Raw genomic sequence first — 113,151 nt, forward strand, 5'->3', positions numbered from 1 at the left:
GATGCGGGGCTGCCTTTCCCTGCAGAGGCTGAGGGTGGCTATGGGGGCTGTGGGGGATTACAGGGGGCTTGTAGGAGTTCCGGGGGGCTGTGGGAGGCTGTGGGAGGTTCCAGGGGCTATGGGGGGCTGCAGTGACACCCCCTTCACTGCTGCTAGGATGCCGGGGTGTGGCCTTCGTCAGAATACGTGGTGACATTAGCTAGTTAAAGCCAGTCCTGCTGGAGGTCTATGTGAGGAAAGAAGCTGTACTTCCACACGGTTCAAACACTGACCCAAAATACAGAGAGACTCCACATAAGGCCCCAGCATCACAAGATTTCTAGAAGAAAACATAGAAGAAAAATGTCTATGACCTTGAGATAGGCAAATATTCCACAGGTGTGGTGTCCAAAGCATGGTGTAAAAAAAATTGATTTTTTAAAAAACATCAAAGTAACACATTAGACTTCATCCAAATCACAAATTCCTATTCCTTGGAAGATTCTGTGGCATCAGATCCAAGGCGCCTGCTCTCCGAGTTTTGCATTGCAAAGAGCACCCCCCACCATTCCCTGCATCCCTGGGGCCCTGGGCCCGGCTGGCCAGTGGGGCAGAGGCCCTGGCTTCAGGCACCCAGCCCTGCAGGGCACTGCATCGTTCCCCAAAGTGCACATTTAAGCTAGCCCACACACGGGAGTTAAAGAATTTGGACCAAGGTTTTTTTAAACTCGAACGACGTGGTTAACGCAACAGCATCGTAATGTAAGGAGGCAGATGAATCCAGAGGCTACATTTCTTTTTGAAGGTTGCTGTCGTGAACAGCGACATGACACGGAGGGCCCTAGGAACTCACACAGGCCTCACAGCTCCACCTCAGGCACCATGGGATGTGGGGGGCCGTGGGCAGCGGTGATGGGCGGGGCCTTCTCAGGGAGAGCTGGGTGGTCCTTACTGAGCCTCTGGAACAGGAAGAGCACGACTTACAGAAACCGAGGTGGTAGCAGACGTTTCTTTACGTCGCTGATGCTTACAGACACCTAAATAACTTGCACGTTTGCTGTTCTTACTTTGCCCATTTTAATGTCTCTTAAAATGTTATTTTTTAAATCATTCACAAAGTGATTTTATTCTAGAACCAAGTTAATTTCAAGAAGCAGGAAGCTTTTTGATCAGCCAGCCCGGCTCTCCGAGCTGCTTCCCGTAACAAACACACAGTTGTTTCACTTCTTTTTAGCTGGTGTTAAATTTATTCATCTCTAAATTTCCAGGCAAGCAGCATTAATTAAAGATCCTTTTCCAGTTTTATTTAAATAGTCTTCTTGCTTTTGCTCTCTTACAATAAACCAAGATTTTAATTAAAAATAAGATTTTATAAACCTAGGACAAAAAAGGAAATTGAGAGCCCTCCCGCCCTGCTTCAGAAAATAGCAGCTAAGAAAACTTACATTTCAGGTAGGAAAAAATCAATGTAACCGCAGGGCAGTAAGTGCCCGATGAGACAGGAGTTTTGTGGGTTTAATCTGCGTGGGAGGGAAATCCCCAGGATCCTCTTCAACGGGAAAGGGGAGTCCCATCCCAGAAGAACGGCGAACCCGTGAGCCCACACCCCTCCTTCTCAGAGGAGGGCCTTCCCCGGCAGCCTGTCCAGCCACCCAAGGTAACGGCGGCCAAGCGCAGCCGGCTCCGGAGAAGCGGGCTTGAAACGGGCCTAGTGAGCAGGAACACGCCCCTCCCGCCCGCGGACAGTCTGCTGCGGACGCCACCAGGTCCTCACCCACCCGGCGGTTGTCCTGGCGCTGCCATCTTGGCACCACTGTCCCCCTTCTCCACCCTGCCCCGCCACGCCAGCCACGCCAGGCCCAGCAGCCACACCGGGCACACCACGGCCCCCCAGAGCAAGGAGAATATCCCAGTTGATTTTTCTTAGGGACAGGAGGCCAAGAGAGCGGCCGTCCTCTAGACGCAGGGGCGGCTGGGGAGTTCGGTACCCGGGCTTTTAGCTTCGATTTAGAGAAATGGCTGTTTCCCACCCAAATTCACCACGTGAGGAAAATCCACACACAGAAAGGAAAGTGAGGCTGCATGCACACACACCCACCCCCTACACACGTGAGGGAGCCCAGAGGCGCCGAGCCCCCAATGCTCATCATATGTGCCCCTCCCTGCCAGGCCGCGGCCCCCTGGGCTGGCTCCTCCAGGACTCTACCAGGTGGGCCACGAAGCGGGAGAGGAAGAGGGAGGCGGCAGGAAAGAAAGCCAGCTTGTGGGTGTGCCTGACCCTGCAAGGGAGGCAGCAGCTGGGGCTCCCGTGTCTGACGCTCAGTAGAGCCGCCTGACCCCCCGGCCCGTCTGCTCCCCGCTCTGCCTCCTGTCGCTTCCCACCCTGGCGGAGATCCCCGCAGTAGTTCTGGCGCCTTTAAACCTTGACCTTAGACGTCTCGCCCTGGATCCCTGCCCGCAACACGCTGCGGTGGCCACACTTGGTGGAGCCCCGGGCTCTCGCTGTGTGGAGCCCCGGGCTCTCGCTGCCTGAGCCGCCCAGGCAGCCATCCGTGGCCCACGGCCCCACTGCTCCCAGCACAGCTCCTCCCTGGCGGCCACCTGGGCAGGCAGCGGCCTGAGGGGACGGCCCCGGAGCTCAGGACGCCAGGGGCGGTGCCGGTCCCGGGCCAGCTGCCTATCGTCCAGGCTGCTCTGCCTGGGGATCCAGGAGCTGAGCCACGCACGGCCGCAGGTGACGACGGCCGGTCCCCAGCATCAGGCAGGAGCCCTTGGCAGGCCGGACCCGCGGAGGCTCAGCTGCATCCCTGGGACTGACTGCGACGGGCAACGCGGGGCTTGGCTCACAGCCCGACGTGGCGGGGGGGTGGGGGGTGCGGCCCGGGCAGGCGGGCGAGGGCCTGGTCTCAGCGGTGGAGTGGACACTCCGCCTGCCTGTCGAGGCAAAGTCCCAGGATGCTCGGGCCCCAGGCGGAGGCGCGGGCCCAGGGAGGGCAGGGGACCCAGACAGGACAGCTCCGCGGGTGGGGCCTGGGGACGGCGAGCAGCCTGGGAAGGACGAGGCCGTGGAGGCCTGAGTTTCATGGAGTGAGAAGTCTATATCCCGTCAGCCCTGGGGCCGCGACCCTTCTGCTCACAGACACCCTGGCCGTGCCCGTGCCGTCAGCAGCAGCAGCACTTGAAGCTGCAACTGCATGACTCTCCCCTCCATGCAAGAGCCCAGGTGCCCGGTTCCTGGGGCCCAGGGGTGCGCTCTGCTCGCTGTACCCCTCACCCTGGGCACCCCCGCAGGGAACAGGCCCTAGAGTGCTGGGAAGCCCGGCCTCTGCGGGGCGAGACTGTCTCTCCTGAGGATGCCCCCCGGGGTGGCAGGTGTGGCTGCTGCTGACAAATCCGAGGCCGGCGGGCTCCTTGGCCGTGTCCTGGGCCCGGTTGTGAGAGCAGGGATGACATTTCCTCACCATGTGACTCAGGCAGGACCCGCTGGCCCCCACCGGCCATGCCCCAGGCCTCGTGCTGTGCTCCAGGCACAAGGAAGGAGGAGATGGAGCACAACTTACTTTTCAGATGGGGGAGATTTTTGCAGGAACGTGTGTTTCTATAGAAACGCGTTTGACACCAAGTGAGCTGCGGGCGGAGCACAGATAATCGCTCAGAGCACCGAGTTCTCACCTGCCTGCGGCACAAGGGCTTCCCCGCAGCCCCGCCAGCCCCCAGCTCTCGGTACAGCAGCCACAGCTCTAAGACACCCCAAGGCTGCGTGGTTCTGGGGTTCCGGTGAGCCCAGCCCGGCTCTGCGGGGCGCAGTATCAATCACTCCTCCACAGCTCCCCGCTTCCACTGGAAGTCTTTAATTAACACATCCTGCAGCTCCTTTATGAGTCAGCCCGATCCCTAAAAACTATTATTTGGTGGCAGGGCTAGGAAAAGCCAGCAGTTGTCATGGCAAGCGGGTTAGCAATCCAGCCATTTATGGGAAAAGCCGCCACCAGCCACGAGGCCGAGCCTTGCCCGCCAGCCCGAAAACTTAGGGCCGGTTTCAGCCCCGCACAGCTAAGGCTGTGGCTCTCAGTGGCCACCCTCACTGGTGCCCTGGGGGCGCGGAGGCCGCACGGGAGCCGGCCCAGCACAGGACCTCAGGGCAAAGCTGGAGGCCGAGTTCAAGTCCAGGCTACCCGTGGGTCCCCTGCAGGCAGCCCCAGGGTCTGGGGAAACTAGTCTCGGAGTTGCCTGCAGAGAAGTTGCGGCCCAGCCTGGGGCTCCCTGCTGGGGCGCCAAGAAGCCCTGCCCGTGCCCCCCCCACGCCCGCCCCCCGCCAGCCCACGACCCAGGGGTTCTCGATAGTCTTGAATAGTTTAACTTTTTACTTGACATTGGCTAGTCCAACGAGCGACCCCTGAGTGACCGGCCTCGATGTTGTCCGAGCGCTGGCCCCTGCCAGCCCGGGCCTGTGCTCGGCCCACCGGCCTGGAGCGGGGGAGGCAGAGCCGGGGGCGGGAGGGGCGGGGGAGGCTCGGAGCTCGCAGTGCTGGCATCGCCCAACAGCGCCCAACAGGCCTCCTCCCCAGCGTGGGCTGCGCCCCCATCACCCCCTCATCACCCGCAGGGGCACGCCAGGCTGGGGCCGAAGGCGGCGTTTTGCCCAAGGCGGGGGAAACCCAGGCTGAGCCTCTATTTATAGCCGTGCCCGCCAGTGTCTGGCTGATAACATTTCAATCAAAAGATTTAAACGTGCATGTGGCTCGCATTTCTTTTCTTCCTCGTTCCCTTAAGAAAATTCTGACCACGTGACCCTCAGCTTGCAGAGAGGCCCCGAAAACCCGCCACCGGGGTCCTCCCAGCCCCGCTGTCCCCCTGTCCATGGAGACTGACCAGCGCCGAGCCGCCACCACCGCACCGACAGCCCAACCGCCGGAAGCCTGAGGGTCCGCGGAGGCGCAGTGACCGCTGGCCCTGCTGTCCAGGGGCAGGGCTGCTGCTTCCTTCACGGAAACCCAATGTGTTTGTGTTTCGCCAGAGAATTGTCAAAACCCTCCACCAAGCCACCTGTCCCTCGCACGGAGGCCGCGGGGCACTGGCTTCACCCAGCACTGGCCCCGCCCGCCGGCTGGCAGCACCCTCAGCACCCCCCACCCAGTCAAGGCTCCAGCCGAAACTACAGGCCTCCCTCCACCCTCCTGCTGCCCTGCGCGCCCGGCCCGTCAACTCCGGCCAAAACCACCGCCTCAGTTCATCTCTGACCCCCAGCTCGTCCACCCACTGCCCGCGGCAGGTCTGGCTGAGATGCCCGGGGACCGCCCGGGAGCCTGATGTGGGCTGGGCGCTGACCCCAACAGTCACTGTCCACTCTGCCCTCCCTCGGGCCTCCCGCCTCCCATGGCCAGCGCCTCCTCCACGCTCGTCCCCAGGCGGCGTCACTGCTTCTCATGCGACTGTGGGGACACACACCCCGAGAAAGACCTTCCCCACCAGCGCACAAGCCAGCCTGCGCCTCCACCAGCACGCGCCTCCCGTCTGCCGCCACGGCCCTCACGCTGCCCGCGCGGACGGGGCCCCTGCTGTCCACGCCGGGTCACCCGTGGGAACGGGGCTCCTGAGCGTTTCCGTCTCTTACTGTCGTACCGACCATCCTCTCGTTTTTCTCATCCACCATGGGAGAAAGAGTCCGTCCAGGCTCAGAGTAAACGGCAGGGCAGCAGCCCTACCAGCAAGCGGGCCCTAAAAGGGCAGGGGCAGGAAGGACGACACAGCCACGAGGGCGCGATGTCCCGGAAGACGCCTCACAGAAGGCACCTCACAGCACGCAGCAGTGGCGGCAGCCTGAGAGCTGGCGGGGCCGGTGCTGGCTGCGACCACCCACCGCGGCCAGACCGCAGGCAGGACACGCCCAGGAGCAACAGCCTGTCACGGACACTCGGAGCACACGCATCTGACACACGTTCCGGCTGCCGCCCCCGCGGCCGGACGGCGGACACGCGCAAGGGCGTGCCACTCACCGGGCACAAGGCCGGGTCACTAAGTTCGCGAGGACGGAGGCCACAGCGACTTTCGTTTCTGATCACGGTGGAGGCAAGCGAGAAACCAACCACGACGAAAAAGCAGGAAAAGCCTCTAACACGCGGCGCCCAGACCACAGACCACTGACAGCACAGGGGCTGCGAGGAAACCAGCGGGCAAAGCGAAAAAATACCCCGGGACAAGAGACAAGGAGGACGCAAGCTGCCCGGGCCGCGGGGCGCAGCAAAGCAGCCGGAGGAGCAGCCGGCGGCCCCGCCCAGACTCCAGGCGCAGCCGGGCAGGCAGCCGCCGTCTCTACGGAGCTGGAAAAGGCGAGCAGACAAAACCCAAACCAGGAGGAGGAAGGCAACGAACGCTCAGAGCAGAAATAACTGACACAGAACCAAAAAGACGGCGCGAAGGGTCATGGAACCCAAAGTTGGCTCTTTATAAAAATAAACAAAAACAGACAAAGCTCCAGTAGGGCTCCCTGAGGAAATAAAGGGGTGAATTCAACACACAGAATCAGAACCAGAGAGGAGAAGGTGCAAGGCCCGCGGGGCCACTCGGGTCACCAGGGGTCGCCGTGGACCCCGCCCGCGGGCAAGCACGGCGGACAGCCTGGAAGAAGCGGGCGGGTCCTGACCCGAATCAGGACCAAGCGGGAGATCCCAGGAGACCAGCTTCAAGCAGGGAAACAGCAGCAAAGGCCTCCCCAGGACAAAGGGTGGACGCCACAGGCCCACACTGCATCAACCACAGCAGGAGGCCACCTTCTGCGAGGAGCCCGCTTCCGGGGCGCCCCTCCCAGCGGCTCCGCCAGGACGCGCTGGGGTCACTGAGGAGGTGGGGGGTGCTGTCAGAGAACTGGCGGAAAACGCTCAGCAGACGACACACAAGCTTGAAAATGTTTAATCGAGTCACTTTTCTAATCAAACAATAACTTTCAGACGAAGTAATTTCTTACAGTTTTAAATAACTGTTGCAGATAATTTTGGTTGCTACTTTTGAAATATTTCTCCACCTCAAATGAAATGGTCAGCTCGTGGGAAAGAGGCGCCGAGATCCAGAGACTGATTTTCTGTAACGGATGAGAGAAGAAACAGTCGGCGAACGGCCACGCAGGGCAGGGGTTTAGCCACAGCTGAAGTCGGGGCGACTGCCGGGGGCACCCCAGTGGTGACGGCCCGTGGGCGGAGCAGAGGGTGGGCCCGGAGACCACGGAATCCCTGCTGGCAGTGACGGCCAGGGCCCCCCGCTACAGCCAGGTCACCCCCAGCCATGGCCGCCCCGGCCCTCACTGGCCCTGCAGGGGCTTGGGGCGCATCCCTGCCGTACCCCGTTGGTGTCGTACTGGATCCGGTTGCTGGGGATGGGGTTCCCATTCAGGGAGATCAGGTTTGGCCTCGAGGGGAAGCCCAGGATCTGGACGGTGCCGTAGGACAGCGTGGCCACGCCCTGGTAGCCGTTCTTGACCACGTTGGCCCTGAGCACCCTCTGTCGGGGGGAGAGAAAGGCTGACCGGGCTGGGGCACTGCGCGGTGCGGCTGCACAAGCGCCAGGACGCTGACGGGCGTGGGACTTTCAAACTCCACGGAAACACTTTCGCTCACAAAAATGAATGGCCGTCACGGTCACCGCGGCGACGCGACTTACGTTGCTGAATCTGTACTCCACGTAGAAGAACTCGTCCCTCTCGATGGAATCTGCGAGACGCCCGGGAGAAGACAAAGCTCAGCCCCGCCTCCCCGCGCACGGGTCCATGCTGCGGCCGAGAGCCGGTCAGCCTCCCGTCACCCGCGTCCACCGCGGAGCAGAAGCTCTGCCCGGCTGTGGCCTCCGCCTGGAAGTCCCGGCCAGCCGGTGGGTTGCGAGCCCGGGGCCTGCCACACCCACCCCTCCTCCCCCTCTCCTCTGCCCGCAAGGGGCGCTGGCAGCCCCGGCGCCTCTGAGCGTCCCGCCCAGGGCGAAGGGAGCACCGTCCCCCTGCAGCTCCTCGCCGGGCCTCTCCGGGCGCTCCGGGCCGACACCGTGGCTGTCGGGCAGCGGGACGGTAAGGGCCGTGTCCTCCCACGCGCCCGAGCCTCAGAGGGTCTCGCAGGCGGGGCTGCCCCACTCACCGATGGAGTCGCCGTCATCCCAGAAGAGGGTGCCCAGGGCTTCTCCCTGCTCGTCCAGGGCTACGATCAGGCCGAAGGGGTTCATGCGACTGTGGACAGAGAGCCTGGGCTCAGAGCCGCAGGCCTGCCTCCGCCCCCCGGCGCCCCCAGAAGCCTCCAGGGCCCTTCAGAGCCCCCGAGCCCCCCAGCCTACACTCTCCTAAGCTCCCCAGGAGGCTCCCCCTTGAGTGCCTTGGCCCTGCTCTGCTCAGAGCCGCTGGGGCGGGGGTGGAAGGCCCGGCAGCCACCCCAGTGCCCGCGGAGGACTGTGAGGAGGCGGCCAGGGAGGGGACGACGCCCAGGAGGTCACGGGAGCGTGGGGGACTGGGTGGGCTGCGCCCCACGGTCCAGCGGGGTTCTGGGCCAGTCCCAGGGATGGGGGAGGGGGATAGGACAACGCGGCCATCTCAGGAGCCCCCACACGGCCAGGACGCAGGGTCCACCCCGGGCCGGCGGTGACCTTGAGGAGAAAGCCCAGGGCCACACGCGCGTCTCCCACAACACGCTCATTTCACTGGATTTCTCCCGCTGAAGTAAAGGCGGGGAGGCCCTGTCCTCTGGGCAGCTGCGGCGGGTGGGCTCGGGCCAGCGTGCAGCCAGGCCCTCGGCCGTCAGGGGTCCAGCCGGAGCCTCTGTGGCCGCGTGTGTTTCAGCCGATCTCACTCGAGGTCAGAGCCGGTTAAAGGCCCGAGAGCCGCGGTGAGCTTCAGCGTGTGGTGGACGCGCTGCTGACCCCGCCGCTGACCACGCCGCCAACCCCGCCGCCTGGAGCTTATGTACACGGGCCAGTCCCTGGCGAGACCCCGCGAGAGCAGCGCTGCCTGATGTGACCGCGGGCCGAAAGTCCAAGGCTCCCCTGGACCCCCCGCAGTGGTCCCGCCTCTGAACCCTGAGGCGGCCAGGGGGGCTGCGGGTATGGTGTGGGCTGGGGCTCTGGGGCCTCTCCCTGCTCCCTCCTTCCTCCACCGCCCAGCTGCCCCGCCTGCCCCTGCGCTGGCCCCCACACAGACACACCGCGGCCGGGGTGGGGACAGCCTGGGCCCGGGCCCGCCTCACCTCAGCATGGTGGTCCTGTCGGGGCTCTGCGTGGGCAGGATGTACCCGCCGCGGATGAAGAGCGGGATCAGGTCCAGCGGGGCCGGGATCTCCACCAGCTTCCGGCTCCAGGAGGGCGGCACCTGGTCCCCCTGAGGAGAGGCGGGGCGGTCAGCAGCACGGTCAGCGGGGGACAGCGCAGGAGGCGCAGCCCAGGAAATGCCCTCGGGCAGGCTGCAAGTGCACGTGACTCCCCATCTCCATCAGCCGCTCTTATGAAGCAATGGCCTGTGCTGGGGAGTTCCAAAGCCTCGGGGGACCGGTGGAGCACTTAGGGCACGAGAATAACCCGAGCAGGGACCATCAGCACCCCCCACCCATCCCCTGCCCCTTCCCGTCTCACTGTCAGCCCCCAGGCTGCTCCTTCTCCCCCTTGTGCTCCAGCCACTTCTGCGCCTTCCTTTGTTCCTGAAGCCGCCCTCAGGAAGGGGAGGTATTAGCCCCCCTCCCCACCCCCAGCCCCCAGCTGATGGCTTCAAAATAAGAGTGCAGGTGTCACTTTTGGGCATAAAAATTTCTCAAAAACTGAGCAAGAGCAGCCAATGCTCCTGACAACACAGGCACCAGGAGGAGAGGACCCTGTGGACACGCCTGGCCCTGCAAGAGGACCCCACACCCGGGAGCTGACCCCACCCCCAGCGCACAGAGACCAGGGTAGCTGGGACAGGCGACGGGCCATGTCTCCCGGGACTGTGGCTGACGCAGCCGCCAGCTGGACCCGAGCCGGGTCCTCGCACGTCAGGTGCCAAATACAGAGACTGTCCCAGGACCCCGAGCGGCCAGCAGCCCAACGCTGGCCCCACACCCGGGAACTCCGACAGCAGTGCAGACCCCGTTCCTGGGAGCCGCGCCCCAGACTCAGCCCAGGCCGTGGGGCCGCGCGGGGCCTACCGTGTAGAAGTCAAACCAGGCGGCCTCGGGGAAATACACGGTCACCGACCTGGCCCCCTGCGGAGAAGACCCCATGTCAGAGCCTGGGCGGTGCCTGGCCCACGGACCTCCACCAGGCCCGGGCGGCCGCACAAGCCCTCACGCCCGCTGCTCGGGACACCCAGAGCAGCGTCTCAGCTCACCCCGAACAGCGGACCCCGCGCCGGCTGCTCAGGGCCAGCTGCCCGCTCCTGAGGATGGCCACTGCCAGCAGCTGCCCCCTGCCCGCCGCCCGTTTGCCCGCCTGCCCGCCGAGCGCCCACCTCCTCCAGCACGGGCACGACCATGAAGGCCGGGCCCCACAGGAAGGCCGTGTCGATGTCGTGGGTCAGGGGGTCGGAGATGAACCTGAATCGTGGGTGAGAAATGGCGTCTCCGTTAGGAAGACCTGGGCCCCCCACTCAGCCCGGCCTCAGGGAGATCGAGGCCCCAAAGGCCCTGGAGATGTGGGGGGGGCTGGGGGCACAGCCCACCCAGGAAGCAGTCTCACCCCTTGGGCAGCTGGGGGACGCCCGGGGTCCCGGACCCTGGGGCCGGCCGGAGCAGCGGCTGCTTGGGCTGCCAGGGCCGCCTGGCGTCGGTGGCCGAGTCTCCCCTGGCCCTCCCGCAGGCCCCCACTGGGCCGCGCCCCCAGCTGGATGCCACCGGGGCACGGGCGAGAGGCCGAGCTTACTCGTGCATCAGCGCCCGCACCACGGTGTCGCCGTACACGTGGGCCTGGTAGAAGAGGGTGTACAGGTAGGGCAGCAGCGTGTAGCGGTTCCGCAGAGCCGTGCGGGCGATCGCCGCGAACTCCTCCCCGAAGGCGCCCGGGTCCTGCTCCTGCAGTGGACGCCGGGGTCAGCGTGGGAGGGGCCCACAGGGCTGGCCCGTCTCTCTCCAGAGTGTCCCTCCCCGCCAGGCCCAGCAGCCGGCCCTGCAGCGCCATGGGGCCAGGCCCGGGACAAGGCGCCTCGGGGCGCTCTGCATGCTGCCCCGAAGGCCAGCCCTGCCCACGGGTTAGGTCCCGCGCGGCCCGCGCTCAGGAACCAGGCTCGCTTCCAAGGGCCGCTGTGGAGACGCTGCTTCTCCATCGCCCGGTCCCCCATTCGCCCGAGGCTCTTGATACCACCCGTGAGACCTGCCGACCATCTCGAGCGCGATTCCGGCGCTGGGGCTCGCGGCGCGCAGGCCCGGCAGGGACCCCGCAGGCCCCGCGGCGCCCCGCCACTCGCCTTGCTGCCCCGCGCGTTGCGGTTCCTGGACAGCGGGTAGAAGGCGCCGAGCTGCATCCAGCGCAGGCAGAGCTCGTAGCTGGCCTCCTCGTTGAAGCCGCAGATGTCGGCTCCCACCTGGGGGAGGCCGAGGCTCACCCGCCGTCCCTCAGGGCGGCGCGGGCGGCGCGGCGGGGCCAGCGCGGGCGGGGTCGGGGCAGCGCGGCCTCCGCCGCCCCCGCCCGGCCCTGCCCGGCTCCGCCGAGGGCCCCTCCCGCCGGCGCGGGGTGCAGGCCGGGCCAGGGGTGCGGGGCGCGGGCGGGCGGCGCGGCCCGGGCGGGGGGGGGGGACAGGCCCGCGGCCCCGCCCGCCCCGCCCACCGGCGCGCCCCTGCCCTCCCGGCCCGCGGCGGCCTGGCGGTAGCTGGGGGCCCGGCGGGGCTGCCCCCCGCACCCCTCGAGAGGCGGACCCCGCGGGACCGCCTCCCTGCCCGCGCGCGCGGGGGCGGGGCCCGGCCGGGGCGGGGCCGGGGCGGAGGCGGGCCTTGGGCAGTGGGCGGGGCCAGGGGGCTTGCGCAGCGGGGCGGGGCCTTGGGGAACGGGGGGGGTGTGGCGGGGTGTGGGCGGGTGTGGGCCTGGCCAGGGCGGGGCCCTGGGCTGGGCGGGGCCTTGGGGCGGGGTGGGGCGGGGCCTTGGGCAGGGGCGGGGCCTTGGGCGGGGGCGGGGCCAGGGGGCTTGCGCAGCGGGGGCGGGGCCTTGGGGAACGGGGGGTGTGGCGGGGTGTGGGCCTGGCCAGGGGCGGGGCCCTGGGCTGGGCGGGGCCTTGGGGCGGGGCGGGGCGGGGCCTTGGGCAGGGGCGGGGCCTTGGGCGGGGGCGGGGCCCGCTGTCACTCACGAAAGGGATGCCGAAGAGGTTGAACTCCAGCATGCTGATGACCGACATGTGCAGGTCCCGCCAGCGGGAGAAGTTGTCGCCCAGCCCGTGGCCGCCGTAGCGCCCGCTGCCCACGAAGGTCGAGCGGCTCAGCACGAAGGCGCGCCTCTGGGTGGCGTTCTGGGCAGCGCTGCGGGCACGGGTGGGGGTCAGGGCTGGGCCGACCCGCCTCCCCAGCCCGCCCGCCCGCCCGGTCCAGTGTGAGCGCCCACCCGGGAGTGGGCACCACACGGCCAGAGTGACCAGCATCACCCGCGGAGGTGGCCGGTCCATCCCACGGACCAACCGCGGGCCCCAGCCATGCCCAGCGCCCTTCTGTGGGGAGCCACACTGCAGGGGGGCAGGGGGAGCCAGCGATGCCCAAGCCCTGTCCAGGCCCCGTCCTGCAGGCAGTCAGCCCCGAGGGCAGGCGGCTGGGAGGCCCCCACTGATGCTGACCATGCGCGCTGGGAGGCCCTTGAGCTGTCCCCAGGACAGAAGCAACCCTGGCGCCAGGGCCGCAGGGGAAGGACCAGCCCGCGTGCTCGACTGGAGGGGGGTGAGGGGTGGTCGCAGGAGGGGTGTGGCCACTCTGCAGGGATGTGACAACACACAGAGCCCCAGGGGCGCCGGTCAGGACCTGTCTGACGTGCCACAGAGCAGTAACAAGCTGAGGCTGACCCTGACTTGTAGGGTGGCTGCAAAGAGTCAGTAGGGACGCAGACAGTTACAGTGTCGTGCAGACAACCGCTACGTCCCCCTGCGTGTCGTGAGCGCCTGTCCAGTGTGCGACTGTGGCCACGGCACGTCACTTAAAGCCGTGCTTCAGCCAGGCGGAGGGTGCTGTGTGTCCCACGCTGTGACCGTGACATCTGTGCCCGCCCCAGCTGTCACGGCCTGGTCTGCCTCGGGCCACCAGCCTCCTCTGCCTGGACGCAGGCCGGCCAGCCCCGTCTCCTCGAGGCTGAGGTAACGGGACAGACCCGGCGGCCAGCTGACAATGGACACTGGGACGTGACCGAGCGGCGGGTGTCCACCGAGACGCGCTCCACATCCCGGGAAGCATTTCCGGGGTTTTCGTGGTATGAAGTTGCGCGTTCTGAGACGCACCAGCCCCAGGATGTGATGCGCAGCCGCGGGGCCGGGGCTGTCCCTGCCTGCTGCTCGTCTGGTTCCACAACTCTGGGGCGTGTGGGGTGGGCGCGACCAGCGGGCTCTGGGGCACATGGGGTGAGCAGGACATCCAAACCCAAGGTATCAGCTCCCCGCCTTTTTAACGAAAACTGGAGCTGGCTTATCAGGATGGGGCCAGGCGCCCCAAGCGGTCACAGCACGGCCCTCTGGACCTGGCAGCTCGCCGTCCTCGTTTGCGTGCTGCTATTCCCAAGCAGCTTGTTTCGCTAGCATAGGCGTGACCTCGTGCTGGGTGTGTTAAACCAGCCACGTTTTCAAAACACGTGTGCAGGTGCAGGTTGCGGGACGTTCTCTGAGCCCTGCTCTCGGCCGTCTCAAACGGAAGCGTTTCCAGCGGCAGCAGAGAGAGGCCGGGCTGCCTGCAGCCCTCGGAGCTCTGGGCTTTGCTCCAGAGCTTCCAGACGGAACACATTTGCATGTGGAAGAAGAATCGGTTCTGTCTGGAGCCTCAAAGCCACCCACGGGTCTGCCTTTGAGTCGCTTCACGAACCCACATCCGACTGGGGTGGCTTGGTGCCGGCGATGGGGCCTGGCTGAGGCCGGGAGCTGCGGCAGCCACAGAGACGCATTAGCTCGGCACAGAGTCCAGCCCAGACCTGTGAGCTGACCCCTCAACACGCTGACCCGCAGGGGGTGCAGAGGAGCGGGTGGGTGAGGGGTGGGGCTGGGGCTGCCCGGGTGTGGGGGTGCCCATGCCAGAGCAGGAGGCGGCAGCACCGGGCACCCTCAGGTTGTCCGTGGCTCCAGCCCCATGGGCACCCCCCAGGCTCCAGCACCCGGCCAGGGCCAGCTGTAGCCTCTCTCGTCCCGCCTGAGGCGCTGCCCCTGCTGAGGCCGTGACCAGCTTTTGTGCCATCTCGACCAGGAGTTAAAGGCACATGCAAAATAGAGTCTCAGCAGAGAAGACTCTGTGAGTCCTGAGAAGCCACCGTCACAGACTGGGCTGACCCGCCCCCCGGGCGCTGGCCCGCAGGGTCTCACAGCGCAGGGCGGGGACTCACTAGAAGGTGGGCATGGTCTGCGACCAGCCGTACAGCGAGTGCGTGTCATACAGGTCCCCCAGGAAGGTCCTGGAGTCGGGGCACAGCGTCTTCTCAGCTAGAAATCCGCCGGTGATGTCTGCGGATAGACGGGCACCCTGGCCGTCAGCGGCCCTCCTGGCAGCTGGCCATGGCCTCCGGCTGGGCAGCCTCGTGTGCTCAGGAACCCCCTGAGAACGTGGCCCCCACGCCGTGGTCACATTGGACGCGTCTCGGGCTGTCGGCACCTGGACAGTCCTCTTGTACCCGCCCTCCGAGGATGGGGCAGGGGCAGGCGCCAGGCACGCCGGGTAGGGCGGTGCTCCCCCCACACGCCGCGGGATGGGAAGCCCACAGGGCCTGGTGCTTCCTGTGGCTCACCGGGCACAAATGGGGGGTAGTTCAGACTATTTTCCTCACACCCCGGCTCCTGGCCTGCTCGGAAGTTGGACGGTTCGTTCATGTCCTGGGCGGAAGCAGAGCTGGGTGAGGCCGGGAGGGGTGGCGGGGCTCTGCGGGCATGGGCGGGCGCCGAGGCAGGGGTGCCGAGGCAGAGGCGCCAAGGCAGAGGCGCCCGACAGCCGGGATGCGGCCTGAAGGGCCTCCCCCTGCCGGGAGAAGCGGGGGGCGCCCCTCTGCCCAGCCCCGCCAGCGCCGCCTCCGCCTCCGGCACACGCAGCCTCCGTGTCGGCCTGTCCGGGCGACTCAGGACACCAGCGTCCGGCTCAGAGACGCGGCGAGAAGCCCTGGCTCAAGCACAGTCGCGTCTCTCGCGTCAGTGACTCCCGGCCCCAGTCCTCACCTGACTGACCAGCCTGGGAGTCAGCCGGACGGCCTCGCCCACATGCAACAGGCTCACAGGCGCCTGCCCCGTGTGGACAAGGCCCCGGCCGGCCTGTCCCGCAAGCTCCCCCACCCGCAGCCGCTCTGCCCGGCCAGCGTGGGGTGTCCTGGGGCCCTCTGCTCGCAGCCACTTGTACTCTCCCTGAAGCTCTGCCGGTGACACCCCAGGCACTGCCGAGTCGAGCGTCTGGGTCGCCCAATGGCCACCCCCTAAATCCTGCTCAACACCACAGGCTGTGGTCACACCCACCCAGCGTCTCCTCCTGGCCTGACCTCTCCTCCTGCAAGTCCTGCCCCACCCCCCACGCTGGCCCCTGCTGCCTGGGTGCCCAGCCTGCTGTCCTGCTGGTCTTCCAGGGCCCTGGGCTCGGCCACTCGCCTCTGGCACGCAACTGTGCCCGCCTGCCCTGAACACCCGGTCCCCAGATCTCCTGCCCACTGCTGTGGCCAGTGTCTGTGTCCACATCCCAGCCCCAGAGGGACCGGGCTTGGCGCACAAGCCTGCGGACTCACGATCCAGATGCCGTCATAGTCCAGCACGCTCCGGAACTCCGTGCACATCTGCACCCACCACTCAGCAGCTCTGGGGTTGGTGTAGTCCAGGAACACGCATTCCCCTGGCGGCCAGGCCTGTGGGGGGCAGCGGTCAGCAACCCATGGCCTGGCTTGGCCATGGGGTGCCCAGGTGGTCTCCCCAGACTCTCCACTCTCCCAGGCCACTGCACCCCTTCCCTGCAGGCAAGTCTGTGTCACACAAACAGGCCTCAGGCCACGTGTGTGGCTGACGTGGCTACAGTGACATGGAGGGACATGGGGCCCCATGGGGAGGGGCGGGAGACACAGAGGCTGAGGCTGGGCGGCCAGCTGGGAACAACCCCAAGCTGTGAGGATGGACGGCCATTCCCTCGCAGGCCCAGCGTGACCCCAGGTCACCGAGGCAGGGTGGGGGGAAGGGCGTGGTCGGGGCCAGGGCAGTGGCCGGTCAGGGAACTGGGCACGGAGGAGGGCAGAGCTCGGCCACACCCCTCGCTTGGGAGGCAGAACCTACGGGTGACACGGGAGATCAGGGCAGATGGTCCTGAACACTTTGGGTGGAGAAGGCCGGACAGGAGCCATGAGCAGCCAGGAGAGGGCTCGGCCATCTGGGAAATGCCCAGCTGGCTCGGTCAGAGACAACGGGCAGCCCTGGGATAGCCAGGCACAGCGGGGGACGCTGACAGCGTTTGGGCAAGACGGGCCTGGACCAGTGCCCCACATGGAGACCCGGGATGGCAGCTGACAGGGCCCTGCACACAGCGTGGAGCTAAGAAAACGCCAGCTGGCCCCCGGGCGCTGACCCTGCCAGACACGGGAGCGGCCACGTCTGTGCTGAGATGGTGAAGTGGGCCCTCAGGGCCCCTCCGGCCTCCCCGCTCACAGTCAGCCCGTCCCCAGGAGGGGCCACTAGAAAGGGGCAGTGGGCAACCAGCGGCCCTCATGCATCCCCACTTCCGCAAGCTGACCTTGCCGATGGCTGGGGTGGCCCCGTCGGAGTTATTGACCCAAATTCCCAAGTCCTGCCCGAGGTCAAAGGGCCTGTAAGTCCCTCGCGGCTCATCCTTTGTCAAGAAAGGGTCCTGCAGGTTCCAAGGACAGGGCGCGGGGTGAGAGCCGATCCTGGCCCAAATGCCCATTTCTGAGCAGGGTCTCCAGCGTGTTGCCCCCCATGCAACCCCTGCACCCTGACCCCACATGCGGGTGCTGTGTCAGCAGGGGCCATGCGGACGCAAGCACGGGGAGCCCCTGGCCACCACCGGGGCTTCTGGTTAAAGCCTCGTGTCCTTTAGCTGAACATGTCCACGGGGGCCTGACCTGGGCTGTGCCACTGGCACCTGGCCAGCTACTGGCCGCTCTGGTCAGCCAACGCGGCAGGGAGCCTGCTCCAGGAACTCCCTCCGCCAGACCAGCCGTGGCCCTCCGCTGGCCGCGCTCACCAGGGTGATGGCATAGTGCACACCCTCGTTCTTCAGTTCCTTGATGTACTCGGGCAGGCCGGTGAAGTTGACCCTGTCGTAGGTGAAGTCCATCTGGCGCTCCATGTAGTCGATGTCCCCGTACTGCACGTCCTGTGGGGGACACGGTGGTCAGCCCTGGGAAGCCCAGCCAGACGGCCAAACCTGGGGCCAAGGACAGAGCAGGGGAGCAGAGGAGCAGGGAGACAAGGGCTGTGCACACAGCGGAGCACTACTTGGCCATGAAAAAGGTAAAGTCTTGCCATTTGCGAGAGCATCGAAGGAGGGGGTGAAGCTGCATGAAGCAAGTCAAAAGGAGACAAACACTTTTGGAATTTCACTCCCATGTGGAATGTAAAGCATGAATAGGTGAAGTAATTAAAATAAAAATAAACTTTTGGGCCATAAGACCACCAGGTGGCTCCCAGAAGGGACAGGTGGAGGGAGTAGGTAGGTGGGGGAAGGGGACGGGGCGCGGAGGGTCAGACTGAATCCTGGGGGGACGTAAAGCCGATGCTTGTCTGGCGCGTCCACGGCAAACCCTGCTCCATCTGTCACGGCCACGCATTGCGGTCACGGCGGAGATGACCGTGGCACCTCACCGGGCACACGGCAGCCCCGCCCTGCCGCCCACTCACCTGCGGGATGTCGTACTGCCGGAGCCGGTCCACGGTCTTCTTCAGCTCATCGATGCTGTTGTAGCCCCAGCGGCTCAGCTGGAAGCCCAGAGACCAATACGGCGGGAAGTGGGGGCGTCCGATGGCCTGCGACGGGGAACAGGGGCCCAGCAGTCGGTGAAGGTGAGGCCAGGCCCTGGGCTGCACGGGGGCACCGAGCCAGCAGGCAGCACCAGCCAGGTGGGAGGAGACCGCCGGGGTTCCAGACCCCGCCACTGCCCGGGCTTCTTCCCCGCAGCAACACGCCTGCAGAGGGAACGCTCCCGATCCCGTGCGGGGTCCTTCCCAACCCACACACCCCCGAGATGAGATGGGCAGGCCCGGGGGGCGCTTCAGGGAACAGAAAGAGCAGGAGGGCATGTGCAGGGCACCCCGTCGAGGGACGGCAAGACTCCCGTGACACAGGTGCAGGCGCCGGCCAGGGCTGCTTCTCTGCAGCAAGAGACACAGTGACCAGAAGCAAGGACACGCCCTGCGGAGTGCGCGGAAACATCTGCAGTCCACGCAGCCCATAGGGATGTCAGAGAGCCGCAGAGAGCTCGCACGGCTCCCAGGAGCAAAGAAACAACCCAGACAAAAATGGGCAGAAGAGCTAAAAAGACACTTTTCAAAATACGAAGTACAAACGGCCAACAGGCACATGAGAAAATGCTCCACGTCACTTACGATGAGGGAAATGCAAATCAGAACCTCACTGAGAAACCACCTCACTCCAGGGAGAATGGCTCACGTTAAAAAAACTGGCAACAACAAATGCTGGTGAGGATGTGGAGAAACAGGAGCCTCCTGTGCTGCCGGTGGGAACGCAGACTGGCCCAGCCACTGTGGAAACCCGTGTGGAGGATCCTCAGAACACTGAAAATGGAGCTTCCGTAGGACCCATTGATTCCACTCCTAGGGATCTACCCCAGGACACCAAACATTAATCCAAAAGGAGACGCCTGCCCTGCTGTGTTCACGGCAGCACTGTTTACAGCAGCCGAGATACGGAAACAACCCAAATGCCCAAAACCAGATGACTGGGTCAAGAAGATGTGGTCTGTAGACACAGTGGAATACTCCTCGGCCCTCAAAAAGGATAAACCCAGACCATTCGCAGCAACATGGATGGAGCTAGAAGGGATTTTGCTCAGTGAAATAAGCCAGAAGGAAAAAGAAAAATATGGATGGTTCCCCTTACAGGAGGAACAGAGGGAAACCGGACAAAGGGTCAGGAAAAAGACAAGGCCAGCAGCTGCCCGTGGATCTGAGGCACCCAGCGTGGCAGGGGATGGAGGGGCCAGAACAGGGGAGGGCCGGGCGCAGGGACAGTGGCGACTCCTCGGGGCTGTGCTGATGGAGAACCGCGGGGCCCACCCTGAGGAAGCAAACACTGTCCAAACAAAACACCCCAGAGCACCAGCCGGGCCGCAGCAGAGGCCACTCCCGGGGCAGCCCCGCCCGCTCACCTCGGTGTACTGCTGCACCACGTTCTCGGGGCTGGGGCCCAGGAACATGTAGAAGTCCAGGATGCCACCGATGGTGCGGAAGGTCAGGGAGGGGTAGGGGCTCAGGATGACCTCTGCGGGGGCGAGGAGACCCCGTGAGTGCAGCCAGGGTGGCGGCCATGCCACAGCCACCCCGACCCCCTCCCCAGGGCCCACGTCCTGGACGCTGCCAACGCTCAGCTGCCAGCTGCCAGCGCACGGAGCTCCGCTCTGCAGACACCCCAGCCTGGGACAAGGTGAGGTGCTGCATGTGGACCACACTGAGGGGAGGGAGGGATGCGACCCAGGCCCCGCCTGTGACCACGGGCAGCTCAGCGGGTGTAGGCGCCTTCACCCCCTGCCCCTGGGGAGGGGCGCGGCCTGCGAGGCAGGAGGGCTGGGGCGCCTGTCCTCTGTGTCCATGGTGGCCAGGCACAGTGGGCAGCGCCTCCCGCTTTGAAACAGCCGTCCAAGCAGACCCAGCCCTGGTCTGGTCAGCACGTGGGCTCGCGGCCGGGCAGCCGCCCCCGCACGCACCCTGGGCGTTGGCGTTCAGCAGCAGGACGCCGTGGGCGTTGAAGTCGTCCTCCACGCACATGTAGAAGGGGTGCACGCCGTAGAGGTTGCTGTAGGCCTGCGGGCGGGAGGGAGCCTGTCTGGTGCCTGCGGCTGCCCGTGGACCGGGCACGGTGATGTGGAGGCGCCGGGCGGGGCGGGCCGTCCTGGGGGTCGGGAGCCATTACCACAGGTGACTGGTCCCTGGAGAACATCCCGTATTTGACGAAGTTCATGTCGTGCTTGAAGGACGCGTGCTCGTGCTCCCCGAACCCATAGACGGCGGTTGACGGCACGGAGGTGGTCACCTGCAGGAACTGGTTGGAGAAGATCAGGCCCCCGAAGCTGGTCTCCCACCTGCGGGACAGACGCGGACGGTCAGCACGGCCCCCGGCGAGCGGGCAAACAGCAGCCGAGGGGCCGCCCAGCCCCCCGCGCCAGGACGGCCCGGCGCTCACAGCACGGTCCTGCTCTTCCTCCTGATGATGCGGAGCTGCAGCCCCGTGCTGTTGACAAACTCCAAGTCGTAGCTGGGGCTGACGGCCGAGCTGGAGGGAGAGTCGATGTCCAGGGGGACCTCGAAGCGCTTGTTGTTGGGGTCGTAGATCTACAGCAGACGGGGGGGGGGTGTCACCGCTGGGACGGGGTCGCGGCGCCGAGAGCCCGCCCGGACGGCCGCGCCCACCTTGAAGCGCAGCCGCTCGCTGGTGTGCAGGTCCACCTCCAGGACCAGCGGGGAGATGTCGTTCCCGAACAGGGAGATGGTGTCGCGCTTCCGCAGAATCAACCTGCAGGGCCAGCAGCGGGTCAGCGCAGCCGCTCGCGCCGTGCCTGGGGGGTGGGGGGCGGCACTGGGGCCCAGGCCCTCACGGAGGAGAGGAGAGCGGGGTGAGCGCCAGAGCGGAGCCGGACGCTGCGCATCCGCGTGGCAATAAGGACAAGGAGGGGCTTGCTCCCCCGCGCGTCTCCACGCACAGGAAACCGAAGACGGAGCGAGGGCTGCTTGCTGGTTACACTGACCCACGCAACCGCCTGGCAAGGGGTGGTCACTCCAGGGCGGGGCGGGGCCCCCAGTCCTGTTCGGTGGGGTGGGCCGCCAGGGACTCTAAGCCGGACTCGACGGTGACTGGTGGGGTCACGGCCCCGAAGCTCTGGGTGCAGCCCGACCCCAGCGCTGCCCCTGTCCTTGCCCCGCGTGTGCGCCCACGCCCGGCAGCTGACTCGCCTCCCACCCCACCACCACCACCCTGCCAGCTCCTTCACTGGCATCACCAGCCCCACCCCACCATCACCATCACCACCATCACCTCCGCCGCGGTCACTGCCGCCACCACCACCACCCCGCGGCTGACGGCGCCAGCGTCTGCCGGTGCCACCACCACATGCCATCACCGCCCCCAGGGAGGCCTTCAGGTTGGGGGAGGCTCGGCTGCGGGCCAGGCCCTCCGCCAGCGGCACTCACTGAGTGCTTCTGCCAAGGCAGGGCCTCCCCGAGGCACAGAGCCCCGACGTGGGTGCCGAGCCCCACCTGGTGCGTCTGGGCCCCCGAGACCTGCCAAGCGCCGGCAGCCCCCCCGCACCCGGCGTGGCTCCCAGCCAGCGCCCCCCGTGGCCCTGATTTAACTGACGGCTTTCGTTGGTCCTGCTCAGGGCTCTCGTGCACCCGAGCTCCCCGCCATCGAACGTCACATTTTAGCCTGTGTTCCGCGCATCCTGACAGCCTCTGCTCAAATCTGTAAACTCAACCCACGGGCAAAGCCAGGAAGACAGAAGTGGCCTTGGGCGCCCGTGGCTCCTGTTTGAGCCACGGTCCCGCGTCCCCTGGCGCCCTGAGCCCAGCCGGCGCGGGGCGTTGTCCTCCTCGAGGGCGTGCGCTCCCCCGGCCGCACACCCCCACCAGCCCGCGTCCGGACGCCCCCTCCCGGCCCCCGCGGCTGCACAGGAGCAGCTCTCCAGGCCCAATGGAAACTGAGGGGCTCGCTGCACGGCACCTGCGGCCCCCAGCAGGCAGGGAGGCGAGATGGCCCCTGGGAAGCAGACACGAGACCCCACGGGAGGGGGACAGGCCACGAGGCCTCGCCGCTCCAGAACCCTGGCCAGGGAGCGTGACTTCGTCCAAAGTCAGGGTGTCACTCGTGACGGAGCCGTCGCCTGTGAACTGGGGTGCCCGGGACACGCACGCTGGCCTTCGTACAGGATGGAGCAGCGGCAAGAAATTCCCTAGAGCCCCTCCTGCCCCGTCATCTGCTGAGAGCCCAGCACACGCAGCGGCCCAGGGCCAGAGGGGGCGGCAGACCCGCACTGGGGGACACTCAGGCTGAGGACCCCAGGAGCCTGCGCCAGGCTCCAGACACCTGGAGTCACGTGGTTCTCAGGTCCCGGCCAACGGACACAGAACTTGCGCCCAGGGGCAGCGCACACCACAGGCCTGAGGGGCAGCGGAAGCTTGAGGAGGACCAGGGACAGCGGAGAGGTCAAGACGGTGGTCAAGGGCCTCCCTGAGGCACAGGGGCGAAGTCTCAGCACCATGAAGCTGTCCGCAGCCACCGCAGCACGAGTTCCCTCCCCGGCCAGGGAGCTGCCCACAGGGCACAGCAGACCCCTCCTGTCTCCCCTGCTCCCCCCAGCAGTGGATTTCAGTGGTTCCACCTGATCTGCTCCCCACTCTGTCCCTGGGGAATCCTCTCACCCCCCGGCCTCTGGCCTGCACCCCAGCCCTTGTAGCATAAATAAATAAATCTTTAAAAAAAGACGACGACGACGACGACGGTCAGGGGGCCGCTGCGCAGCTGTGACAACGCTGCTGCCGTTGGCTGCGGAAAACGGACGTGGAGGGAACGCTGCTGCGAGAAAGGGGAACATCCACTGACTTCGCCCCGGCGGGGGGCGCGGAAAGGAAGCAAGGAGGCAGACGACAGACCCCGGACCTGCGGCTGCAGAACCAGGCTGGGGGTGGCAGGGGAGCACGGGGCTCCCGGGGAGGGGGTGGGGCGGGAACACACATCTGAAGGGGGTGACCCTGGAGCCCCGAGTCACCTGCGGTGTCACAGGCCCTGTGATCTCCACACACGGGACTCCAGGGAAACAGAAAGGAAGGCGGAGAGGGGGGAGCAGGGGTGGGGGAGGCGGGCGCCCGCCCCGCCTGCCCCCCGCACCTCCAGCCGGTGGCCGTCCTCTGGGGCTGGTCCTCCAGAGCGTAGCCGTAGGGGCCGTCCGAGGGGTAGAAGCACCAGGGCACGTGCAGGACGCCGGAGGCGCACCAGAAGCAGCCGCGGGCCTCGCAGCTCTCCTGGGACGCGCCCTGGTGCGGGTGGCAGTCCACGCGCCGCTGCAGCGGGAACTTGGTGGCGCAGGAGGCCTCCTGCTTGGAGCTGTAGAAGCAGAAGGGCGCGGGGCTGCTGCCCGCGGCGCACCAGTGGCAGCCGCGCCTCAGGCAGGCGGCCTCGTTGGCCCCGCGCTCGGGGTGGCAGTCCACGCGCTCGGAGGGCGCCACCAGCGCGCAGGAGTCCAGCTTCTCGAAGCACCAGGGCGCGCCCGGCGTCTTAGACGGGGCCCAGCAGCAGCTCCGGGCGCGGCAGCTGGCCTCCGAGGCCCCGGGGTCGGGGTGGCAGTCCTTCCGCAGGTGCACGGCCAGGGACGCGGAGCAGGACGTGCCGGCAGCCGGCAGGGCCAGCGCTGCGGGGAGAGGGCGGGTCAGGGGGCGCCCGGGAGGCGGCGGGACCATGGCGAGACCTCGGGGAGCGGCCCCCCGCGGGGGCCCGGGGCCAGCCTGCCCAACGCGCAGCAGGTCCTCCCACCCCCGGCCCCCCACGCCTGTCCACTCCTGTCCCCACCACTGGCTAATGCTCGCTGTCCTCGTCGGCCCGAGAGACCCCCTCCCCGGGGCTGGACACTCTGTCGGACCCCAAGGAGAACCGTGTGGAAAGCCCCAAGCAGCACAAACCACCACCGCCGGCCGGGCACGGCCCCTGCCCCTCCGCCCTGTCCTCCCCGCACCCAACTTTCCCACCTTGGAACTTGGGGCCACACCACCAGTTGCATGGGCTGCGCCTGTCTCTGAGACTGGGGAGGCAGCTGCCTCTCACCTCCTCGGACCCACCCTGCGCTCACGGTCCCCCACTGGTTCCCCCCTCTCCTCCCGCGCCCACAGCCCTGTCTGAGAGCCAGCAGGTGCGCGCAGGCCTGGCCCAGAGCTGCCCGAGCCACCGCTCGGCTGGTTTTGGGGAGCGAGGCTCATCCCACCCTCCAGGAGGGCCGGAGCCGCCCCAGTGGCAGGCGCAGGCTCGTGTGAGGGGGGACGTGAGCACCCCAGGACGCACCCGCATGGCCTGAGCAGCCACCAGGCCCGGCAGGACCCGCAAGAGGAGCCGGGCAGCGGCTCTACGGGGCTCAGGCCAGCCCTGCCCTCCCCCATGGGGAGCCCCAGTGGAGCCCAGCGTGGGCGCGTGGCTGGCAGCCAGGCCCTGACAGTCAGGCCCCCGCGGTGGGGGGTGGGGGACCCCAGCCACGAAGGAGAGCCGGCCCAGCCCAAGGTGGCTGCAGCTGTGCCTCTTCCGCGCTGCGTTTGGATGAAAACCAGTCCCAGGAAACTCGGCCACGGCTCAGGCGCTCACCTGCCAGCACCACGGAGCAGACGCGGAGAAGGCCCTCGGGCTGCATGGGCCCCCCGGAGCCCCGCCTCACGGCCAGGGCGGTGCTTACAGCGGGAGCACCTGGGCCAAGAACACCTCCTGGAAGCCTTCCTGGGGGCAGCAGCAGCAGCCGGGCCCTGTGGGAGATTGGGGTGAGCAGGTGGGGGTGAGCAGGTGGGGGCGGCAGGTGGGGGTGATCAGGTGGGGGTGAGCAGGTGGGGTGAGCAGGTGGGGGCAGCAGGTGGGGGCGGCAGGTGGGCTAAGCTGGGTGGCAGGTGGCGGTCCCTCTGTTGGCCATGGGCTGGAGCAAAGGTGGTGCCAGACAGGAGAGGAGATGGCAGGGACGTCGGGTCCCCCGTCCGCCTGGGGGGCTGTGGGCCAGGCGGGGGGAGGCCAGGGGGCTGCCTGTCTCCCTTCGGAGCAGACTGTCCCCTCTTGGCCCTTGTCCTGCCCTGCTTGATCCACAGGTCCGACCCCACCCGGGGGCCAGTGGAGGGAGGCGGGAGGGCCGCGGGCCGGGCCGCAAGGATGGGCAGGGCTGCAGGGTGGCCGGGGCGGCCTGGGGTCTCCGAGGCGCGTCCCACCACACACCCCGGGGGGGCCGCCCGGTCACTCCCAGGTGGGCAGCAGGGCCCCCAGGGCAGTTCACGTGAAGGGCGAGGAGGGAAACTGCGCCTGCAAGTGGGCAGGAGGGCAGTGGGAGGAGCTGGCTGGACGGCCGGGCCAGCAGGGCGGGCGCCACGGGGGAGGGGCCGCGGCCCCCCGGGCGCGGGCAGAGGGGTTGACTCTCACGGCCATACAGACCCTGGACACCTGAGCAGGAGAGCAGGCCGCAAAGACAGAGACCCCGCAGCTCCCGGAGCTCCCGTCCCTGGGACAAACCTGCCTGGACACAGCGGAATTCAGAATGGCCGGGAGCCCTTAGAATGCTGGGGGGCGGGGGGGGCGCAGGTCCCCTGGACAGGGGTGGGGCGGCTCCCTCCCCTGCTCCCCGCCTCCCCCTCCTCTTGTTCCTCCCCCTACAGACCCTCCTCCCCCCACCGTCCCGCTCCCAGAAGGGGCCTGAGACCCCGGCCAGCCTCGCACAGAGAGTGGAAGGCCCAGGTCCGGGGGGAGGGCACCAACGGGGCAGTGAGCGCAGCTGAGGCGTGGAGGCCCCGTGTGTGCGGGAGCCGCCCCGTGTGGTTTCCCAGCCAGCCTGGCGTGCCCGGGGCTGGAGGTCAGAGGTGCCCGGTTGACCAAATCCCTTCGGCTCCACGCGCTGCTTTAGTGGGCAGGGTCGGACGTCCACGCAGGGACACGAGAAGGGGCTGGACCCCAGTGGCCGGAGACCCAGCGCCCGCGAGTGGCACTGGGCATCAGCCTTCAGCCAGGACGGCAGCGAGCCCGGGGCGAGACAGCGCTCGCCTGGCGGCCCCGGGCCTCTGCCCGAGAGTGGCTGCCCCGCGCGGCCCGTCGGCACGTCCATCCACCGGGGCCCCTGGCCGCCCCTCTCAGGACACGGGACGCAGCCCTCCCTCCCACCCCCACGCAGTCGCACTCCCCCCACTGGGTTCGGCGCCCACGCACGCCCCTGGCCCTGCCCGTCACGACTGGGGCTCCCTGGGCTCCCGCGGACATGCCTCCGTCCACCCCAGAGGCCCGGGTGGCAGCCCCCAGGGGCAGCAGGGCCCACCACAAAGGCCGAGCCCCTGCCGGTGCCCTTCGGACAGGAAATCCCCACGGGAGTCCAAGTGCGCGGGACTGAGTCCGCGCCCCACGGCGGAGAAACACACCTCCAGCCGCCAGGCGAGAGCCAGGAGAGAGCCCCGCCTGCCGCTCCCCGCCCAGAGGACACGGCTCCGCTCGGACCCCAGCCTCTCCCGAGCGCACAGCAGACGCCTGAGCCCAGCCAGAGGCTGTGGCGGGAGCCGCCTGTCCCCACGCAGACACGGAGACCCCCTGGCGGAGCCGACAGGACAGTCTGGGAAGGCGGGAGCCAGCGAGGCCGGGGGGCCTGTATCTCGGGCGTCGCGAGGCTCCGCCGGGCTGCTGCTCACGCCTGCCTGCGAGCCGGCAAATCCGTCACCGGCTTCCCCGCGGGAGAAACGCACGTCGGAGACAGCGCCCGAGCCACCTCCTTGGAGAGAGAGCCTGGAGGGGGCTTGCGGGGATACCCGGGCGTTGCCAGGCTCGGCGGCGAGGGCTCGGCTCTGACCAGGGAAGCAGGAGGCACAGGCGCGGGCGGCAGGGAGGGGGCCGGGCAGCACGAACTCGGCTCGCAGCTCAAAGCCAGTTCCATCCTCAAGGCTTCCCCAGAGCAGGAGTCTCCCGGGCTTGCCATTTTCATGTGAGAAGGAACTTTGGGATCAGGAGGCTGCTGGGGGCTGACTCAAGGCCGGAGGAGCAGGGCCTGAGTCTCTGCCCGCGGGAGGCCGCACCCCAGACCTGTCCTGACTCCAGGGGCTGCGGCCAGGGTTCAGGGCAGAGTGGACTCTGCCTGAACCGGGCTCCCCTCAGTCCTGCCCAGGCCAGTCCACCCGGGAGCTGGCGGCGCCGCCCTTACCCTGTGTGGGGCAGGGCCCCTCGGACCCCAGGGCCAGGATGGGCAAGGCCACACCAAGGCCACCCCGAGCTCACCCCGGCCCACGCGGATGGCACAGAGTCGCGGCCACGCCTGCGGCCACGGCCCTCGCTGGCCCACCCTGCAGACGGGCATCGCCTCCAACAGCCTGGGGCCCCGGTGAGCGGCAAGGAGCCGGGTCAGCCGCGCCGCCCACCCTTCCACGCCCACTGCAGCCTCTGCGGGGAGCAGGTTGGCCCCCGAGGGCAGGAGACCCCCGGACCGAGGGTCCTAGGAGTAGCGAGAAGCTCCCGCCCTGTCCCGGGGGAGGACTCCGGGCTCCAGGGAAATGGGTCAGGTGCTTTGGAAGGAAAAGCCGGAGAAGCACCTTCCAGGTAACGGCTGCCCTGCGTAGGCCTCAGCTTGGCGCTGACCCTTGGGCCGCTTGTGAAATTCCTCGTTGGGTGTCATCCCGGGTCAGCCGAGGCCCGGCAGCTCCCGTGACAGTGGACGAGGAAGGGGCTTGGGCAGAGACGTGGCTACGGCCGGTTCTGGCTGGAGAAGCAGCTCCAGATTGGTGGTGGAGATGCTCACCTGGCGCAACGCCCCGCAAGCCCGACCCTCCCCCGCCCGCCTGGGCACCACCCGGACCCCAACACCTGTGCCCGGCGAGCATCTCCAGGTGGCGACACGCACTGTGCAACCCCCCAGCCCCAGCCCAGCCACAGCCCCACCCCACCCACCAGCGCCCCATCCCCCCTCCACCCGCCAAGCAGCCCCTCCAGCCACTCCCTCCGCTGTGCAGACACAGGGTGAGGGGCTGTTTGGGTTCTGGGGTGTGAGTTTGGTGCTTCTGTTCCCTTTACCTGCCGCAGACGCCCAAGCCCCCCGTTGTTTGCCTTCCTCTCTCTGACTCATCTCCCTCCCAGTTCCCACCACGTTGGCGTAAACACAAAGGTTCCTTTTTCACTGCTGCGTAGTATTCCACCATGTGTACAGGCCTCCCCTTTGTCCACCACTCGTCTGCAGGCAGTCTTCTTAACTCACGGTGGTCACGGGGACAAGAGAAGGTTTCCGTGTGACTTGGCCCCCCCTTTGCGTTGAGGTAACTGATGTTCTTCATGGCGCATCAGCCTCGCAGGGTCTCATCACCGGAGACTCGGCGCGTCCGTCTCAGGGTGTGCACTGCAGAGCGCCGGCACAGAGCTCTGTCTATTCTGAGGACCAGACCTTGCAGTGATGGCCGTAGGTGCTCTGAATTGGAAACCACCCCCGGGGGCACAGACAACCACGGGCCTCTGTGAGGCCGCACCAGGCAGACGTCACGGGCTGCGGTTCCCGTGGGCGCTGCAAATAGCGGGGCGCATCCATGCGCCCAGTCCCACCCTGTGGGCAGCGCCAGTCTGCATGGTGAGAAGTGAGCCCCAGGGCCCCCTGCCTCCCACCTCCGTGGAGCCCCACTCATGCAGGCTGCTCCCCGCCGGCCCAGCCCCTGCACTCAGCGGCTTGTGGACACCCGACGTCGGGTCCTGCAGCTGAACCTTTGGTCACTCGGGAACCTGGAGCTGCTCAGAATTGGGGTCTCACTCCGAGAAGTGACCACGAGGGCCTGGTCTTTGCTGCCAACTCTTACTCCTCCCAGCTCGCCTTTGTCCTGTGTCTCTGGCTGGACACAAGGCAACCCAGCGCCCGGTCGGGGAGGGTCCACATCGGGGCGGGAGTCTCTCCCATGCCGCTTGGCCAGGAGACGCCCCGTGAGGGAGGGGTGGCCGCGGGAGGGTGCTGTGGGCAGAGAGCCCCGGTCAGGCCTCAGGCAGGGTCCCCCTCTGGAAGAGCTGCACCTGCTCGAGCGTCAGTGTCAGGTTTGCTGTTCCCCGTGGCCGCCTGCGACGTCGGCGCACAGCGCAGGGGTGCACGGAAACTCCGGGGCCTGAGTCGGGGCCTGAGTCGCAGGAGAGACCCGCACGCCAGCCTCGTGCCCCTGGGGCGGCTGAGCCAGAGGAGCCCGCGGTTGCCCGTCGTCAGGGCAACAGGAGGGCCGTGGGGCGGACGCTGCGGTGACAACTCAGAGATCATTTAGTGACGCTGGCGAGACGCCCGCTGGGAAGCCCGCAGGGCCCGAGGTCGCGCTGACCTTCCAGAGACCGCCCGTGGCGTCTGTCCAGGCGCCCAGGGCTCGTGGTGGACAGCCTGGCGGCCCCTCACGCACCCCCATTGCAGCTTACAGCGCGCCGCTGTGGAAGAGCGATTAGTGCCGCGCTTCAGGCTGAATTACTTTAAAGTTCATCAAGCTGCTCCGCAAAGGGCAAGTCAAGAAATTATTCTTAGAACGTCAACGAGCCGTGAGAAGAATAATTAACATTCAAGGGATCGAAAGCTTAGAAGAGACCTTTCCTTCCTCACTGCTCAGAGACTGTTCTCTCAAAAGGAGCCACGTCCGCTGTGGGGAGGCAGAGGGGCCTCAAAGCGGTAAATACGGATCTGCCCCTGACCCAGCAGTTCCAGAGTCCACCCGGGAAAGCGCCCTGGCTCCTCCGAAGGGCTCCCTGCACCCCCGGCCCCGCCCTCAGCGCAGCTGCAGCTGCAGGGCCGGCCGGGACTGCCTCCCGTCTGCAGCAGACGGAGCTGGGTCTGCAAGGAGGGACCCGCGTCGGGCCTGGCCGGGTCCCGGGGCAGGGCTCGCACGCTGGGGTTACTGGGCGGCCAGCCCCGAGGCAGGCGACAGGAGCAGGCGACTGCGGGAAGGACTAAGGCCTGGGCCTGAGATTCACCTCAGCCGGGACGCTTGGGCGACATGTGGGCTGCGGGGCTGAGTCCCTGGGGGGCGTCCGGGCAGGGGAGCAGTGGGAGGCCCTGGAGACACAGACCTTCCTCCCCTCCCGCAGCTGCCAGGCTGCCATGCAGGCTCAGACCCCGCAGAGGCCGAAAATGCCTTTGCAGCTGGACCTCCCGAGGCGGCCCACGGCGGCCCACGCCCACCAGCAGCTGCTGACGGAGACGAGGGAGATGGTGTCCCCGCGGGGCTGATGGCCCCGGAGCGCTGCCGGCTCAGAGCCGGGGCCGCCCGGGGGTCAGGTCTGTCCCCGGGGTCAGGTCTGTCTGCTAGAAAGACGGGCCTGGTCAGGAGCCCGGGCGCCCTGGCCGCCGGCCCGCGCCCCGCCCCGCCCTGCCCTGCCCTGGCCGCCCCTCCGGGCCGCGGGGGGGGCTCCCCTGTGGGCTCCGCTGGCCAGCAGGGCGCGGCGGGGCCTGGGGGGGGGACACCGCCCTCCGGTGCGTGGACTGTCCGGGGACGCCCGGCCCTGAGGAGGGGCCCATGGGGAGGGGCCGGAGGGCGGAGGGGCCGTGGCGCCCCTTCCTGCGCGCTGCGCCCCGTGTCCACCGGCTCAGAGGCGCGCCGCCCTGGGGGAGCCCCTCAGGCCTGGGGGGCGGGGGAGGGTGCCCGACTCGGGGCTGGTCCTGCAGCCCGAGGGCGGCCCCCCGAGGGGCAGCGGCGCCCGGACGCTGTGGGCGGGCGGGGGGCGCGGCCGGGGCCCCCCTACCTCTGCGTCCGCGCAGCGCGGGCCTGTGCCAGGGCGTCCCCGCGTCCCGTCCCGGGAGGACCAGCCGGCCTGGGCCCGCGGGCGCGGGAACGGCCGTCGCGCGGGCGGGAGGCGTCGGGCCGCGGCGGGCGCAACGGTCACCCCCGCGCGGGCCGGGCTCGGGGCAGCGCTCGGCTGGGCCTGGGGTGCCTCCGCCCGGGGGGCGCCGGCCGGCGTGGGGCCCCCGCCGGCGTGGGGCCCCCCAGCCCAGCCCAGGCGCCCCCCCCCGCCCCCCTCGCCCGCGCCTGCGCAGGCAGCCGGGGCCGCGCGGCTCCCCCGCTCGAGGCGCCGCCGAGGGGTCGCCGCGGGGCGCAGCGGGGCGCGGCCCGGGCGGGCGGGGTCTCCCGGCGGGAGGGAGCCCGTGGCCGGCCCGTTGGGCAGGCGCTGGGGACGCGCCCCTGCCGCTCCACACCCCACGCGGACCGCGCAGGGGGCGGGGCCCGCGCGGCGACACGTGTGGGGGTGCCCAGAGGGGTGCAGGGCCCCCTGCGGGCACAGGTGGTCGCGGCGGGCGTGGCTGCGGGCAGGTGATCTGGGACACTTGGCTCCTCCGTGCCCCCAGCGACCGCCACGTGTGGGGCACGCTGGACCTAAGGGCAGGAAACCCCAAGGCCAGGCACCTGCCCAGGCCGCCCTCCTGTCAGCAACGGAGCCAAGTTCCTGCCTGTGGTCAGGAGCCGGGGACCCCACGGAGGCGCGCAGGCCCCACCGCAGCACAGGCGCACTGAGGGTGTGAGTGTGCACCCCTGTGTACACACCTGAGCACACCTGAGCACACCTGGGCACACACCTGGGCATGCACCTGAGTGCACACGTGTGACTGTGAGTGCCTTGTCTAGAAAACCAAGACGTTTTCCCCAAATAAAGCATCTGTTTTCTCCTCCTGACCCACCGGGCTGCGTCCTGCTGGCAGCATCACCCCCTTCCCGTCTACCCGAGAGCCGGCTCCATTTTGTATCCAGCCTGTGGCTCCGCAGACGCGCTGGCTGTGGGAGGCCCGGGCTGGGGCGGGGCGGAGGGAGCTCCCGCTCAGGGTGTGGGACACAGAGCCCTGTTCCGAGACGGGGGACGCACACACTTGACCTTGAAGGCCCGTCACGCCGCTCCAGGCGGCTTCTCTGACGGGCCGCGGCCGGAGCGGTGACCGGGTGAACCAGCGGCGGGCGCGGCTGTTGCAGCCCCGGCTGCCTGTGGCTGGCCCGGCCCAGCACTCGGAGTGCAGGACGGCACCTCCGTGGGGAGGCCCCGCGCGAGCACCAGGCTCCGCTGTGTCCTGCTGCCCCCCCTTAAGAGCACAGGGCAGACACCCCAAAGAGAGCAAAGGGGGCCGACGTGCACTTGTCTGCCCTTGGCACCTCCCCCCAACGAGTCTCCCACCCCGTGCCGGGCCCCCGGGCCCTGGAATGTCTCTGGTTCTTTGTGGCCACCTGCCCTGGCGCTGACCCAATGCTGCCACCGTCGCGAGCGACCTCCAGTCCTGCACAGGCCAGAAAACTCCCCCTGAAGTGGGCTCCTGGCCTGAGAGCCACGGGGACACTGGCCGGGGAGTCGCCGGCGCCACCACTCTGCCTCCAGAGTCTGTGCAGGGCGGCTGCCTCGCCCCGAGTCGTCCTCCAGGGCCCGGCCAGCTCCTGCGGGCCCAGCACCGGGGCCAGCATTGTCCACCAGAGCCGGCCCGCCGTGGGGCCCGCGATGTCCCACGGGGCATGCCACGGCCGCTCCGCGTGGACCCGGTGTCGTCTCTCGTTTCCACGCCAGCCTGGCCAGAAGCTTGGCTCTGTCCAGGGAGAGGGAACCCCGACGGCCTTAATGCACCGCCCGAAGCCCCCTAACGTGAAATAAGGACGTTCCAATGCTGTCCCGCTCCCGAGTTCTGGGGGAAAAAAACGCCGCGTGGGCTGTGGGGCTGCCGGCAAGCGCGCGGCTTTCACCAGGCGGCGCCGCCCTCGCGGGCTGCCCGGGGGGAGACGGAGCGACACTGTCCCCCGCGGGCCGCCGATGCTGCCCGGGACGCCGGCACCTGCGCAGAGGCGGGGCTGGCCGCCTGCAGAGCCGGGGCCCACCCGGGCGGGACCCCCCCACGCTGGCGCCCCGCCCGTCCGCCCGCCCCTCAGTGCGCCCCCGGGACCCGCCCCCGCCGCAGGCCAGCCGGGGAGGCGGGAGCAGCCCGAGCTCGCGGGGGCGCCGGACGGTTCTGGAAGCCTCGTTCCCAGTGAAACAGTTTCTGTGCCAAAGGGGGGCTTGGGGCCTGGGCCTGCGTCAGAGCCGCTGCCATGGAGACAGGACGCCAGGAGGCGCAGGGGCCGCCCGCGGGGGGAGGGGCTGGGGGAGGCCGGCACGGAGCCGTGCCCGCCCGCAGCAGGGGCGCAGGGGGGGGGGGGGTGCGGCGGGGCGCGGGGGGCAGCCAGGGGCGCTCACTGACTGTGTCGGGTGAGGAATGAAGTTTTTCAAACGAGGCCGGGAGAGGCCGGAGAGAACGTGCAGAAGGTGGAGGAAACAAAGGCGCGCCCCGGAGAGCGCGCCCTGGAGCACGACCCCCGGGCCCCCCGGGCGCCCCCGCCCCCCAGGAACCCCCCCCCCCCGCGACAGTCCTCCGCGGGCACCTGGGGTCACTCGCGGCAGCTCGCCCGGAGCCGGCCCCGCAGAGGACGCGCCGCCCCCCACCCCCGCCGTGGACTCCCCAAGTGGCTGACGGTGGCCGAGCCCCGCCCCCCACGCCTGCTCCCCGGAGGCCTCGCGGGTCACCCAGAGGCGCAGAAGCGCTGCCTGGGAGGGCGCCCCCGCCCCCAGCCCCGTCCACTGGGCCGGACCGCCAGGGCCGGGAGGCGAGGCGGGGAGAGGGGCTGGGGGAGCAGCGGGGCGGGGGGAGCAGCGGGCGGGGGGGGGGGGGGGGGAGCAGCGGGGCAGGGGGAGCAGCGGGCGGGGGGAGCAGCTCCTGGCAGGGCCAGCAGCCTCCGGCAGCGGCACCCAGGGCGGGCCCCGGGGTCTGTGGCCAGGACCAGGGGGCTCGTGAGCGGGGGAGGGGGCACTCACCTCCGAAGAGGCTGGGCTGTGCCCCGAATCAGGCCCGGGTCGAAAGCCGTCGAGACCTCGGGAAAAGAAGGTTCATGAATGAGAGCCACCCCTAAAAATAAGTTTATGGGACTCAGTGCCCGCGGCCCTGCGCTGCGCCCCGCGCTGGCCCCAGCGACCCCACGCTCACCTGCGGCTGCGTCCTCAGCTCACGGCCCCCGCCGGGTCCTCGCTGCAGCCGCGCGGGTGGACAGAGCTCCCTGAGGACAGACAGGCCCCGGGCGCCGGGAAGGAAAGTCCCTCTCACAGCGGGGCGGGGAGGCCCCGGCCGCCTGCAGGGAGCCCCGCCTGGCGCCGGGCAGGGCGCGGGCAGCAGAGGAGGCAGTCCCCTCCCCTCCCCAAGTAACAGGGTGTCGCCGTCCTGAGATTTGGGGTGAGGTGTGTGATTTTCTGCTGTCTCCTGAGCTCTCTAAGCACCGCTCGACTCCCGCCCTCAACGCCCCCGGCCGGTCCCCATCTCTGCCGCGGAGACTGCCCCACGGGGCCGGAGAGCAACGCAGCGTCCCGGGAAGGAAGCTGGGGGGGGGGCTGCGGAGACGCCCCCCTTCCGCGCGAGTGGAGGAAGAACAGGAGCAAAAGCAGGTGGCAGCGGCGTGTTTATTGAGCCCCAGCTAAGCTCGCATCTACGGCAAACGCTTCCAGGGCTGCGGTACCCAAGACAGTATTTTCCAATGTTAAACCATCTACACAAAATTAAATTTGCAGAATTTACAAATTAAAGTTCTCAGCAGACAGATAAATTATACATCCTTTTGTAAAATCCAATCTACAGCGTTTAGAAGTCCACACGGCGAGGAGGCGCCTCTGCCCCGCCCGGGCACCCGGGCACCCGGCGGCCGCTCTGGCCCGGCCGCAGACACGGCGTGTTTGAAACCCGCTCAGCGGCGCAGACAACGTTAGACAAGGGAGGAGACGCGACTGTTAAACAGAAAATGAAATCAAACAGCAATACAGGAGCAACTCCAGGGGAAAACCGATCAAAATAGATTTCCGGAAGGACGTCACGCTGTCGGGGGCCGGTGGACGTGGAGCCTGGAGGGCCGGGGCGGGGGGTGCCCAGCACGCACAAGTGCAGCGACACGTCGTGGGCCCCGGATGCGCGGGGCACAGGCCACCTGTGCCGGCACAGACCGGGGTCCACAGCGCACGGACGGCGTTTCACATCTCCACTTCCTGTGCACCGGGCGGCCCCCGGGGGTGGGGAACCCCCAGACACCGCCCGGTGGGTGTTTCTAGGGCGCCGTGGGACAGCCGTGCGCAGCTGCAGGTCACGGGCCCTGGGCTCATCTGCGGACTGGAGGGCTGTACCTGGAGCTCAGCGGCGCGAGGCGGGGCGGTCAGCACAGATGCACATGCGTGGCGGGACGGCGCCGGCCAGCAGAGCCCTCGGGAGTGGGCTTAGGGGCGCCTGCAGCTGACCTGCCCAGGACCTGACCCGGAGCAGGCACGAGGGCCACACGGCACCGCCGGCTCCCGCTTGCCGCCTCAGACGCTGGCGCCGTCCTCCCCCGGGTCCCCCGCGTCAGGCGCCTGGCCGTCCTGCAGGCTGCGAGCTTTCCAGATCCTCACGGTTCGGTCGCTACAAACAGGAAGCGCGAGCACATGAGCCTCGGCAGAACGCGGCAGGGGCAGCTGTGGTGCGTCGGGGCCCGCAGAGCCGGCCGTGGGCGCTCGACGGCCACCCCCACGCGGGCCAGGGGGACAGAGCACAGGCTGGACGCAGCCCACTGGCGCAGACGAGGGGCGACCGGGACAGACAGGGAGGCGGCAGCCCCTCCCAGACACCCACGCCGATTCCCGCCGCCTGGCTGCGCCACGGGGAGCTCGGGGGAGCCGCTGGACACTCACTCGGAGGCCGTGAAGACATGGGTGGCGTTGACGGAGATGGCATTGATGGGGCTGTCGTGGCCTCTCATCTCCCCGAGGAGCAGGCATGAGTCCAGGTTCCAGAGCTTGAGGACGCCACCCCTGCAGCCGCTGAGCAGGGCGGGCGGCCCGGGCAGCACGCCCAGGGCGCACACCCAGTCTTTATGTGCGTTGGGCACTTGCTGGGGAGAGACACGGCTCAGGGGCCTCGGACCGCGCCCGGCTCTGGTCCTGAGGCCCCGCCTGAGGCAGCCTTGGCCCGCGAGGCTGTTTCCCCCTCTTCTGGGGGGTCTGGGGGCCCTGAGTGCCGCCCAAGTTTAGCCTCAGTCAGCACGACCTCGACCGAGCAGCACGACCTTGTCAGGCCCCCAAGCCCGAGGCCCCCAGAGACCCCGAAGCCTCCCCAGGTCTCACCGAGGTCCTGCCGAAGTCCCCCCGAGGTCTCCGGAGGGTTGCCTCACCTGCAGAAGGCCCTTCTGCGCCAAGTCCCACTTCTTGATGCCGTTGTCCCTGGAGCCGCTGAACAGGCTGTCCCCGTGCAGGGCCAGCGCCTCGATGCCGTCGTAGTGGGGGGGCTCAAAACTGTGGGAGGGGGCCACGGTGCCCAGGGCCCCTTCCGTCACATCGAACATCTGAAAGGAGGCGGGGAGAGCGTGGGCCAGCCCAGAAGGGCCGAGCCAGCAGCGTGCAGGCCGGGGCGGCCCCTCCTGGCGCGGTTACCAGGTCCCGGTGGGGACGGGGCGGACGGCAGGCGCAGAGGCCACCGTGCTCTCCCGGCGCAGGGGACGCCACGCCCGGGGCAGGGGCCCCGCTCGAGCGCATGGGACGGTCAGCTCGCGGGCCTCGGTCCCGCGAGCTGCGGGGAGCCAGCACCGGAGCCCCCAGCGCCCTCGGCTCCCCCGCCCTTCCGAGACGAAGGCCTCCCCTGCTCCCTGCTGCAGGGCCCGCACCCAAGCCTGAGGGCCCCCCTGGGCGCCCCCAGCACACCCCCGCCCCGGGCTCTCCCTGCTGGCGAGTCCCCAGCGGCCGTTCCTCCGCTCTGGGCCGGGGCTCGCACCCCCTTCTGCCCTGCGCGCTCCCGGGGCCCAGAGCACCGCCCAGCGCCTCGGCCCGCCCGCCGGGTGGGCCCCGCGGCGCCTCAGGCCCGCGCCCTGCCCGGCCTCCCTGCCGGCCCGGAGGCCCCGCGGGCGCCGGCGTCGGGCAAGGGCGGCCGCAGGCCCGGGGGCGGGCGGGGCGGGCGGCCACGCACCTTCACGCAGTGGTCCTTGGAGCCGGTGACCACCAGGTCCTGCCCGCCGGACAGACGCTCCACCGCCAGGCACATCACGGGGCCCAGGTGCCCGGCCAGCCGGGCCGCGGACTGGAACCTGCGGGCGGCGCCGCTCTCCTCGCTCTCCGCCCCGCCCCGCGGCCCCGCCCCGCGGCCCCGCCCCTCCCTGCAGCCCCGCCCCGCGGCCCCGCCCCTCCCTGCAGCCCCGCCCCGCGGCCCCGCCCCTCCCTGCGGCCCCGCCCCGCCGCCCTGCAGCCCCGCCCCGCGGCCCCGCCCCTCCCTGCAGCCCCGCCCCGCGGCCCCGCCCCTCCCCGCGGCCCCGCCCCTCCCTGCAGCCCCGCCCCGCGGCCCCGCCCCTCCCTGCAGCCCCGCCCCTCCCTGCAGCCCCGCCCCTCCCTGCAGCCCCGCCCTTCCCTGCAGCCCCGCCCCGCGGCCCCGCCCCTCCCTGCAGTCCCGCCCCGCGGCCCCGCCCCTCCCCGCAGCCCCGCCCCGCGGCCCCCCCCCCCCCCCCCCCCCCCCCCCCCGCACCTCCGGAGGTCCCACAGGCGCACGGCGGTCCCGGCCGCGGCGTAGAGGGCGGCGCCCGCGGGGCTGAGCGCGATCCGGGCGACGGGGCTCTCCCCCGAGGCGGTGGCCGGCGAGCGGGCGGCGCCGGCCGCGCACGCGTCCCCGGGGCTGGCCTGGCCGGAGGACCTGCGGGGGCGGCGCGGCTGAGGCGGGCCCGCTCCGGGGCGGGGCGCGGGGGGCGCGGGGGGCGCGGGGGGCGCGGGGGCCTCGCCCGCCGGCACAGCCCCGGGCCCGAGGCAGCGGCGGGGGCAGCGGCGGGCGGGGGAGGCCGGCGCCCAGCTCGGGGCGGCCGGGCAGCGCGGCGGAGGGGCCGGGCCCGGGCTCCCGCGGGACTCGGCCAGGCCCCCGCCAGGCCTCGCGCGCCCTGCAGGGGACACAGTGCTGCGCTTCGAGGCGATTTCTCAGTTCCCGTCTGAAACAAAGTCTCTTTTTGGACTGGACCCCCGCGAGCCCACCGGACGGGTGGACGCCCCGAGACCTCGCACTCTGCCGGAACCTGTCCTGTGCTCAGCAGAGAAGCGGTCAGCTCGCCGGTGCCCAGCTGCATCCGAGGCCACAGGCTGCTCTGTGTCTCACAGACAGAGCCCAGGGCACAGGGGCCACCCTCTGGCTGCCCAACGTGGCTGTGCCCACTCGGAGGTGGACAGACCCTCAAAAACGCCTCGTGGCTGCCCGGCCCTGCCCACTGATGGCCCCAGTGCCTGGCTGCCCAGCGGGGGTGGGGCCACTGCCCAGGGAGCCCGGCACTCACGTCAGTGTGCGGACGCACTTGGCCGAGTCCCGGATGTCCCACACCTTGATGTGCGAGGTGGACGCGGTGAAGACCAGGCTCGCGTAGCTGCAGTAGCTGACGGAGGCCACGCTGCTGGGGTGGCCGCCCAGCGACATGATCTCCTGCCCCGTGACCAGGTTCCACACCTTGCACGTCCGATCTGGAACAGACCCGGACGCCTCAGCCAGGCCGCCGCGGAGGAGGCAGGCGGGCCAGGTGGGGCCAGGTAGGGCCTGTGCTGCTTGGGCGTCGGGATGCAAACTGGCCCTGAAACCACAGGGCGCGGAGCCCACCTCCCCAGGCTGAGACCACAGGCCCAACCCGCCCACTCACAGCCCCTGCCCAGCAGGGACCAGATGGCGTCCCTGTAAAACCTCTTTCTGCTCTTCCACACGGAGAACATGGACCTGGGAGGGACCCCCGCATCCGGTGTGCAGCACTGGGGTCCCTGCCACCCCCACAGCTCCCTCACAGCTGCACGCGCTGTCCACGCCTGCTGGCCGATGACGCTGGCCAGGGCGAGCCCCTGAACGTGCCTCTCCCCCACGAGCTCATTTCCACGTCTCCTGCGACAGTCCACTGTCCACGCCGGGACTGACTGCCCACATCGCCGCCTCTAAGTCCACACCCACACACCAGCCTTCCCCTCATATCCACCCACATCCACCCCGCACGCCCCTGGGCACTCGGGGCTGACGGGCTCTCTCCCCTTTGTGAAGCCCGAGCCTGCAGCTCTTCGGAGCAGGGTTGGGTCCGTCCCCGCCCTGGCCAGGGCCACGGGGGCCCAGCAGCTGCGAGAGCTGGACCAGCTCACTCACTGGAGCCTGCCCCGCCCGGAAAGCAGGGCCACGGGGGTGGAGGCGCCGCAGTGGGCAGCTACTGGTGGATGCACTGGCCCCCCACCCCTCCACCTCACCAGACACGGAATGATGGTGTCCACCTCTGTCTCTGGGCTTAGTTCCTGCTCTTGAAACAGCAGGGACGGGTCTGCCCTAGGCCCCCCACCACGGGCTTCCAGTGCGCACCCCCTCCCAGACCCAGGCTGCGGGGTGCAGGCACCTTTGGATCCCGTGAAGAGCAGGTCGTCGGTGCAGTCCACGCACAGCACGGCTTTCGAGTGCCCCTCGGCCACGTGGACGCACTGCAGCGGGGACGTGCGGACGCCCTTGGGGGCCGGGAACGGGTGGATGGTGCCCCTGGGGAGGAAGGCTCATCAGGGAGGCTGCTCGGCTCCCCCGAACACACGGTCAGCAAAGCCCGGCTCCCTCTGGGCAGCCGAGGGCAGGGGCACTGGCCAGGCACTGGGCCATCTCATCTCATCCAGCCCAGCGAATTCATGGGAGGGCTGGGGGCAGCGGACGCCGACGAGGACAAAGGGGCGTGTGGACAGGCCCTTTTGGGCAGAGGGAGGCCCGGACCCAGACGCCCCAGCCAAGACGGGCGTGTGTGGGGACGGGACGGCTTCACGCGAGGACCGCCGGGCGCAGGCCGGTGCGGATGACCAGCACGAGGAACGCGCTCGCGTCTCCTCAAAGGAGACGAATAACGGAGCATTTCGAGGCTTCGCGCTCTGCTGCTGGAATCTGGGGTACTGGGGCCTTCACCCCGGTGCCAGAGCACAGGAGGGGACGGTGCTGCGGGCCGTGGCCAGGCGGGCGCAGGGTGGGCGCTGGTGCACCCTCGCCGGGGCAGAGCTGATGTTCGGACCGCAGGGACCCAGGGCCCGGCGTGGGGTGTGGGGTGCGAAGCGGCGCTGCCCCGGCTCCGCCACGAGGGGGCGCTGTGCTCCGGGGAGGGCGCCCAGGATGGGCCAGACCGCGGGCCCTGAGCTCGAGCTTCGGTCTCCAAGTGCCAGCCGGAAGCGGCCGCCCCAGCACACGCTGAGGTAAGCAGGGCGGCAGCCTCAGGCAGGGCGGGTGGGCGGGGCGGTCGGGGACAAGGTCCGGGAAGCCCTCAGAGCGGAGGGCAGCAGCCCAGGGGGCGTCTCTGCAGGTGGAGGCAGCACAGGGGTGGGTGCTGCTTGCCAGAGCCCCCCTCACTTTGGGCCCCCCCGGTGCTCCACAGGCGGCCAGGACAGCCCAGGGGAGGCCCAGGCGGGACGTGGAAGGTCCAGGGGTCTGTTCAAGGGTGACAGGGTCAGGGTCAACAAGGGACCCTCCCCAGGGCGTGCGGGGAGGCTCAGCTGTCGCGGCTCTCAGAGGGCAAGGTGTGCCGACCCAGGACTTCTGGGGGCACAGCCTCACTCCAGGGCCAAGTGATGGCGCACAAGGTGCGGGACCCCGGGCCGAGCCCGCCAGACACACCACCTCCAGCCCGGGGACCCTGCGGCCACGACGGGACTTGAGGGTCTCGGAAGCCGGAGCCCGCCAGCCCGCTTGCGTTTCCCCGGCTCAAAATGGGAGCAGAACCTCCCGGAAAGCCGGGATCTGGCCTCTCAGCGCCCCCAGCTACGACCCCACCGCCAGGCTCCACTCCTGCAGGGGGCTGGCCCGCAGTGACCGCGCGGTCCAGCAGCCGCACAAGAACAGCCGTGCGACCCACGCCAAGTGGGCCATCCCCAGGCAGACGGGTGCCCCCATGACAGGTCCCCACAGAAGCCCCTCCCGATGGCCAGCGTGCCCCAGGACGCAGCGTGCCCTCTTGTCAGGCCCCGGGGGCCTCTGGGGACCTCGTGCTTACATGTTTCAACGTCACACCTCGGTGGAGACAGGCCCCGCCCTGAGCGCGCGCGGGAGGGTGGGGGGCGGGGGGCGACACAGGCCGCGCGCGCCCCGGCGGTGACAGGGTGACAGGCAGGGGGCACCGGGAGGCCCGCTCGGCATTCCGCCCACTGGGGTTCACACGTCCCCGCTGCGGGGCCCGAACCCCACCTACCTCCTGGGTCGCAGCAGCCGCAGCACGGGGAGGAGCAGAGAGAGAGAAGTGGGTGAGCAGGGGTGGAAGCGGGGCCCCCAAGCCCTCAGCAGACAGAGCGCAGCGGCCACTTCACAGCCCACGTCGCCCCGCACAAAACCCTTCCTACAAGCCCCCTCTCCTGCCTGCTTTGCGCTGCTATCTCGTTTTCTCTAGCGCCATCTTTCCTTCGAGCACAGGCCTGCCAGGCCGTTTCTTTAAAGTTGCTACATCAAGAGGGAAGAGCAGCGTCAACCCCCCGAGGTCGCAGCGGTGGGCGTTTGCTGAGACAAAGCTCGCAGGAGCGTCTCCTCCCGGAGAGACGACTCGGGCTGCACACAGAAGCCAGGCAGCCTTGCAGCGCATGCAGGGGCGCAGCAGGGACGCACAGGGGCGCCTGCAGCCACGGGTGCTGTGGCCCCAGCCATGCTGCGGAGGGCGGGGCGGCCGAGGGGCAGGGCCCGGCAGCAGGGCGGGTACCTGAGGGCCTCGGCCGGAGAGGGGTCACCTTCACCAGACCTACAGTGAGAGAGGCAGAGTCAGCGCGGGCGCAGCGGGCGCGGGGGCGCAGGGTGGGTCCAGCCCCGGCAGGGCTTGGCTGGCCCCCAGGGGCCGCCCCTGGAGCGCAGGCCGGCAGGATGTTGAGGGCGGGAGTGGGCCCTGCCTGAACTCGCGGCGCCCACCAGGCGGCTGCCTGCTGAGGCCCGGGCGCTGCCAGCCATGTGCGTGCAAGGGTGGGGGGGGGGCACGGCGCAATGCCAGCTCGGGCTTGTCTCAAGGGCACAGAGTCCAGATGGGCCGCCAGAGGCAGGGGGCTGTCGGGGTTTCAAGCAGCTCAGCCCCTCCTGTTGCCCTCCCTGGTGGTCGGGGGCATCCTCCTGGGCGGGAGCACGGCCGCGGGGAGGGCACAGCCCTGGTCTCCGAGAGCCAGGAAGGGTTTGGGGGGGCGGTTTCTGAATTGCCGCCCCAGCCTCGGCTTTAGAGAAGACCGCGGAGGCAGCTTTCGGGGGCTCCTGGCACGTGTCAGCTGAACCCAGGGAGCGGACCAGACTCTGGGCGCAGGAGATCGTGACCCACACAAGGCGGACAGACTGCAGGTGCCGGCTCACCCGCAGCCCCACACCCTGGGCCACTGCTGGCTCTTTCCTTAACGAGACACGTGGTGTAACAGCGACAGAGGTCTTTCTCAGTGACACACGTGTCAGCCTGAAGGACACGTCACCCGTGACTCAACTACACACATCGAGTATCAGATGGACACAGTCACACGACGCTGCCCCAGAACCCGGCCCAGGAACGCGGCTGGAGAGCCGGGACTCAGGTGCCCCCACGTGCAGCGGACGCTGAGCCGTGGGTGGGGCGGGGAGCAGCGGAGGACCCACGTCAGGTCTGAGCGAAGCCAGCAGGCTAATCGGCCCCGAGCAGCCGGTCAGGGCAGGATTCTTGCGAGATTCTGGGTCCTCAAGAGGCCTTGCTCACCTCCGGGGGTGAAGACTGCGCCCACACTCCTGCCGCGTGTCCCCACAGGGACCGCTGTCCTGCCTCACCCCGGGGCTCTGATGGCTGGGCGGGGCTCCTCAGCCCACACACAGGCGTCTTGTGGACGCCCCACCCACAGAGCAGCTGTGGCCCTGTGGACCCAGCTCTCGCCAGAGTCCTCTGGGCCTCCCGGTGGCTTGCAGACCCAGGCCTGGCCCCGTGCAGGAGGTCCGCGGCGGGCAGCATGGGCACGTCCACACCTGGGGGCCCCCCGGGGGCTGGGGCCTTGGGCTTCACCCCTGCGGCTCGGACAGCCCTGGGCACCGTCCTGGAAGGGGCAGCAGGGCCCTGCCTGGGGCCTGGACACCAAGACTTACTTATCCTGCGGGGCTGACGGGGCTCCCTGAGAAACAGTAAGTCGATTAAAGACACTCAGCTCGCTACGGGGCCGGCTTGGCGGGGAAGGAGGAGGTGAGAGACTAGCCTCTGAGGTCCCAGAATCTGAGCTACAAGAAAACAGAACAGCAGACGGGGCTTTCAACGCGCTGACCGGGAGTGAGGCCTGGAGCAGGGGCAGGGCTGAGCACCTGCGGCTGGAGCGGGGCCTCCAGGCTGCCACAGGCGCTGCACTTCTCCCGGTGGCCACGAGGTGGCGCTGCCTGGGACCTGCCGCCCCCAGCCAGACTGTAAAGCTGCGGTGTTTGGGCTGCGCCTCCCGCCGCCCTGCAGACCACCCGGCCTCCACGGCAGTCAGCGCGCCCCCCAAAGCCTCCCCCACCCCTCCCACCTCCCCTCATCCCTGAAACGCTCTGGCGGCTTGAAAGGTGGGGCCAGGCGCCCGGAGGGCCAGTCCCCACGCTCCCGGCAGCTGGCGGGGCCAGGGCAGAGCACTCGGGCTGGCCCGGTGGGGATGAGGGCGCAGGGGGCACGTGGAAGCCAGCCTCGGTGTTGGCGTTCTCGGTTAAAGCGCTCACAAACAGGCGTGCGCCCCGCTGAGGGGCTGGGACCCCAGGGGAGCGGAGCCGCCAGCCCCTCCCCCACGGTGCAGGCTCACCCGCAGCAGGACGCGCCCTCCAGCCGGCAGCCCGCGCCAACCCACAAACAGCTTTCCGCAGAGGTCAGCAGGAGGACAGCCAGGGCAGCCAGCAGTTTAAGAGTGAAGGACAGCAAGAAGCGGCCGGCTCCCTCGCCCCGGCCAGCCCACATGTCGTCGGCCCTGACAGAGGCCATCCACGGCCAGCCGGCGGCCAGCTGACTGCGCCTCTCCTGGGTCGGGAGGGGCGGTTACAGAGGGGCGCTGAGGGGCTGAGGGATGCCAGCAGAGTCCTGGGCTGGGCTGGCTGCCGGGGGGACCCTCCGGCACCGCGTCACCAGCACAGGAGCGGCAGCCGAGCCTGGAGGCTGCACTTACAGCTTCTGCTCCTTGGGCGTCGGCTTCTCTTTCTCATAGGTCTTTCGCCGGCTGAGGGGGGAAGGCCCCGGGGCCCTTTTCTCGGACATGGACGGCTGCCGGGAGCTGAAACAGGAGGAGAGTCTGATCACTGCCCTGGAAGGCGCCCGCCCCAGTGGTCGCAGGCCCCAGCGTTGGGAGCGAGCAGAGGGGGTGAGCTGGGCCCAGGGCCAGGCCCGCCCCAGGTGGCTGAGCAGCTGAGACGAAGCTCGCCCGGACACCAGGGTCTGCGAGGCCGGAGCCACCACAGCGGAAACGGCTTTTAAAGTTTGACAAGAAGGAAAACACGAGGAGATGAAAATGTGAGCGAGGAGACTCAGTGGATTCGCATTTCGAGTCACAAAGCTTGGAGGCGGCCGCGGAGACCACCTTGCTGAGCCGGGGGGTCCGGTGCGCTCTGCGGATTCACGATGACAACGAGGCTCTCACAAGACACCCCCTTGCACAGCCAGACCGTGCCCAGCGGGCGTCTGCACCCGAGGCAGCGCGTCGGCGCCCCTGGCAAACCCGGGAGAAGAGCAGCTCGGGGCGTGCGCAGCGGCCCGGGCCCGGCCCCGTTTGAAGTGAGACCTAACTCCACGCGGCCGGGGCCCAGGGGAGGACGGGCCGTCCTCGGACTCAGCCGCGGGCACAGCAGCAGCCCCGGTGGGTGCGGGGAAGGGAGGCCCGCCAGCCGGGGCGTCCTGCGCATGCGGGCAGCTCCAGACGGGCGCAGAGTGTCCAGCAGATGACGGGCCGCCTGACCACGCTGCCCACATGCACGCACAGGTGCACATGCGTGACCACACATGGGTACATGCTGGGCACAAGCTCCGCAGTCACATGCGCTGACCCGCCTGTACACCGCACACACGCAGCACTGCTGGCACACGCAAGGCTGTCGCGGCACACACGCAGGCCCGCGGGTCCCCGCACACGCATGGTCACATGTGCGCAGACGGCTGCCTGGGGACACTGAGCACACGACGTCAGGGCCCGGCTTGTGAGCGCCGCGCCCAGGCGGGCATCTGTCTCCGTCTGCCTGTAGCCACAGGTGCTCCCGGCGCCGCTGCCCTGTGGACACCCCCTACCAGCCTGTGGAACACCCCATGCAGTCTTCCCGCTACTGTGTGACCCCCCATGTGGGCCCCCCTCCCACATGGCCCCCAGCCCCTCCCACGGGCGCCCCCTCCACCCCACTGCGGCCGCGGCTTCTCCCCACAAGCCCCTTCCCGCTGAGACCGACTGGCGGCAGAGGCCAGTTGGGCGCTTCTGGCAGCACCGCCTCGTCCAGGTGACTCCGAGTCCTGACTCAGCCCTCACAGGAACCGCGACCCCAAAGCCTGACCCCAAACCTGACCCTAAAGCCTGCAAGTGAGGCGAGCCAATTCAGCGCTCCGTCTCGCACGGTGGCGGGACCTGAGTCTCCGGGACCCGCGGGGAAGCCCGCCCGCTGCAGACCCGGGGCGGCGCCCACTTACAGGCCTCCTGGCTTGGGGGGCACGGGCTCTCGCTCCCCGGCCACAGGGCCCCCCGTGGGCGCGGGGCTGCCGGCCTCCTCCAGCGGCGCGGGGGCCCGGGCGGGCAGGCGTCCCCCGCGTCCGGGGCGCCCTCGCCGCTCTCCGCATACAGCAGCTCCATCTGCGTGGTCGTCCGCCGCCGCGCCTGGGGACACGCCGGGTCAGGGGCTGCTGGCGGAGAGGGGCTGGGGGGACGCGGCTGGACCCTGGACTGCCCCGCAGGTGGGTCTGGGGGCTGGCGTCAGCAGCGCGTCCTCCCAGAGTGGGGGCGGCTGGGGTCCCGGGCGGGCTCTGCCCCCCGTGCGGGCGCTCACCTTGCTCTTGGGCTTCGCCTCCCCACAGAGCTTCATCAGGTCCGCGGACAGTGAGCTGCGGGCGGGGAAGGGCCCCGGTCAGGCAAGACCTGCAGGCCGGGCCGCGGTGCAGGCCAGTCCTCCGCCGGGGCCGCGCGTCCAAGTCACGACGAGCTGACTGAACAGCACCCTCCTTCCCGCCTGAGCCCCAAGTTCTCGCTGTGACGCGCGTCTCCCCTCACCGCCTGCGCCCCCGACCGCAACCCCAGCGCCTGCCGCAGGGCCTCTTACCTCCCCTCGGACCCCGGGCTGTTTAAAGGGGCATCCTCGTCGCTACTGTCCTCCCCGTTTTCTATAAAAAAGCCCAAAATGTGGGCGTCAGCGGCAGGCCAGGACCCGCAGGAGCAGGCTCTGTGCGGAGACGCAGCTGCGTCCGGGCCCTCGTCGGCACGGCAGACACGCCCAGGGGCCCCGGTCACGGCCCAGGACCCGCACGTCCGCGGGAGAACCATCGCCCAGGACGGAGGTGAGGTGAGGCCGGGTCCACGCGCGGTGAGAGCCCCGGACCCGCTGGCCAGCGAGAGGGGAGGTCGGGCCCTGGGGCGCCCGGAGGGGGAGCCCTGCCTGCCCAGCGTGAGGGGCGGCTCCTTCAACACCCTCTGGGCTTCTGCTTTCGTTTTCAAGTGGAGAAGTGTGTGCCTACAGGCGAGTGCACGCACCCGTGTGCAGGTGTGGTGTGCGTGCACCTGTGCAGGTGCGTGGTGTGTGCACAGGTGTGTGACTGCGCTTGCTCTGGGGCGGAAGGGCTGGTGAGGCCCCACTGCCACCTCAGAGCCCGCGGGGGACACGCCCGGGAGGGGCACAGACAGGAGCCGCGCATCAGTCCTCGGAGCCCAGGCAGGAAAGCGGGGGCCGGCCCGGGGGGCGTCTGCCACAGTCTCCCTGCTGAAGGGCCGCAGGGACAGGAGGGGAGGGGATGGCAGGCGGCCCGCTCCCTGCCGCCCCCCACCACGGCCGCCTCGGAGCCCCAGAGCAGAGCACCAGCCGCCTGTGGGGCTGTGGCGGGGGAGGGCAGGGCCCGGCAGGAGGGTGGGGACCCCTGGCAGGAGGGGCTAGAGTGGACAACCAGAGAGCAGGGTCAGAAGAGCAGCCTCGTCCCGCCCATGTCCACCAGGAAAGGGGGGACGTGCCCCTCTGGGGGGGGTCAGACAGGACGGGATGCCCAGGAAGGGCACACCTGCTCCGCCCCGCCCTTCAGAGACCACCGGCCCAGGCCGCCAGCCCCACAGGTCTCCGCCGCCGCCAGCCAGCCCGAAAACCCGCTGCCTGGACCCCACTTGCGCCCCCTCGCCTGCCCCCGGGGCCCCGGCTTTCTCTCCCTCGCCCGGCTGCTGGGGGGAGGGGGGAAGAGGAGGAGAATGGACGTGGCGGTGGACCCTGCTCCAGGCTACCGGGCAGCTAAGAGGCCCCTTCACAGGACGGACCCCCCTTTCTCCCGTCTGCAAGGGGGACACGCAGGGGCTGAGGCCGGCGGAGGAGCGAGGGCCAGGCCCACACCCCGGCTGGCTGCGGCCACGTCGCCACATTCAGACCCGCAGGCCCTGCTCAGGCCGAAGGGCCGCGTGCTTGTCCCGTGGCTGTCCTCTCCGCGAGCACGTCAGAGAGCTGACCGCGGGCCGCCGGCCGAGAGACGTGAGGTCAGACTTTGAATGTGTTAGTTACAGAAAAACTATCCCCGAGATGGTCCTGCGGGACAGCTGCCGCGGTGAAGCCCACGCGGCACTGAGGGATGTGGCTGGAGCAGGCTTTGGGGCGGGGAGCCCGGGGCGGGGGGACACAGCGTGCCGTGCTGTCCAGAGGCCGTGCGGCAGGCGGCGTGCGGTTAGGGGCATGGCAGAGGCTCATGCAGCTGCGCAGAGCTGGCACTCACCTGGCGGCTGGCCACCCAGACCTGTGACGCGACGAGGGGACAAAAGCAAGATGCCCATCACAACGGGCCACGCCGGGCTCCCCCGCAGAACAGACGGTGCCGGGGCGTGTGGAGACCCCACAGCCGGCACCAACTCGGGCCGATCGTGGGCCGGGGCTCACGCTGGAAATGACCTATGTGACCGCGCCGCAGACGGCCTGAGGCCTGGCCCCGCAACGGCTGGAGGCCCGGGGCCCTCACGCTCCTGCTGGGCAGACCCCGTCCCTGCGCCCTGCTGGGTACCTTGCAGGGCGGGGCCCAGGAAGGCCTCCAGCTCGGGGTTCAGCTCCGCCTTCTCCTTTAGCATGTGGAACAGCAGCTGGTTCTGGGTGGCGCTGGTGATCTCCGTCTGCTTCAGCCGGCCCTCCAGGACCTGGATCTGCGCCTCCTTCTGCGCAGCCTGCAGCCCCTGTGCCGAGGCCCAACGCAGCGTCTCATGTCCCCTGCGGGCGCAGCTAGCACCCGCCCGGGGCCGCCTCCTGCCCAGGCCTCAGCGCGCTGGAGCCGTGGACACGCACTTGAGCTGACCCCGGGCTCGCAGCGGGTCCGGGCTTGCCACACGGTCCCCACGGGGTGTTGGGAGAGGGGGTGCAAACCCGAGGCCGATGCCAGCTGGCCTGAGCCAGGAGTCCTGCTCCGGTCTGTCCTTGCCAGAGCGGCTCTCGGGGCTGCCCAGGGCTCGGGCGGGGACAGCAGGACAGGACAAGCCAGCACGTCCCGGCCCCGGGGGGGAGCACAGAGAACCCGCCCCACGGAACAGGCCGAGGCTCCGGCGGCCAAGACCCACCTTGCTGATGCCCATGGACAGGAAGTGGTTCAGCAGGTACCGGGCCTCCAGGAGCGTGCAGGCGTTGATGACTGCGGCCGCGTCCAGCGTCTCTCCTTCCTCCTGTCAACGCATGGGAGGCCGCGGCCTGAGCTCCTGTGGGAGCAGAGGGCGGGGCCGCCCGGCGCCTGGCGAGCGGCAGCGGGCAGCCCGGCCAGGCGTGGACGTCGGACGCCCAGGGCCCGCACGGGCACAGGCGCGCACTCAAGGCGGGCGCGCCCCGTCTCCCCAGTGACACCACCGCACCACAGGAGCGGCGGACGGCGGACGGCAGCCGGCCAGGGGCCACCACGCACCTTGGCCTCCTCCAGCTGCATGATGCTGGCCTGGCATTCGGAGATGCTATCGTTGATGTAGTCGATGTTGGCGGCCAGCGCCTCCAGCTCCTCCTGCACGCTGGCTGCGCCCCGCTCACCCTCGCCGTCCTCCCGGGCCGTCCTCTCCCTCCTGCGCGACAGCTTCTCCCGCCTCCTGGTGAGCTCCTCCCGTTGCTGTGGGGGACAGGCTGGCCGTGAGGACACTGTGCCTCGGAGGCCCGGGCTGCGCGAGAGCAGCCAGGCCCGGGCTCCTGGGGGCCACGGTCCGCTCTGACTGTCCAGAAGTAACGCTGGCCTGTCCGTGCCTGCTGCCCCCGAAACTGACCCGACTGACCGGAGGGTGCCCCAGGCGCCGCCCGCCCACCCGCCCGACGAGGCACCTTGAGCAGCCGGTTCATGTCGGCCTCCATGTTGGAGACGGTCATCCTCTGCATGATGGCGTCCGTCACCCTGCGCTCCAGCAGCTGCCACTTCATGCGCGCGGTCCTGGAGGTGACCGCGCGGCCGGGCAGGCCTGTCCTCTGGGGCTGCTTCCTGGAACCACAGAGCGAGCTGGTTCATCCCCCGGCGCCCGGCATTGCCGGCCCGCGGAGAGGGACGGGCGCCCACCTGGCTCCGTTGGCGCTGGGCGAGGGCAAGGCCTGCACTCTGGCCACGGGGACCCGGCCCTTCGGTGGGGTCCCCGCCCGGCTGGCCTCCGCGTCTCCGGCTGCCGCGCTGGGCCCTGTGTCCTGGGCGGGGCCCTCGGACGAGCCGGCCTTCCGAGTGACCTTCCCGGCCACTTTATCAGACATGGGTCTCACCTGCCGGCGCAGCGCCGTCACCTGCAATCACAGCCAGGCGGGCGGGCTCAGCCCGCAGCCCTCAGAGCCGCCCGGCTCCCGCCCCACACAGAGCCACTTGCCTCTTCGGTTTTGCGCCGAAGCACCACCTCTTGATTTCTCTTCTGCGCCTCCAGCAGCCGCAGCTGATGCTATGAAGCAAGGCCAAGCCCCTTAAAGCAGCAGAGACGCAAAGCTCCGCCACGCGGACCCCAGGGCCTGGACGGCGGCCCCGCAGGACCCAGCCCCTCGCAGACCCGGGCAGTGAGCACCGGCGCCTGCGCCAGACCAATATAAACATATGTAACATATAAACATTTTTAACACATAAACCACGGGCTGCTCGCTCCTCTGAGACTGCACCGCCTCGTGTCCCTGCCTTAGACGCTCCGTTCTGTGGCCGCGGAGGCACGAGCAGAATGAACAGAACAGGCGTCTCGCGGCAGAGGCCGTGTCAACACAGGGACATGCATTGCTGAGGTGGCCGGCAGCGCCTCGGACGGATGGATGCAGGGGACCCCACCGGGGCTGTGCCCGCGCCCCCACCCCCACGCCACAGGCGCGGACTCACTACCAGACGCTTCCCAGGGATGCGGCTCAAGAAAGAATCTGGGCTGACGAAAAACGGACCTGAGCTCTGGGTCTGTCATTTACTGGACCCATGGCCGTGGGCAAAGCCCAAGTGGGCGTGATCACAAACGTCCTCCGAGGCCTGGAGGCGAACACACGACGCTCGCCTGCTATCTGCTGCCCACACTGCCGCCCCCGCAGAGGGGCGCTCTGAGGAAGGGCCCTGTGTCCAAGGAGCCTTGTCCACTGTGGGCGGGGGGCAGCCGGGCCCCACCCTGCTGCAAACAGTGCGGAGGGTCCTCAAAACACTAAAAATGGGGTCTCCCTGGTGGCACAAGGGGTTGAGCACAGCACTATGAAGCTGTCCACAGCCTCTGCAGCAGGAGTCCGATCCCCGGCCGGGGAGCTACCCACATGGCGCAGAGGTGGTACCCTCTCCTGCAGAGGTGGGTGCCCAAGCCAGGCCGCAGGACGCCCGTCTTCCCGTTCGCCACTAGGGAGAAGCAGGGCAAGTCCCAGGCCCCGGACAGCGGCCTCAGTGCGGCCACTCACGTCTCGTTTCCGCTGATCCTTCTTGAGCTGCGCGATCTCCCTGTTCCTCCTGGACTCGCTCAGCCTGGCCTTTTCCTGTTCTTCTTTCATCTGCCTCATGAGGCGAACCTAAAAACCCAGGAAACCTAAAAACACAGCCCCGATGGGACTGTGCTGCCCGGCCTAGCCTCGCCCTGGGGGCTCCGCGTGCCGGCCGCCCGCATCCTGACGGGCAGTTACCCCGGGCAGGGCCGGCGCGCACCACTCCCCACCGTCCAGCTTGCCCTGTCGAGGGCCCCGCGTATCCGCAGGGCTCTAGGACGCGACCCAGTCACCCCGCTGCCGCCCCCCAGTGCAGGCCGTCTTCTCTGACGCGGGCCATGGCTGGCTGTGGGCGGCACCAAGCCTGGACGTGGGGTGCCCGGCAGCGCGGAGAGCCAGCCGCGGGGCTGAGCTGCAGTCGGCTGCCGCGAGCACAGAGCACCGGCTGCCGGACACACCAAGACACGGCAGCTTGCAAAGCGGAGAACAAAGACCCGTGGCGAGTCGGCAGCCCAGCCACGTCCTACCTGTGTCCTGAGCCCACCCCCGGCCATCCAAGGGAAAACGGTGATTTTTGCGCCAGCAAGAGGCAGCCCATCCCAGCAAGTACCAGGCTGTCCGCCCCCACCGAGACGCGCGGGCTCAGCAGGCTGAAGCAGCCGTGGGGCCGGGGTGGGCGGTCCCGGGAGGCCCTTCAGGGCCGGGGCCACGCGACCCCTGCCCCATGCCAGTCGGCGGTGCCGATACCTTGGTTTTCTTCATCTCTGCCACGTCCTGCTGCAGCTTCTGGAGCTGCTTCTCGTACTGGGACTGGCTGCGCAGCAGCCGCGCATGCTCCTTCTGCGCCGCCTGCAGCCGCTGCAGCTCCTTATGCATGGCCTGCAGCTTCTTCTCGTACTCGGACTTGACCTTCTTGGCCTTCTCTTCCGAGTTGGACTCCACAGAGCCTGGATGCGCGGGTGTTGGTTTGTGAGACACATATTTTACGGAAGAGGGGTTCCCCTCCCCACACACACCCGGGAGGCCGGGGAGTCGCTCAAAACCTGCCCTGCACCTCTCTGACAGCTAAGGGCTTTTACGTTATTTTTAACGTATAAACATGTTCCCAGCACAGGGCCTCCCCGGAGGCCCAGGGGTCAGTCTCAGGGTGTCACTGTCACGGCCTGAGTCTATCCCCGGCCAGGGAGCTACCCACACGATGCGGCAGACCTCTCCGTCTCCCCGCTGCTCCCTCAGCAGTGGGTTTCAGTAGATCCGCCTGTTCTGCTCCCCACTCTGTCTCTGGGGAATCCTCTCACCCCCCACACCTCTGGCCTGCCCCCCAGCTCTTGTACGCAAAAGGCAAATTAAAAAAAGATGTTCCCAGCATAAAGTGAGGCATCAGAACCATCAGCCACAGTTGGGACGAAATCCCGGAGCAGACAGGAGCGGAGAGGGGGCAAGGGAGCACAGGCCGCGGGCCGCGCCTCACCCAGGCTCTGCAGCACCTGGTCCCGCTCCAGCTGGGTGTCGCGGATCTTGTGCTGCAGGGTCACCAGCTTCTCCTCGTACTGCCGCTTGAGCGTCTGCAGCCGCCTCTGGCTATTCTCCAGCTCGTCGATCAGCTTCTGCTTGATGGCGATCTCGCAGGTGATGTTGGCCAGGTCGGCCTGGTAGTTGGCTGTCGGGAGCAGGAGACTGAGGTGTCGTCGCCCGGCCCCCCAGGCACAAGTGGCGTCCCCCACCGAGGCACTGAGCCGGGAACAGGGCAGGGAGCGCAGGGCCCACAGTGGCCAGGGACAGCAGACGCCCCCGGAGCCAAGCGTGGGGCCCGGGGGCCCAAGGACACCACTGGAGCTGCCAACCTGCCCGGTGCATGGAGACTGGGGGCCTCTGTCCGCCCCGAGGCCCAGCCCGGCCCCCATACCCTTCTCGTCGGACTCCGAGTCGGACTCATCAGAGCTCTCAGCCCCGTCCTCCTCATCCTCCTCGTCCTCGTCCTCGTCCTCCTGCTGGCCGGCATCCTGGCTCTCCTCCTGGGTGACAGCGGGCGTGAGCAGAGGTGCCTGTGCAAGCCCAGACGACTGACGAGCCAGGCCGGGGCCAGCGGCACGGAGCCCCCGCCACGGAGCAGGCCGCTGCCCAGGTCACTGCCCCACACTGCAGGGAGCATCCAGCCGCGCAGAGCAGGGCACAGGGCAGGTCCCCCCACCCCTGGAGCCCGGGCCTCACCGCCTCCATCTGGCTGCCCGCGCTCTCGGGAGCGCCCGCCTCCTCGCCCTTCTCTTGGCCAGGGTCTGCGCCGTCCTCCATAGCAGCCACACTGTGAGGAAAAGCAAAGGCGTGAGAGGCAGCACAGAGGAGGCTGCTCGGCCCTGGACAGGTGCAGCCGGCAACCAGCCTGGCAAAGCCACAGTCCGAGGCTTCGGAGGAGACACGCGAGCTCCTCGCCAGCCATGTCTCTGGGGACGGCCCGGACGGCGAAGACGCAGCAGCCTCGTGCCCGCTGGGTGTTGTCGCAGCAGGTGCGAGCATCACAGTTTGTCTGCACTGGCTGCCCATCACGGCCACCATGTTGGCGTCTACGCTGCTGTCCCACCAGGGCTGCCTACACTGGCCGTACCCCCTGGTTCCTCATGACGTCCTCACAGACATGTCTGCACCCAGGCTGACCTTGCTGAGCGAGCGCGGGCCCCAGGGCAGCTGTGAAGCCTGCTTGACCCCTCGGCCCCTCTGCCCCTCGCTCACAGCCAGTGATCTTCACCCTGGACCCCCCAGGGGACCAGGCGGACCCACAGAGGGAGTAGGCGCTAAGTAGCCTACGGTGAAGTCCTGTAGACATCTCAAGGACACCACAGGGTCAAGGGCACCTCAGGATCACAGTTTCCGCGGGGTCGAGGTCACTGCAGGGGCGCTGGAATGTGGCTTGTGGAAAGTCCCCCACGGCGACGGCAGGGAGCCCGGAGGGCGAGGGAGGGCCCAGGGGGCTCGTCCCGGCACAGGGACCCCAACTAGCGGCCAGTGGCCAGCCCCCTCCCCTAGTGCAGGAGCCCAGGCCTGCCCCAGGCCCCTCCTGGCCTACGGCCCCCACCCCAACTCCGAGCAGGGTGCGGATGCTGCTGTTTCCTTCACTGACACGGGCCCCGATGCCCGAGCCAGGCGCACCCCCTCCCCTGTCCCAGCGCCACCCACACCCGTCCTCCTCCTGCCCGCTGGGGTGAGCGCCCGCTGACGTCGTCTCAGGGCCGGGCACCGCAACAGCAGTGCTGTGAGCGCCTCCGTCCACCTGTGTCTTGGAGCTGCACAAGCCTCGAAGCCCGAGTGGACACTTTGTGGCCACTGCCCCTCCATTCTCGCGCGTCGCCGGAAAGCGAGGCTCCGGCGTTGGCAAGAGCCACCCGGGCAGCGGGGATGCCAGGAGGCTGGCACAGGGCTAGATGGATCCTGAGCCGAGGGGTGGGCAGGCCCTCGCCCTGGCGCCACAGCAGTCCTACTGGGGTACCGGGACAGCCGGGGGCAGAAAGCGGCTCCAGGGCCTGTACCCTGCGGCTGCAGTGTGGCCCGAAGGCTGGGTAGGGGCACAAGGCACCCAGCGTTTGCAGGGCTGGGAGGCTTCGGGGGCAGAGCTCCCCCGGGGCCATGGGCCTCTCTTTCTAACCCCTTAACACAAGAGACCGCCTGTCGTCGGGGAGTTGCTCTAATCCCAGCACCAACAGGCCAGCCGGGGCTGCAGCAGCAGCGGGTGACGTCAGCGGGCTCCACGTGGCGGAGTCAGAAATGCACAGGGGTCCTGGGGGCCTCAAATGGCTGAGGTAAAGGAGCATGATTTGCAAACTGCCAGGCATTTAAAGTGACATTTGCCTAATTAACTTCTGCCTCGTAAAAGTCTTCCAAAGGCTTATTCGGAGTGAGAAATGAAGCTCCTTCGTGGGTGCTCCCCAAATATTCACGTGTGATTTTGAAACGCATTTACCTTCCTCCTCATTTTGATCCTATCATCTAGAGGCTTGCTTAGAGAAGTGTGAAATGATGAGAAGTAAAATGTGACTCATCTTTCAAATAACTCTAATTCTAGAGGCATCAAATGCAAATACTTATTCTTGGGGTTCAGAAAAGTGCTTCTGGCGCCTCCCTGGCAGCCTTGGGGTTAGGTGTCAGGCTGTCACCCTGTGGCCTGAGTCCATCCCCGTCCAGGGAGCTGCCCCCAGGGCCCAGCAGACCTCCCCTGTCTCCCCGCTGCTCCCCTCAGCAGTGGGTTTCAGTGGATCCACCTGTCCTGCTCCCCACTCTGTCTCCGGGGAGTCCTCTCACCCCTGCACGTCTGGCCTGCACCCAGCTCTTTTACTAATGAATAAATAAAATCTTTTAAAAAATATGTGTTTCTGAATTTTGCTCACATTTCAAACGTGTGAACAAAAGGGACCCTGCTTCCCGTGCCCGCCTCCCGTGGGCCTGGACTCAAGCCCTGGCTTTCTGACTTAGCCTCACGCTGCCAGGGGCCTGTCAGCTGGGGCCGATTGCCACCTCGGCACAGTTCTGACAAAGATTCAGCAAACAGGGCGAGCAGACGCGCTCCCCCTGGCACAGGGGCCGGCGGCCACGCCACCCAGCCAGTAGCCGGGGCTGCCCCAGATTCTGGGGCCCGCGTGGGGAGCCGAGGGCTGGGGCGCGGGCCACGCTGCGTGCCACGGCCGGCCGCCCGCGCGGGCACAGGGCCTCCTGGAGCCGCCACCGGCCAGAAGCTTCTCAGCCGCTACCGAGGGTGTCTGCTGGGGCATTTCGCGCGTCTGCTCGGAGCTCTGGCCGGTTTCACGGGCCTGGCACGTCCAGGACCGGGGCGGATCAGGCCGAGGCGCGCTGGCCCGGCGCGTGGGGCGTGCAAAGCACACGCGAGTGCAAACCCGGTCCCGACCTGTGGTCCTCGGCACGGTCCTCCTCCAGTCTCTGCAGCCTTGAAGCCCGGCGCAGATTGCGAGGCAAGCCGGGGCCCCCGGCAGAGGGAGCAGCGGGGAGGCAAAAACCACGCGTGAGCCGGGCACCGGCGTCCAGACCCCGCGGGCGCGGCGGCCGCTCGGGGCGGCCGGGCGGGAGGGACAGGCCCGACCAGGCCAGGCCCCGCCCCGCCCGCGAAGCCCGCCCACATCGCCCCGCCCACACAGGCCCCGCCCACCTCGCCGCGCCCCGCCCCCGCCGGTGCAGGCCCCGCCCACCTTGCCTTGCCCCGCCCAGAGGCCCGTCCCTGCCCGCGCCGGCCCCGCCCACCTCGCCCCGCCCCCGCCCCGCCCCGCCGGCGTCATTACTGTCGCTTTTCGTTATCTTTGCCCAAATAACCGCTTTATCTACCCAAACTGCCGAGTGGTCCTAAGTTTTCACTTGCAAATAACTGGATTGTTTTCCGGACCTTAAAGGGGGTCCTCCCCCGCCCCTCCCCCCAGCCCCCCCCCCGCACCCCCCGCCCCCCGCCCCCCCCCCCCGCCCCGCACCGACCTGCGCCTCTTGCGCTGCTCGCGCCGCCGGAGCCGCTGCAGGTCGCGCCGCGCCAGGTCCAGCACCGCCGCCGCCTCCCGGTCCGCCGCGCCGCCCGCGCCGAAGTAGGGGCCCCGCGCGGCCGCCCGGGCCAGGCTCCGCCGCAGGGCCGCGCCCACCGCCTCGCTCTCCAGCAGCCGCGCCCTGGGCCGGGGCACGGGGGCGTCGGCGGAGCCCGCAGGCCCCGCCGCCCGGGGGCCCCCGGGCCCCCCCGCGCCCCGCGGCCCCGCCTCCGGCCCCCCCTCCAGCCCCGCCCGGCAGCCCCACACCTGCCCCGGGGGAGTGAGGCGCGTCCTCGGTATCCAAATTCTGTCAAAAGCTGTTTGCGGGGAGCAGCCTCCCGCACCGCCCGCGACGGGGCGCAGGCTCACCCCGCTTCAGGGGCAGCTGCCCCGCCTGCGCTGGCCGGCCCGCGCCCTCATGGGGTCTGCGCGGCCGGCTCCAGCAGGGCCGGGTCCCAGGGCACGTGCTCCCGAACACCCCCACGAGGCCTCCAACTCCCGCCGAGGGGCTGAGCGTGAGCTCCCCCCGCAGCCCGGCCCCGCAGCCAGGCGCACCCCCCCCAGCCCCCCCAGCCCCGGCTCCCTTTGTGGTCCAGTCCTGACAGCCGCAGGAGGACGATGCACCGGCGGTGGGTGCCGACCCAGGACGCGGCCCCACAGGCCTCGCAGGGCCCGCCCTGGCTCAGGGTGGGGCGGGGCCCCGCGCAAACCTGGCCAGGATGGATGTCTAGGCTGCGGGCACAGGGCGCGCTGGCCGCAGAGAGGACGCAGGCCTCGGCCTCATCCGGAGCCAAGGCTGAGCCGCCCAGGGCCAGGCTGGAGGCTGCTCCGTCCCCTGCAGCGGGGCGGTGGACTGGGAAGCGAGGCGCCCGGGTGGGTGGGGCCCCGGAGCGGGGGACCTGACAGTGACAGACACGAGGGGGAGTGACGCACCCTCCTGGCACCACCCCACAGCAAGACAGTAGCAGCCTCGCCCAGCAGCGGGCCGGGCAAAGGCCACCTGCAAGCCCAGTGCCCGCCCCGCAAGCTCCCAGCCCACACCCGCCGGCTGCACCCAGCCCGCACCTCAGGTCCTCGATCTCCTTGATGTAGCTGTGCACCATGTTGCTGACCTCCTCGTGTCCATCACCTGGGGGCAGCAGGCGCTCAGGAGCCCTTCCCCGAGGGCCCCACGGAGAGGCGGCGAGAAGGGGGCGGAGCGTGACACGATGGCATGCGGCCACCCTGGGTGCGCAGAGCCGGGACAGGCGAGGGCACAGCCGGCCACAGCCACGGTCGCCCCCACCCCCAAGCATCCCGGGAGCCAGCGGGCACGGGGACGCCCGCCCGCCCCCCCTGCCAACCCACCTGCTCTGGCCAGCACCTGGCTGGCCTGCTCGCTGACCAGCTGCGTGACCCTGGCCCTCAGGGCGTCCACGGTCTCCTGCATGGCCTTGATGCGCACGCGCAGGTTGCTGTTCTCCGTCTGCAGCATGGCGTTCTCGTGGAACATGTCGTTGACGCTCTCCATGCCCTCCTCGTCGATGATCCTTTTACCCTGCGCCAGGGACCCAGGCTTGGCCCCGACCTCGAGCAGCCCCAGCCAGAGACCCCGCCTGCTGGCCCCGCCCCCACACCAGCTCTCCTTCCGGTGCCCCCACCCCCAGGCTGGCCACGCCTAGACCCCACGCCCTTGGTGCCCCCCACGCCTGGCTCACGGTCCGGTACTCCATGAGCTCCATCTGCAGCCGTGTGATCTCCCCACGCAACGCGCTGATCTGCTGGCTGGCCCGGTCCTGGTTGGCCATCACCTTGTTCTTGATGTTGCGGGCGCGGTTGGCATATTTCAGGGTGTTCAGGGTCTCCATGAAGTCCCGGTCGGAAGGGCTGACGCAGGCGATCATGACCGTCTGGCTGAAAGGTGGGAAGAGCCATCGGGCCACAGGAAACGGCCACAAACACGCTAGAATCACCATTTAAACTTATATTCCCTAGGGCCTCCCCGGTGGCGCAGCAGTTGAGCGCTGGGTTGCGAAGCTGCCTGCAGCCTCTGCAGCGCCGGTTCGATCCCCGGCTGCTCCCCGGCCACCGGAGGAGGGTCGCCCATGGCGCGCAGACCTCTCCTGCCGCCCGCTGCTCCCCTCAGCAGTGTCCTTCGGTCCTTCTGCCTGCTCTGCTCCCTGCTCTGGCTCTGGTGAATTCTGTCACCCTCCCGCGCTTCTGACTGTACCCAGTGCTTGTATAAATAAATAAAATAAAATAAATCTTTAAAAAAAAAACAATCTTATATTCCCGCCCTTTGAACAGCCTCTTCCTGTCAAGATGCCCCGCGGTGGACACTCGCTTAGAGGAGAAAGCAGAGTCTGGGGCCCCGGGCTACAGCAACGACCAGGCCATCGCAGAGTCGCAGAGCTGTGTCTCGGGAGGCAGACCAGCCCCTGACCGCGAGGCCTCGGGAAGGACCAGCGTCCATTCACCCACTGCTCTCAAGGCGGTGCAAGTGCTGTCCACAGAGTAGCCCTAAACCCTGGTCCACCCACACGACGGACAATTAAAGCTCAAAATTCACTTCTCTCATCATGGAGTTAGCCTTTCAGAATTTTAATCTCCTTTTGCTCGAGTCACATGTGCCCCGACTTTGGTGTCAACAGAGTTTTATGCAATATCCTGAAGCCTGGGGGGAGTGTCTGGCACGTAGACCGGAGTCAGGCCACAAAGCATCTGTCTCCAAACTACCTGGGGAGGCGTGTGAGTCACGATCAGCTGCTCCGCACGGGCTCAGCCAAGGCGTTTACAGTGACCGATACGGACTCGGCTGGGGCTAAGCCGCTGGTCCACCCTCCCTGATGGGAGACTCGGCGCCAGCCACCCTGACTGATGGCCCCCACCCCCTACGCCCCCCTGGCCCCCAACATCTGAGCACAGTGACCCTTCAAAAGTCATCCTGCTCCACCTGTCTCTCGGGTCTCAACTCCTGCCCTGAGTCTCCCTCCCTCTCACTACCGGTCAAGCGTCAACTTGGGCTCTGTCCCCCTGGGAGCCGCCCTCTGCCTCCTCACACACACCCCTATCCAGCCGCAGCTCCTGCTACGTCCACCCGGAATATTACACACCCCTGAACAGCAGCCAAGGACCGTCTTATCCACCACTCTGCGCTCCATGCAACACAACACTTGGGCCACCGTGGTCACTTGTGTGTCATGTGTACGTGACGTTCCTTATGGGGGGGGTCAGGACGCTAAGGTAATTAGTGTGCTTCTGGCTCGCTCCGTGAGGAAGAAGATAAGGGACTGAGTGAGCGAGGCCAGTGGACACAGATCAGGACAGACACCGGGCCCAGGCCAGTCTGCAGGTGACTTGTTCCCCATCACAGCAGGTGCAGGAGTTGAGAGTGTGAGCTTGAAAGGGCTTAGACAGTTGAGGCCACCGTACCGACGGACTCCAGCGGCTCCACACATGTGGGAAGCCACAAAGGGGCGAGCGCGCCAGCCACACAAATGTTAGCCCCACAAACATGGGGCAGGGCCTGCCCTTCACAAGCATTTTGAGATGCACAGAATGAAGAGCTTAAACCACAGAAGGGAAGGACAAGATGAGCTGAGACCTACTACACGGTACACCATGCAGGTGACGCGCAGGTGAGGTTCAGGTGACACAGGTGAGGCACAGGTGACATGCAGGTGCCGTGTCTGCAAAATGCACAGTGAGCTGAAAGCAGTTTCTTTGTAAAAGTACATAACACACCAACTCTGTGCTGAAGGAAACGTGTCGCTCAGCTGTGCGGAGCCGTTACAAGCAAACGCAGCAGCTGTGGCCATGATTATCCAGCACCAGCAAGGTGGCGGCGGCCACGCGGGGGAGGCAGAGATGAATGTGGTTCTGGTCACGCCTTAGGTTTTTCAGTGTATTTCAGAAATCTTATGTAAACTTGCTCTGATGTCCCCTTAGACATTACAAACGTCAGTCAGTCAGCTGGTTTTAAAAAAGCCAAGAAATGACGCACAGATATACATGTAGCTTGTTTCCAAAAATGTCTTGGGTGAAGCCTTTCTTTGAATTTTAATGTTCAGAAAATGAAAGTGCTGCTATTTTGCTCCCGCGCACAATGCTGGGAATCGAGTCTGATCTCAAACTTCTAAGCGGAAACGGAGGCTCGCCAGGATGGGATCAACGGGCCCCTGAGGCGCCCCTACCAAGGAAACTAAGGGGAGGCCATCGGGACATTCCCGTGGCCAGACATGACTGCTGGGGGCCAGCGGCCTCGAGCCCCCACCAGTCACGGTCTCCCATGTGCCCGCTGGAACATGCACAGAGAAGCTTCGACGCGTGACCTGAGAAAGCCTGTGTGTCCGCAGCACCCAGCCGGAGCAAGCTGGCAGCACAGTAACCCCCTCGGTGTAACAAGCCCCAGACTGACACTGATGGTTCTGAGTGAAACTGCAGAAGCGAAGACACAAGAACGAAAGTCGTGCGGGCACAGGGTGGACAGGGCGGAGGCTGAGCCGGGCGCCGGCAGACACTGTCGCTGCAGCCCCCCACGGCGCTCTGCTCCCGGGCCACACCGACGCCAAGCCTGGAGGGCCGACCCCGCCACGGGACTGAGCAGCGGTCTTCAAGACGCAGCTTTGCAAGCTGGGTCAGCTCGCCGCACCGCATGCTCCAGCCAGTGATGACTGCTGGACATGAGGACACCGCGAGGCGGGCCCCTGCGGTGGCCACAGGTGTGGGGCAGCGCTGTGCCCAAGCCTCGCTGGCAGGACATGTCCGTTGTGAAGCCAACGAGTCCTGTTTGTCATGCGAGGCAGACCCAGACTCCACGCGAGCTTCCACGGCCCCACGGAGAAACAAACAGCCAGTCAAGACAGCCCGAGAGCTGACCAGGCCCCTCTCCAGAGGCAACACGTGGGTGCCGGCAGGGCCGTGACAAAGTGCCCCGGCCGCTGACCCTCAGGGACACGCAGACCAGAGCCAGCGGGAGGCCGGCACCAGGGAAGGGCAGGCACCAAGGCCAGGAGCAGCAGGCGCTGGCAGGACGCGGAGAGCAGCCCTGTCCCCTGGGGGGAGGCAGAGGGCCTGGCCGCAGGGACAGCAGTGTGGAGTGGCCTCAGGTTAGATCTGCCTCGTGACCCAGAAATCCCACTCCTGGGTGTCCACCCGAAGGCTCCAAGGCCACTCCTCTGAAGGGCCCCTGCACCCCCCGCTTCCCAGCCCCACTCCCGCCAGCCGGCAGCGGAGCTGGCCCAGGGCCTCGGGGAGACCTGAGCTGCGCACCCATGGAGCACTGCTCAGCCCTGAAAAGGGGGAGCCCTGCCACTCCTGACACGGGCGAGGGAGAGGCGCTGAGTTATGTGAGTCGGGCAGACAAACACGGGGCGATCGCTCCTATCTGGGGCTCCTGGCGCTGCTTGTGCACTTTCTGATGGCAGTGCCCGCGAGCGCCCTTCAACAGCTGGGAAGACCGGTGGGCGGGCAGGGGCCGGGCGTGGGAGCGGGGCGAGGGGGCCGGGCGAGGGGGGGGTTGGGGGGGAAGGGCGCCAGGGCCGGGCCTACCTGTTGCCACCCAGTGAGTCCTGTAGCAGGCGCGTGAGCTTCGAGTCCCGGTAGGGCACGTGCGTGGCCCTCTTGCTCCGGTCCCCCAGCGCGCTGATGACGTTGCCCAGCGCCAGCTGCAGGAGGGGCAGTCAATGGGCGTTCAGCGGCCGGACACTGCCCTCGCCCGCCCCCGTGCACCCCGACTGCTTCCCTGGGGCTCCGGAGATGGGAGCCAGGCCCGGGGCGTTGGCTGCGGGGGTGCCATCAGGCCCAGGGAGACCCGCAGCTGCCAGCTGGGGAGCCGGTGGGTGGGGAGGACCTGCGGGGCAGTGCCCAGGCGGGGGGCAGGGCACAGGCCACAGATCTGTTGCCCCGCTGGGCTCTGCTCTCCGGGGCCCTGCTCCCGCGGGTGCTCCTGGCACCCACCGGCAGCATGGCCAGCAAGGGTCTCCCTGTGCCGCAGCCCCGGGCGTCCAGCCACTGCCCCTGAGGCCAGCCCTCAGGACAGCCCTCTCTCTATGCCCGAAGGAGCCTTTCATCTTTCTCCCCCTGCGCGGGTGAGGGCAGGCCCAGGCCTGGGGGCTGTGGCTGGACAGGTCTGCGGGCGCCTGCGCGGGCAGCGGGCGTGTGGCCTTACCAGCCCACAGTTGATGGAGATGCCCTCCTTGGCCCTCTCGCCCGTGGCCCCCGTGCGCTTCAGCCGCTCGGACCCCGCCAGGTCCACGAAGTGGAACTTGGCCGTGAGGGTCTCGAACTCGTTCATCTGCGGTGACTCCGCCATCTCCTTGCTGTCCGCGGGGACCTCCTGCCCAGGGGAGAGAGAGGGGACCCTGTCCCGCGGCACGAGACCCCGCCCCCGCCTGCGCCCCAGGCCTATGAATGCACATCACACGTGACCTCCCCAGCAGGCCCGGGGCCCGAGGACGTGTGCTCCTGCCAAGCGCCGCAGACGCGGAGAGAAGCCGGCTGGGGCCGCAGGGGCGCTGGGCAGGTGCCGGCCACCAGGCCGCCCTGGCGGCAGCTTCCAGAGGGGCGGCCCCGCAGGAAGGGGATGTGGGCGCTGCACTGCCCTGCCCGGGGTCGCGGACCTGGGGGCGCGGGGCAGGCACTCACGGCGTCGGCGGGCGGACACAGCCGGGTCTGGCACAGGTGGATGGTGAAGATGGCGTGCGAGCGGGAGCTCTGCACGTTCATCTGGGTGCTGGCCGTGGTACGGGACAGGGCGCCCAGCTTCAGGCACTGCATCATCTGCGGGGTGGGGGGGGGTCAGCGGGCCCGTGTGCGCCTGGTGCGCTCCGAGCTGAGGATGGCGCCTCACTTTCTGATGGAGGAGCACTGCCGCTGCGCCCCACCAAGCCCTCAGCAACCCGGGAAGGAGCCGGCAGCAGGACCGCCCGCCCCGCGTCGCGTGGGAGACGGCTGCCGTGAGCTCCTCGAGCCCCTGCACACCTGCCCGCGCGCCCTCTCCGCCCGACTCCCTGAGGGGGAGCGCTGGCCTGAGCACAGCCCCGAAGGGAAGTAAGAAAGCCCTGGGGCCTGCAGGGGGCTGGGGTCAGTCTCAGGCTGTCACCCCGTAGCCTGAGTGTGATCCTGGCCAGGAGCTGCCTACAAGGCGCAGCAGACCTCTCCTGTCTCCCCCTGCTCCCCTCAGCAGTGGATTTCAGTGCATCCGCCTGTTCTGCTCCCCACTCTGTCTCTGGGGAATCCTCTCACCCCCCACCTTTGACCTGCACCCCATCTTTGTTACACATAAATAAATAATAATAGAGGCCTGATGCAGGGCCAGGCACACGACGAGGCCGATGCTGGTCCCCTGGGCGCCTGGCACCGCGCACCCTGCTCTGAGGCAGACCCTGTGGGAGGCCGGCCGCGCGGTGAGCATCACCTCAGACTCCGTGGTCACAGTGCGCGTGGTGACGCCCACGGTGTAGATGCCCCCGGCTGCGTCCTCGTGAATGCGAATGCCAGACTTCTTGTTCTTGGCGTCCATGTCGCGGGTGGTGTCGAACAGGTCGAGGACCTCCTCATTGTACAGCTGCAGGGGCGGTTCCGGCGTGAGCAGCAGGAGCAGCCCACCACACGCCCACCTGCCCTCCCTAGGGCCGTGCGTCTCCTCAAAGTGGCAACGGACGGGGCAGTTATCATACCAGCAGCGTCAGACCCGCGAGAGGAGAGCAGGGCCAGCGGCCACTGCCTGGCCCTCTCCGAGAGCCGAGCAAGCTCTGAGCAAAGCAAGAATGCCTCCAAGAAGCGAGTGTGAGGCGCAGCCGAGCCTGGGCTCAGCAGGGCTGGGTCTCTGTGGGCGCATGGCCCTTGCTGTGGGGTCTGTCTCAGCTGAGGCCCCGAGTTGCCTGCCCGCGGTAGGAGGGCACAGGACGGCGGCGCCCACAAGCCCAAGCTGCGCTCCCAGCTGCGGGGGTGACGGGAAAGGAGGCACCTGCCCTTGTACGGGCGAGCGCGACGGCCTGGAGCACAGTCCCCACCAGCAGGGAGACGCTGGTCGTCTGAGCTGACGTCCACCGAGAGCCCTAAAGTGCTTGTCCGTGATCAGAGGGCAGTTGGTGAGCCCGGCAGAGCTCTCCCTGCCCGGCCCGAACCAGGCAGCAGGCACCTGCTATGCATCCTGACACGACTCAGGTCCACTCTGGCCCGGGCCGTGCGGCCAGCCTCCTGGCAGCCCAGGCCCCCCAGTGTGGGAACCAGACCTGGCGCGTCTGCACCCAGATGCAGCAGTGCGGGCGGCAGCCAGGAGGGGCGTGATGCCAGCTTCTCCTCTCTGTGCCAGCCTAAGGCTCCTGCTGGAGCTCGGCTGTGCAGCCCTGGCGGTGGCCGGCAGAGGGGGCTGGAGGCCGGGGCTGGGCAGGTTGGGGGCCGCAGACCGGGCGGTGTTACCTCCAAGAACTGTGCGTTCACTTTGAAGTCCGGCGAAGGGAGCCCGCTCTCCAGCGCCGCCTGCTTCCTCTCCTCGATGCTCCTGAAGAGGTGCCGCACGGCCCGGGAGATGATGCCCTGTTCCTGCTCCGCCAGGCTGACGTCGAAGCCCGTCCCCATGGTGTAGGTCTTGCCGGCGCCCGTCTGTGGGCAGAGGGCGAGACTGGGTCTGGCCGCGGCCTCGGGTGGCGGGCGCGGGGCGCCAGTGTGGGACTCACCTGCCCGTAGGCAAACACGGTGGCGTTGTAGCCCTCGAAGCAGCCTTCGATGAGCTTCTCCACGCACTGCGCGTAGATCTGCTCCTGCTGGGACGCGATGTCGAACACGTAGTCGAAGGTGAAGGCTTTATCCTTGCCCAGGAAGACCTGGGGCTCCCCCGGCGTGACTGAGGTGCAGACATGACACCCCTCGATCTTCTCTTTGGCAAGCTGGGGTCTGATTCTGTGAGAAACCAGCAGAGGAGGAAATAAATGGAGGAAAACTGAGCAAGCGGAACTTTGAAACTCCCGGCCAGATCTCAGAACCCAAAATAGGTCAGTGTCACGGACGGGTCCTCAGAGATCATGAGCGAGAACAAAACCCATCTTAAAATCAAACCCTTCTGGGGGCCTCCCTGGTGGCGCAAGGGGTTAAGTGTCAGCACTATGAAGCAATCTGCAGCCTCTGCAGCGCGAGTTCGATCCCTGGGCAGGGAGCTACCCACGGGGCGCAGCAGACCCCTCCTGTCTCCCCGCGGCTCCCCTCAGCAGTGGATTTCTCAGTCTGCCTGTTCTGCTCCCCACTCCGTCTCTGATTAATCCTCTTACCCACCCCTCTCACTTCTGGCCTGTGCCCCGGTTCTTGTATGCATAAATAAATAAATCTTAAAAAAAAAAATCAAACGCTTCTGCAGTGGACACTTCTCCACTCTCAGAGGCAAACACTCCGATCAATAAATTCGCTACCAAAATGCTATTTGTGTGCATTTTTGGATTCTTTCTCTTCATCCATGGCGTCACCGGGAAAGAGATGCTGGTGGCCTGTCTCCTGGTGCCCCTAGCTCACCCCACTAGCCCCATGGCCCTGTACCCCCCCCGACGTGTGCCCCTTCCCCCTGCCGCACTCGGGATGCCCCCACACAGACACGTGCCGCCCCGCACTTGGACGCCTGCCAGGCAGCCCTGCGCGGGACAGCAGGTGGGGCTCTGCGTGGGACAGAGGCTCCGCCCAGGGCTCATGGAGAGGGATCAGCCCGCATAGCCTCGGCCCCCGACATAGGCCACGTTCTAGCACCTTCCTGCCCTGCTCCACTTAACTTCAAGGTTGCTTTTCAGAGGAAGAACGTGAACCCGGGGATACCCTGACCACAGCCCCGTCCAGGCGGCTGGTCCCAGGTGGTCCCCTCTCGCTCGCTCAAGCCCTGGGACCGCCCTGACGTACGCCCTGCCCGACGGCAGGACCACGCTGGCGGAAAGTAACAAATCACAGACAGAGCGTGGAGGACGCCTTCAAAGGAATCTGGCTCCACATCTTGGTCTTTGCGATGCCGGAACTGAGGTCAGTGAGAGGAGAAGAGGGCAGCCGTTAACCCACATCGCCTGGGCCCTGACCCCTCTGTCCCCAGGGTGGGGGCCAGGAGCGCAGGAAAGACACCAGAGAGGAACCGCCTGCCCAACACGGCCGCCTAAAATGGACCCCTGGCACCAAATGTGTTAAGAATAGATGCTGGGGGCCTCCCCTGGTGGCGCAGCGGCTGAGCGCTGGGCTGCGAGGCTGCCCGCAGCCTCTGCGGCGACGGTTCACTCCCCGGCCGCTGGCGAGGGTCCCACAAAAAAAAAAAAAAAAAAAAAGAGTAGATGCTGGGCCTCCCCAGCGGCGCGGGGGTTAAGTCTCAGGCTGTCACCACCACAGCCTGAGTGTGACCCCGGCCACGGAGCTACCCACATGGCGCGGCAGAGCTCTCCCGACTTGCTCACTGCTCCCCTCAGCAGTGGATTTCAGTGGATCCGCCTGTTCTGCTCCCCGCTCTGTCTCTGGGGAGTCCTCTCACTCCCATCTCTGGCCTGCGCCCCAGCTCTTGTAGCATAAATACATAAAATAAATCTTAAAAAAGAGAACAGGTTGCTTTAAGCATCTTTTTTCTTCCACTGTGATCAGATGTTTTCCTCTAATAACGAAACCCCCAGCGTGCTTGTTTGCTTGAGGGGTGGGGCGCTGCCAGCCCCCATCCTGCCGGGGACACCCCGCCACTCCCGCGGCCCCGTCTAGACCTGGCAGTGTCTGGCTGCAGGACAGGGAAGGGAGAAAAAGTGACTGTCATGGACACTGCACGGACCGGACACCAGAGCAAATAAGACCAGGGCCCCTCGTGGCACGTCCGGCTCAGGCACCCTCTGGCTGGTGCTCGGAGCTGTGGCGTCTGCTTTCCTCCTGCTCCCTGCATCCAGCCAGGGCGGGCGCCGCCACGGAGCTCGCCATCCATGCCAGAAACACAGTGTCCACTCAGCGTCCCTGGCCAGCTCGTCTCGCAGAGCCACGCCATCTCCCCTGCTGCCACGGCCCATTCTTCCTGCCCATGGCTGCCGCCCACAGCCACCCCCGCCAGCCCTTTCTCTCACTGGACTGTGGCAAAGGTCCTGGGGTCAGCTGGCCTGGGCAGCTCCACCCCACAGCCTGCCCCCCACAGCCCCATCAGCAATGTTTGTGGAACAGGAGGCTTTCGTGGAGGGAAGGGCAGTTTGCACAAGGGAGGCGGAGCCCTGAAATGCTGGTACCGGGGCCAGGCCATGCCCAGACCCTCCAAAGCTGACAGGTGGGAGACTTCCCAATGCCACTGAGGCCCCCCAGGCCCAAGTGTGGCCCAGCTCCCTGCGGAGGGAGGCGGAGGCATCACCCAGTGTGAGCAGCAGCCTGCGGCCCAGCCCTCGGACCCTGGGGACACCCACTGCCCAGCCCTCAGACCCCAGGGACACCGGCTGCCTGGCCCTCAGACCTGGGGGCAGCAGTGGGGGGTTGCAGGGAGGAGGGCGTTTCCCCACGACCTGCTGGGCTGTGTCCTTCTCCAGTCCAGTGGGCTCCGAGTGTAGGGGTCAGGAGCCAAAAGAGGGGAAACTTCTAGAAGCCAAAAAAACCAAGGACAGAGGCCCCCAGAAGACAGCCCTGCAGACCACCAGGACCCGACACATGACCGTGCGGTGCTGTGCTAGGACAGGAACCCCCCCGGCCGGCAGGCCTGCTGCCCCTCGGGGCCCTGCCTTGCTCTGGAGACCTGACCCGCTGGGGACAGAGGCCCCCAGAAGACAGCCCTGCAGACCACCAGGACCCGACACATGACCGTGCAGTGCTGTGTTAGGACAGGACCCCCCCCGGCCGGCAGGCCTGCTGCCCCTCGGGGCCCTGCCTTGCTCTGGAGACCTGACCCGCTGGGGACAGAGCCATGTACCCCATGCTATGCCCTTAGCACCCACCGCACAGCATGGCCCGAGCATCTACCCGCAGGCCCTGGCCCCACGGAGGCTCTGTCGAGCGAGGGCAGGACCCATGGGGCCGTTGCATGGGGTCAGGAGGGAGGAGGGCAGTGAGGGCAGCATGGGCAGAGGCGGTCAGGGTGAAGGGGCACCCGAGCCCCAGGGTGCGGCAGGAACCTGCGTCCAGCTCCGTGGAGCAGCCTGTCCTCGAGCGCATGTCACTGCGGGGGGCAGCAAGGCCCACTGGCCAGGCCAGGGGCTGCTGGAAGCGGCCGTGGCCAGGCCAGGCCCTCGGGCGTCCCAGGAGACCAGGCCTTGAGCAGCCATTGGGGGTGCCACCCAGGAGGGCCGAGTCACAGGAGTCACACCTGCAGGAGGTGCTGCAGGCCAGGGCAGCTGGCCGGGCGGGTGGGCGGCTCCCACCCAGGGCCACACTGTGGCTCCGCCACCCTCGGCTGGGCCTGGAGACGTGGCCTGGGCCGCTGTCACATTCCCAGCCCCGCCCAGGACCAGCCGAGTCAGAGTTTCCAGAGGTGGGGCCGGAGTCCACATCTCTGCAGCTCTCCCGGGGCGTGACTCACGCGGGTTCCCACGGCTGGGCCAGCCCCACGCAGCAGCCGGCCGGGCCCTGGCCGCAGCCCGCAGGCGTGGGCACCTGCACCGAGCCTGGGCCCAGGCTGCTGTGCTCGGTGCCAGGTTGGCAGCCACTCAGTGAGCTGCGTCTGCCCGGCCGCTGTGGGCGTCACCAGCCAGCGCTCGCCCAGGGCACCGCACGGGGGCACAGCCCTCACCCCTGGACGCGCGGCAGACGCAGCAGAGGCCGGTAGTCTCTGCTGAGAACGGGGCGCCCTGGGGCTGCACAGACAAGTGTGGAACACGCTGTAGGGGGACGCCCTGCCTGGACCGAGGTGCCCCACACCCCACCTCAGCGCCCAGCCCTCACGTGTCCGCAGTGACCAGGCTGCAGCAGCTGGGGTCGCCACAGGGCAGGGATGGAAAGTGTGTCAGCCTGAGAGCTGCGTCCTTCCCTCCCGGGCAGCCTCGGGTTAGTGCCCAGATCTCCCCACGACGGCTCCTGCAGACGCGGTCTCTGTTCTCGCTTCATGTGGGACCACGTGTGGCCCACAGGGCCGGGAGGCGGTGGCACTGGAGGGGCTGAAGGCGGAGAGCTGGCCCTGGAGCGTGTCTGCCTGCAAGGACAGCGAGGAGGCGGCCGTGTGCCCCAGAAGCCTGAGACGTGCTGGCCGGCACCCCAGGATGTCCAGCCTCCCCGAGGGGCATGGTGAAGGCCGGGGGGCTGCAGCCACTGCTCTGAGCGGCATCTCCCTGCAGGCGCGCCAGGTCCCGAGCAAAGCCTGGCGGTGGGGCTCGGGAGCTCGACAGGACTCAGGATGCAGCTGCAGCTGTGTGGAGGGTCCTCAAGACTAAAAGTGGATCTGCCATACGACCCAGATTTCCCCTCCTAGAGATCCACCCAACGGACACACAACACTTGTTCAAAAGGAAACCTGCACCCGTGTTCGCGGCAGCACTACTCACAGCAGCCGGGCTGTGGAAACAGCCCAGATGCCCCCAAATAAATGACCGGATCAAGGAGACACAGTGGAACACTCCTCAGCCCTCAGAAGGGATGGGCTCTTGCTATTCGCAGCAAGATGGATGGAGGTGGAAGGGCGATGCTCCGTGAGCTCAGCCGGGAGGAGAAGGTGGGTGCCAGATGGCGTCACATCCAGGTGCAATCTAGAAAGCTGGCCGCTGCTCTGAGGCGCGGGGGCAGGGAGCGGGAGGAGGAGGGCACGAGGGAGAGCGCCCTGGACGGGGGGTGCGCTGGAGGGGGCAGCACCTGAGACCACACCTGGGGGGAGTCCTGCACTGCCACAGAGATTACCCAGGGCGTGAAACGATGTCATTTCATGTAAGGAAGCAAAACCAAAAGGACCCCGTAGATTGTTCAAAGAAAACTAAGTTCCAAAGTAAACAGTTAAGAAGTGACATTTGGGGCCCCCCTGGCAGCCTGGGGGTCAGTGTCACGCTGTCACCACTGCGGCCTGAGTGCGATCCCCGGCCGGGGAGTGACCCCCAGGCACAGCAGACTCTCCTGTCTCCCCGCTGCTCCCCTCAGCAGCCTGTCTCAGTGGCCCCGCCTGTTCTGCTCCCCACTCTGTCTCTGGGGAGTCCTCTCACCCCCACCCTGCACCTCTGGCCTGCTCCCCAGCTTTTGGAGCATAAATAAATAAATGAGAGTGACATTTGCCTAAGCCACCCGGCCACTGGGCCGCACTGCGGCTCCTGGAGGAGCTGCCTGCCCCTCCCCCCACCCCGTCTGGGGAGGGCGGGGCTTCCAGGGGTGTGGGGTCCCAGGCAGCCCTCCCACTCTCAATCCATCCACCACGTGTTAATTTTCTTAAGGGGGAGAAGGTGGAGGTGTACAGGGAAGGGGGCACGGGGTGGGGGTTGGGGGGTGGGGAGGAGCGGCAGGCGGAGGCCTCTCTCCTGCCACCGCAGCAGGGACTGGGGAACAAACGGCCTTTGATGGACGCGCAGAGCCAGGCCTGGTTTGGTGGGAGGGCGGGGAGGCCGGGCCAGGAGGGCAGCCTGGGCCTGGGAGGCGGCGTAAGCAGCTCCCCCTGCAGACGCCCGCTGTGGTCAGCCGCTGGCCACACCCTGGCCAGTGACCGCGGGGAAGGACAGGGGTTCCAGGAAGCAGAAGGGCCCCTCCCGGAGTGGCCGCAGTCTAAGGACACGGTGGTCAGTCCTGACATCTTGAGTCGCGAGCCTGCACCGGACCCAGCAGGCAGTGGGCTCTGGAGGCTGCTGCCCGCCTTGGGAGCGGCAGGTGCAAGCGCAGGGTCAGCAGCCGCTGCCCTGAGGGCCCGGGCCAGGGGGCCTGGGCTCCACGGGAGCACGAGAGCGGGGCGGGGCCGCGTGCCTGGAAGCCCGGAGGTGAGGCCAGCGCGGCGTGACCCCAAGTCAGAAACAGAAGGGAAAGAAACAGGAGCGAACTCTGGGTGCAAAGAAGTGAAATGGAAAATAAATCACCAACGAAACTTGCTTTCAGCCAAAGGCATGTTTCTGCCAGCTCTGCCGCGGGGCCTGAGGCACAGGCCACGGGCCAGGCTCACAGGCAGGGCAGGCAGGACAGGCTTGGACGCCTGGGGCCAGCCGTCTGGGAGGGCAGAGGGCGGCTGCCCTGGGGGCTGAGCTGGGGCCTCGGGCTGTGACCCCGCCCTTGGCGAGGACCCGCCTATGGCAGTGGCTCCGGCTCCGGCTCCGCTGTGCACCCAGCAGAAGTGCTAGCAGGGCCCAGAACCTCTTCCCCCTCATTCCCCTTAGTTCTCCTCTTACGCGGATTTTCAGGGCCGTCCCTTCCAGGCCCCTGGACACTGCGTGGCCGCGATCTGGACATCACGTGGCACTGGCGTCGACAGGGGCGGGGTGGGGCCTGGGCTTCCTCGCCGCTCCCCACTGAGGGGTGCAGGGCTCAGCCAGGGCAGGATCCCACTGGGTGCTGTGGCCTGCGCCCGGCCCGCTCTGCGCGGAGCCCACCCTCCTGCTCGCGCTGCTGGTGAAAGCTCGAGAACCCCCGTCCCCACCCAGGGACTGGGCGAACAGCACCGTCCACACCGCTGGCGGGCGGGCACTCGCCCGGGGAGCCCGTGTGGCGGGTCCGTGCGCTCCAAGCGGATACAGCAGGTGAGAGGCGGCGCCAACCCCCACTGCCCATGGAAGCTGCCCCGCAAGGACGGCGTCAAGTGTGCCCGGGGGCGGCCGTGGACCCGCGTGCTGCTCTGGGCGGCGTCTCAACAGAATTGTTCTGACCCGGCCACGAGGCCCGTCCGCCCAGCGCTGTGTCTTCTCCCGTGGCTTTTATTCGGTTTGTTTTAAAGATTTATGTGTTTATGCACACAAGGGCTGGGGGGCATGCCAGAGGTGTGGGGTGAGAGGACTCCCCAGAGACAGAGTGGGGAGCAGAACAGGCGGATCCACTGAGACACGCTGCTGAGGGGAGCAGCGGGGAGACAGGAGGGGTCTGCCGCGCCCTGTGGGTAGCCCCCTGGTGGGGGATCCAGAGACTGGACAGCTTCCCAGTGTGGTGCTTAACCCCTTGCGCCACCAGGGAGGCCCTTTTTCCATTTCTTTTAAGGACAGCCTACAGTTCTGCGGCGGAGTCGCTCACCTCTTTTTGTTATTTTTTTAAGGGTTTCTTTTGATGTGGCTGTAACTGGGGTCGTCCCCGGCTCCCTCTCTGCTAGGGTGTCATCGGCGTGTAGGAAGGTGGCCAGACGGCGCCCCCCACCCGCCTGGTGTCTCCAGCAGCTTCCGCGCGCAGCACAAAGCAGCAGCCAGACGTCAATAAACACACATGTGAAAGAGCGACTCAGCAACGCATCGCACGGAACACCCCTGTGTGCTGGTGTCTCTGAGCAGGAGAGTCTCGCACACCATGAAGAGAAAAGGTAACAGAACAGAGAAATGCCCTGGACTCGGCTAATGCCCTGGCCTCCTGGGCTCGCGCCACCCGAGGGCATGAGTGTTTATGTTTCACAGAGGACAGCTCAAGCCAGGAGAGACAAGGGAGTTGCCCAAACTATCAGATCTGGAAAGGACCGAGGCCACGGTCCAGGAGAAGCTGGTCTGAAGAGCCCCGCGGGCGGCCCGGGGGCCGGGCCCCACACTCGGCCGCAAGGGCCTCCGAGCTCGGTGGGAACAAGACAAACCCACACTCCTCTGCATGGGTAGACAGAGCAGGCGCAGCTGAAGTGGGACAGAACCCGTCTTCACAGAACGACCCAGGCGCAGGCCTCACGGCCACGGCTGGCGCGTCTGCTCCCGCCTCTGCGGACGGAGGCCCGGGGCGGGGTGCAGGGCGGACGCAGTCCTGAGGTTCCGTGGTCCAGAAACCCACCGCGGGCGTCCCGGGAGAGCACCCGCCGGCGCCCAGGGCTTCCTGAGGCGCCCTGCCCGCCCTGCCCCCTCCCGAGAGCCAAGGGCTCGCCCCACAGAGCTGGCCCGTCAGGTACTGCAGGTTTGCCTCCTTGTTCTAGGAGCTGCTAAGCAACCTGCTACCTGCCCGGAAGGTGCCTTAAGCGGTCTGCTCTGCTCTGCCCCTGCGAGGCTCAGACCTGCCATTGTCCTGCCCGCCCGCCTGGGGAAGGCGGTGACAAGTGACAGCCCAGGACAGAGACACGGATCAAGTGACCTTCTGGGACAAAACACAGAGCAAAGAACGGGGGCCTTTTCGGGGACAGCAGTGAGCGCTCGTCTTCAGCGGGGGTGGGGTGGGGGGGCGGCAGAGGGACCCTGGGCGGCAGACGGGCTGAGGACACGCGCTGAGAAGTGCTGACTTGTCTGATCTGACCACAGCAACTGTCCTCAGGGCGAGCTCACTGCCTGTGAGGGGACCCCAAAAAAACAGCCCGAGTGGAGGGCACCAGACAGGAAGGGCCAGCACTGCCCACGGCTCAGTCCCCAGGTTCCCTTTCCATGTGCCCTGGGGCGGGGGCGGGGGCGCGGTGTCTTCAGGCCCTTGGATGTGGCAACAGTCTTGGCTGCGACACCAAAAGCACACGGGAGAAAGCACAGCCCCCGGCTCATCAAGCCGACAAGCAAGTGTTCCCTGGGCGGCGCCGGGACCGCACGCAGAAACCCCCGGAACGGGGGAAACGTGCGCAAATACTTGATCAGACAGATCCGGCGCCCGCGAGGAGCCTGACGCCTCAATAATGAAGAAACGAGCAATTTGAAAATGGGCACGGGACCAAACAGACACATCTCCGGGGCAGAAAAGACCGATGCGGGCCCGCGTGGAAGGCGGACGGAAACCTCGACCATCCCCGGCCCGGGACGGGCGCCAGCATCACCGCCAATGGCCTCACTGGAGACGCGCGACAGCGACAGTGACCGCGACCCCACCCGCCCCGCCCCGCCCCGCCCCGCCCCACCGAGCCGGGCACCCTCACAGGCACTCCACAGGCGTCCACAGCCTGCACTCAGGGACCACAAACCCGGCGCAGGCCGGGCCTAGCAGACCATGGGCAAAGCGCGCTAAGCCGGGCACAGGCGCCTCCCTCCCTGGTGGATCCGCCTGTTCTGCTCCCCACTCTGTCTCTGGGGAATCTTCTCACCCCCGCACCTCTGGCCTGCACCCCAGCTCTTGTGAGCATAAATTGATAAAATAAATCTTTAAAAGAAAGAGACAGTAGGCACGCAGTGTGGCCGCTCCACCCGCGGCCCAGCACCCCTCAAAGCACCCCCTGCACCCGCAGCCCTGCACCCGCAGCATGCTCCACATACAAGCCATTTTACGATCTTACAACCACATTCCCCTGGTCGTGCCTCAGATTCTTCGCATTTACAATGGGGGTATAAACGGGCCTACTGGGTCGCTGGGCGTCCACCAGCATCACGACGTTGCGATCACCATGGCGTGGCTTCCATCCACCACCCGGCGTCCCCGCCACCCGTTCCCTAGTGCCCGGCTTCCGTGGTGCCGCCCCCATCCCCCGGCCCCCCGCAGAAAGGCCTGCACCTCCAGCCCCCAAAGGCCACTGGGCAGTCTCCGTCCCCTCCTCGGTACAGGGCCAGCGGTGAGCCCCGCCTCAGGGCACGCCCGTGCGTCTCCAGACCACGTTTGCATCCAAGCTGAAGGCTGGGCACCAGGGAACAGGCGTAGGAAACCTGAAACCAGTTAACGGGTGGGCTGGGGGCAGGCGCGGGGGGTGCCAAGCTGTGGCATAGACCAGAGGGGGCGCCTCAGGGACCCACATGCACGCCGCCCAAGGAGACTCAGTGCTCCAAGCAAAGCGGGTCCACGGCCCTCAACTCGGGAGGCCCCAGGGCCGCAGGACCAGTAGCCCGGCCAGCAGCCGCCTGTGTCCAACCCAGTGCTGCCATTGCGCCCAGCGGGAGTGAGTGACCGGAGGATCCGCGCCGAGGGGCTGCCCTGAGCTGGGCAGGGGAGAAAGGGCCGGAGCGGACAGGTGGGAAGGGGTCCTCGCGGAGCCCAGGGACGCTCCGACCTCCAGAGAAGAGGGTGACACATCCATGGCGCCCACGGCGCTGGGTCTGGGCACGCGCTGCGGCAGCACAGAAGCAGCACCAGGCTGGAGCGCAGCGGCCCTGGTGTCACGGCCTGAGCAAGGAGGCACCGCAGGGCCGGAGGCAGGGCAGGGCCTGTGGAATGCTCCAGGACTGCCCGGCAGCTGCCCGCAGGTACACCCGCTTGTCCACCCCGGCAGCCAAGGAGCGCAGAGACGACACCGGGAGCCACAGTGAGCAGCCGTGGGGGCTGCGGGCTCAGGTTGCTCGCCCGCTCCCGGCTCCATTAGGGAACAACCAGCCGTTCTTCGCCCCTGCCCCTCCGATTCCCTCCCGGGGCAGGGCAGCGTCCAGCAGGCGGCCGGGCCGTGTCTCCCTGACGCCCTCCCTGTCACCTCTCTGTTCTGGGAGGACAGGACACGAGATGGCCCAGCCCCAGAGGCCCCGAGCCCGGGGGTTGCGAGCGGCGTCGGACGACCCGTGGACACAGCGCAGCGCCTCGCCTGTCCCCATGACGGTGGGCAGGGCCGCTGAGCGGGGCACGTGGAGCGACAGCTGCCCTGAATGTCCACAGAGGACATCTCCCACAGGAGCAGCTGGCTTTCAGAGCCGGGCCGATAAGATCAACAAACTGTCCGAACAGGAAAACAAGTGAGTATTTTGTTCGCACCAACACCCACGAAACGGGCACGAACAGACTGGATTTCACAGGCTCACACTGTCCCCTCACAAGCAAGCCGGCAGGAGAGCCACGGGGCAAACAGGAGACACTGCCGTGGTGTGTGTGCCAGGCTTCCACATCGCCACCAAGGTCACCCCGACACCCCCACTGATGTCACCCCGGCTTTGTCACTGAGGTCACTCCGGCCTCACCACCGAGGTTACACTAGCACCACCACCGAGGTCACCCCGGCGCGGCCACCGAGGTCACCCCAGCACGGCCACCGAGGTCACCCCAGCACGGCCACTGAGGTCACCCCGGCGTGGCCACCAAAGTCGCCAGGCCTCGCCACCGAGGTCACCCCAGCACGGCCACCAAGGTCACCCCGGCGTGGCCACCGAAGTCACCCCGGCCTCACCAAGGTCACCCCAGCACGGCCACCGAGGTCACCCCGGCCTCGCCACCGAAGTCACCCCAGCACGGCCACCGAGGTCACCCCGGCCTCGCCACCAAGGTCACCCCAGCACGGCCACCGAGGTCACCCCAGCCTCGCCTCCAAGGTCACCCCAGCACGGCCACCGAGGTCACCCCGGCCTCGCCACCAAGGTCACCCCAGCACGGCCACCGAGGTCACCCCAGCACGGCCACCAAGGTCACCCCAGCACGGCCACCAAGGTCACCCCAGCACGGCCACTGAAGTCACCCCGGCCTCGCCACCGAAGTCACCCCAGCACGGCCACCGAGGTCACCCCGGCCTCGCCACCAAGGTCACCCCAGCACGGCCACCGAGGTCACCCCGGCCTCGCCACCGAGGTCACCCCAGCACGGCCACCGAGGTCACGCCAGCACCGGAAGGCCTGGGCCCCTCTCCGGAAGCGGACGGCCTGGACGTTCCCGGGTTTGCTCCCCGGTACCGGCAGACCCCCGGCCGCCGCGGCCCCGCCCACGGCTGGAGACAGCAGCGCGCGAGGCGGGGCGGGCGGGGCGGCCCCCCGGGGCAGGAGCCACGGCCGCGACACCCCCGGGCAGCGTCCAGCAGGGCGCGGCGGCCCGCGCGGCTGCTCAGGAGCCGGGGTCTGCGGTGTGGCGGCCGCCGCGCGGCCGGGGGGCCTGAGGCCAGCGGGCGCCGAGGGCTGGAGCCTGGGGGGGGGCCCGCGGGCGGCAGAGGAGCCACGCGTGGGGCCGGCGAGAGGCGCCGCGGGCCGGGCCGGGCCGGCGGACACGGGGTCGTGCCGTGGGGCGTGGCGTGAGGACGTAGCAGACGTGGCGTGAGGGCGTGGCGTGAGGGCGTGGCGTGAGGGCGTGGCGTGAGGGCGTAGCAGATGTGGCGTGAGGGCGTGGCGGGCGTGGCGTGAGGGCGTAGGGGACGAGGCGTGAGGGCGCGGCGGGCGTGTTGTGAGGGCGTGGTGGGCGTGGCATGAGGGCATAGCAGACGTGGCGTGAGGGCGTGGTGGACATGGCGTGAGGGCGTAGCAGACGTGGCGTGAGGGCGTAGCAGACGTGGCGTGAGGGCGTGGTGGACATGGTGTGAGGGCGTAGCAGACGTGGTGTGAGGGCGTAGCAGACGTGGCGTGAGGGTGTGGTGGGCGTGGCGTGAGGGCGCAGTGGACATGGCGTGAGGGTGTGGCGGGCGTGGCGTGTGTGGCGTGAGGGCGTAGTAGACGTGGCGTGAGGGCATGGTGGGCATGGCGTGAGGGCGTAGCAGACGTGGCGTGAGGGCGTAGTGGACGTGGCGTGAGGGTGTGGCGGGCGTGGCGTATTGGCGTAGGGGGCGTGGCGTGTGGTTGTAGTGGGCGTGGCTTTAGGGCGTAGGGGGCGTGGCATGGAGGACGTAGAGGGCGTGGCGTCAGGGCATAGAGGGGGAGGCGTGAGGGCATAGGGGGCGTGGTGTGAGGGCGTAGAGGGCGTGGCATGAGGGCATAGAGGGCGGGGCATGGAGGACGTAGAGGGCGTGGCAAGGAGGATGTGGGGCGGGCGTGGAGGACTAGAGGGCGTGGCATGCAGGGCGTGGCGTGGAAGACGTAAGGGCGTGGCTTGGATGGTGTGGAGAGTGGCGTAGAGAACGTAGAAGGCGTGGCGTGGAGGGCATGGCGTGGCGGGCGTAGGGGACGTGGAGCGCATGCAGGGCGTGGCATGGAGGACGTAGAGGGCTGGCTTGTGACGTGAAGGATGGTGAGGGCGTGGCGGGGGAGGGGCGTGGAGGGCGTGGCCTGCCGGGCGTGGGCGTGGCCTGCCGGGCGTGGGCGTGGGCGCGAGGCTGGGAGACGGCCCGACGGGGCCCACGGCGCCCGGGCCCGCGCCAGCAGCCCGACGGCCCGCGGCGGGTGGGCGGCCCCGGGGGCGCCTCCTGCCCGTCGTGGTGGACGCTCCAGGCCGGGCCGCGGCTGCCCGGGGTCCCGCGGGCCGGACGGCGCGGCCACGGTGCCCGCCCTCCGAGGCCGCCGGGCCGGGGATGGCCGCGAGGGGCGAGCCCGCTTCCCGCGCCGCCCCGCTCCCCGCCTCTGCCCCTGCCCGGGCCGCGCCTGCCCCGGCCGGCCGGGCTCCTCCGAAGGCCCAAGCGGGGCGGGGCGGGCCCGGGGACCCAACCTCAGCCGTCCTGCCACGGACGGCGCCCGCAGACGCCCGGGCCGGCTCGGAACCGCCGCGCTCCGCGAGCGACACTCCCGCGGGCCGGGCGAGGGACGCGGGGGCGCGGGCTGTGGGCGCCCAGCCTCCACCGACTCGCCCTCCGCCCCAGGGACGTCGCCGCGGCGGGGCGGGCGCGCCGGGAGGGGCAGGAGGGCGGCCAGGCCTCCCCGCGTGGCCCCAGGCCCGCACAGAGCAGGGACCGGCCCCGCGGGCCTTCAGGGCCCTCAAGCTTGAAACCCTATTTGGCCAATAACTACGAGGCCCTGGAAACTGTGCAGTGAGTCAGTCTACGAACTTCAGAAGCAACGGACAAAGGGACGCGACATGCTGTTCTCACACGTCCAGAAGCCCCGGGATAATCTCGGGCAGCGCGCCAGCGGGCCGGGGCTCTCTGGTTGCCGTCGGGTCAGGTCCCAGCCGCAGAAGTACCCCGAGAAGTTGGGCCAGCGGCTCCGGGCAGCGGAGGGCAGGGCGGCAAGCCCACCGCAGGGCCTGTTTCTGCGGGACAAAGCCTCCCCCCTTCCGGCCGGCACCGTCCTGGACGCGTCTTCCTGCCCGACACTCAGGCAAAGGTCATGCTGACCCTGGCGGACAGCAGCTTCTCACAAGCCGGCGGCCCCACGGGTGGAGACGCAGCTCAGGGGCACACCCACAGTAAGGGCTGTTGCCAGTTTCGCTTCTTTGAGGAGAAATCGATGAGAACTGAAAGATCAGGCCGATTACGGAGTCGATGCCAAGGTGGTTTCTGCCTTCGTTGCCCCACTGAACTGGAATTTCTGGTGCACCGCTCACCACCCCATAATTAGGCACCCAGATAATAGCCAATTAGTAGGTGAGACGGCAAGAGTTCAGGGGCGGTAATTACTAGGCACAACCTGACTTCCCCAGCCCCGCGTGCCTGGCTGCCTGCAGCCGCACAGCCAGGGCCTCCTGGTCGGGGAGACACGCTGGCCGCATCCGGCCATAAAGCCGCTCAGCCCCACGAGGATGGCCTCCAGTGCCCCCCGCCCCCGCCCTGCAGTGCCTGCTCCCTGCCCTTGAGGGCTGGAGCTCGACCCTCGCACAGGGCAGGGGGGAGGCAGAGTAGGGCCGCGCGGTGACTCTGTTGTGGGAAGCACAAGCTTAAAGCACGGCTACTGGAAAGAAATGAAAACCACAGGGTCTCCCTGGTGGCGCAGGGGTTAAGACACAACCTATGAAGCTGTCCGCAGTCACTGCAGGACGAGTTTGATCCCCAGCCAGGGAGCTACCCACACGGCACAGCAGACCTCTCCTGTCTCTCTGCTGCTCCCAAGGCTGAGCGGAGGTGGTGTCTCCCCAACAGCGCGGTTCCCTGCAACAGTGGATTTCAGTGGATCTGCTTGTTCTGCTCCCCACTCTGTCTCTTGTGAGTGCTCTCACCTCCACACCTCTGGCCTGTACCCCAGTTCTTGCATAAAAATAAATATTTTAAAAAAGAAACAAAAAAAAATGAAACCCCTGTGATGGTCTCTCAAGTCTCACTGTGCCTTGCCACCCAGCCCCGCCGGCTCCGAAGAAGACGAGGGAAGAGACACAGGAGCCCAGCGCTGCCACAGACAGGTTCTTGCGTGGACCTTGCCGCCTGGCCTCCGCGTGCTCCCAACAAGATGTTGTTTCAAGTGCGCCCCACAGTGCACCAGCATTGAGGCTCCAACTCTCTTTGTGACCTTGAAACAGGCACGAGAAATGCTCCGTGACATTTGGAAAAGCTGTGAGGTCAGGGAGCTGGGCTGAGCCCTGGCCTGGGACTGGGTGCTGGGCCACGGCCTCTGAGATGCTTTTATCATCTGTGAACAGAGCTAATGCTGTCTCCCCACACCTCACGGGCGCAAAGGCAGATCAACGGCCTCCCTGGTGGTGCAAGGGATAAAGCACTGTACTATGAAGCAGTCCGCAGCCTCTGTGGCATGAGTTCGATCCCCGGCCTGCCAGGGAGCAACCCACATGGCGCAGCAGACCTCTCCTGTCTCACCCGCTGCTCCCCTCAGCAGCGTATTTAAGTCAATCTGCCTGTTCTGCTCCCCACTCTGTCTCTGGTGAATCCTCTCACCCCCCACATGTCTGGCCTGTACCCCAGCTCTTGTATGCATGGATAAATAAATCTTAAAAAAAAAAAAGCAAAGGCAGATCAAATAAAACACAGAGCCTGGAGGGCCTCCCCTGGTGGCGCAGCGGTTGAGCTCTGGGCTGCGAGGCTGCCCACAGCCTCTGCAGCGCTGGTTCGTTCCCTGGCTGCCAGCAAGGGTCCCACAAAAAAACAAAACAAAACAAAAAAAAAAACACAGAGCCTGAAATGAGGACACGTGGGGGGCACAGCCCACACTGCCTCTCAGCAGCCAGGGCTCGGCAAACCTAGCACTGGCCAAGGCTGAGCGGAGGTGTTGTCTCCCCAACAGCACGGCTCCCTGCAACAGTCATACAGCTAACAGGGAGCGTGCAAGTCCTCACCACCTGATACCTGCTGTCACCACCACACGATACCTGCCGTCACCACCTGATACCTGCCATCACTACCACCTGATATCGGCCGTCACCACCTGATACCTGACGTCACCACCACTGGAACACGCTGACACCGCCAACTCAGCACGAGGGAAAGAAAGTGCAGGGAGGGACCCTATACTGTCAGCACCAGGCCGACCTAACATGGAGCACCCCCGCCCCCCACCATGGGCCCAGGTCTCCACATGCACGCCAAGCGGAAACTCGACAAGTGAGAGCATGTCCCCCCCAGCCCTTGGAGGACCACGGGCCTCGGGCCAGCCAAGCACAAGACACGTTGCTGCACCATGCAGAGGCCCCTCGTGCCGTGTCCACCCAGCTGCGCACGTGTTGCCTGCTGGGCAGCCCAGACAGGCAGGGGAATGGGCGCCCTTGAGAGGCGAAGGTCTGGGATCCACGTTGAGCCACTGATGCTCTTCTGACTGACGGCTCAGCTCTACATGGAGAATAAGAGCCAAGGGTGACCACCCGGTTCTGCCCACCTCCACCACTGCCCCAGCTGTCCACCCGCTGACCGAATGTGCTCCAGACATCAGCTGCCAAGAGAGCCACTGGCCAGGCCTCCGCGCCGCCAGGGCTGAGGGGAGACAGCCACTGGGCTCAGCTGTGCATGCACGCACGCCTGACCTGTGTGGCGGCCTGGCCGTGACTAGTCCCTGTGTATCGACATCCTGCAGTGCTGATGGGCTGCACGGCGTCCCTCGACACCACGCCCCACATTTTAAAGAAAGGATAAATCAGTGCTACCTGATGGAAATAAAAGGCGAGGACCATGGCATTTAATTTCAAAAATTCTGACAGCCACATGAGAAAAGGAAAAATAAATGGAATCATTCACTTTAAGAAGACTTTATTCAGCTCAACGCAGCAACGCATCGTCATTCGAGCCTGCGCCATGCGAAGGCCGGGGCAGCCACACCCGCTCGCCAGTCCGTCAGTCAGTCTGCCTGTTCTGTTCGCAGGCTCTGTCTCTGAATCCCTCGTGTCCCCAGGACATGCCGATCCTGACGCTGCGTCTCACCCGAAGCCCTTGGCGAGAGCTCCGAGGACGGGCATCGCAGTCAAAGGGGACCCGGAGGGACCATCATCCCAGGACGGGCGCCACAGAGACTAGAGCAAGGGCCGCCCTTGAATGTGAGATCACGTCGCTGAGGCAGGAGGCCGGCGGCCTGGGTTTCCCGAGTGGGGCTCGGGGCCAGGGGCGCAGATCCCGGCCCCACCCAGCAGGCAGGCCCCACACAGGGCCGCAGCCTCTGTTCCCGGGATGGGGTCTGAGGCGTCTTCCCCGCCGAGAAGCACCCCCCTCCCCAGAGCCTCGCGGCAGCAGGGGCTTGTTCCGAGGGGCCCCGGCGTCCCGGCCCTGGCACACCCCGAGTCTCTGCCTGTCCCCCCACAGCAGCGCCCGCCCTGCGCCGCGGTGCCCAGCGCGGCCCCGCCCAGACCGGGCCGGGGGGCTCCCGGGAAGCGCCTGGCGAGCAGCCGGTCTCCAGCCCGTGTCAGAGGAGGAGGAACCTGCCGGCGGGCCGGGCGAGGAGAGGGCCAGCGGCGCCCGTGCTGCGGGGTCCTGCCCGCGCCTCCTCAAGTGTGGGCGGCCCGGCCTCCAGGCCCGTCTGGAAAGCGGCCGCCGCAGCCGCGGCCAAGCAAAGGCTGGTCAGGGGGGAGGCGGGCGCGGCGGCTCCGAGGGGGCCCGGCCGGGGAGGGGCGCGGGGCAGCGGGTGGAGGAGAAGGCGGGCGCCCCGCCCCAGGGTGCCTGTGGCCCGACGGCGCGCTCCCCGGAGCGCGTCCGCCCAGCGACCTCGCGCGGCTCCGGCGCGTTTAGAAAACCGCTCCCGGCCGGGCCCAAGCCCAGCCCCAGGGGTGGCGGCGCCCGCGCCCCCGGCCCGGCCCGGCCACGGGGCAGGCGGCCTCCGCCGAGCCTCGGGGACCCGGTGAGCGCCGCGGGCTGGGCAGCGGCTGCGCCCAGCCTGGGCTCCGCCTTCCAGGCCGCCTCGCTCCGGGTCCGAGGGGCGCAGCCACCTGCGCGGAGGCCCGGCCCGGCCCGGCCCGGCCCGGGGGTGGCGCTGCCCGGACGCGGGCCCTGCGCGGGGTGCGGGCGGCCGGGCCCCCGCGGCGCCTCTAGCCGCGCCGATCCCGGCCCCGCGGGGCAGAGTCCAGGCCCGCGGCCCCGCCCCAGGCCCGGCCGGGAGGCTGCGGGCGGAGGTTCTCGTTCTCTGCGGGCTCCCGGCTCCCGGGCCCCGGGCCGGGGGGCGCGGGCGGGGCCGGCCGGGCGGGCGGGCGGCGGCGGGGCGCGGGGCGGCCCGGCCGGATGATGCTGCAGTTTTCCCGGCGGCCGCGTCCGCCTCGCCGCGGCTGCGCGGCACCCCGTGTCCCCGGCCCGCGCCCCGCGCCCCGCGCCCCGCGCCCCGCGCCCCGCGCCCCGCGCCCCGGCCCCTCCCCGCGGCCCCGCCGGCCCGCCCCGGGCGCCCGGCCCCCGCGGCGCCCCCCCGCCCGGCGCGGGACGCGGGGCTGCACCGGCCGGGCCCGGCGAGAGCCCGCGGGGCCCCGCAGTCCCGGCCGCGCCCCCCGCCGCGGCGAGCCCGGGCCGCGCAGGTGGCAGCGGGTGCCCCGCGGGTCCCCGCCCCGGCCCGGCCCGGCCCGGCCCCCGCCCCGGCCTCACCTGACGGCCACGCGCACGGAGCTCTCGTCCGGGGCGCCCCACATGGCGGCGGGGCCGGGGCGGCTCGCTCACCTCCGCGCGCCCGCCATGGCCGCGGCCGACTGCGCGGGGCGGCGCCGGGGCGGGGACAGCGCGCGGGGACGGCGGCGCCGCCTCCCGCCTCCGGCCGCCCGGCCCGGCCCGGCCCGCCCCGCCCCGCCCCGCCCCCCGCGGGCCCCGGGGGCCCGCCGCGCCCCGCGCCCGCCCCCGCCCCCGCCCCCGCCCCCGCCGCGGCCCCGCCCGCCCGCGCCCCCCGCGGGCCTCGCCCGGCCCGGGGCCTCCCGGAGGGCGGCGCGGACCTGCGCGGGGGGGGGGGGGCGGGGCGGGCGCGGAGCCCGAGGGCAGCTCTGTGCCCGCCGCGCTGCGCCTGGTGCCGCCCGGCACGCCCGGCCCCGCCGCCCCCCCCCCGCCCCCGCCCGCCGCTCGCTCCCCTGCGGGCCGGCCCCGGCCCCGGCCCTGGACTCGGGGCGGGGCTCGCGGGCCGCGGGGTCCTCTGTGCGCCGCCGGCCCGGCAGGCCCGTGAGTGGCCGCGCGCTCCGAAGGCCTCGCCCGCCCGCCCGCCCGCGCACCCCGGCGCCCGCGCACCCCGGCGCCCGCGGCAGACCCAGGCCCGGCCCAGGGAGGCCGGCAGGCGGGGACAGGGCGCCGCGCAGGTGGGGCCTCCGGCCGGCCGGGCAGCCGGGCGCTCTGGGCTGGGAGCCTGTCCCGCCTGCCCTGCGGCGGGGCCGCCCTGCCCACCTGAGCTGCTGGTGTCCGCACCCGCGGGAGCGCGCGGCATGCCCGGACGCCGCACAGCCGGCTGGACAGACGCTCGTGCAATTTAAGGCCTTTCCCCAGCAGCTCGGGTGCATGTGCACCCAGCCTGCCGCGCACCCCGCGTCCCAGGGCAGGGAGGCCCCGGGGTGGACAGACAGGGCGCCTGGGCCTGGGCGGCGCTGGCGGGGTCCCCAGGGGGCACCCGCCCTGCCGGGCCTACCTCCGCTTTGCGCCGCGGCTTCTCCAGAGAAAAGTCAGACCTCCGTGGGGAAAACCCTTCGCTTCAAACATCAACCACTGACGCAGCACCGTGCGGACAAACCGCACAAAGCACTGAAACCTGTCTCCGGCCAATGCTCATCCCCAAACGCCAGGCTGGACGTCCCGGTGCAGGCGGCAGCCCGGTGACCGCTGCGGCCAGGTCCCCGCAGTGCCTGAGCCGGCAGAGGCTGCTGACACTCGGGCCACACCCGGCCGGGCAGCTCCCGCCCGACCCTGTAAGGTCGGCGGCTCTGAATTTCACCCAGACTCCTGCAGCCGGACCGTCCTCACCTCCTACCCGGGCCCAGGGCAAACACCCCAGGGCAGGGTTTCCCACACAGGCAGCCCAGTCCAGTGATTCCTCCACAAGCCTGGGGCCAAGCTCGGGGTCAGAGGCTGGCCGCAGTGTGCGGGCGACTCGGGGATGCTCCAGGGCGGGTGAGGGGCCCGGGAACCCCCATCTGCCCACTCTGCAGGGGCTCTGCCGCATCAGGGCGAAACCTGCTCTGGTGCGAAGACCTGAGTGGGGAGGGACTCGACGCATCAGCCCGCAGCACGGGAGGGGGACGGGTCTCCAGACCTGGCACCCGGGCCACCCTCCCCAGTGGGTAAATGTCCAGCCCAACCAGGGAGGACCAGAGTCTGAGGCCCGAGAGCCTGCCCCGGTCTACGGCCCCTCCTGGGGACCCGCGGGAAAGGGGCAGCGGGGGCCGGCGCGTCCGGGAGGAAAAGAGCAACCTCATAATCCAGGTGCGAGCTGCCCCGTCCCGCCCTGGGGCCCGCGTCCGTCCCGACCGTCCAGGGCCGGGAAGGCCCCGCGGCTTCTCACGCGTCTCCGCTCCGCGTCCTCCCCGGGCTCCTCCCTCCCCACCCTCCTCCTCCCGGCTCCTCTCCAGCTTCTCCCCCTGCTCAGCTCCACCTCCCTGGGGGGGGGCATGGACCTGGACCCCCCCTTTCCTGGGGGCCCCCTGTCACAGAGAGGGTTAGGATCGTTGATCACAGGAGTTTACAGCCTAGTGCACGGACACAAGCCTGAAAATCCCCAAGAGCAGTAAGAGAAATGGACGGGAGCTCAGAGCGGGGTCCCCGGTGGACCATCAGCCCACACAGCCGCCCCAGCGCCAGCCGTCCTGCACCTGGAACATTCCCCCCAGATGTTCCCGTCTCGGCTCCTTTTGCTCTTTGGGCATCAGCTCAATGTTCCCTCTCAGAGACCCCCGAATGCCTGCAGCCCCCGGCCCCCAGGAGGCCCCTGTGGCAGGGGCGGCCACCCCACCCCACTCCCAAGCTGCTCTTTTATCTGTTTTGCGTCATTTTCTGACTATTCGCGTTAGTGGCCCCGCTCGTGGCCGTGGCGTGTGTGGGAGGCCGGCTCCGGACACAGAGTGTGTCACTCAGGGGGTCCTGGTGTCCACACCCGCTGCGGATGTCACCCTCCCTAGCGAGGGTCAGGCCAGAGGGACACCGAGTGCCAGCTGTTCCCCAGGCCCACATCTGCCAGCTCCCGGCCCCGGAGACAGTGCAGCTGCCGCCCTTGCCTCGGCCCGCGTGTGGAGCGGGGCGGCCCGCGGTGCCCGGGGGCCGCCCCAGGGAGTGTGGTGTGGCTCTCAGGGGTCAGGGCCGCCTCAGGCAGGTGACCCCCGCTGCGTCACAGCCTCGTGCCCGGGTGCGGGAGGGGGCACCGTGTCCTCCGCGCCCCCTCGTGCCCCAGCCTCATCAGGCCACCCCGAGCAAGCACAGATCCAGGGGACGGGTTATGTGGGGGCAGCCAGCAGGAGGGCATCCTGCCCAGGTCACTGTGTCCCTCCGGCCCAGCCCTGCTGCTTCCTGGTGTCCCCTCCCATGGACACTGTCCCAGCAGGCGCGGCCCTGCCCTGTCCCTGCCGCCCGCCCCCACAGTGGCGCAGGGCCCACCGGGAAGCCAGGACAGTGTGGCCGGGCAGCGCGATGGTGGCACCACCTCAGCTTTTCCTGCCCAGGAGGGGCCAGTCTCCCCGGCCGGGTTATTTCGGGCTAAAAGCACTTCAGTTCTCATGCTGGGACCACGGGACCAGCTCAGCAGATGGGCGGAAAACAGCTCCTTTATTAGGAATATCTCTGTCGATGCCACCTTTGGGAAGGCAGGGCCGATGCTGCCACTGCACCTGTCTGGCACACCTGGGGTCACATCCAGTCCAGCGGGTCGCAGGAAGGGGTCCAGGCAGCAGGTGTGGCTACTGTCCCCTCCGCCCTCCAGGCATGTGCTCTCTAGGTCATGTGCTCCCCAAGGCCGTGCGCCCCCCAGGCCATGTGCCCCCAGGCCGTGTGCGCTGTGCTCCTCTGGCTGCCATGTTCTCACGAGCTTGTCTGCTCCTCCTGCTGCTGCTAGTGAACAGATGGAAGGTGGAGGCCACCGCTCCATGCAGACCTGGTTCTGGAGGCGCCTGTCCAGGCAAGTCCTCCCAGAAGCCGCTGTGAGGACCCCTCTGGGCACCAGCCCATAGGCCCCGCCAGACCCGCCTTGTCCCATTTTCTTCTGGCGTTTTCTCTGGATGCAACGCGGCCAGGTGGAGGCCTCCTCACCTGCCCACACCTGTGCCAGGGGCCGAGAGTCCCTATGAACAACAGACCCCCACTGAAGATTCTCCCTGGAGGTCAGGGCCAGCGCCAACACCACCCTGTCCTGGAGCTCATGCACCTAGAGTACAAGCTCGCTGGGCAGATGAAATCTTGTTGCACTTTGTGTCCTTGTCACTGGGGCCAAGGCCACTCTCTAGCACTGGCTGGAGGGGCAGGCCCTGCAGGTGGGATCGGTGCCCACGCAGCTGAGCATCCTGTCCTGCTGGCTAGCCCTGATCTCTTTCCTGCCGACCAGTGGCTGCTGCGCTCAGCTGGGGTGCCCAGGCCCCCGGTACCAGCTTGGCTCCATAATGGCTTTTCTTTTAAGGACTTGCAATAGGGTGAAAAAATAAAGCTTTGGGGCCTCCCTGGTGGCGCAAGGAGTTAAGACGCAACCTATGAGGCTGTCCGCAGCCTCTGCAGCAGGAGTTCGATCCCCGGCCAGGGAGCTACCCACATGGTGCGGCAGACCTGTCTCCCCGCTGCTCCCCTCAGCAGTGGGTTTCAGTGGATTCGCCAGTTCTGCTCCCCACTCTGTCTCTGGAGCGTCCTCTCACCCTCCCACACCTGCGGCCTGCACCCCAGCTCTTGTGTGCAGAAATAAATAAATCTTTAAAAAAAAAGCTTTGAGCTACGCACACCTTTTCGTCACAGTGTCTTTTGTTTGTTTTCAATATTATGGGACTTATTTCTAGTGCGAGACGTTTTCTCTTTTCCTACTTGGTGACTATTCAGATGCTGTGAAAACCTTCAGATGCTGTGAATCGCCCTCGGAGAGTCAGGGCAGCTGCTCTTCCCAGAGAAGCCGGGAGCAGCCAGGGGCCCGCGGGAAGCGGCAGCGGCGGGCGGGGAGGACGGTCCCTCCGGGCGCCTCCGGGAAGCCGAGCGTGGCAGCAAACCCCGCGCTGCCGCCGAGGCGGCTCCGGCCGGACCGCGGAGGCCCCAGGCCGGCGGGCAGAGCCGGGGCGCGGGCGGCCGTCCGGGACGGGGCCGGCGGGGCCGCCCAGGAGCGCCGCCCGGTTCCCGCGTCCGGATGCCGGGGCCGGCGGAGGAGCCTCGCCGGGCGGCGGGACGGCTCCGGGACGCGCGACCTCCAGGACCGCGCCGGAGACGCGCGGCCCCGGGAACCTGCTCCCCGCGCCCCCCGGGGCTGTTCTGAGCGGGGTCCCCGCGGAGCCCGCCGGCCGCGCCCCGCGTCCGCGCGTCAGGGACCCCCGCCCCCCGCGCCGGCCGCGCCCCCTCCTGCCCCGCCGCCGCCGCGCGGGCTCCGGCCGGCCCCGCCCCCGGGCCCGGGCCAGAGGCCCGCCGGGGCCGCCGGCGGGAGGCCGTCGGGGGCGGCTCAGGCCCCGCGGGGGCCCCGGCCCGGCCGCCCCGTGCGCAGGACGCGGCCCCCCGCCCGCCCCGCGCCCCGCGCCCCGCGCCCCGCGCGGCGGGACCCGGGCCGGGGACACGGGCCGTGGGCGGGGCCGGCCGAGGGCGGGGCCGGCGGGGCCGGAGGGCGGCGGGCCGGGCGCGAGGTCGGGGCGGCCACGGGACCCGCTGACCGGCCGCGCCCCGCGCCCCGGGAAGGCCCAGCCAGGGGGGCGCGGGCGGGACAGGGCCGGGACCAGGGGCGGAGCCCGGCTCTGCCCTCCCGCCCGGGCCCCGCCCCCCCGCGCCGGCCCGGGCCCGCCCCCAGCCCTGGCCCCGCCCCCAGCCTTAGGCCCCGCCCCCAGCGTGGGCCCCGTCCCCAGCCCTAGGCCCGCCCCCAGCCCTAGGCCCGCCCCCAGCGCTGGGCCCCCCCCCCAGCCCTAGGCCCCGCCCTCAGCCCTGGGTCCCGCCCCCCGCCCTGGGGCCCGCCCTCAGCCCTGGCCCCGCCCCAGCCCTGGGCCCCGCCCTCAGCCATGGGCCCCGCCCCCCGCCCTGGGGCCCGCCCACGGGCCCGCCCCTGGCCCTGGGCTCCGCCCCCGGCCCTGGGCCCCGCCCCGCCCTTAAACCATTGGCCCCGCCCCGCGCGCCCGCCCCGCCCCCAGGCCCGGCGTCCCGCAGCGCCCGCGTCCTCGCGCCGTCCCGGCCCCGCGCGGGCAGCAGGTTCCCGCCGCTGCAGCCTGCGGCCCCGCTTCCGCCCCACCTCGCGGCGCAGCGGGTGCTCGTGCCCGGGCGCGCCCGCGTCCGCCTGCGCCCCGCGGGCCGGCGTCGGGAGGGTCCCCGGGACAGGTGGGGGGCGCAGGTCCCCCCCCCCCCGTGTCCATCCGCGCGGAGCGCCTCCGCCCCGCCCCCCGGCCCCGCCCGCCCCGCCCCCCGCCCCCCGGCCCCGCCCCTCCCTGCCCGCCCCCGCCGCGCCCCGCCCCTCGGGCCCCGCCCGCTCCGCCCCCGGCCCCCTTCCCCGCCCCTTCCCCGCCCCTTCCCCGCCCCCGGGCCCCGCCCCCTGACCCGCCCCCGGGCCCCGCCCCCGGGCCCCGCCCCGCTGGCCCCGCTGGCCCCGCTGCCCCTCCGGCCGCTCGCCGGCTTCTGCGGGCAGGCCCGGCCCGGCTGCCCCGTGACCCGCCGCGGCGTCCGCCCGGCCGAGGAGCGCGTGTCCGCCCGGCCCGGGGAGGACGCGGCCCGCGGGAACGAGCCCGCCCGGGCGGCTCTCGGGGTCGGGCCGCAGGGACGCCTTCCCGGCGGGCCCCCCCCCCCACCGTCCGACCGCTGGGCCCCCCTCGTCTGGTTTCTTGTTTTCAGGAAGCGTCGCTTAGCTGTGCGCGCAGGAGCCGGGGGGCGGGGGCTCCCCAGACCCAGAGCGGGGCCGGACAGGCGGAGCCGCCGGACCCCGCCCAGGGCAGCCGCGGGGCAGGAGGGTCCGCCGCGCCCTGCGGCCGCCCCGGCCGGGGATCGCCTCGTGCTGCGGAGGCCGGGGCCGCTTGGCGGCTGGCGGCCTCACCCTTGCGCCGCGGGCGGCCCTGGCTTTGTCATTTGGGGCCTGAGCCGGCCCGACAGGAGCGCGGGCCCGCGGGGCAGGCGGCGAGACCCGCGCTCGGGGAAGCAGCAGCGGGGCCCGCCCCACAGTCAGCGGCCCCCCAGCCCCGCCGCCGCCCGCCGTCTGCTCATCAAGGCGGCGGCCCTGAGCCCTCTGGAAAGAAAAGACCCGAGGGCGAACAGGCCCCTCCCTTTCCACGGGTCACCTTAATTCACGCCAGCAGCTTAACGTCCAAACTGAACCCGCACGTTCAGTCAAAACGTGTCCTCTCGGGTCTGAAAGGCCTCGTGCCCGTCTGAGTTTCCGCCTTAGTCACATCCAGCAAGCTGGAAGCCGTCCGTGTCTACACACCCGAGGAACTCAGGGTTCAGCACGCCGCACCCCGACGCCCCCCCCCCGCTCTAAGACAGGAGGGGCGTCCCCCGCACCCACACCCAGGCACCCCTCCTGGAAACGGCCTGTTGGGATCCTGTTAGAAGTTATCAATCAAGAATCTAAATCTACAGATGCAGACCCCACCGCACAGCCACCTCGGGGCGCACGGTCTGTTTAGTAACAGAGACCAGACCCTGCGCCCGCCACCCACCAGGAGACACGGAAATGCAGCTTCCCTCCGGGCAGGCAGCTTCACCGCTCACACCGGCTGCTCTTCCCCCAGCGCCTGCCCCATCTGCCCGTGCCCACCCTGCTCTGCGCGAGCCCCGACAGGCCCACGGGAGGCTGCCCGCGCAGTGGCGACTCCGGAAGCCAGGGCATCTCTGGACCTGCTGGGTGAGCTGTCCCAGCACGCTCCCGCCCGCGACACACGCTTCTGCCTCCTCCCCCGCCCGCCCACTCTGACACGTCCCACAGGGGCTCCATGGGGTGCTGGCAGGCGGCACCTGGGCAAGAAGGTCATGCCCAGCCTTCGTGGGTGCTTCCAATAAGGCCTGACCTGCCCGCACAAGCCACACCCGCCGCAGGAGCCCCTTGTGCACGGGCCGGCCTGGCCAGGTCTCCGGGAGGCCGAGGAGCCCGTGGCCGACCCGACCACAGAAGAGTGGGACAGTAGCGTCCCTAGACTCGAGGCCCCTGGGCGGTATGGGGAGCCCCCCAACACCTGGTCTCCTCACCAGGGCCCAGCAGAGGCAGGACAGAGTTAGTCACGGCCGTCGTGGCCCCGACTTGGATGCTGCGCGCAGGCCTCCCTGGGCGCCAGAGGAGACCGAGCTGCTGGCAAGGAGGGCGGGAGCCCCTGGGCTGTGGCGGCCCAGGCAGGACAGAGGCACAGGCCGGGGGACCTGGCGAGGGGGACAGTCCCATTTCAGCGAGGGACCAGCCCTGGAGGAGGCCCCTCGGCCGGGGCGCAAGGGGCGCCCCGTAGAACAGCCCAGGTCAGGCCCTGGCGGCTGCCACCTGAGACACAACTCCCGGCCCAGGGCCCGAGGGGACACAACCCAAGAGGACGGGGTCCCCCCCTGCCCCTGACCGCGGGCAGCCAGGGCCCAGGGACGCGTCACAGCAGGAGGGGCCAGCGGGCCTGCGTGCAGAGGTCGGGGAGCCCCGAGGGGGCGCTGTCACGGGGTTTTCTGCAAGTGCAACTCAACTTGCCCCCACGGGCTTGCTGGTGGACGCCAGCGCCGCTGCCCAGGGGCCTGTTCCACCAACTCATCACCGCCCCGGGCGTGACGGCTCTGGGTGTGAGCCCAGTGGTAACAGATTTTTCTGGGGTTATGGAATCAAGAATCTCTTCCAAGCAGAGCTCACGGGCTCAGCCGTTGCCAAACTCGCAGGCCCACTTCAGCCGCGGCCTCGGCGGGGGTGGCCAGCTGCAGCCGGGAGGACGCCAGGCCCGGCCACCCGAGGCCCGCCCGGCCCAGGGCTGCTGACTGCAGCGTGACCTGATCTGGGCAGATTGTGCTCCTCTGGGGGTGTCTGTGGGCCACAGGAGGGCGAATGACCGACACGCGAGATTCTTCTTAAAGCTGCTCTGTGCTCACATGCAGACGCTCGCTCTAAGTCAGAGGTGGTGCTTCATGCAGACAGCCCTGGCCTGCCCCGCCCCTGCCCTGCCCACGCCCCGCCCTGGACAAACCTTTCACCTGGAAACACTGACCGGCCTGCCAGCTGTTTCGTGGGCAGGCCTGTGCCCCCCCAGCAAGAGGAGGGGACTCCAGCAGCTGAGCGGCCAGCAGGGCCGACAGCCCGTGCCCAGTCCCTGCGGCCGCTGGGCTGAGCCGGTTCCCTCCCGAGAGGAGACCCCTCTGCGGCTGAGACGCATCCACTCGGGTCGACCGCGCTCCCCATGCTCCCCCAGAGACCCACTGACAGCGAGTGGGGCTCTCACCGCGCCAGCGGGAGCCGCGATGACTAACGGGACGCGGTGCATCTGTTTATTTTTGCTGAAGTCGGGCCGGCACCCCCCAAGGCCAGGAGGCAGTCTGGCGTGAGCAGGCCCGCCCGGCCGGGCTAGCAGGCCCCCTCCACTTCCGGGGCAGTTTTCAGCACCGAGTCCTCCCCCAGGATCTTGCAGAGCTCGTTGAGGCGCTGCTGCATCTTGGGGATCCCGGCCAGCTGGGCCTCCAGCTTCTGCTTCTCCTCGCTCAGCGTCAGGCGGGTGGCCGTGTCCAGTTGCTCGAAGCGCCAGCCGCCCTCCCCGTCGAACTGCAGCAGGTGTGTGTGGTGCTTCCTGCCGGCAGACAGACGCGTCAGCCCCGGCCCTGGCCCCGCTGCCGCTGCTCGTCTGGTTCACCGATGCAGCGACCTCCCCAGAGGCAACGATTGTGATTTTTAACACAAATGTCATTAATCTCCAGAGAATTCTGCTCCTGGGTTAAGTGTGTTCTGTGTTCTGACTGTTGCATGGACTGGACCCACTGGAACAGCCAGAAAGGCCCCAAGCGAGCCCCGGATGGGACGGGGCGGGGGTGGTGGTTGCGAAGGGAGGCGCAGAAACGAAAGGGCTGCTGAGGGGAAAGCGGTGGAAAGGACGCGCCGCAGCGGGGCCCGGGGCACACGCCCTTTGGGAACGGCCACTGCGCACGCGACCTCTCAGCAGCTAAGTCTGCGGTGTGTTGAACCAGCTCTGCGGGTGCCTCCACCCGCGGAGCTGCAGGAGGCTCTGGCGTCCACGCTGCCCCCTCAGCAGTGCGTCTCAGTGGATCCGCCTGCTCTGCCCCCCACCGTCTCTGGGGAGTCCTCTCGCTCCCCCCCATCTCTGGCCTGCACCCCAGTTCTGCTATGCATCAACAAATAAATCTTTAAAAAAAACCAGCCTGCTTGCTGGCAGGCCTCCTGCAGGCGCCGGCACTGACCCTGCCCCGGGAACGTGCCACCAGGGCAGGCGTGTACGGGGCTCTGGGCGGCGAGGGCGGCACCTGAGAGGCACACGTGGCAGGGCCTGAGCCAGCGCTATCTCCGGGAGGAGCCACTGAAGCGCGTCAGCTCTGTTCCCGGGGCCGAGGGGGCCAGGGCCCCGGCCTGAGCGTGGCTCCTGCAGAGCGTGGCGGGAGGGTGCAGGCCATGGAGGCGCCGTCCGGCGGGGTCACTCACCAGAGGGAGGGCCTGTGCGTGATGGACAGCAGGGAGATGCCGGCGCCCTGGGCGGCCTGGAAGATCTTGCCCTCCACGTCGATGCTCACTGCGCTGGTGCACTCGTCCAGCAGCGCGTACTTGGGCCTTGGGAAAGCAAACATGGACCGGTCAGGCGGGCAGCCGCCGTGGCCGCACTGGGCCCAGAGCACATAGGCCAGCCCTCCCAGGGCCTGGGCGGCTCATGGGGCCAGGCTCCCTGGCGAGGCTCAGACGCAGGGCCCAGCCGGTCTAGAGCAGCTTCTCAGGGCGGCCTTGTGGCCGACCGAAGAGGGGAGTGGAGACAGTTCAGACATGGTGGGGGCAGGTGGGGAGACTCAGCTGCGACCCGGTGTGAGCCGACTAACTGCGGACGCTGAGGGACGCGGCCGCTGAAAACGCAGGCTCGAAAGGGGTGTCCCGGCCCTGCCCCGGCTTGGCAGACCCTGCGCTCTACTTGGCCTGCGCCTTCTCGGGCCGCACAACGGTGAGGCACACGGAGAGCAGCACAGCCCTCCCCTGAGGCCCAGGCAGAGGACATGCTCCACATGGGGGCTTATGCGAGGCTGGGGTGCAGGGGAATGACTTTGGGGTGGTAGAAATCAGGAGAGAAATCACGTAAGGGGTTCTTTGATCGCAAAGGGGATGAGGGACTCCCCCGGGTGGCAGGAGTGTGGTCTGGATTGGGGTGTCCGTCATTCAACGTGGGTGTTCACCAAAGCCACTGACCTGGGCTTTCGCTACGTACTCTTACGTTAGCACCAGCAATGGATCAAACCAGCCAGCCCTGGCTGTCACCTGACGGGGTATGCGATTACAAGGAGGCCCTACCTGTGGTAGAACATGCGGGCCATGGCCATGCGCTGCTTCTCGCCGCCTGACAGCACGTCCTTCCAGTCCATGACGGCGTCCCAGCCTGTGGACAGACGCGTCTCAGGGGCACCCCGCACAGGCAGCCGCAGTCGAGGCCCTGAGCTGAGAGCCCCACGTGGCCCACGGCACGTCTGCACACTCACTCACCTTGCGGGGAGCACCCTGGACGCCCTCTGGGGGGCACAATTCCTAGTCCTGACGGGCCGCCCCTCAGAACTCAAAATACTGACACCTTGAAAAATGTTTTTGGGGCCTCCCTGGGGGCCAGGGGTCAGTCTCAGGCTGTCACTGCTGTGGCCTGAGTGTGATCCCGGCCAGAGAGCTGCCCACAGGGCGCAGCAGACCTCTCCTGTCTCCCCACTGCTCCCCTCAGCAGTGGATTTCAGTGGATCCGCCTGTTCTGCTCCCCACTCTGTCTCTGGGGAGTCCTCTCACCCCCGCACCTCTGGCCTACACCCCAGTTCTTCTACACAAAAATAAAATAAGGGCCTCCCTGGTGGCGCAGCGGTTGAGCGCTGGGTTGCGAAGCTGCCCGCAGCCTCTGAAGCGCCGGTTCGATCCCCGGCTGCTCCCCGGCCACCGGGGGAGGGTCCCACATGGCGCGCAGACCTCTCCTGCCGCCCGCTGCTCCCCTCAGCAGTGTCCTTCGGTCCTTCTGCCTGCTCTGCTCCCTGCTCTGGCTCCTGTAAATTCTCTCACCCTCCCGCGCTTCTGACTGTACCCAGTGCTTGTATAAATAAATAAATAAATAAAAATACATGCCTCTTTAAAAAAAAAAAAAAAAAACAAAAATAAAATAAAACCTTTAAAAAAAAAAAAGTCTTGCAGTGTCTCCAGAGGCCCGTGTCCACCTGCTCGGGTTTTCTAAGTTACACGTTTGTGTCATCTTTGTTAGCATCGCATGGTTCTCACAGCCCGCCCTCACTGTGTCATGGGGGAGAGGTTACTTGCAGACACAAGAGGCCCTGTCAGAAAGACGGCAAGTTGGGGAGTTTCTGGGCTGGAAAGAGCAGAAACAGGCCCAGGCCAAGCCAGATTCTCCAAGAAAGTCATGGAGCCTCGGCCAGGCCCGCGCTGACCCAGCGTCCAGCCGCCTGGAAGGGGCCCAGGCCAGGCCCTCCCCTTTCTGCCTCAGCTGAACGCTCACCTCTCTTCTGATTTCTCAGGAAACTTGGTCAAAGGAAAGGGACCCAGCCGGTGCCCCCACGCCCCGGTGTGGGAGGGAAGGGGACCCCCCACGCTCTCTAGGGAGCCACGGTTTCCTCAGCACACGCGCGGAGCCTCCTCCTGGAAATCACATCCTTGTAACTTTCCCTGCAGGGGAACCGTCTCAACCTGCCGCCTTACATGACACCCTCGCTTCCCGTGGAGGCTGTGGAGACAGTTTTCCCTTTGATGGGATTTGTCATGTCTGAGGCCCACGGTGAGGCCCGTGGGTGCCGAAACACCCTGGGCTCAAAATAACTTTGCCTGAGCCAGTAGAGGGCGAGGCTTTTGGGCCAAAGGAAAGGAGCTTGACCCGCTGGCCCAGGAGGCTGTGGGCACCGTGGGCTGGCCCGGCCCCGCCGGGCTGCTGCTCCCCCAGCCTCCAGGCAGGGCCTTCTCCAGGGGAGGTCACGGCTCTGTCAGACTGGCGGATCCCAGCACTTCCCTGAGCACGCGCCCTGATGAGTTCTGAAGGCTGAAGAGGGTGTCCCCTACCGCGCCGTTTCAGGGCCCTCGGCTCTCGCTGGAGTCTGGGGGGCAGAGCCTGGCGGGAGCACGGGCGCTGGGCTGTCCCAGAGCTAGGCTGGCAGCTCACGCCAGTGCAGCCTCAGGTGGGACAAGGGCTGCCGCTGCCTGCATGGCCCTGATGCCTGGGGGGCGAGGACCCTGGCGTCATGCAGGCCACACGGTGCTGTCCCGGGGCTCAGACGCCCAGGTGGCCCGGCCCGCAGCCGCTTCACAGAGCGGGGGCAGCCGGGGACCGCCCGCTGAGCTCCACTCCCGCCGCCACCGCCGGCCTCTGCGGGCGCCTCAGCGCGGGGCAGCGCCTACCTCCTTCCCTCTGCACGATGTGGAAGAGGTGCACGTCCCGCAGGATGCGCTCCAGGTCCTGGTCGGTGAGGCCCTTCTCCCGCATGTCGTCCTGTGTGTCGGGGTAGATGACTTGATCCCGAAGGCTCCCCAGGGACATGTAGGGCCTGCGAAGAGGAAGGACAGACTCTGCCCACGGCCTGGGTACCCGGGGTGCAGGGCGAGCCACCACTGCCCTCAGGTTCTGCAGGCACAGGGGCCTGTTCTTGCGGGGTTCGGAGAGGAGATGCCTGCCGCCTCGTCCCGCTGGCTGCACCTGCTTCTGCGTCTCCTCTAGATGGTGACTGGGGGCGCAGGCCCAGCCGTGCAGTGCAGCCCCACCCTCTCAGAAGACCACCCACACCAACAGAAGTGCAGCCCCAGACGCCGAGTCCCCCCACGGCCCATGCGGGCTCACCGGCCCCTAAGCGGGGAGGCTGACACCCTCCCAGGGGCCTGCCACAGATCCCGGGCCCTAGCCCCTCGCAGGGATTTACCCCAAAGATAAATCCCCCAAGTAATAACCTGAAGCGTACAGGGCCGCCCAGGCAGCGAGAGCAGAGGTGGCAGCTCCTGGGGACGCTGTCCCAGCTCAGGTCTCCCTAGCCCTCCCGAGTCACCATGATCCATCAGTGCTGACAGCGCCCCGACTGGGCCTTCCAGACACGGCGGCTGCTCAGACGGGCCTCTAGGCCCACGGGCAGCACCATCACTGCCGTGTAAGCAGCTCCTGCTCTGCTCCCAGAGGGCCGCAGCCACTGCCAACTTGAGGCCGAGGCCCTGCCTCTGGGGTCCCTGCCTCAAGGAGCCCCAAGTGGGGCCCAGAACCCCCCCTCACTGTGGCCAAGATGCTGGAATAAGCCACAGGGCACATCGGGAGTCAGACGGTTGTTATCTAAACGGTCACTGTAACAGTTTTCCTTTGTAATCTGGGATTCCTTCAAGTGTATCTTGTTTAAAACTCCTATAATACTAAGATTAAAATGAGCATATTTGAGGGCAAAGTCATTCTAGTGGGTATTTCCTTAGATCACAAAAGTCTGCGGGGCCTCCAGTGACTTGCATCTACTCCCCACTTCTTCGCGAGCCTGCCGGGCGGGACTGTGCTGGGAGAAGGCCCCGAGCTGGCTGGCTCATGTCCACGTGCTTCTGCGTTGTTTTCTGGTTAACAGGGACAAAGGCATAAAAAAGAGAAAAGTGCCGAGAAAGGCCAGCTCTGTCTCTGCGCTTGGGATCTCTGAAACAATCGCCCAAAATACTAAATATTTTACAGTTGTCTGAGTTTAATTGGGCACAAGCTTGATAAAAAAGTCCCTGCCATATTAACTACACTAACGGCTGTTTACAGCCAGCAGCAAGCGCTGCGTTGCCACGGCGACGGGCGGCCCCAGGCCCCAGAGCGGGGAGTCGAGGCTGAGCTCCTCCGAGAAAAGGAGCATCACCCCCCCCCCTCCTGGTGTTCTCAGCACACTCAGGGGGCAACAACGGTTCCGCCTGCAGGGCACGGCCACTGCTAATTACTGAAAGTGCATTTTTAGGAAAAGGTGTTTCCATTCCCTTGCACGCCACTGAATTATTGAAGAAGCCTGCGTGGGGCACATGGGAGCCGCGCGGGGGAGTCCCAGGAGCCCGGCTCGCCCTCGCCTTGCTGCCGCTCATGCACTCGCTCAGTTTCTCCTTACGCCACGCTCGCTCTCACCGTGTGGCTCTGGCTCTGCTCCTCGGCCTGGAAGGCTGAGCACACGCTCCTGGGAAGAGGTTCGCAAACTAACTTAGATTATTTTCTAATGTACCAGGCACCGCTTTCAGAGGGAACGCCGACTCCCGCGCCCGGGCGCTCCGGCTCTGCGTGTGCACGGGACCCAGCCACGCGGGATTTTGAACACAGAATCTAAGTTGCCCCCGAGCCAGGGAACCGAGCGTCATCACATCAGAATGTCTCTGACAAAGAGAACAAGAAGGGCACTGCGGAGGCTCAGCTCCTCAGACTGGGCGCTTGCCCCAAGGGGTCTCCAAGGTGGGGCTGAGGACTCCGCAGCCAGGGGTTGGGGCAGCAGGCGGGCCCGGCTTCAGACCTGGGGCTGCTGATTCCTTAGGACAAAGGGGGGGGGGAGTGTCCGGCCATGGGTGGGTCTTGCTCCAAGCAGGCCCTGGGGGAACATGTGGCCCCAGCGTGGCCCAGCATGCACTTGCCCGGCGGGTGCACAGAGCAGGCGGCCCTGGCTTGGACACCGCAGGCTGCAACCGCTGGCCGCAGCGCCCACTCCACACTGCGTGGCCTCCCCTAAACCCCACTGCATGGGTGGCCGGACAGTGAGCGCGAGAACTCTCCACCGAGGAAAAGCAAGAGGTGTGAGTCAGCCCCACAGGCGGGAGATGGACGCCTGCTCTGGGCTGCTGCCCGGCTGGTGCCCGCGGGCCCCTGACCCAGCTGAGGCAGAGGGACGAGGTGTGGCCGGAGGAGCAGGAGGCCCGCGTCTCCCCAGAGCCCCTCTGCTCTCGCCCACAACCAACACCCGCGTTCTCCGGGTCTGGCTCCGAGCTCAGCCACTCACGCCACCCGAGGTCTGCGGCCAAAGCCCGGGCATGTGCCCACGTGTGCTCCCCTCAGAGCCGCGTGCTGTCCATAAAGGCAGCGCTGCTGAGTCCACTGCGGGACGACAGTCACCGCGACTGTCTGACACACGCTCCGGAACACGAGGAACGGCCGCGGCTCGCAAGCCGGGAGGGGAGGCCGGGGCTCATCCAGGGCCGGCTCCGAGGAGACGACTCTCGGGGGTCACTAGGGCCGGCCGGCGCCCCTGGAGGGCAGCACAGTGGAGACGGGCGCTGGCCACGCCAGGCAGGAAGAGCGGACGCGCAGCCCCATCCAGCAAGGGCCGCTCTCGAGGGAGGCAGCCGAGGGCTAAGGCCAAGGGCCTCACAAAAACGGAGCCTGCTCGGGCCGCGTGGCTCACCTACCTCTGCGGGATGTAGAACATGTGCTGGGGCGGCGGCTTGTAGAGGGTCCCCTCGTACACAGGCCAGAGCCCACTGAGAATCCTGAAGAGGGAGCTCTTCCCACAGCCGTTGGGGCCGGTGATGAGGAGGTGCATCCCTTCCCGGACCTGCAGGGAGCACGGGGAGCGCGGCCTGTCCTGGGGCTGCCAGCACCCAGGCCAGGTGGCAGCAGGGCCAGGGAGACACCAGGCGGTGGTGGACATCGGGCTGGGCCTGGTGTGCTCTGCGGCTACGAGCATCACAAAACAGTCCATTTCCAAAGAAAACAGATCTCCTGGAATGAACACTTTCCAGAATTTTCACTGCAGTCACTCCCCCTGGGGGCTTCACCCGGAAGACTAAGCCCGGCCCGTCTCTTCCACTACTAAGAGTGTCCCCGTGCGCGCCCATGGCCCACCCAGTACCGCAGCTGTGGAGCCCGGGACACGCTCGCCGCCGAGGTCCTGCTGCCCTGCCCTGCCCTGCCCTGGGGGAGCCGCTGCGGTCACCAGGGGGCTGAGTGCTGGTGCACCAGAATCTCAAGGGGCTTTTAGGATCAGGGCCTCGGGTCTGTTGGCCACTTCACACCTTCATTTTTGTCATCAAGACAGAGAACATTAAATACCACCTGAATTAAAGGCTAAACTCCAGCCCAGACACTTGCGATGATGCTTTCCTGCCAGCACACGTGCTCACTGGAAAGAGAACGTGAGTGTTTGCTGACAGGAGCAAGCTGAGGACCGATGCCCTCATATTTGAGCAGAAACATCACATTCGGGGTTTGCAGGTGTAAATTTTCTGAGGAAACGTCCTGCAGTTTCCCTATTACCTTGGCTGGGCTGTCAGGGCCGGGCCGGGCGGCCTGCTGTCTGCGTCCTGCAGGAGGAGCCACCTGTGCCAGGGCCCCCCGGGCCCTCCTGGACATTGCTCCTCTGAGCATTTAGCAGAGGGCCATGGGCCCTGAGTGTGTGCCGCGGGGGACAATAGCCAGGTCGGCCCTGGATGGCGTCTTACTTGGAAGTTCAGCCTGGAGGCCACCACCTCTCCCGTGGGTGTGATGATGGGCACGTCCTCACAGATGATCCCCTGCTCCACGTCCACCACTCTCCCTGCAAGCCGAGGCATCGCGGGCGTCACCACGAGGCAGCGGCGCCTGGTCGGGGCCTCGCAGCACAGGGCGGCGCAGGGAATCGCGGCGGCAGCAGCCCCACCCAGGGCAAGGACAGGTCAGCCCAAACTTGGACGTTCTGACATACCTATTTGGAAAGTCTTTCCCAGAAACACTATTTTGCAACAATCGGATGTCCATGTCCTAACGAGAGCAAGCTGACCTCTGCCTTAGCGGCCCACGTGCTCTCTGGGCGCCTGAAGGGGTGGGGGGTGGCCCAGGCGCGGCACGGCTTCTCAGACTGCGCAGACCTTCCCCAGTTTGTTTCTTTATTTTATAAATCAGCTTCCTGATATTTTTTAAATCTTTTTTTTTTTTTGCATACAAGAGCTGGGGTACAGGCCAGAGGTGGACTCACCAGAGACAGAGCGGGGAGCAGAACAGGCAGATGGACCGAAGACACTGCTGAGGGGAGCAGCGGGGAGACAAGAGAGTCTGCTGTGCCCTGTGGGTCACTCCCTGGCCGGGGATCGCACTCAGGCCGTAGGGGTGACAGCCTGAGACTCGACCCCTAGGCCGCCACGGAGGCCCCAGTCTCCAGGTGAGAGACAGAGGTGATAGGGAACAACGTGGCATCAGCTCCAACCCTCTTGCTTCAACTTAAAAGCAAAGCATTTCCTCAGCCACGTGAGCAGCCTCCAGAAATAGCTCTGGGCCCCAGGCCGGGCTACTCCCCACCCCTCAGCTTGCAACAGCAGCTTCAGGAGAAGCTGTGTGGACACCTGGGCGTCAGCTCCCTGTGCCTGCTGGACAGCAGCTTCCCAGAGCCGGCTCTACTGAGGACAGACACGTCAACAGGAGGAAACACGGAGACGTCAGGCTGATACCTTTGATGGCCAGCGGGTGGCTGGGGGTTGATTCTGCGTCGCCCCCACCCTTGTGCTGGTTTCCGGACTCCTGGGTGACTGTGGTTCTCTTATAAATCCCTCTTTTCACCTCGTCAAAGACCCAAAACATATTGTAGACACGCGCGGTGTAGCCTGCCAGCTCGGTGACCTGCATTCAAGCAGGAGAGACAGTCAGTCGGGCGCCCGGGGCCCCCAGCTCTTCACACACTCACAGAACAAGCACCCCACCCACCCCGTGTGCTACCCAAACACGCGCAGCCGACACCTCCCGGGAGGGCCCCTGGGCCTGGGGGTGTGAGAGGAGACAGCGCACCGGGTCACTCGTGCAGGTGCGCTCGAAGTCTGCAGGCCGGAATGTGAGAGCCACACACCTCTCAGCCCCATCCTCACGTCTGGTTTATGGGACGAATCTTATTTCCAAAAAATTAGCAACTTTGTAAAAAACTTCAGCTCATTCAATGAAATGATTTAATTTGACATGTTTTTAAGATGAAAAAGAAGGTATGTTAAATGGAAGGAAAACACATTTCTCTGGCTATGTGACGAACATTTCTAGGTCGCGAATATTTCTTTGGTCAAAATTCCTAATTTGGGGCCTCCCTGATGGCGCAGGGGGCTGAGCGCAGTGCTGTGAGGGTATGCGCGGCCTTTGCGGCCAGGGAGCAACCCACATGGCGCAGCAGACCTCTCCTGTCTCCCCGCTGCTCCCCTCGGCAGTGTGTTTGGGTACATCTGCCTGTTCTGCTCCCCACTCTCTCTGGTGAATCTTCTCACCCCCCCGTGACTCTGGCCTGCACCCCACTGCTTACTAAAAAAAAAAATTCCCAATTTGGCCCCAGAAAACACCCACAGGGGGCAGTGGTGTTGGGGCTGAGGCCGGGAAGCAGGGGTCCCCTCCAGCACAAGCCCCAAAGCAACTCGTGCCCCGGGACAGACACCGCCTGTGGCCCACACTGGTCTGCGCCGAGAGGGGCGCCCTGAGACTGCCGTCTGACCCCCGGGGGCCCTGCACAGCGACTTAATGGGCAATTTCCACAACACCACGCAGGAGCAGCGCTTGGCGGAGTCCCAAGTCAGGAGAACAGGACGAAGGGTGAACAGAATGTGGCTTCAGAAGAAAACTGGGTCCACACGTTGGTGCAGAAAACGCCTGAGGGGGCTGCAGATCCAGCCGAGAGCCAGGCTGGGGCCCCAGGGTGGGCAGGGGCGGTGCGGAGCATCTAGGGGCTGAGGAGTGGGGTGTGGACGGGTTACTAGGGGACACGGGGCAGGGGGCGTCTGCAGACGGGCGCCTCGCCCCTCTGAGCACAGGGGAGGGCAGGCCCGTGACACAGCCTCGATGCTGGGACGAGCTTGTCAGGAGCCCAGCAGCGCTGCGGGGACAAGGCCAAGTGCCCTGGCCGGGGCGGGGGGCGGGGGTGGGTGCTCCAGGCCGGAGCTGTTCCTTCTGTGGCTTAGGAAGCAAAGTGTTTCACTGTGAGAGGACAATGGCTTTGATTTTTCATTTCATTTTCCACATCAAAACCCTACCCCAAACGCGGTCTCCAGCTCAGAGAATCACTGTTTGAGAAGAATCTGCTCGGTGCACGGCCCGACTTCACCGGTCTCTGTTGTTTTTTTAAAAGCCCAACACATTGTGTTAACTCTCGCTGCATCAGACTGAAAAGCTTGGTCACGGGTCACAAGTGACCGAGGTCAACCGAACAGGCTGAACTTTCACTTCTTATTGCTGCAAAAGCCACAGAGTGACCGGCCATGAGGACAGTCCAGGGGAAGTGACGTCCTGTCTGTGGGCACGTGAGTGTGCGAACGAGGCGACTGCCAACCTCAGCGCACTGTCACCACGTCGACCAGCGCATCGCCCACGTGCCACGCACGGCGGGAGCCGGGAACGTAAGGGTGGGCGCCCCGCTGTACCTCTTTGTAGGAGGACATGATCCGCTCGATGGCGTCGGCGCCCGAGGCCAGCAGGTTGCGCGCGGTGGTGAAGGCCTCCGTCCGCTCGCTCACCATCGCCTGCTTCTGGCCGCTGCCCGGCTCTGCAAGCAAGAACAGCGCGTGAGCTCCAGCCCCGCAGGCTCCCGCAGAGACCCTGGGCCCAACAGCCCCGCGCCCACTCTGCGCGCGTCAACAGCGTCCTGGAAGCAGAACGGGTCTGAGAAGACGGGGTTCTGAGGTTTTACTCGCATCCCTGGTGCTGCCCCGCTCTCGCTGGACGCAGACGCACAGCAACTCAGGCCACAGGCTCTGCGAGTGTTTCCATTTGGCGTAGTTCAGTCTCGCCCGCAGTCAGCTCCTCGCCCCGTCCCAGAGGGCCCAAGGCTACCACCCGGCGCAGCCCATGCTCTGGTGGGGCCTGCAGCAGAAGGCAAACTAGCGGAGCTTCAGCACCCGGCCCACGGCTCCGGTCACCCACCTCCCAACGATGGGCAGCACTGCCCGGTCCCTGCCACCGTCGGCCACCTGGTCCCCCTCAGCGCAGTCCTGATCTCCGGGACGGTTCCCTCCAGGCCTGACATCTCCCTGCCAGTCCGATTCTCGGTCTGTCTTTTTATAGACGACGAGCAAAGTTCTAGAAAATGTGGTAAATCAATGAAGAGACAGACGGTTGGGGCTCTGTCCCGGGCAGCGCTCAGCTGGCGAGAGGTCCCCACAGCTGCGCAGGGCGGCCTGGGCGGGAGTGAACAGGGTTTGGAAATCACGTCCCGCTGCGGAGACCAGATGCGCTCGCGGCAGGACGGGCCGCGCGGCCCTGGGGCTGCGTGTTTTTCAGAGACCCTCAGCCCGGCCACCCAGAGGCCCTCGGACCCAGAGGCCAGGCGGCCGCTCAACCACTGAGGACAGACTTGGCCCCGGGAGCGCTGGCTGACCTATGCGGTCACCGTGGCGGCACCTCAGGGTGAGAGGGGCCTGCAGGGGGCAGGGGACAGGCCCTACTGCCATGCCCGCCGGCTCTCTCCACCCCCACAGGACACGCGAGGGCAACAGCAGCGCTGCGTGCGTCTCCGGCACCCCCTCTCTGTCCTCTGGCAGGTCCCCGGCCCAGGTCAGCCACGTTGTTCCCCAGAATTGTAAAATATTTTGTCAGGAGCTCTTCGTTCAAGTTCCTATTCAAGCCGTACCTGCCCAATTCCAGGCTGACCTCCGGGCCCGCTGGCGGTAAGTGCCCAGCAGCTCGGTCCCACCACCGCCATCTCACCGAGGAGGTGACAGAGGTCAGAGTGTGGCCCGCAGGGCTAGGCTGGCGTGCAGGGCCCCCATGACAGCGGCACTGGCCCGCCGCGGCCAGCACTGGGGGACAGGCGTGCAGGGAGCGCCTGGCCAGCGATGTGGCTCAGACCCGGGGGCCTTCCAGGCGCTGCGGGGTCAGCCACAGCGGGAGGCTGGACAGGGGTCGCACAGGCGCACAGGGCCGGGCTGCAGTCCACGGGGGAGCAGAAGCCAGGGCCCAGGAGCGCCTGCCTCTCGGGCAAGGCCTGCAGGGGCCAGACACAGCCCAGATGGGGCCACGGCCCAGGACCCCCCAGGCAGTGACTCCCCAGAACCTTCCTGCTGGCGTCTCCGCTGCTGCCCCCGCCTGCCTCCTCCCACCACAGGGACCCCACCGGGCTGGCCTACGCCCCTTCCCTGCCTGGCGGGCGCACGAGCGTCGGGCGCTCCTGGCTTGCCCTGGCCTTGCCCAGAACTGCTCTTGCAGGGAACAGACGAAAAACAACACTGAGAATTCGGGATCCTGACCCTCCGGAAATGACCGTCGTCATGTGGCGCCAGAGCAGAGGAGAGGAAGGCGTCATGGCCTCTCAGACACCGACACCCAGAGCTGTTCACGCGACCGAAGCCCCTTCCCCGCTAAGCCCCAGCTCAGCCGGTGGGCGCAGCACTGGGGTCCACCTCGCGCCCCCTTGCTGTCCGCTGACCAGGGCACAGCTGGCCTCTTGGCGGGCAGGCCTGTAGCTGTCATCTGGGCCAGAGGTGGCCGCGGGAGGACCAGAGCAGACACACAGCCCGGCCTGTCCCCCCAGATTCCATCGGCCGTGGGGCACAGCCCGCAGCCCCGCCCCCACAGGCCCCACTTGGGCTCCCTCCTGCAGCTGCGAGGCCGGCGCTGCCCGCACAAGGGGCCTGAGCTCCGGCCATTCCCTGGACCTGCCGTGGCCTTTTGGCGCCGCCACGCTTGTAACGGCCGTCCCACAGCAGCCGAGCCGCTGCCAGGTCCCTCCTGCCTTGTTTATCGCTCACTGGTCTCTCTGGGGTTCGTTTGCCGCCATTAATAGCTGCGTTTTCTGTGTTCTGGGCTGAATCCTCCGGGGACTTCCAAGCACCAACAGAAGCGAGATGGGGCACCCTCCCCCACAGGCACCATCTCCAAAGAACACCGTCTAGGAAACTCACATGGGTATGAACAGCGGACGATTCCATCAAACTTCTCAGTAAAACTAAACTCAAGGCGACAGATTCTGCCGTGTTTGTGTTTCCCTCTCCCTGGCGCTCTTTAGAGAGGGCAGGTCATTTCACCACGAAAGGACCAGGTTAGCAGCACCACTGCTGGCGATTTCTTTAATTTCCACTTTTAAAAAGATTCTTTTTCAAATACCCATTTGAAAGCAAAAGCAGACCAGGTCCCTCTTCCCCGGCCCGAACACCCGTGGCTCCCCACCTCTGCCCCTGCAGTAGCCCAGACTCTGCGCGGGGTCTTGGAGGCGCTTCTGTCCTCTGGAAGAGCTGCTGCCGGTGTGCAGGGCGCCTGGCTCCCCTGCCTGTGCGGCCCTGGGGCTGCGGCCTAGTGAGGCCACGAGCCAGAGGGTGTCGCAAGCCGGGCTGAGTGGGCTCGGGCAGGAGGAGGGGAAGCTGAGGCGCCCGCAGAGCAGGCTCAGCACAGAGCTGGGCTTGGGTCTCCTGTGACGCCAAGCTCCGTTCCGGTTAAGTGGTTTCAGTGTGCGTGTGTGGAGCGTGTGGTGTGTGTGTGGACCATGTGGTGTGTGTGTATTGTGCTTGTGTGTGTGCTGGGGAGGCTTTATTTTGGAAGAAGAGCAGAAAGTGCTCCCCTGGGGACATCCCTCTGCTGCCAACACAGCCCACACCCCGATCCAGGCCCACGCGTGCTCACAACGTCCATGCCCGCACGTGTTTAGCTGTCCCAGCGATGTGGAACGGCGGGAGCACTGAGGAACCGGCAACAGAGCCTGCAACTTGGCCAGCCGCACAGCCCAGCCAGGCTACCCGCATCACCCACGGGTAAAGAGCCCTCACCCCCAGCTGAAGCCCCAGAACAGGGTCTGGCGAGCGGAACCGCCGTCCACACCACGTGCGGAGGCGCATCCAGCCCCGCAGGTCGTGGGCTCAAGGCACAGGCGTGGGCCGCCGCAAGGAAGCCAGGCTGGTGGTGGTTTGACTCCGGACGTCGCCCAGAGCACCTTCTGGGCCAGGCAATGCCCTGAGTCGCTGGGGGTGAGCTCCCAGAAACCCCGCAGCAGAGGCGTCCTTGGGAGCCCAGAGGAGGGGTCCCTGAGCCAGTCTCCCCACCCTCGTCGCCGCCCTGACTCCCGATGGGGCCGAGCCGGCTGTGGCTTGGAACCAGGCGCTGAGCACACAGCAGCTGGCAATGCCCAGCCTCACGCACACACTCTCAGAGCCGCTGCCCCAGAAACACCGCAGACGCAGGGGTGCGCGGGCGCAGCTTCCTACCGCCGTCAGCGAAGCCCGTGGCTGTGATGATGGGCACGGCCACCATGACCAGCCCGCTGCCGCTCCAGACGTACTTCATCAGGAACTGCTCCACCATGATGTACCACAGGCGCTGCGACAGGATGAGGTTCATCTGGTCCGCCAAGGCCTTGTAGCTTTTCTGGAGTTGCTTCATTTCTACCTGCAGAGGAGGAAGGAATAGGAGGAGCTCAGGTGAGCTCGGGAAGGCAGCCTCACGGCCAGAGGCTTCTTCAAGGATGTGTACATGCTGGGGCCCCCTGGGGCCTAGGGGCTGAGTGTCAGGCTATCACCGTGTGGGCCTGAGTGCATTCCCAGCCAGGGAGCTGCCCACAGGGCACAGCAGACCTCTCCTGTCTCCTCGCTGCCCCCTCAGCAGTGGATCTCAGTGGATCCACCCGTTCTGCATCCCACTCTGTCTCTGGGGAGTCCTCTCATCCCTGCACCTCTGACCTGCACCCCAGTTTTTCTACACCAAAAAAAAAGTGACAACAAAACCCACAAAGGTGTGTACACGTTACGGGGCTTTACATTGTACAGTGTTACCTACGGCGCCGCCATCCAGCAGCCAAGCACACAGAGTCACGTCAGGATGGGTCACGGTTCCCATCATTTTTGGGAAAACTTAGCCTATCAATGAACATGTTGTCTCTAAAGTACCTATAAGTGACTCAGGCCATGATTTCAAAGCTGTGTCTGTAAGATGTAAAATTAAACGATACTCCACGAGACTGAGCAGGCCAGGCCAGGCCAGCACCCTTCACGGCCGTGTCAGGGGGCCAGGCTGCAGGGTGCCGGGCCAGGCTGCCCTCGGCTTCCCTGAGCTGGTCACCGACATGGCATCAGACTGGACTCACATCACTGAGGCGGAGTCCAGAGGGACAACTAGCGATGCTAAATGCAATGTCTGCTGCGACTAACAGGAGGGGGGGAGGCCTAAGCTCGCCTGAAATTTTGTCCTTCAGGGGAGAATTCTGATGAAACGTTTTTTTGATAATTACTGATGCTTCAAAAATGAAACGACTCCATGTCTCCGAGCACAATCATTAAAAGATAACTCAACATTTCACGTGCCAAGTCATCTGTGTACGCTTCTGAGGCACCGCGTTCAAGGTGCTTTGGTGGACTGTGAGTTGAGTTGATTACACGATTTCCGAGATCTGCTTCGATGTCAACATCCTTTAATAGTTTAAAACAACGTTCCGGAACTCTCCTCCTCCCCGTTTCTTTCCTCTCTACTCTCAGCATCCCCCAAGCTGGACAAAGGTTCATCCCTTTTAAAATTCGTGTCGGGGTGGCGCTGTGGCCAGCGAGGAGTGGCGGTCAGAGACCGCCAGCGGCACGCAGAGACCCTGACACTGACCGCACGCGCACAGTCGCGGAACCGTCTCCCCGGCGGAAGCAGGTCTTTTCTCCCGGAAAAGACAGCCAATGTTCCAGCCTAGATTTCCCCATCTCCTTGGGAGTCACTCAGTCCCCAAACGTGTTTTCCCCTGTGCAGGGCCGCCTCCTAGGCTAGGATTCAGGTTTTAAGAAAACGGGTTTGGAGAGAATTCTGAGCCTGTCTGGGTAACCAAGGCGAAGGTGGCTATTTTCAGGCTGCTGACGTTTTAGAAAAGTCTGCCCCCGATAATTCTTCAACAGCTTGTGATTAAGGAGGGTGAGGGATCTCCTGTTTCAGCCCCGGCTTGGATGTCACGGGAACCCAAGCTGCCGGAGCGGGGCCTGTGCGCAGGACGGCCGAGGGGCTCCCGTTTCATAGCCCCGTGCCGGCCGCGCCTTACCTTGTGTCCTCTGTAGAAGGCGATCTCCTCCACGTTGGCTATGATCCTGGAGTGCACGTACCGCAGGTAGCCCTTCCGGTGGGCCTCCTCGGCCACCAGCTTCCCAAACCGCGGCGAGCAGGCCTTCAGCACCTTGGCGGTGGTGTAGATCACCAAGCCGGCCAGCAGCGTGGGGCCGACGGGGCTGGCCCCCCTGGACGTGGCCGTCTGGATGAGGGTGTACGAGGTCAGGACGACGTCCAGGATGGGCTTGGTGAGGTTGGAGTACAGGTGAGCCACGGACTGGGAGAACAAGGTGATGTCCTCGGTCAGGGACTGGTCGGGGTTGGCCAGCCTGGCGTCCATGTTGACCACCTTGTAGTAGATCTGGTCGGTGAAGTAGGTCTCGTAGGCGTGGGCCACCAGGCGCGTCCTGAAGGCCAGGGCCAGCTTGCACTCCAGGTAGCGGATGGCGCTGTTGACGAAGGTGGCGGGCACAGCGACCAGCAGCCACTTGACCAGCTTGAGGACGAAGGCCCGCGGCTGCTTCTCCACGATGCTCTTGACGATCTTCCCGTCCAGCCTCGCCACGTAGATGGACAGGAAGGTGCGGGAGACCAGCGCCAGCGAGTGCAGGCCCAGCCAGCCCGCCTCGGCCGTCAGGAGCCGGGGAAGGAGGATTCTCCGGAGTCGCAGCAGCTGCCCGAGGAACTCCGCGTTCACGGCGGGCGCCGGCTTGGCGCGCGCGGCCCCGGCGCAGTGCGGCCCCGGGCTCCGGCCCGCAGCCCCCCGCCCTGCGCCCCGCGCCCCCGGCCGCAGGCGCCGGCCCAGCGCGGGCCCGAGGGTCTTCAGCGCGAACGCGGCCGCCACCAGGCAGGCGGCCCTCTCGGCGGGGCCCCAGCGCGCCCAGCGCGCCCGCGCGGCCGCGGCGCTCAGCAGGCGCGCCATCCCGCCCGGCCCGGCCCGGCGCGCTCCGGCGGGGGCGGCTCACTGGGCCGGGCCGCGCCGCTCCGCAGCCGCGGGGCCGGGAGTCCCGCCGGGCCCCATGCCCGCCGCCCGCCCTGCGCCGCGCCCGGTGCGGTCGCCGGAGGACGCCGGGGCTCGCCCTCGCCCGCCTTCCCCGCGCGCCCCGCGGGCTCCGGCCCCCCGCGCCGGGCGCCCCGGGAGTCGGCCCCGCGAGGCTACGGCTGCGGCCCGCAGGCGGCCGCCCGGCCCGGCCCGGCCCGGCCCGCCCCGCCCGCGCTCAGGCCCCGCGCCCGCCGCCCGCCGCCGCCGCCCGGGCCCGAGTGAGCGAGCGCGGAGCGCCCGGCGCGGCCTTTAAGCGCGGCGCGGCGCGCGCGGGGCTATTTCTGGAGAGGTCGCCTCAGGGCAGCGCCGCGGCCCCGCCCGCCCCGGCTGCTCCCGCGCGCCTCCGGGGGCAGGAGGCGCCTCCGGGGAGGGCGCGCGGGCCAATCTGGGGGGGCCGCGCCCCGCGCCCCTCCTCATCTTCCTGCCCGGGGGCCGCGCAGAGCCCGGGCCGGCCGAGGCCGCTTCTGAGAGTGACCGGACTGGCGCCCCCCGCGCTGAGGGGAGCGCGGGGCGCCGCCCGACCCTGAAGCCGCCGCCGCGCGAGCCGGCGCACCTGCCGCGCGCACCGGCCCCGGCCCGCCGCCCCGTCCGCGCCCTCGGGCCGGGCGCTCAGCCCCGGGGGCGCCGCCCCTGCTCCCCGCCCCGCTCGCCGGCCCGGCCGGGGCCCCGGCGGGCGTGGGGTCGGCCCGCGCGAGCGGAGACCCGGCCGCACCCTGCGCGCCCGGCAGGGAGGCGCCCCCCGCGGCCCGGACGACGCCCGCCCGGCAGCGCCCGCGCCGGGGCTGGAGCCGGAGGGGCCGGCGCGCGCCCAGCCCGCGCCCTGCGGACGCTCCCGCCCGCCCGGGCCGCTGTGCTCGGCTCCGAGCGGCCGCGCGGGGTCTCAGGCCCACGGCCGCCTCGTCTCCCGCGCTGAGCCGGGCGGGCAGGGGCGGCGGGCCCGGCCCGGGCGGCGGGCGCGGAGGAGCCAGGCCGGGAGGCCGCGGCACGCGGGCCAGGGGGCGGCCGGTCACCGAGGCGGGCGCCAGGCGGGAGGAGGCCAGAGCCGAGCGGGCGCGACCCCTGAGCGGACGGCGGGCGGTCTTCGGGGGCCCGGGGCGAGACGAGCCCGACGGCGTCGCTCGGAAGCAGCCCCCGCCGCGCGGGCGGCCAGGACGGCGCGGCCGGGCCCCGCCAGGCGCGGAGGACGGAGCCCGGGGCCGCTGCGGGGCTCGGCCTCGGCCGTTCCTCCCGCGCGTGCGGGGACGCCGGCGTTTTCTCCGAGGGCGCGACTTTATTTTATTCTCAGATTATTCATTTACACAGGCCCCGGGCACAGTCAGGAGCGCGGGCGGGCGCGAGGACCCGCCAGAGCCGGAGCGGGGCAGAGCAGGCGGAGGGACCGAAGGACACCGCTGAGGGGAGCGGCGGGCGGCAGGAGGGGTCTGCGCGCCAGGCGGGACCCTCCTCCCACATGGTGGCCGGGGAGCAGCCGGGGATCGAACCGGCGCCGCCGAGGCTGCGGCAGCTTCGCAGCCCGGCGCCCCGCCGCTGCCGCCGGGGAGGCCCGTCACTATTTCCCACAGGCTCATCTGCTCCCGCCGGCAAGGGCCGGGGCGCGGGACCGGCGGGCCCCCACCACGGCGGGGGAGCCGCGGGGCAGGGGTTGGCGGCGCCCGGGGTCGCGCCCTGGCCGGCCGCTCCACAGCGGCGCGCCCGGGGCCCGAGGGAAGACGCGAGTCCGGGCGTCTCGCGGGCGGGGGCGGCCCCGCGCTCTCAGGCCGCTGGGCCGGGCGCTCCCACGGGCCGCGCCGGCGCCGAGGAGAGGCCGGCCCCGCGCGGCTGTTCCCGCCCGCGCCCGGCGGCGCCCGCGCCCCTGCATGCCCGCGGCCGAGGCCCCGCGCCTGCCGCCCGAGCGCGCGGAGGGGACGAGGGGCGCGCGGGGGTTCGGCTCCTCTCCCCGGAAGTCTCACGACGCGCGAAGCGCCCCCGGCGGGCCGCCCGCGGGCTCCGCCCCAGCTCGCCTTGTTAGGGGGAAAGGCTGTCCTGAGCTAATCCCATGCAGGCTTCGTGGACGCCACCCCCACTCCAGACCAAGGCCATCAGGACTCTGGGAAAGACACGTCCCGTCACCACCAAGGGAGGGTGGCTGGGACCTGAGGGCGGAGTTGGGCAGCCAGGTTGGGTATAAAAACCAAACACGTGGGCCTTGCTCGCTCTCTGGCTCGCGATCGCTCGCCTCCTGGCTCCACGGCTCCTGGCTGGCGGCAGCTCTCAGAGCGCCATTTGGGATTCCTGGTCGGCGGATCGGGTCGGACGCATTTAAAACTTTGTCTCCCGCTTTCCTCCCAGAGCTGCACATTTCCTCATTTCCCCTTCCCTGTGAATAAACCTTTCATGAACCTTCCGCGTGCGCCTGCAGCAGAGCATGGATAAGTCCTTTTAAGCGCGCGGGGGAGGACCCACGGTCAGGCCCCCCGTTTTGCATCGGGGCTGCTCTACAACAGCCTCAGGGCGGGGAGCCCGGCAGGCCCGGCCAAAGGCGCCAGGCGCAGAGGCCGTCACAGCTGCCCGGGCAGCCAATCAGGACCAGGCCCCAAGGGCGCCTGCCCTCGCAGAGGCTGTCGGGAGCCCCCGTGCAGCCAATCAGGGCCCGCTCGGCTCGCAGAGGCTGTCGGG

At 67.9% G+C, this 113,151-nt stretch overlaps 3 protein-coding genes across 3 annotated transcripts; all 3 read right to left on the bottom strand.

Moving 5' to 3' along the window:
* Window positions 1-6,846: 6,846 nt before the first annotated feature.
* LOC119248132 (maltase-glucoamylase-like) lies at window positions 6,847-30,775 on the bottom strand. The gene is made up of 25 exons (XM_054696757.1): window positions 30,723-30,775; window positions 25,446-25,523; window positions 24,624-24,778; window positions 23,166-23,685; window positions 20,696-20,798; window positions 20,469-20,617; window positions 20,199-20,367; window positions 19,993-20,089; window positions 19,438-19,550; window positions 17,951-18,076; window positions 17,295-17,426; window positions 16,824-16,937; window positions 15,835-15,951; window positions 14,860-14,944; window positions 14,461-14,578; window positions 12,248-12,416; window positions 11,375-11,491; window positions 10,834-10,982; window positions 10,424-10,508; window positions 10,122-10,178; window positions 9,192-9,322; window positions 8,097-8,185; window positions 7,633-7,682; window positions 7,315-7,473; window positions 6,847-7,057 (listed from the first exon to the last, which is right to left on the bottom strand). Exons 3-25 carry the CDS (start codon window positions 24,667-24,669, stop codon window positions 6,923-6,925), a joined length of 3,030 nt encoding a protein of 1,009 aa, XP_054552732.1. The 5' UTR covers window positions 24,670-24,778; window positions 25,446-25,523; window positions 30,723-30,775; the 3' UTR covers window positions 6,847-6,922.
* Window positions 30,776-34,417: 3,642 nt separating this feature from the next.
* On the bottom strand, window positions 34,418-83,977 carry KIF21A (kinesin family member 21A). The gene is given in 38 exon segments (XM_037515126.2): window positions 34,418-35,412; window positions 35,682-35,881; window positions 36,161-36,331; window positions 36,949-37,066; window positions 37,498-37,662; window positions 38,288-38,468; window positions 39,368-39,504; window positions 41,681-41,719; window positions 43,057-43,185; window positions 44,091-44,195; window positions 45,590-45,680; window positions 45,683-45,773; window positions 45,943-45,997; window positions 46,213-46,273; window positions 47,852-47,872; window positions 48,134-48,299; window positions 48,678-48,779; window positions 49,013-49,207; window positions 49,414-49,567; window positions 49,643-49,857; window positions 49,938-50,006; window positions 50,977-51,084; window positions 51,745-51,944; window positions 52,469-52,657; window positions 52,904-53,012; window positions 53,209-53,299; window positions 55,889-55,927; window positions 56,464-56,646; window positions 57,570-57,633; window positions 57,852-58,041; window positions 58,202-58,397; window positions 62,034-62,149; window positions 62,653-62,820; window positions 63,129-63,263; window positions 63,901-64,050; window positions 64,908-65,090; window positions 65,165-65,387; window positions 83,899-83,977. Coding segments are annotated over 38 exon segments (4,947 nt in total). The 5' UTR covers window positions 83,943-83,977; the 3' UTR covers window positions 34,418-35,318.
* An 8,881-nt stretch (window positions 83,978-92,858) lies between these two features.
* ABCD2 (ATP binding cassette subfamily D member 2) lies at window positions 92,859-110,376 on the bottom strand. Its single transcript, XM_037515458.2, has 10 exons — window positions 109,450-110,376; window positions 107,648-107,828; window positions 103,880-104,001; window positions 101,942-102,110; window positions 100,961-101,055; window positions 99,929-100,074; window positions 96,950-97,095; window positions 94,871-94,955; window positions 94,022-94,147; window positions 92,859-93,158 (listed from the first exon to the last, which is right to left on the bottom strand). Exons 1-10 carry the CDS (start codon window positions 110,374-110,376, stop codon window positions 92,939-92,941), a joined length of 2,217 nt encoding a protein of 738 aa, XP_037371355.1. The 3' UTR covers window positions 92,859-92,938.
* Window positions 110,377-113,151: the final 2,775 nt, after the last annotated feature.

The sequence above is a fragment of the Talpa occidentalis genome, unplaced genomic scaffold (assembly GCF_014898055.3).
Source record: "Talpa occidentalis isolate TD23 unplaced genomic scaffold, MPIMG_talOcc4v2.1 talOcc4.16, whole genome shotgun sequence".
In the NCBI taxonomy this organism is placed as follows: Eukaryota; Metazoa; Chordata; class Mammalia; order Eulipotyphla; family Talpidae; genus Talpa; species Talpa occidentalis.

Coding starts and splice junctions, on each gene's coding strand:
- LOC119248132 (XM_054696757.1), bottom strand. CDS start 24,669: ATGCAGCCCGAGGGCCTTCTCCGCGTCTGCTCCGTGGTGCTGGCAG. Junction 12,417..14,460: donor CAGACCATGCCCACCTTCTA/GTGAGTCCCCGC, acceptor CCGTGCCCGCAG/CGCTGCCCAGAACGCCACCC. Junction 7,058..7,314: donor TCCAGTACGACACCAACGGG/GTACGGCAGGGA, acceptor CATCCGTTACAG/AAAATCAGTCTCTGGATCTC.
- ABCD2 (XM_037515458.2), bottom strand. CDS start 110,376: ATGGCGCGCCTGCTGAGCGCCGCGGCCGCGCGGGCGCGCTGGGCGCGC. Junction 101,056..101,941: donor CCACCCGCTGGCCATCAAAG/GTATCAGCCTGA, acceptor CTCGGCTTGCAG/GGAGAGTGGTGGACGTGGAG. Junction 94,148..94,870: donor GCCCGCATGTTCTACCACAG/GTAGGGCCTCCT, acceptor TGCTTTCCCAAG/GCCCAAGTACGCGCTGCTGG.